Below are 144,179 nucleotides of genomic sequence, written 5' to 3'. Positions count from 1 at the left end.
CACTGGAGCAAGTTCAGGTACATTCAGGAGCCTGTGCATACCCAGTAGTACTTGTCATCAGTGCGTAACAGAGACGTGACCGATCGCCCAAGCGGCTAACGAGCCGATCAGTGGTGAAGAGGATAAAAGTAAGTAAAAGTAAAACATTTTTCGATCGCATAAGAAAATACAGGTCATAAGTTGGGTTAGGGTATGATAAATTATAAGGTTAGTTTAACATGCATCGGTAAGGGGGGTTGTAACTCAAAACTAGTGATTTCCGATAGAAATAAAGATCTAAATCGTTCATAATACATTGCAAGCCATCAGGGAAAAAAACATAGTCTGCATGTCTAAGAACACGGATGACCAAAACTTAAAATTTACCCAATATAGCCTTTCTTGACTCTATGCATCCAAATACTTATGGTAGTTAAAGTAAAATTTTACCCATTAATTAATATAAATGATGATATATCCCAGTGGTTCATTAGTGAATCATCAAAACAATAACAGCACTATGTTGTCATGTTTACCTTGAATCAGGCATTCTCAAAACAAAGTCCAGACTATGTCATTACTTCTCAATTGACTTGTATCTCCATCCATGCATCGTCTGCAGGGTAGGTGGTGACTTCATTGCAAATGGCGGCCCTGTTTCTAGAGAAATAAACTTATCTTGACTATTATAGCAGGACTTTCAACTTTTATTGCAAATTAAATATACCGTATCAGTCTACAAATGTGGCAGAGTGTATTTCTTGTGTTTACTCAGAACCGTCAACTCTTCCATTGGCAAAACAGCAAATATCAACTTATATAATACTTAAGTGCAGTAATATATACCTATACTGTGTATGAGAAACTTAAGTTACCAATACTTACATTCGTATGTGGAAGTTTGGAGCTTGATGAAGTGATACATTGTACATGGGGAGACATCTGGTTACTGAAGCATAGGGAGATCATCAGGATCACTGTTGGAAGAGGGTGATGCAGTGGGGGTTGGTGTAAACGTGGGTGGTGGAGAGGCACGCTACCGGGAGGTGGAGGGTGGAGCGGCATCGGTAGCAGCTGGTTCTTTCTTGGAAAACATCGTGATTGGTAGTTTTTTATTCTTTGCTTTGAGGTTTTTAAACATTTCTTGGTAGGGAAACAATACCTGGTTGATTCCTTGGACAATCTTAAGGCTCCGTTCCATGGAAGGGTCGTGGTCAACAATGAAATCAGTTCACCAAAATTGTTCAAGCCCCAACCTTGTTGCAATTCCATAATTTATTCTTTTTCATCTTCTTCAGTTCTTTTTACCAACTATTTCAAATCCTCTTCTGTCAGTTCCTCTCCATGCCCATCAATCAGCTCTTCCACATCTTCAGCAACCGTGTCCACCAACCCCTCGCCACCCAATTGACGTGTAACACTAACAATGTCATTCACATCCTTTACTATGGACGGAAATCCCTGTAAGTTATTCACACACTCAGGCCATAAGGTTTGCCAACAAGCATTCACTGTCTCTGGTTTGAGTTCATTGAATGAATCACTGATGTTGGTAGTGCACTCTGCAATGCTGTGCTGCTTCCATCATATGCAATCATCAAGGTCAGGGCCTGCATCCATACCTTGAAGGTGTGTACATATATTACACCCTGATTGAGAGGCTGAATAAGAGCAGTGGTGTTAGGGGGTAGGAGCACCACCTCTACTCCTGGATGGCTACACTGCAAACTTTCTGGGTGGCTTGGTGCGTTGTTTATCAATACAGTAATAACACCTTGAATTCCATCTTGGATGCAAGGTATTTTTCCACTTCCGGGACTAAGCATTTATGGAACCATTCCTGGAATGCTTGCACAGTTGCCCATGACTTTTTGTTGGACTACCAAAACACTGGCAAAAGGTTCTTGTTTTTTCCCTTTAAAGCCCTAGAGTTTGCTGAGTGGTAAAGCAAGCCAAGTTTGATCATGTGGCCAGCTGCACTGCCACAGGAGATTAGTGTCACTCTGTCCTTGGCTGCCTTGAACCCAGGGGCACACCTCTCCTGCTTGTTTATGTACATTCTACCAGGCATTTTCTTCCAATATTAAACACTTGCTCTGGTCTATAGCCTTTCTCTTATATTATTTTCTTTAACTTGGCGGGAAATGCATCTGCGGCTGTGTGGTCAGCTGATGCGGCCTCCCCAGTCAGCTTCACATTATGGAGAGAGAATCTTTTCTTAAAATTCTTGAACCAACCTTTACTGGCACTAAAAGTTGGTTCAGTAGCCACACTAGCCCCTTCACCACCTGTTGACTCATAAAAATAAGCATAAAAGACTTTTAGCCTTTTCACATTTCACTTTGCTGTCGACTGGAACATTTTTTTGAAGTGCTGGTCCTCAATCCAAATGGTCGGTGCTTTCTCTGTTTTCTTTATGTTCTAGTCACAAACAACCTTCGCCGCTTTAACACTTGCAGGAGCACTTGCTTGAACAGTATCACGAAATTGCATGTTTATTCTTTCTTATGTACCACACTGTGGATTCGTTCGCTCCAAAAAACCGACCAATCGCGGCAGCTCTTATCCCCTCCTTTAACTTGTCTAATGATTCAACTTTCTTTGTCAGGGTCATCACTTACTTTTGTCTTTTACATTTTACTCCACTAGCATCACTAGCACTGACACTAGGCAGTCTCTTAGGGTCCATTTTGACAAAGAAACACAAAAGTTTTGAAAGTGCAACACGAGATGCTAGGTCACAGGTATTGGGTGAGCGTGAATAGAGGGAGATGAGACGCCGCGGGCGTGTGGGGTGACTCCTTGCGCTGCGGGAAAAGGCTTGCAAGCTAGCCACCAGACCCACCAGCTGCTTACCGCGAATCTTTGAAATCGCAAACCCGCAAATGACAAGGATCTACTGTAAATGAAAGTAAAAAAATAAGTCATCAGGTAAATAAAATACTGCGAATGTTCGTAAGTCGGATGATCGTAACCTGGGGACTGCCTGTACAGGGTATATTGTACTGTATATTCCGGAAGTGTGAAAATCCCGTTATGTATATACAGTACTGTACTGTACATAGTAGAGTGGACAGCGTATGTCACTAGTAGGGGAGTGTGTAGAGGTCCTTCGCATTTTTTTTCTTTTGAGTTTTCACAGGTGTAGAATACAGTGGTCCCTCGGTTAACGAGCACAATTCGTTCCAGAAGGTTGCTCGTTACCCGAAACCATTGTTTCAATGGGTTTTAGGGTAATTGGTTCCAGCTCATCGAACATTGCTTAAAATCAACAAAAAAGGTAATAAAGTACACTTACTTTGAGGTGTGTATGTAGAAGGCTCCTGGATGATGATGATGGGAATTAGGATGGGGGTGGAGGAGAAGGGAGAAGAGAAGGCATTGGGGTGGAAGAGAAGTCACCCCATGGTGCCATTTCACCCATAAAATTTTAGTTCTCTTGGTGTAATTCAAGATTATTTTCTTTAAATCGAACTCATCAAACTATGTATTAAGGATTGTAAATTTGAATTCAATGGAGAATATTATGCTAAAAAATTTGGCATGGTAATGGGTAATCCACTCTCACCTGTATTAAGCAACCTATATATGGAATTCTTTGAAAAGAAACTATTAAGTAATATCTTACCACCTTCAGCAGTCTGGTTTAGATATGTAGATGATGTATTATGTCTCTGGCCTAGTAATGAGGACTGAAAAGCGTTCCTGCCACAACTTAATAACTTAGCCCCCTCGATCAAATTCACTGTGGAAATAGAGCATGACTGTGAATTGCCTTTCGTAGACTGTCTGATCCACAGAATAGGTAACACCTTTAAGTTCAGTATTTATAGAAAACCTACTAATGTGTGTTCATACATTCATTATTATTCTGCCCACCATAATAGAGTCAAACAGTCAGTATTTTCAACAATGTTTTTACGTGCTTTGAGAATTTGCAGCCCGGAATTCAATGATGAGGAATATAAATATATCTATAATATTGGCTCAAACCTTAAATACCCTAGATCTTTCATAGACAAATGCCTGAACATTACTTAGAAATCTTTTTATAGAACTGATCCCAAGCCCACCCATGACCATGAGAATCTCCTAGTATTATCATTTCACAAAAATTTCTCTCAAATTCCTTTACAACTAAAAACCTGGAATGTCAATGTGGCATTTAAAAACTCATGCACTGTTAAACAGATGTGAATCAAGAACTCCCCCAATAATACAAATAGCTGCATTTATTAAGTCCTTTGCAAGGAATGTAGTAGGTTTTACTTAGGCCAAACAGGTAAAGATCTTGTAACTAGACTTAAACAACATAAATACAGTGTTAGGACAGGCCAGGAATCCAATGCTCTGTTCGTTCATTTGAGGAATAATAAACATTGCATTGACTGGGATAATGCCTCCTCAATATTACCTTGTAATTCAATTGACAGTAGGAACATTATAGAATCTAATCTCATTAAACATACCGAATCTGTAAACATGAATTTGAGTAACGGTATGTACAAATTGGACAATTTTGTAATTAAGAAGATTTGTAACCAGGTGAGAAGGTTGGGTCAGTTTTCCCTCTGACCTGACTACCGACGACTGCGGTGCTTTTGTAAAGATTAGTAGGGTCATTACCTATACTTGACCTCTGTGGACTTGTTCTCACCCTCCTCTGTATATATATAACTTGTTCTGCACTTCTATTTTAGTATGTACTCACCCCTGAAGATGTGAATTACTGTACACGAAAGCGCTTGGGAACTTCGTGTTTTCTTTTTCCTTGTGGTTATCAGCATATACCTGGATCATGCGCACCTACAGTGATTTATATGTAGAAGTCCGTGTGCTTTATTGGGCTAATGATATATATATATATATATATATATATATAAATTTTTTTTATACAGGGAAGGGCCCACCTGGGCACATCTCATCGACCCACAATGTGGCCTGAGGGGGCAAAAAAAAAAAAGAGTAAAAGGAAATTAAACACAGAAGAGAAAAAATATATATAAATCTACACCACGAAGATGCCGGAAAACCAGCTTCTTGAAGTGAGCATTCCACAGTTTGGCTGTGTGAGGAAAGAAGGATGTACTATAACGGGTTATTCTAGTGTGCCCAACATCCACAGAGAAACAGTGGGCACCGCGGGCAACACGAGTGTTACGAGCCCACGGCCTCGCCGGCGGTATACAGGATGCCAAATCCACCGAACATTTCCCGTTAAAGTACCTGTAAAAGAGAGAGAGTGAAGCAACATTGCGGCAAAGAGAAAGGGAAGAGAGATTAATTATCGACTAAAGGAGGAGAGTTAATAAGATGAAATGTCTTTTATTCCACCCTATCTAACAGCTGGACAGAAGAAGAACCACACCAGATATGAAAGCAGTACTCCAAGTTAGGAGAATGAATCCCTTATAAACTTGAAGCAACTGCTCAGGAGTGAAGTAGCTACAGCATCTGTACAGCATTCCTAGCTTTCAGGAGGCAGCTTTAGCAATGGTGTGGCTTCCATGACATATTAGAGGAAATGGTGAGGCCTAGCATATCTATTTTAGATTTTGGCAAAATGATTGCATCCTCAAATGTAATTAGTGGGAGATCTTCTATTTTGGGATGTGTAATTCGTAAATACTGTGCTTTATTACTATTGAATTTAATCAAATTTCTACCTCCACATTCGTACGTGCTGTACAGGGGCCTCAGACCAGGGCCGGATTCAGGAGTGGGCAAAGTGGGCAGCTGCCCAGGGGCCTCCTCATATCACAATATTTTATTTATTTGTTTATTCATTTGGATTATTTTTATTTTCATTCTTTAAAATTCATGTTTATCTATCTCCATGTTCTAATTTCCTCAATATAACTGCATATGGCTTCAAAATTCTCCAAAGAAGTGTTCAACTTTCAAAATTTTCCCGGGGGGCTTACAGCACCCCCCGGAACTCCCAGATGTTTAGGCTCGCTTCACTCGCCACCCCACCCTCTTGGGTAGTTATAATAAGGGGGGCCTCCACAAAGAGGCTGCCCATGGGCCTCCACAGGTCTAAATCCGGCACTGTGTACACTACATTAGTCTTATTTAATGTAACCAGATATCAGAAGAACCTGACCTAACCTCCTATCTCCCCTGGACCTCCCGGTTGTGAAAACCTAACCTAACCAAACAAGACAAAAAAGAAACAAAGTAACCCCCTGAAAAAATAAAAACGTATAAATAAATAAATAAATTTCCGACGAAAATGCGAGTATGCGTTTGTGCACGAATATCACGTGACATCGAACAGCCCATATACACACGGACTTCCATAATCACCAGTCAGGAATCGAACCCAGGACCTCCTAGTAGTCATTTTCATCGAATCAATGATCATTGTGTTCCTACCTTTTTTTTATTGTTGATTTGTTTACCAGGAACTCTTCAAACAAGATTTAGCCCCTATGTACTGTACAGTCGCCCAAAAAAGTATCTGAAAAGTGTGGTCCGATGGATGTCAAGACGAACAGTATAATCCCTGCTGTCTTGGCACTGTTGCTTGGTCCTCTACCATTTCCCCAAAACGTACGTCCGATGTGTTATATTGTCATGAACAATATTTTTCAGATACTTTTTTGAGTGACTGTACCTTTGAAAAATGTCAGTTAACTCCGCAGGAGAGCAAATTCCGAAATGGCGCCCTGTGCTCAATGTCGCCAATGGCCGGTGATAACTTTTGAACTAGATACACTAGAATCATGAATATGGGATCATTTTCCACTATTTTGAGGTGAGAAATCTGATGGGATGGTAAGTTATTAGTTTGGGCGCCATCTTGACTTCCAAATCCAATATAGCAGCCATCGCCAAGGTTAAAATCCAATATGGTGGCCATCGCCAAGGTTAAAACGGTACTTAAATTACACACAATTTCAGGGTCTCAATTGTTTCTTTTACTGTTGACAACACAATATACATATATAAGCTTTGGGTAGAGTTCCCTTACCTTGGCTTATATATAAATAAGTTGAGGGGTTAAGTTACAAACCCAAAATGGTCTTTTTTTTCTCCATTTATTGGTAAAACTGTATTGGTCACAGTCTATTAGTAGATGTACCGTAATTAACACTGTAAGCTGTGAGTGTCAGTTAAGGACGGGGCTCAGCTTGACTGATTTAGGTCACCCGTCCTATTCTCGTGAGCTTCAAGTCAAGACTGGTGCCTGTGAGGGGAGCTCTGAAGGAGAGGCCGGGCTAAACCCTACATTCTCAAGGTCGGCTTACTGATAGAAGAATTTCCCCTCATCTGAACAGCACATGGCACCTCACAGTATCGGATTATGTAGACTCCCAGATGTTTAGGCTCGCTTCACTCGCCACCCCACCCTCTTAGGTAGTTATAATTAGGGGGGCCTCCACAAAGAGGCTGCCCATGGGCCTCCACAGGTCTAAATCCGGCACTGCCTCAGACCCAAAAGCATTTACGGGACTATATCTTTGTTTACCCTGTAACTGGAGTTGCAGTCTCTGATCGGTATACTCAAAACAAATATTTGGCAGTGGACTACTTAAGCGAGTCTGTACTCGAGGACGTAACTTGCAGGACTTCCTTAGGTGCTGTAACACGCTCAACCCGGATATCGTAAGTCGCTATTTCCTGATTGCATAAAACAAATCAATAAAATATGTTTTAATAAAGCCTCTTGAACTTGTTTTATCATAAAATAATAAAGAAAATGTTTTGTACATAAACATACTAAAATACAATACAGGTATTACAGTTTGTCTTTTTAGTTAATTTTTTACGAGAAGAAGAGGCTTGAGTGTGTTTATATTTGTCACTGAATGGAATAGATGCATCATTTGTCTTCTTACAACTTTTCAAGTAATTTGTACCAAAATAGAAGATTTGTATTGTCCACATTCATGGTACTGTACAAATATTTTTTATGACTGAGAAAACTTACAGATAGACCTTACTAATGTGGTATAGCCGTAGATATCCGTCAGTAATGGAAGCCAAATATGAGGTCAAGTGAACATTTTTGCCTAGACTTCCCCTTCTTTTTACATATTCAACATATAGCCTACGCCTTGGTATGGCTAGGACCAAGTTATAACAAGTTATTCTGCCAAGTATCCAAGAAGTACCCATGACTGAAAGTTAAATAATACCTAACCCAATATAAGTTCATCAAACTTAATAAAAGAGGGGGTAAAAATTAAGTGGTAAAGCCTTTTTTTTTTCGAAGAAAAAGAATTATGTTCGTAGGTTTTTTATCCGATACATTCAGTAGTGATTTTTTTTCGCTGCAAAATTAGTGAAATGTATCTTACCCTAACAAAACCTAACCTTACCTACTCTTACCTTACCTAATCTTACCTTACCTTATCTAACCTAACCTAACCTAACGTTACCCTACCTAACCTAAGAAAGCCGTTGCGCAACGCACATGACAAACAATTAAGCTCTCTAGAAAAATTTCCATTTCTTTTTTAAAATATACATTTGCAGAGATAACAAACTTTTTATAATCATTTCTCCAACATATCTATAAATCTAATGATGATATATAAATGTAACCTAGGATGCCACTATTATGCATTTTAACCTTTGATTATCTCTGCAAGTGGATTATAAAAAGGAAAGGTTTGCTTAGGTAAGGTAAGGTAAATTTAGGTTAGGTAAAGATTAGGTTAAGTTAAGGTTTGGTTAGGTTAAGTTAAGGCTTGGTTAGGTAAAGGTTTGGTTAGATAAAGGTTTGGTTAGATAAAGGTTTGGTTTGGTAAAGGTTTGGTTAGATAAAGGTTAGGTAAGGTAAGGTTAGGTTTGGTTTGGTTAGGGTTAGGTACATTTCACCAATTTTATGGCAAAAAAAAAAAAACCATGACTACTGATTGTAATAAACCATAAACCTATGAAAAATACTTTTTGTAAAAAAAATGTGATGCCACTTTAATGCAATTTTACTCTCTCTCACTCTTATTTTAGTCATTGGTTAACCATTGTCCTCAAGTGTTACTCAAACATAATTCCATCTTCACTAATGACGCTTGAAGTATGTCTAGCAACTATCACGTGCATCAATCGCAGTTGATTTTTCCTTTTCTTGTGATTGGTTGATGATTTTGTTAACTGAGCGATGATTGGCCAACTAGCTCATGCACTGCCATCTACCTTCGGACAAGAGAACTGAATTTACAGTATAAACAATAGAGTCACAAACTGCTTACTAATCCTGGTACCGTATCTCTGCTACTGTACGTAACTGATGAGGCGTTTTCAGTATGCGGCCAAAGGTCCGTATTGATAGATAAAACGATATCAGCACTAGAAACAGATCTAGTTTGAGAGTTGGGGTAAGGGAAAAATGAGAAGAAAAGTGAAGAGTAAAATCATCAGCATAAGAATGGATAGAATTAGTAGTAGTGTGAAGTAAATCATTGATAAAAAGAAGGAAGAGAGTAGGTGAAAGAATAGAACCCTGTGGAACACCACTATTGGTAGAGAAAGAGTGAGAGATAGATCCCTTGACAACAACTGTCATGGATCGGTTCTCAAGGAAGCTAGAAATTAGAGAACAAAGTGGGGGAGAGAAACCATAAGAGGGAAGTTTAGAAAGCAAAGACTTGTGCCATACCCTGTCAAATGCTTTGGAGATGTCGAGGGCCACGACGAAAGTTTCCCCATAATCCCTAAGAGAGGATGACCAAAGATGGGTGCAATAGGAGAGCAGATCACCAGTAGATCTTGCTTGGCAAAAGCCAAACTGGTGATTCAACCAAAAGAGAATGGTGTGTACAATCCTCCTTCATGAAGGGAGAGAAGAGTGACAGTTAATATCTCCTACAGTAGATGGTAGAGGACAAAGACAGGCCGTTCTGTATCATCATAGTCCATTTGGCCTGCCTCTACTCACTGTACTCACTAATTTTTGTATTTATTGTTTTCTCTTTATTCATAAGACAAAATCTGTGGTTACTTACACATTGCACTTTATAGTACGAAACATTCATCTCGGTGAAATAGTTGTCGGCAACCAGACTTACTTCTGATTTTCAACCCAGAGAGTTCTGTTTCATATTTTTTTATTGTTGATGTAAAAGTGTTTTAATAACCTTGTTATACACTTAAAGACCTTAGTTGTTGAAGTGCAGTAACATAGCAACAACTGATATTTTTTAAACAGTCCAGACAACCAGTGTTATCTCTACCCCCACCCTGCCATAGATTCGCTTTTTTTTATGACACACATTTTTCAGACTGGGATTTGCCCCAATTACACACACACACACACACACACACACACACACACACACACACACACACACTATTTAATTTACAGGAGAGGTTACACCTTAATCTCCCCAGTAAGAGTGCTTTATTGACAACCTAAGACAACTTACCAATACACTTACATAATTAAGCTTATTTTAGTCATATTCCCATTGCAGGTATGTTTGCTTTTTATATACTCCGTTGTTGGACTCGAAGACGGCGTCTTGGACAAGTGGAAATGGCACCTTCAAATGAACAAGTAAAGTTTATCCTTTTTGTGTTTGATTGTATTGAAAGTCTTTATGCAATTTATTGATTCCTGTACAGTATCTCACATAAAAAATTATGTTGTGAAATACCTTACAAGGCATTTGGGACGCTGCCGGTGCCTTAGCAATGGGGCTCCCATTCTCCACTCAGCGTGCTAGCTCTTGCGCACAAATTAATGTTTATTCCCTTTATGTTTTAGACCTTTTGATAGTTATTTCTTTTACTTTTATTTTTGTACATAATGTATGAAGGATTGTGTGTGCATATAACTAGTTAAAAAAAATGTGAAGAAAGTTAACTTTATTTACCTGCTCAGCCTGCAATTTCTCACTGACACACGCAGAAATGTTTATTCTCTCTAAGTTTTGACTATGATAATTTTTTTGGGGGGGGGGGTACATTTTGTATGTAGGATTGCTTGTGCACGTAAGTGGGTAAAAAAAATGAAAGTTACGTACTGTATTTTATGGCTGGGGAGGACGAGGAGACAGTAAAGTGGGGGCATAGCAAGGAAGTCGGGAGAATTAGTATCCCAGCAGAGTTGTGTTGTTATGGCGAAGCAAGAAGTAGTGTTAATGCATATGGCGGTTGTGTTAAACTTTCATTTGGCTTTTTTGCTTAATGAACTTAGCTTCATTTTTTTTCATCTAGATTGTATATAAATGTTCTTTGAAGTAACACAGTTGTTAAATAACAGAACAAATACAGTTAATATGGTTTATGAATGGTGGTTAAGAAGGTATAGAGAGTCGTGAGTTTACTTCAGCCTTTTGACTTATTGTGTGGGCCATTACTTTACTTCTGTGAAAATTTTTTTACGTTTTTTATATTTTTACTTGTTTTCGGTATTTTATATTAGTTTTGTATTTGTAACACAGTAGTTACACAAGACTCATCATTACAGCCTTATACCCTACACTTATCTCTCTCCCTACCACTCCAGGCTGAGATGTGAGCAATGTTTTGGTTATTTTTCAAGTGTAAATTTTGGGTAGGTACATATATTTATTATTTTAATATGTTACATGTACAGTACTGTATTATATCAATCTAACTTACTGCAAGAGTACAGTACATAAAAAAAATTCTAAATATTCCCTGCTGAAATGGAAATATTTTATATACCATAAATTATGTTATATTGTAGGTAGTAGGCAGCTACCAAACAGGGAGGTACTACTGCCTGGGAAGATATTGGAAGCATAATGTGTTGTCTATGGTAGACCCTGTTGCCTTATGGCATCACTAAAATTGTGACTTTCTGCCTCATTTACACAATTGCAGGGTCTCAATTGTTTCTCTTACTTTGACAACACAACATACATACTATATTGTTTCTCACTTTTTATTTTTATTTTATTTTTTGTATTTCTTTATTATTATTATTATTAATATTATTATTACAGTGTTGTTGTTATTATTATTATCGTTATTAATTTATTATTTTGAAGAAAGCGGGAACTTCACAATCTAAAGAACGACTGGCTTAAAAATAAAGCCTGTGAAGCACAAAAACTTGCAGAAAAGACGACGAAGGCCTCCTTCAGCGCCAGAAAGAGCACTACCATTCATTGCTCAACCGAAACACCGATGTGGATGTCCTGACTACCCAGCAGGTCCCTCAGTATCCAGAGCTGACGCACCTCAGTTATCCTCAGTCCCTGGATGAGGTAGCTACTGCCATCAAACAGATGAAAAATAACAGCCCCAGGGCCTGATGGAATCCCAACCGAGGTGTATAAGCAGGAGGACCTCTACTTACCAGCCGTCTCCACTCTCTCCTGGAGAATATATGGGAAAAGGAGGAAATCCCCCAAGCTCTTAAAGATGCCTCCATTGTCAATATTTATAAGAACAAGGGGGACCGGTCGGATTGTGGCAACTACCGTGGGATCTCGCTGCTCTCCGTAGCTGGCAAGATTATAGCCCGAGTCCTGAAGACATCTTGAATGACATTTTTTACCTGAGGAATATACATAGTACTACAGTGCAACCTCGAAAATTTGAATTGCATGGGCCCATGAAGTATTCAAATTTTAGATGTATGGAAGCGCCAGAGCAAATTGTTTATCAAAACATGCTACAAAAATTATTTACATATCTAAAAACTGTCAATAAGCAATAGGTATAATAAATTAAAAGTAAAACTGTATTTATATTCAACAACATTTATTCTAATATGAAACTTTAAATACGTGACTAAAAGCCTTTAGGTGAATACTACGTAAAGAGTTTCTATACAAAATATTGTACAGTACTTTTAAATTGTAATTACTATCATATACGTGTATAAAAAAAATAAAAGTAGGTTAAATATAAGAGACATCAAGAAATCATAGAATTATTAATGGTATAAACATTGGTATGCTGGCATCTGTCGTGTCACTACTCTTCTCCCCTCCTCTTTATCCCGCCTTTTTCCACACTGCCTGCAGTGTTTTACTACTGTACAATATTGCTTAATACACATCTTCAATAATACTTCCAAATATTGACCTGGTTGTAAACAATTACCATTCGGTATAATCATTGTCACTATAGTGGGGTTGGTCTGACGAGTAGGCTACCTACCCTCTGCTACGTATGCAACTCTAAAGATGATGTTGAGTTGCCATTTATGTGAAAACTTTTATCACATGTTTTAGAAATTATATAGTTAAGCTAAAATAAATTATAAATCAAATTATAATTCGACAAAGGGAAAACATTAATATTAAAAGATACTGTATAGGTAGTCCTCGACTTACGTCCACCCGCACTTACGACCGCCTCAGTCGTACCAAAATGTGGTCAAATTATGTATTTTTGAGTCCCAAAGTCAGTACACAGACAAAATTTTCATCTGTAATTCACTTTAAAATGGCTGCCAAGCTTAAAAGTGAGTGTTTTGTGGTGCTGAGAAGAAAAAGAGACCCAAATTTTCGATTTTCTATGTTTTATTTAAGCATTTTGACTTACGACCTGGATGTCGGTCCCTAACCCCGTCGTAAGTCGGGGAGTATCTGTACTGTAAGGATTGTATATTTACCTTAAATTTCTGAGCTTGAACTGTTTATTGGTCCCATGAAACATACTTTTTCTTCTTTTCCATTATAAGGGTGAAAGTTGAATATTAATAAAGTTAACCACGGAGCACTTGTGAGACGACCACCACGAGACACGGAAGGGTAAACAACGCGTGACCTAGCATGTCTTGGAAACCGGATGTGCTTGTTGTGCTCAGCATTATGATCGCATTTGAAAGCTTGAATTATTATGGCAATATTTTCAAATTCAAAACCTAAAATTTTGGCACTTATTTTTAATCAGACTCTATTCAAATTTTAGATGTATCCGAATTTTTGAGGTTTCACTGTATACTGTATTGTATATGAAGGGTACTGGCATTAATAAGCTCAGGTTATTACAGTAACGTATCTTTATTAATTAATGAAAAACAAATAAACAATATTGTTTCATGAATGAGTCAGTACAGTAGATAAACTGAGGTGACCCTTTGGGGGGAGGGGGTGTTGAGGTCACTTTTACCCCCCCAATGCTTTATTAATCAAGCAGTGAGTAGACTTGAGGGCAGATTGTCACATTTTTAATAAATTTCTTTGTACATAAGTAAAATGTACCCCCATCTATCTGGTCAGCAAATGTTATTCGCGGATTTGGCGATTCGCGGGCATTTTGAGATCCTAACCCCCGCGAATTTGAAGGGCAGACGGTTTCATCATAAATAATATAACATATATTATTAAATAATAGACAAAATACAATACATAATTTGACTAAAAATAAAATGACAATCAGTTATTAAGGGTTTACTGTAGTTGTATTTTTGCAGAAATTATTTGTTGTACAGACACTCCTAGAAACTTTTTTTTGTGTTCTTAGTTTCCAAGAAATAGTATTACAGTATATTAAGTGGTTTGTTTCATCTTTTTATTCTTGCAGAATACCCATTTTCCAAAGTTGGTTCTCCTACTGCCAGCCATGTGTGACACCCTGGCCACATCAACTATGTACTTAGGTCTCACTCTCACATATGCCAGCTCCTTCCAGATGTTAAGAGGTCAGTGAGAATGGATGACCCATATTGGCTAATAGTGAATAATAAAATTTCCCGTACAATTCTGTTCCACTTATGGTTTATGAGTGACTTGCAAAATTACTAAGCATCCCTCTGACAGACCCTACCATTACCTAGGAAGTTTGCAGTGTTTAGTGACAGACTGACAGGATACATTATCCATGTGGACAAGGTTTATGTGCAAAGCAGCTTTTTTTACTCAGTTCCATTTCTAACAAGTAACAAATCAGAATACTTGGTCACCATGAAAATACATATATATTTCTTTGATTCAACTTTATTCAACTGTTTTGAATTTGGGATTCATTTATTTTTACGTAAGGAAATTGTTGGAGCTCATTTTTTCCTCTTGTCATATGAGTTACTCCGCATTACAAGGGGGTGAAGCGCCAAATTTAAAAAGCGGAGAAAAATACGTTTGAAGTTCAAACAACCATAACTGTGTTGTTTTTAAGCTAGAGGGTTCATTTTTTTTATCGTGCAACTCAATCCCTCTCCTAGCGAACAGTGAAAACTAGAAATTAGTACTGTGAATAGCTTGTATTTTATCGCTAGTTGAATGAGAATAACTACCCGTCATGTATGGTTGTTTGATCTTCAAACCAACAATAATTGCGTGGGCTAATACTGTAAAACAAGTTAATGATCACCAAAAACGACACTCATTTTACATCCCCTCCCCCAAATACAAAGGCAGAGAAAGTTTGCATAATCTTTGGTAAAAACAGTGTTATGATAATAGTATGTCAATCTTACTTTGTTCAGTTCCTTCGTTTTATTATCCCTGACGATTGTAGTAAGTCGAAGTTACGTAAATCCTGAGGCTTGTGTGTAACTTTAATGGCCATCACCAATACCAGTAGCACTTGCATCACCATAATCACCAATAAATTCAGCACGAAAATCACTTATCACCAAGCATGGTTGGGGTGTCCACGTGAGCACTGTCATCACTAGACACACACTCAGGATTTAGGACTCCTGAACCCACACCAGAAGGCCTGGCCTCACTCGAATCTTGCTCTAAAATCGGCCAGACATTGCGTAGCATTTCTCACACCCGTGGAACACGAATAACGCCAATGTTATGCCAAAAAGTTATCCAAAATAGCAGTAGAAACACTGAACCGCCTTATGCTACCCAGGGAGGCAGCATCTGGGTGCGCGGATTACCTGAGGAGCTGTGATGTAGCAAGGAAAATCCATTGTGATTGGCTGACTCAGGGCGTATGGTCCGCGGGACGCGCGCTGTCATTAGCTTGCACTCCTCTCACTGAACAGGATGTGACCACCTTACTTACTGAGCACACAGCCAGATATGTAGCTCCCGGCCTGAGGCGAAATGACACCCTATTTTTGAAGGACTTTCAACCATATTTCTAGTCTACCTAGGGGGTTACATCCAGCGCCAACATGTAGAGAAGAGGTGAAAATAGTGATATCTATAAAAAACATTTTGCCCGGGGTGGTGCTTTAGCCCCTTGTAATGCGGAGCCTCCGCCTCATTTTCTTTGCTGGAAAAACTGAGTTGTCCTGGTGATATATTCTGTGGAAGTAATGTCTTGGAATTAAAATTTGCAGTAATCAAGAAGAAAATAACCTTATAAACTTCAGGAATCTATTGTACTTTATAGTATTGTTGGAAATAATTATACAGGCATCCCCCGGGTTACAGAGGGATTTTGTTCCTGAAAATCTCTCTTTAATGCGAAACAATTTTTCCCATATACATTACTGTACTTCCATTATAAAAGTTGAGATGTGTGCCTAAGGAAATATTTTGAGGCCCAAAAATGTGAAACAAGCAGATACATGTGTAAAATTGGACAGTTTTAACCACTCAAATTTTACTTACCAGAAATGATGAGGAGTGCTGCAGGAGGTGTTGAGGTGAGGTTGAGGGATCAGAGTTAGTGGAAGTTACCTTCTTAAAACATCAAGTTTAATGTCCAATGCAATTCCTTTGTGGAATCGTTTATCACCACTTCTTTCGCTTGAACTTGATGGTCTTTTTCCAATCATCTAGAATAAGGGTCAACAATAACACTGATGCACAACTGAACGCAAACTGGGGAAAGAATTCTAACAGCAGCTCCATTGTTGTGGTGAATGCTGGCAGCTTGGGAGGTGAGCGGTCTTCCAACTGCTTTGTGGCCACCACAGATGCATTCACACATAATGTTTTTAACTATTTTTTTAAAATTTAAGATTAAAAATTATGATTTTTTCTGTAACCTGAAATTAAGGTATAAATTTTTTAATTCTGTAATTCGGGAATCGGTGAACATAATACCAATAAATAAGTTACAACGAAAAATTCTGAATTGTCAAATAGGTAAATAAAAGCCGAATGAAAGTTTAACAGTCGCCATTTGCATACACTCCCTGTTTCACCATAGTAATGATAACCAGTTGGGAAGCCGAATCCCTAGCAAGTAACGCTCCCCACCCCCTACACTCTGCACCCTCCTCCCCTCCCTCACAGAGCCAGCAAACTTTTATGTAAAGAAATGTATATTCCCTTTACGTGTTTGCCCTGAGGGCAATTCTTTCTTTTACTTTTTTTACAATATGTATGTAGGATGGTGTGTGCATGTAACTGAGTAAAAATAAACGAAGAAAGTTATGTATATCTACCCGAAAATACGAGTTGAAAAACAACCAAAACTCCTCACAACTTGGGGCAGTAGCCTGGTGGTTACAGTGACGTGTCTAACTTGGTTACAATGCCATGATTAATCACTATTAAACACTATTATATCAGTAAACACTAATAATAACAATAAATCCAGTGAAATATGGCAGGGAGGGAGGAGAGTTACAAGAACAGGTTGTGGTCAACTAGCGGCCACTCGACTCACTCACTCCCGTTACTCACACCCTTTGCCAGGCGTAAAATCAAATAAGTATGGGAGAATACATATATTGTTGACTAATTTGAAAACGGTGATGGGCACAGTGATAAACAAATTATATAAACCATGCATTTGCCTATGATAACATAATAAGAAACAGTGTATCATTACTAGAGTCTTCTCCGTGCTTTGCTATTAAAGTCAGCTGTAATAACAAAGCACATAGTTGACTTGAGGGTAGACTCTTACATTGTAATACATTTATTTGTCTTGCTTCTGATTATTTGTGAGAGTATTTTCCTATTATTATTTATTTGTGAGATTTATGTGTGTCTGTGTATCTACACACACACACACACACACACATATATATATATATATATATATATATATATATATATATATATATATATATATATATATATATATATATATATATATATATATATATATATATATATATATATATATATATATATATATATATATATATATATATATATATATATATATATATATATATATATATATATATATATATATATATATATATATATATATATATATATATATATATATATATATATATATATATATATATATATATATATATATATATATACATCACACACAGTGAACCTCACTTTACGCGGTCAATTGAACCCACGGCGGCCCGCGTAAAGTGAACAACATAACATATGGGATTAATTGAAATAGAGACCGGGCCGACCCCCAAACTCCACTTTTTCAGACACAATACCTACGTTGTAGTAAAAATAACTTCTTAATTTTATGATGGTATGCACACACAATTAATAATTAAGAGAAATATCAATAACATTAGGTTTTTTAACATTTACATTAGTAGAAAAGATGGCTGGGCACACGGGGATGGGGGGTTGGTTCCGAGGCAGAGGGCAGATTATTGGCCCTCACCTGTATCACTTGTATCAATTGTATCACTATCCACCACAGAGGCTTGCAGGGCCTCTTTGTCAAACCCCTCAAAGTTCATATGAGTCCATATCCTCACTATCATTATCACTATCACTGACTTGGGCCGGCTGTGGTGGGTGGCGGGTGAAGAACTCGGTAATGTTTTGATGACTGGGCGACCTTGTGCGCACCCTGCTCTCGCCGCTCTCCGCGTAAAAGGGTACACACACCGCGGAAAGTGAGCATTCCGGTTTCGGCAGGGTACCGCGTAAACGTGGAAACGCGTAAAGTGGGACCGCGTAAAGCAAGGGTTGACTGTATATATATAAAGAAGTAATTGTCCAAAGGGCAAACACATAAAGGGAATATACACTTCTTTGTACACAAGTAAAAATGTGGGCCCCCCCCCCCTTGGTTAGCAAATGTTATTCGTGGATATGGCTATTCGCGGCCATTTTGAGAACCTACCCCGTGAATTTTAAGGGCATGCTGTATATGCAGTAGGCTCTCGCCAATAACATCTAATGGATGCCTGAAAAACGCCGTTATCAGTCAAACCTTTATTTGTGTGACATTAAAATACATGTAAAAAGGGTTTATTGGCGCTGCCGCCTAAGAATTTCACCTATTTTTTCCCCGTAGAAGCCCTCCTAACACTTTTTGTTAGCTGAAATAAAAAGAATTGTTATTCAATCATCAAAATAAAGAGTTTGAGTAATATAACACCTAGCTTGGGGGAGTTTTTGGGGTGCTTGGTGTGATGATTGTTCTGAGGCTGGGGAATGGAGGCTACAGCGTCAAATCTCCGCCCACTTCCCTGGCCCCATCTCCGCCGCCGTCCCCATGCTGGCCTCTTGCACCTGGTTCACCCACTTCTGCTAACACTTCTTCAAACCCCGCAAAGTCAAAATCTTCAGGCATTTCCCCAGTGTCATCAATGTCTTCATCATCTTTCTATCACTTTTATCATTCATAGTTCATAGCTCGCCTCGCATTTCCATCACTGCTGAAATATTTCTTAGCCGGCGCAATACTCTTCTTGGTCTCCTCTAAGTTCCTCTTAATATTTAGCACTGTAGACTCAGGACAGTTCAATTTCCTCACAATATCAATGTTCCGTGCACCACTTTCAATGAGTTCAACAATCTGTTCTTTATCCTTGATTGAGTACGCACGCTTCTTGTGGCTTTGTCTCCTAGCTTTGGGGTCTTTTTTCTCATTCACTTTAAAAGTTCCGAGCGTTCACGCGGCAAATCACTCCCTCCACCACCTACCCTAACCCCCACAGGCAAAAACGTTGAAGCCATTGTTGATCATAGACCCTAGCAACCACTGGTTATAGAGGCGAAAATCTCACACGTGGGCGCAGCGTTGTATTCCACGGAGCGTATGTGAGAGTGAGGCGGAGCGTACAACTACGTCATCAACATGGCGGCAAACAAACGCTATCATTGATGCGCACGGACGCTTCCCGCAAAATCTCCGTTTCATATTCAAGAGAATCCAGACGATATTGTCGAAAATGGGTATCTATTGTAACTTACCGTTATTGTGGAAGTCGTTATTGGCGAGAGCCTACTGTATATATCATAAATGTTTGACAAAAGCATTCAAATTGGTGACACTTTTGTGCAAAATAAAAAGATAAGAATTGCAAATGTGCAAGAGATTTTCTGTACTGTACTCAAATTTTCTTTTTTCTAGGTGCTGTTATTGTGTTTACTGGACTTTTGTCAGTTGCCTTCTTGGGACGTAAAATGAGATACTTCCAGTGGATAGGTATCTTTGTTGTCATCGCTGGTCTTGTTATTGTGGGAGTCTCTGATTTTATAGGAGGCAATGAAACTAGCGGATACACCACCAATGGCATTATTACAGGTATGTAAAAAGTACTTTTGTAATTTTATACTTTAAAATGTATTCATTAATGCTTCCATCCATGGAAATATGGGAAATAGACATTGGGCTGAAGCCGGCTTTGGCTTCTGGAAGCCCTATTTTCTTGGCCTGGCTTCGGTGCCACAGACCTGGTTTTTTATTTTCTTCTTTACACAGACCCACTGACCATAATGTGCTGTCACAGCTGAACTGATCTCTGACTTTTCTGTCCCCACAATGACCTGACTTAAGAGAGCCCAGGTGCATGCTACAGCCTTAGTGACATCACAGCTGATCCCACCTATTGGTTTATTCTCATTTTGGACAAGTACCACCTCTGCCTCCCTGCCTTCTCAGCCCCAGATGCTGTTGGCTGACCGACAGCACCTTCGAAAATCTGAAGATCATTTGTTACAATGAATGAATGAATAAAATTAATCGTGATGAATAATGAATGAAATAAAACAATGAAGAAAATAAAATTTGTAAATTAAATTGTTACTACGGTATTAGCAACCTTTTCAGTCTAATAAGAGTCAAAACTTAACCCATTAACAATTACGGTAACTTCTCAAACCCTTGTTGCAACTTAGAATATAATAAGTATTGCCATCAACATGTAAGGTAGGAATCTCTCATTCCCTGAAGTGCTCTGTACCAATTGTTCTGGCTAATGGAGATATCACATTTTCATTTTTTAATAATTTTTTGGCAAATAATTTTGTCTGGCTTAGCCATAACACTAACACTTTGTCATAAAGAGGTCCAGTAAGCCTGGGCTAGATTTATGCTGATGTAAGTGTTATTGGTACCACTAATAGTACATTTTATGCATTATGCCTTTTTTTTAACCTCGGCTTCGATGTTTCGGAATTTTTGCTAATTTGGAACCGGTCTGGTTCCAAGCCTCCTGGATTAGTGAGGTCCAACCTGTACAATTTTATTGCTTAATATTGTGAATACATAAGATATAATTATGATGACAATCATAATTTCTTCTAAAATGATCATGGATAAAGTAATAAGAACAACAGTTTGATATGAAATTCAGCTTACTGAATATCAACAACTTTTTACAGCTGTGTGATAATTTTCACTGTATAATGTTATATGATATATTGTAATGTTGAGGCACAGTACCAATAAATGTGTGAAGTAACTTTTAGAGATCATTAACTGATAATAGTAGACATTCTGGGAATATGTGACATTTACAGAGTTGGCAGAAAGGGACTAGACAAAATGGGAATTTGGCAGGAAACCAAATAAGAATAGATGAAATAGGCAAAAGTGATAAAGTTTCATGTAGCCTTGAAAAATCTTGGCTCTGGTTTCAGCTTCATGACTTTAATTGGCTGGCTTCAGCTTAGTGACTTTCCAATGGCTTCGACTTTGGCTGCGAAGCTGAAGGCTTGTCTTCAGCCCCATGCCTGGTTGGAATTGATAAACAGTACTGTATAATAATACAGTGGTCCCCAACCTCTTGTAGGCTCTGGGCCACATTTATCATTGTAAATATTGTGGAGGGAGCCAAAAAACTTTGGATCTACATTCAAGAAAAATAATCTCATTTATGCTGTACAGTTAGTTATTTACAGTTTTACATGTCTGACTGTTACCAGTTACATACTTTTTACATTTACTCTTGGACAGTACGTGTGTATTTACCCCATTGAGAAGGTCGGCTCTCTCTCTGGGCCCAGTCTGGGGTAAATACACATGTGCTGTACATGACAGACTCGGGACAAACTTGCAGTCCCCCCCCCCCGCTCTCTCTCTCTCTCTCAAACTATAAAGTTGCATCAAGTTATTACACATTTTCATTAATTTCGCTCTTGCAAAGAATCCCATGTAATTCACAATTTACCAATAAACCCTTGTGGGCTCCATAATATGGTTCCGCAGGCACCATGGCACCCATGAACTACAGGTTGGCAACCACTGATATAATACATAAATGCAAGTTAGTTGAGTGCTTTTATATTTGTAGGAATGTTTTCAATACTGCTTGCCTGTATGTGTACCAATGAATACAGTAGGGTCGGGATATATCGCGAGGTAGGGTCCAAGGATGTTCTCTATATACTAAATCAAGATATATAATTACATGTAATCAATGTGGAACATAGGGTTAGGTTCTGGAGGCCAATAAAAGTGACTAAACTTGACATAAAATGGCACAGTCTAAAGTTAGCAGAATATAAACTGCATTGCTGGAATCCTTGTAAGACAGTGAATAATTTGAATATAGACATCATATATTTTGCACAAGAGGTAAAAAAATTTCAACTCATATTTTTGGGGCGATTTGGGGGATTTTTATGAGTGTTTCTGACTTTATGCGGTTTTTGGCTTTATGTGAGGTCCCAAGAACATAACCCCATGTAAGTTGAGAGTTTACTGTAAATAAATTTATCGCTATACAATATATTGGAAAATGTCTATAATTTTGGTAGCTACGATATAAAAAAATCATTATGTAAAGTCACTATACAGTATATCCCGACCCTACTGCACTTGGTAGTCATATATATATAACTCATGTGCATTTAGCAATATCCAATTCTTTCATGTACAGTGATATCCCCGTTAGCTGGAACAATTGGTGCAGAGCACTTCCGGGAATGAGAGATTTCCGGGTAACGAGACGACTCTCTCGCGGGAAAAAAATCCCTCATCCCCGGAATTTTCTGGGTAATGGAAAAATGTTCTCGGAAGTTCCAGAAATTGCCCATTACATCATCTCTCGAACCCGGAAAAAAATAAACCCATCCCCAGAATTTTCCGGAATTTCATGGTATCTGGAAAAATATCGTAATTTTCCGGAAAATGGGCCCCTCGGAAAATCGTTCCCAAAGCCATAATTTTCTGGAAAATTCCAGCTTTGGGAAAGATTTTCCGAGAAAATTTCAATTTTGGCTATTGGAGAGTTCCTGTTTTGAGGGATTCCGGCTAACGGAGATATTACTGTATTTTCAGTTATTCCTACACTGCCTTTCAATCTACTCCATGATATGCTTTTTTTAGTTCCTTAGATATTGTAATACAATCAAAATCTTCCCCTTTTTCAAAAATAGTCCACACACTTTCTCTAATGACGAACCATAATTCATAGTCCTTCTTGGTCTTCCTTACACACTGTATTTGCAACAAGTTTCGATTATAAATACCATACACTTTCGCCAGTACAGTATACTCTATAGCTTTATTCTTTCATCATATTTACAGTACATTGATTTTAAATCCTTTTCCCCTTATACTGTATATGGAAACTCATGCCTGCTTGCTGCCATTTCTTGGTCGCCCTTCCCTTTTGTATTCATAGCTTGTAGTCTTATGCATACCTTGTACACTCTTGTCCTCCATTCTGTCACTGTTCTATTTCCCATCCTTAATATTCTAACCCCTTGCGTACAGGGTCACCTCTGAGCTCAATAAAATTGTGTGGCATTAGCTAAATAATAGATATTACTTTTTCCTAGTTTGCTTTGACACTGCTATCAACCATTTTCTAAATAGGAGAATTCTGTATCTTTCTCAACTATTACATATTGAAGTTGTTAAAAATATTCTCCCCTTCTCCTTATTATTTTCTTGTTTTGCATTATACTGTATACAGTATCCCATTTTTCATTCAAAAGTACCAATTTCAACTTTACTGGTGATTTGAACTAAAAACTGAAGTTACTGTAAATGGTTATGGCTAATGTTTTCTCCATCTTGCAGGGGATCTTCTGATCATCGCAGCTCAGGTTGTGACAGCTACTCAGATGGTGCTAGAGGAGAAGTTTGTGACTAAGCTTAATGTTCCTCCACTGCTGGTTGTAGGATGGGAAGGTATGACAAGTTAGAATTGTAAGGGAAGAGAATCATTGAAAATAAAGGATCCTGACATCCTTTTTTATGATTTTAGATGACCTGGATGTTTTACACATATGTAGTGATCTTGTCTGTAGAACTGTCACCTTCACATATATTTACCTGTAATGGCTAGACTACTTTTAGGTATCTTTCCAATGCAAACATGGATCCATTATTCCTATAAAGAAAATTCTCTGAATGATTTGTGTGTTTCCATTCACAGCAGAAAGACTAGTAGCTCTCCACTTCATCCCCAAAAATGAAATATATGATTTAATTATTCACTAAGATTCCATGCTAGCCATTACTACAGCTCAGTTTATATATGATAATCTAAGAATTTGAGTTAGTTCTAACACAAGTTTATGAAGTGTGGACTTTGGACCAAAAGTATGACTCATATACAGTATAGTCTTCATTTACGCGGTCAATTGAACCCGTGGAGGTCCGCGTAAAACGAGAAACACGTAAACTTAATAACAGAACATATGGTATGCACACACACATAATATAGAAGAGAAATATCAATAAGAGAATAATATACTGTACCAGGTAAAAGAAAAATCAAGGTTTAACACTTATGTTAGTAGAAGAGACGGGTCGGCATACTGGAATGGCGGCTGGTTTCGAGGCAGAGGGCAGATTAGTTGCCCTCCGGTGAATCACTATCACTATTCACAAAGGTTTGCAGGGCCTCTCTGACAAACTCCTCAAAGTCCATATCGTTACTGTCACTATCACTGACTTGGGCTGGCTGTGGTGGGTTGCGGGTGAGACTAGCATTGATGTTGTCGTGATACATCTGGACATACGGCTCCATAATTTTCGACAGAAGGTTATTAGACACTTCATGCCGATGCTTGACTGTGTCTTTGTCAAGGATGAGATTGATTTTCTCCCCCAACTCGATGACTTCCTTCACATAATCATGGCTTGGTCCAGGTTCAAGGTTTTTCTGGGGTGGTGGGGGTCCAGCGGAAGCCATTGTGAGGGAAATAGCAGGCACAAGAGAGAACTGTATACGCGGAGAACTGAGAACAATGAGAGTGGCCCGGCTAGGTCAGCGACTCCTTCCCTCTGGTGGCAGGGCACGTCATGTTACATTAAACCAATCACAGCTAGCGGTGGAGGGAGGTAAGGATGCGTGACCCAATCACAGTCCGATACGTCATATGACGTCAGCGATAACGTAAGAGCGACCTAATGCGCACCCCTCACCACGCCGCTTCCCGCGTATGGTCAAGAATGGACCGCGTGAGTACAAAATGGGGCGGCGCGTCTGGACCTCTCCAGCCGCTCGCCGCGTAAATGATGAAATTTACTGCGTAATTAAAACATTTCATTCTGGCAAAGCACCGCGTAAATGACCAAACGCGTAAACAAAATCCGCGTAAATCGAGACTATACTGTACAGTATATGGCCACGAGTCAGTGTTCTTAATGCTTCCTGACATTCATACCCCAGCCACACCTCTACATTCCCTAGCTTCTTTTGTCTCAGCAGGGTGCATAATGCTGGAATGTGAACAGGCCAGGTTGTGAGTGATGTGTTTGGTTGTACAAGTCTTGCCTGAGGTGTCCACTAGTCGAGAATTTCTCACCCCAGCAACCCACTGTAGATTTATTAATGCCCAACCATATAAATACTGCAGTTTGTAATCAACAGCCTTGGTAAATTATTTTAAGATTGTAATTAGAATATTGTACTTCCATATGTGGCTGTGTCCTCTCTTACCTGCCCCTTTCCTTCCCCCTTTTCCTGGCCCTCCACTGCTTTTGTGAAGAAGTTAATGTGGTACCTTTAGGCCTGATTGCTCATTAGGAACAATGCAGATATAGAGCACTTTAGGAAGCACTCAATTGCCTTCACTTCCCCAACAGTAAGGTTAGCTACCCATTTACTGAGCTATACTCAAAAGTTCTCCCCTTCTTTACTTGTATGCAGGGTTTGGCCTAAAACTTCTAAAAGGATAGTCAAGTTTCTTTTTCAGGAGTGCTCAATTGTCATCCCTCTGGAAAGTATATCAAATCTATATGTAATATTTCCATTTAGGAGTTTCTCTGTACAGGGGTACTCCTTTATGCCCTGTCATAAGGCATACAAGAATTCTTCAGGCAATCTGGCAGTTGATTCACTATGGCTGGGTGATCCAATGAGGGCAATTGGATTATTGCAAACTACAGTAATACCTCAATACACTGGACTAATTGGGCCAGACCCCAGTCTAGAAAAAGCAAAAGTCCCCAAAAAAGCAAATTTATGGGGTAGTCTGGACAGACCCTTCTTATAAGACTGGTTGTCGACAACTGTTTTCACTGATATGACTGTTTCGTACTGTAAAGTGTTATATGTAAGTAACCAAAGAATTTGCCTTATGAATAAAGAAAAAACCGATTACCGTACAGTATTATAAAGATGATGATAAGAAAAAATATGAGTGAAAGGGTATATTGTGTGTTGGAGATGAAAGTGTATTTGGGAGTAGTGCTGGTGGGTGGCTCCCTGCCCCTCCCTCCCCCAGAACCCCTTAACACGTCTTCATACAATTTCACCATATTTCCCATATTATTTAGGTTCATTAATTTTCCCCAAAAGAATCCCATACTCAACCCCAGATGAGTCATTGGGTCATTAAATTCCAAGTCGTTTAGTTACAAGGCGTTAATGGCTGGTCTCCTTCACCATCTCTCCTGCTTACCACAACATCTGTCTTCAGCACTTAATAAAGAATATTGTAGTGTATTTATCAGCACTTAGTAAATACAGTAAGTCCTCGTTTAACGTCGTCCCGCTTAACGTTATTTCGGTACGTCGCTAAACTATAGACGTCGCTAAACTATAGAGACCAAAAATTCATTTAACGTCCCGGTGATTCGGTACAACGCCGTTTTGCGTCATGGACTACTTTTTATGGCACATCACCCTCTGTCGTCTGGCCGCGCTACTCTCTCTCGGCTCAGCGCGCTACTTTCACTCAAGTAACGTCACAGCGTCCCCAAGCGACACCAATCCAGTCTCTCTTATGACATCACATCATTCGTGTGTGCTTAAGTGTTTTTGCTCTAAAACTGTACTCTAATCCTTCTAAATGGCTTCGAAGTGCCCATTAAGTGCTACTGATGCTAGTGTAGTGAAGAGGCAACGTAAGACCATTACCCTGGCTACGAAAATGGATGTATTAGCCCATTTTGAAAAAGGGGAACGTGCTGTGGACATAGCCGCTGTGCTTGGTCTAACCCCCACAACGGTGCATACTATCCGGACCAACGCTGACAAGATTAAGGTTAGTCTTGGAAGTGGTACTACTCTCAGTGCAACTAAAACAACTTGTACTAGAAGTACTGTGATAAAAAAAGGGGAAAAGATGCTGTCTATGTGGATGTAGGACCAGAATCAACGCAATGTACCTGTGAGCCTTATGGTTATCCAGCATAAGGCCAGATCCTTGTTTGACGACATAAAGAAAACAGAAGGTGAAGGATCGAAGGAAGAGAACTTTACGGCCAGCCACGGCTGGTTTCAACAATTTAAGCATCGTTATAACTTCCACAACATAAAAATTACTGGTGAAGCTGCCAGTTCAGATACAATTGCAGATACAGTTGCTGCCGAGACATTCCCGCCTGAATTCAAGCAGATTATCCAGGAAGGAAGCTACTCATCGAAGCAAGTCTTCAGTGTGGATGAGACTGATCTCATTTTGGAAGAGGATGCCTGAGAGGACCTATATCTCCAAGGAGGAGAAAAGAGTGCCAGGTTTTAAAGCAGCAAAAGACTGCTTGACGCTGCTGTTTGGCGCGAATGCTGCCGTTGACTTCAAGCTGAAGCCAATGCTGATTTCTCGCGCTGCCAAGCGTAAAAGTGAGAGTTCTCGTGGTGCTGAGAAGGAAAAAAAAAGACATTCAGAAATTTATGTAAATCTACCCAAAAATACAGTTGAAAAAATTTTGCATTATTAAAATTTGTACTATGTACTAAAATAAAAGGGCATGTTGTATTGAAGGTGATGTCCTACTTTATCATTCTCTCCCTCCTCCCTCCTCCCTCCCACTATATAGTAACATAACAAAAACATTCATTATGAGAGAAAGACTATATTTCTCCAGTAACCATTTAGAACAAGTTTATAGGCATCGGTCATCAACATAGTGAGAGATGCACGTGTTGGCAGGCCTGCTGAATTTAAGAATTTTCTGTTATCCCACAGAAATTTCCATTAGCCTGCAATTGTTTTCAAAATTTGTGGGGATATCTTTTAAAACTCTTAATGGCAGAAACAGTGGCTAAAACATCAGCCATAAGGCTGACTGAGGGTAGGAATGATGACTCAATGTGGATTCAACGTTACAACACTGGTGAAGAACAGTCTCAATTTATGCTTACATTCCTTAATTAATACTTATTATGCTTGTTATATATGTCTGCTATTTTTTTTCTTGCTTGACTGTTTGAATGACAGTGATATATCAAGGGTAGATTGGAGTTTTTGGGGGTTGGCTGTTCCCCTATCCTCCCGAATTTGTTATATTCATATGAGATTTATTTCTGCATAAACCGTTGATTCCCTGTCTGTTGTTTTGTCGCAGTTCACATATGCGTTAGTTATCGAGGTATAACTGTACGGGTATTGTACTGTTAAATAAAAAAAAATGTGGCAACTTGGCAGTGGGCGGCTAGTCAGTCGCACGAACTATGATTGGAGAAATTTACTTTGCTTATACTGTACATAAATATTTATGGCACTTGATGCAGCTACTGAATTTTGGTATTTTAAAACATACAGTATGAGAACAATACAGTATAGGATTTTATTTATTATAAATACCCAAATTCCAAGTGTATCAAGTGCCATAAATATTTGTAAGCAGGGTAATTGAGCACTCACGACCCAGCCACACAGTTCATGAACTTAGCCAGCCAAGACGTTAAAACCACCACTCCACCCTCTGACAGACTGACATTTATTGAGTTATATGCCTGAAAGGTAGTATAGTTAGCCATTAAACAAGCAGGAACAGAATGATAGTGGTGGTGATACACAACCCTTGCATATAGTTGTGTTAGAAGATAGTTATATAATATTTTTCTCCTGCGGATGAGGGACCCCAACTGTGCTTCGGGGTCAACCATACAAGTGAACTGCCCCTCAAGCACAGTAAAATGATCATAGTCTCTTTGGACTATGTTGGTATAGAACAGACCGAGTCTGTTATTATTCTGGATACGTATATAACGGACTTTCGGCTTTAATGGTCCGGCCTTCTCCCTAGTTAGTCCGTTACATCGGGGATTTACTGTATAAATAAAAAAATAAAAAAGTATGATATAAGATATACTGTATACAGTATATTTCACGTCTTGTTTCTGAGTCCTAATTATAATAATAATTCAGGTGCATCTCTACTTAGGAATTTTCAGAAATACAAACAAAACTCTCTAAATAACCAATTGACCGTTCGAGCCATCTACAAAATTAATATAAACAGTTTAGTCATTAAACTGCTGTTAAGACTGGTAAGATGTACTGTAGAGTAATGTGCTGTATTTATTCTTGGGGTATAGCTGACATAGCTGAACTTGTACATGTTTTATTTGTATTTTTTTTTTTTTTTTTTTTACAATACTTTAGGTATCTACAAGAGTAAAGTTGGACTTACGAACAAACCTCGGGAATATAATTTATTCGTAAGCAGAGGAGCACCTGTATTAATTAGAGAGGAATACTTCTAACCATATCCTTTCTCACTTTCAAAGCCATCTTGTTCAATATGACTCATTAATTTATAGTTAAGTTGAAGACTTTTGTATAATGTAAGCTTCTTTCAGGGCTGTTTGGCTTTACTATTATGACAATTCTTCTGGTGCCCTTCAACTGGATCCAAGTTGGTGCTTTTAGTGGCAACCCTCGTCATGTGTTGGAGGATATTCCTGATGCATTTACCCAGCTGGGCAACAATCCTACTCTGATTGCCCCAATTGTAGGTAAGTTGTCTTCTTAACATGTTGAGTACCAAGATGATGGGGAATGAATAAGAGAACTTTGAATAATATAGATTTAATCTCATTAAGTAAGACCTTGGTTATGGTGACTGTGACCTTGGTTATGGTGACTGACCTCGTTTATTGTGACTGTGACCTCGTTTATTGTAACTGACCTTGGTTTTTATAACTGACCTTGGTTATTGTAACTGTGACCCTGGTTATGTATGTGGTAACTTCAATATCTTTTGAAGCACTATACAGTACTTTGAATGTGTGATATGACAGATCCAACATGGAAAGATAATAAAGTTTAAGATACAGTAGATAGAAAAGTTGATCCTACAGTTCAGTCAGACATGCTGAATATCTGAAAAATATAAGCACTTTGATCATTTTGTTTTCATTTTTTACATATTCATACACATAAATGTTAATGTCTCTTTTCAGGCAACATCGTCAGTATAGCATTTTTCAACTTTGCTGGTGTTAGTGTAACAAAGGAGTTGTCAGCCACCACCCGCATGGTACTTGACTCTGTGCGAACCTTCATCATCTGGATCATTGCTCTTCTTATACCATGGCAGAAATTCCAATACTTGCAGGTAAAGATTTCTGTATATTTTTCAAGAAAAGTGCAAACATAAGTTATAGTGCTATTTAGAGAAAAGGCTACTCATCATATGCGATTGTAAGCACACCTCAAAGGCATACACCATCACAGCAGCCTCACACACACACCCTCACAGACATACACCATCACAGCAGCCTCACACACACACCCTCACAGACATACACCATCACAGCAGCCTCACACACACACCCTCACAGACATACACCATCACAGCAGCCTCACACACATACACCATCACAGACATACACCATCACAGCAGCCTCACACACATACACCATCAGACATACACCATCATAGACATACACCATCACAGCAGCCTCACACACACATACACCCTCACAGACATACACCCTCACAGACATACACCATCACAGCAGCCTCACACACACACACCATCACAGACATACACCATCACAGCAGCCTCACACACACACCCATCACAGACATACACCATCACAGCAGCCTCACACACACACCCTCACAGACATACACCATCACAGCAGCCCCACACACACACACCAACACAGACATACACCATCACAGCAGCCTCACACACACACCCTCACAGACATACACCATCACAGCAGCCTCACACACACACCTCACATACATACACCATCACAGCAGCCTCACACACACACCATCACATACATACACCATCACAGCAGCCTCACACACACACCATCACATACATACACCATCACAGCAGCCTCACACACACACCCTCACAGACATACACCATCACAGCAGCCTCACACACACACCCTCACAGACATACACCATCACAGCAGCCTCACACACACACACCATCACAGACATACACCATCACAGCAGCCTCACACACACACCCTCACAGACATACACCATCACAGCAGCCTCACACACATACACCTCACAGACATACACCATCACAGCAGCCTCACACACACCATCACAGACATACACCATCACAGCAGCCTCACACACACACCATCACAGACATACACCATCACAGCAGCCTCACACACACACCATCACAGACATACACCATCACAGCAGCCTCCACACCCTCACAGACATACACCATCACAGCAGCCTCACACACACCCTCACAGACATACACCATCACAGCAGCCTCACACACATCACCATCACAGACATACACCATCACAGCAGCCTCACACACACACCACCTCCAGACATACACCATCACAGCAGCCTCACACACACACCATCACAGACATACACCATCACAGCAGCCTCACACACATACACCATCACAGACATACACCATCACAGCAGCCTCACACACACACCATCACAGACATACACACCATCACAGCAGCCTCACACACACCATCACAGACATACACCATCACAGCAGCCTCACACATACACCATCACAGACATACACCATCACAGCAGCCTCACACACACACCCTCACAGACATACACCATCACAGCAGCCTCACACACATACACCATCACAGACATACACCATCACAGCAGCCTCACACACACACCCTCACACCCTCACAGACATACACCATCACAGCAGCCTCACACACACACCATCACAGACATACACCATCACAGCAGCCTCACACACACCATCACAGACATACACCATCACAGCAGCCTCACACATACACCATCACAGACATACACCATCACAGCAGCCTCACACACACCCTCACAGACATACACCATCACAGCAGCCTCCACACACACATCACAGCAGCCTGCACACACATACACCATCACAGACATACACCATCACAGCAGCCTCACACACACCATCACAGACATACACCATCACAGCAGCCTCACACACACCATCACAGACATACACCATCACAGCAGCCTCACACACACACACACACACCCTCACAGACATACACCATCACAGCAGCCTCACACACACACACCCTCACATACATACACCATCACAGCAGCCTCACACACACACCATCACAGACATACACCATCACAGCAGCCTCACACACATACACCATCACAGACATAGACCATCACAGCAGCCTCACACACACACACCATCACAGACATACACCATCACAGCAGCCTCACACACACACCCTCACATACATACAGCATCACAGCAGCCTCACACACACACCTACAGACATACACCATCACAGCAGCCTCACACACACACCCTCACAGACATACACCATCACAGCAGCACACACACACCTCACATACATACACCATCACAGCAGCTCACACACACCCTCACAGACATACACCATCACAGCAGCCTCACACACACACCCTCACAGACATACCATCACAGACTCACACACCATCACAGACATATACACCATCACAGACATACACCATCACAGACATACACCATCACAGACATACACCATCATAGACATACACATCATAGAGCATACACCATCACGACATACACCATCACAGACATGGTGTTGGAGGGTGTGTGTTAGTGGTGTTGGAGGTGTGTGTGTTGGTGGTGGGAGGGTGTGTGTTAGTGGGTGGAGGAGGGTGTGTGTTGGTGTGTGTGGAGGTGTGTGTTAGTGGTGAGAGGTGTGTGTTGGTGGTGTTGGAGGGTGTGTGTTGGTGTGTGTTGGAGGTGTGTGTTGTGGTGTTAAGTGTGTGTTGGATGGTGTGTGTTGGGGTGTGTTGAAGGTGTGTGTTGGTGGTGTTGGAGGTGTGTGTTGGTGTGGAGGGTGTGTGTTGGTGGTGTTGGATGGTGTGTGTTGGTGGTGTTGTGTGTTGGTGGTGTTGGAGGGTTCAACTTAAGAACGTCCTTAGAACCGGAACTCGTACGTAACCCGTGAACTGCCTGTAATTCATATTCTATTCTTATAATTCATTCATCTTAATCTATTTCATAATATATTCCTATAATAATAATCGATTGTTTGGAACCATTTGGGTATTTCAGATTCATTCTGAATTGAAATAATTTAATTCATTTAAAAATAAAATAAAACGAATTTAGCGGAAATCTGAATTATAATGATGCGAATTAATGAGGGTACAGTTTATAGAGATAAATTACAGTAGCTGCACCTTACAATGTTCACTAATCCTGGTACACTGCTGACAAGTGGTCCATTGACAGACCTCCCTGGTTAAACATGTATGTAGCTCTTGCCAAATTCCCATCTAAGTACTGTACTGTATTTTTCTCTCAGAATATGTCCGCTCTTAATACATCACATAGTCCAATTATTGCCTTTGTCGGTGTTTTGCATGACCATGTTATTACAGTATTATTTTTTTTTTTTTCAGCTTACCCTCTGTCTTAACTTGAGTATCTACTCATTCCACCTGCTTTGAAAATTGTAATATCATGGTTTTACACTACGTATACCAATATGATTTCAAGAGATTTATAAGTAGGTCACTGATGTAAATCATTTCTTACAGCCCATAGGGTTTGCTGTGCTGCTAGTTGGTATGATGCTGTATAATGATGTTGTGATACTGCCAATCCTGAGAAAATATGGATGGCTCAATGATGCCCAGCCAGAAGATGTTGAGCCAGTTCTTGCATCAAGTTCTTCTGAAAGGTGAGCAGTGTTATTCTAAGGTCACTGAATACATAAGGTCACCACCTCCTGCTCTAATTATGTCAGAGATACGAATTTGATATCATAATGATCCTGAATAAATTCACTACGAGATGTTTGCAATAAGATATCCTTAAACAAAATATTTTGACATGATATAATGATGGAGATTCTATTCTTTTTATAAAATTTTTAAAATGTTGATACCAGAGTCAGTGAAATCAATTTTAATTAAGTTAGGCACACTAATTTTTTCCCAAATAATCCTGAATACTTTATCTAAAGGTTTGGTTAAATAAATATTAAAAAAAAAAAATCTGTATGATACAGGCATGAATGAAGCTGTGTGCTACACAAGAACTGGTATTTTCCACTCTTCACAGGAAAATTTTTCCGAGTCTTAACAAGAGCATCTCACAGGAGCTCTATTTATTTACGTAAACACCACTGTACTCGTACAATATTAATAACACTACTGTAAACAAGTATTGTATACTGCTACTATACAGTACTGTACTCATCAGCATATGTTGTCAGCTTTAGCCAAGAGCAGGCAGATACTATTCACTCAGCTGAATGTAATATGTAACTGGAATCACGTTTTAACACTTGCAATGGAGGTTGGGTGGGGGATTATTGGGTCTTGTTACTGACCTGACCTGATGCACGTCAAGTCACCCATTGTTGGGGTGGGGGATTAGTGGGTCTCATGACCTGAATTTATCTTGAATGTTGGCTAATGCTAAGGTACTGTGTTGTTTCACTTACGTGAATGTAATTATGTATTGTAATTATAATTCTTTTTTATTTTAATTCTGCTTAACACTGTATTCTTGGGTTTTTTTTTAGTAGCCCTCCATCTTGTATTGCTTTCATCCTCGGTGTAGTTTGGGTTCCGTGTTGGTCCTCTTCGCTTATTCATTTGTTGGGGTTTTAATGGAGCTCTGTAAGCATGTCTGTTGATGTGGGGGCTACACAGCAGATTTTTCATTTGGGTTTTACTCGGCCTTATACCTACCAGGTTAATCTGTAAAGCAGCGGTTGGTGGGCTGGGCATGTCCACATGCCAGTGGGCCAATGTGCCAATTCTCTTGGGGTCCATTGTTGCCCTGAGATTCCTGCTGGTCTAGCCTGGGGGTGCAAGGCACCCAGTTACCGTGTTGCCATGAGGTACGGCAGGAGTCTTGATAGTGAAGTGGTTGTGTCCTAATAAGGAAGACTTACGTAAGGCTGCTTCCATGAGATCTAGCCAGCGGCGGTAGCTGAAAATGAGAGGAAGTATTACACCACCCTGTGTGCACACACACAGTAAAACCTGTCGTCGGACTTCAATACAGTAAAGCCTCGAATACTTGACGTTAATGTGTCCTCCAATATTGGAGTGTAAGGTGAACCGTCTTATCATGAATCATTAATTATCATTAAAATAAAGCAACAATAATGAGATGCATATCCCTTTTCATATCTTTTGTGTGGCTTTTTACCCTTTTTTCCCCCAAAGCAAAACAATTAATGAAAATTTCAAACTATATTCTTTAAATAACGTTTCTGAATTGCTTATACAATATACAGTAAATGAATAATAATATGATCACACAAGAGGAGATGGGATGCCATTGTTTTTGTTTGCATTTACTGCCAGGAGTCCGAGACGATAGTTCTACATGAGAAAATTAAGAAAATAAGACCCTGGTTGTAGCTGTGGTAAAATTAATGTAAAATAATTAATATATATGTTTCAAGTAACGTTTTTTTATGTTAATAAATGGAACTATAGAAGTAGCTAACCACTAATGGACAAAAAAAAAAGAGATGGATTGGAAATGCCAACATATATGTGCGCATTTAAGGATACTGCGTCATTATCTTTTTAAGAATGTGTTCAAAAGATTCATTATTGTTTATTACTGAATATGTATTTGATTGAATTAATCTTTATATGTGCAAAATGAACAATACAATTCATTAATAATACGTAGAATATTAAAACACACAAGGGGATAAGAGACGGCATTGTTGTCAGTGTTTACACCCATAATGTCAGTTATCACGAAACTGAAAGAAAATAAGACCCTGGTTGTTGTAGTAAAATTAATGTAAAAAATATGTATGTTTTAATTAATGTATTTAATGTACAGTAGAAGTAACCACTGATATTAAAGAAAAAGTGAGACTGATAGTGGAATGCCAATGTATACGTGTTGCACTCAAGGAAACATAGTCATTTATCTTAAGAATATGTACAAAAGATTCATTATTGTTTATTACTGAATATGTATTCGATTGAATTACTGTTTGTATATGTGAAATGAACAATGCAATTCATTAATACATAGAATATTTAAACACACAAGACGTACAAGACTGCATTGTTTTTGGGGTGACAATGGTTCACCATAAGAAACTGAAGAAAATAAAACCCTAGGTTGTAGCTGTAGTGACTAATTTTAAAAATTGAATACCTGTACAGTCAGTTCTGCTATAACGCGATAGTTGTGTTCTTGTAAAACATCGTGTTATAGAAATTCGCGTAATAGAAATAACAGGGCTTATGGAGAAAATAGGGTTGGGTGCAGATTACTCCAAATCGAAAAAAATTTAGTAGTTAGCCTAACACAAAGGATAGCACAGTCTAAACAAATGTTACATTCATATCTAATAATGAAATCATACAGTAAATGTTACACTTTACCTTGAAAAAATATGAATATAACTTGATGGGGGAGAAGGTTGATGTTGAGGTTGAGGAGTCATGCAGACAGGAGTTGAGAGTTGTCATCGTCATCATCATCAGGTGCAGTTTTCTTTAGGTCCTCATATATTGATAAGGCTTTCTCTTTAATGGTGAGGAAGCTGGTCCCAGATCGCTTTTTCGTTTGATCTTCTATCCAAACACTTAGAAGCCATTCCATCTCAAGTTCCTTTGGCCGTGATCTCACACTTTTTGCTCGCACTCAAGGTTTTTCCAGCAATACAGCTTGCTTTAATCTTTGCTGCATTGTCTCTAATGGTGCATAAAGTAGACTCCTTTATTCCCGTTGCACGCACAATATCACATGTTCTTTCCTTATTTTCAAAACAATTGACAACATCAAGCTTTTCTTCAAGTGTTATAGCCTTTCTTTTACGATCACCACAGGAAATGCGATCACCAGAACGCTTCCCGGAGATGATATTCTTTTCCATAGTCACAAAATTGGAGAAACAGTAATCAGAAATCACTGAGGACACTTAAAAACTTCACACGTGTTTCAAACTGATCATGTGGTGTAAGCAGAGCGCACGGGTCTAAAACACTACGTATTTTGTTTTTCTCTCTTATTTAAAATTTTACAATTTACATATACTGTACTGTACACGTATACTGTATACATAAATATTACATAAATTATTTCTGCAATTGTTCACAAACAAAACCGTAAATCAATTGAACATGTGATGTCGAACGTGAACTGTAAACACTGCATAACCCCGCGCCAAGCCACAACACTGTACAGTACACTTTAAACGCTACGTATTTAGTTTTTCTCTTTTATTTAAATTTTTACAATTTACATATATATATATATATATATATATATATATATATATATATATATATATATATATATATATATATATATATATATATATATATATATATATATATATATATATATATATATATATATATATATATATATATATATATATATATATATATATATATATATATATATATATATATATATATATATATATATATATATATATATATATATATATATATATATATATATATATATATATATATATATATATACTGTATAAGTAAATTGTAATTTACATATTATTCATATTATGCTACAGCGCCCACAAAACATGAGAAACGTTTGAGTCCCCCAGTAGAGATGTTCGTTCTCTATCCACTTCAGGATGTCTTAGTCCTCCGTTTTCTTTTTGTGTACTCGCTCAGGGACTCAAGTATTTCTGTATATAACACAGGATGATAAGGGAATTTTAAATTATGAGTGAATGAATTTATTATACAGTGATCAATTAACATAGTTTTGATGTGTTTAAGTAGTATTCAGGCACCTTTAGCCTAGTAATGTTACGACATTTGTATCACTCACTCCAAACCATGAATTCCATCCATACAGAGGGAGAGAGAGGCCAAGGGCTCTGTTTACATCACACACACATAAATATTACATAAATAATTTCTGCAATTCTTCACAAACAAAACACATAAATCAATTGAACATGTGATGTCGAACGTGAACTGTAAACAGTGTGTGTGATGTAAACAGCGCGGGTGTAAAACGCTACGTAATTTGATTTTCTTTTTTATTTAAAATTTTACAATTTACATATACTGTACACGTATACTGTATACATAAATATTACATAAATTATTTCTGCAATTCTTCACAAACAAAACACATAACTCAATTGAACATGTGATGTCGAACGTGAACTGTAAACACTGCATAACCCCGCGCCAAGCCATAACAACCGTTCGAGTGGAATCGCGATAGAGCAAACGCGTTCGCATTTTACAAATATTGTTCCTCTATTCATCAATCGCGTTAGAGCCAGTTCGTGTTGTCAAAACACGCGTTATAGCAGAACTCACTGTATGTATGTTTTAAGTAATGATATTTAATGTTAATAAATGGAACACTAGAAGTAGCTAACCACTAATGGTAAATAGATAAAGCGAGACGATTGGGAACTCCAACATATGAACAGTAGGTGCGTACATGTGAAAACATATCATCATTTCTCTACATATGAATATGAAAGCAACACTTATTTACTGTTCATATATGTTTTAAATAATATTTACGAATGTAAAACAAAATTCTACTCACCAATGGTGGAAAAGTCTAAAACATAAGGACAGGCAATGAATATTGTGCAAGCTTTTACTCAGATGACGAAGTCATCAGGTTCAATTCTGCCTGAAGCTGTAGCTTTCCATAAAGCTGTTACTGAAACTGTTACTGAACCTGAAGTTGATGTTGAAGCTGCATATGATGCTGAATTTGATGGTGTAGCTGAAGTTGATGGTTTAGGCCATCGAATAATAAAGCTGTCGAAAGAACCTTGCACAGCTGCTTTCTTTTCTCATTATACATCTTTATGTAGAGGTCACATGCGTTTATTAAAATTTTAATGCTTTGTTCTGTTAATGGATCCACTTCAGAAAATATGTTCATTGCTTGCTCCATATAATATCCACAGACCTCTCACCTTTTTCATATCGTTTTAACACATCAAGTTTCTTGGCTAAGCTTATACACTTTCTATTAGCTTTTGAAACAACACTACCATCACTTGCTTTCTTGCTCATGTTGAATATGGATGCAAAAATGCTGTAAGAAACCTGAGAGTTTTTCTCCTATTCCTGTTCAGATGCGTGAAAACAAAAGGGCCGCCAAGCTCCGACTGTTGTTTACCACTCATAAGCAAGGCAGCTTCTTTGCGCAAGGCGCTCTTAATTTTTTTTACAGTAATTTTTGTTTTTCTTATACGTAATACATATCGGGATTTAGTTATTATTTATAAATGTAATTTTATTTTATTTTTTATTATATTTTGGTCGTAAATACAATTGAAATAAGGACGTAAATTGAATTGGGTCCTAAATTAACTAGGGTTTGAAATTTGAAAAGTTGTTGGTCGAACCGTTATTATCGGAGACTTTACTGTACAGGTATATTGGAATGTTCTTCTTTTTTGGGGGGGGGACCCTCTGAGGTGCTCCAGATTGCCCCTCTATTAATCAGAAATATTTTTTAAAACTCCAGGAAATCGTGCATTAGTCCGGATAGTTTGTATGTTCAAATAAATGATCTGGGTGTCACACGGCACGTGCCTCACACACTGAGTTCTGCAAACATGAGACCCATTAATCTCTCACCCCTCCTCCATCACAAATTTTTTCCAAAGCACTTTTAACCTTGTCCTGACCAGTATACAGCACATGTACAATTCCTTATTCATGGAGGGAGAGGAGAGTGACATTTAGCAACACCTGCTACAGGAGATGGTACAAGACAAAGGCAGGCCATCCTGTATCATCATACAGTACTGTATCACCATTTGGCTTGCCTGCATCACAAGCTCAAGATGACAGCATCTGCTGCTGAGGACAGTACAGTATTGTATATATAGTACAGTAGTATATTTTGTTTGTTTACCATATTTTGTACATGTACAGTGGTGTTTGCATAAATAGATACAGCTCTGTGTCTCTCCATGTGATATGTGTGGTTTAGACTCTGGGAACTAAACTGCAAAGTTTTTGTTTAAGAGAATCCTTTGTTTTGGGCATTGTTTATGCTGGTGTATCAACTTCCGTCTTCGAAAGCGAACTGATCGCTTCACCCGTGTCAGTGTCACCTGCGATTATGACATCGGACAACCCTTGAATTAGTGATGCTTCACTGAGCATGACAAGAGATACCTACCACTAATGTGCCAGGCGTAGTGAGCCAAGAATAGGCATATACTGTATTGTAAAAAAGAGTCTTTCTCCCATACAATCGTACTAATCGCAAAGAAATAATTTGTTCACCTTTTATTTTACAAATAACACAAAACACTAAAATAAGGCATTATAGGCATAATTCAACAAAATAGGCAATAAAGTACAGTATTTCACTCACATGACAAAAAAAGCAAATATAAGCATATATGGCATTTTGCCTGAACAACCAGGCTATATATACTGTATTACATAAACAGTTACTTCCTGGCTGGCTGGGTGGTCACCTATTCGTCTATGTAAACAATGCATCAGGTAATTTAATACGATATAACTTCTGTGGGGTAGAGTGTGGGATTATTTTTTGGGGGGAAAACCAATTAATTTACAATTATATTTTATTAACCTGTCACTAAATGAACCAAAATAATGTGGGAATTATGGTGAAATTACATAGTTTTGTTTTAAGGAAGCCACAGGGCTAGATGGTCGAATTTTCCACTCAGTCCAGCCAGCAGCAACCCACCTTTCCTACCTTCCACACACTTAATTAACTTCCCATACCTCACTATTCTTATTTTATAGTTTTATATTATATTTTCTTTATTTCCAAAATGACAACATTAGAGCATTGTATTATGGTACAGTACACTGCATTATATTTTAATATTTGAGGAAGGGCTCGGTATATCGCAAAATCGTTCAGAAAAGAGAAGTACTACTGGAATCTGAGGAGCAGTTCGATATAGAGATAATACTGTATGCTGCTGCTCTTCTGGGAAAAGGCTCTTTCCCTCATAGTGATTGTTTTGAGATGTCCTATTTTTTTTTTGAAAGGGTCTTCATTTCTCAATGATATTATATTGACACTTCAACCAATTTGTTTCAGATTAAAAGAAATGTGCTATAATGTTTTGCTGCCTGTTTCTCACCTTTTGACCTTTGCACACCTAACTCATACTTTCAACTGTACACTTTCCACTTCTGTATCTATACAATATGAGGTTTTCATCTTCTGTGACAACACTGAACAGCTGAAATGTTAGAACATCAATTTCTGTACTATGAGTACAGTATATTCTTTTTTCTCCTTTTATCATCTTTTCCTCCACTTTCGGTAATCTTATCCTTTTCTGAACTTTTCCAATCATTCTTTTCATGTAATAAGTGCTGAGACTAAAAATTTTCCTTATGCTTCTATTTTACAATCAGTTGAGTCCTCTCTTTAAACCCAGTCACACAGTACATCTTCACAAGCAAACAAGGCATCTTAGTTTTCTTAATGTAATACATTTTCTGGCTAATGAGTACAGTACTTCACTTCTTCCATTCTTTAACTCTTTCAAAAAATTTATTGGTTCGTGTCTAACATGAGAGAATTTGCCTCGTGTCTTTTTTCTGTCAAGGTGTATACGTATATAATAGGTCATAATTTCTTAGTAAAAGTTTGGATTGAGCTGGTCCAAGGTAAGGATTTTATTTTGTTTTACAAAAGACTACATTAATTAATCTTACTTTATTGTCTTGAAAAATATTAAAATGTTATCATCTTTCAGAACAACAGAATCTGTGGAGAAGGACGGCATTGATAACCCTAATGCTACAGTAGAACCTTTATAAGTGAAGAGTGTAGTATTTAGTGTTAGATACCAACCGGTCTTGGTGAGGCTACTTTACCTGTGTAAGCAATAATAGAAGCTTCTTCCTTCTTTTATCAACATCAGTTTCAATATAAAATGCAATTGAGAAAAAATTTTTGTTTGCCTTAAATAGTATTCATGCACTGTAATTTGTATTTTATTATTATTATTATTATTATTATTATTATTATTATTATTACAGTAATCCCCCAGGTTGCGAAAGAGATGCGTCCTAGAAAAGTTAACTGTAACATGAAATTCCGTAATGTGAACCCCATTTTCCCATTGACGTCCATTATATAATTAGAGATGCATTCCTCAGTAAATTAAAAAAACAAAACATTTATACGTTACTCATACGTGTCTTACGCTTGGGTCTCGTTCTTGCATGAGCCAACCCACCCAGCATCTCTCTAGCTCAGTGTGTTTATCACTCGTCTGTGATCGTCAGAGAAAAAGATAAATAAAATCATTACAGTACTCTAATGTAACTTAGAAATAAAGAAAATATAGTATAACACTATAAAATAAGAAAATGAAGCACATGGGTGTGCATGTGTGGGAAGTGAACATGTGTGGAAGAGATGGGCTATAATTGCATCGCCGACTCGTCAGCCAAGTCTCTGCGTTTATTGTTACATATATTGAAACAAAAAAAAGTTATTGAAAAATAATTACAATGCAGTTCTATAATGTGGCTTATAAATAAAGAAAATAGAATATATAACAATAAAATAAGAAAAATGAAAAGCATGGGTGTGATGTTTGGGAAGTGACCATTTGTATGTGGAGGCAGAGAGCTGTAACTGCGTAGCCGACTCACCAGTTTGCCTCCCTTCCTCCGACCCCCTATGTAAATGTGAGGAATAAATCAATTTAATACTGTACACAAAACACTTGAATTTAACTCACCAGAAAAGATGTTGAATACTGTGTGAGGCGAGTTTTACATCCAATGTAATTCCTTTATGGGCACTTTTAGCATCACTGCTCTCAACTTGCACCTGATGGCCTATTTCCACTAATCTTGAATAAGGTTAATACACTGGACAGTCTTGAGTAAGATATGCATGTAAGTGTTAAATCCAAGAGCTGGGGTCTAGATCAAGCGTACACGCTGGGAGATAACAACACACTGATTCGACGTGGGTACCCACGCTTGGTGGTAGCAAACTCCAAGAAATGCACACCAAATAAATTATAATTTGTCAAAACATTTTTGTTCTGTATTACAATTTTTTAGTTGAAATTTTTGAAAATTTACCCTCTTTCCATAAGGTCGAATTTACAGTCCGTATCATAAATTTAGTGGTCATAATTTACAAATTGCATACAGTGGTCCCTCGGTTAACGAACACAATTCATTCCAGAAGGTCGTTCGTTAACCGAATCCATTGTTTCAATGGGATATTGGGTAAATTGGTTCCAGCTCACTGAAAAGTACATATAATGTAAAATAAAACTGCAGTAAAGTACACTTACTTTGAGGTGTGTATGTAGAAGGCTCCTGTTTGATGATGATGATGCGAATTAGAAGTGGGGGTGGAGAAGGGAGAAGAGAAGGAAGTGGTATGGAGGAAAATTCACCTTCTTTGGACCCATGCTTCATGCCTCATTTCACCAATAAAATTTTAAGTTCACTAGGTGTAATTCAAGATTTTTTCTTTAAATCAACACTGCACTGTGCTATATGTTAACTGAAGTTTAGAATGACCAATAATTTCGATGAAAAATGCAAAAATATTCACGACACCAATAAAATAGGTGCTCTCTCCACAGAAAACAAAGCCAGACTGACGCCTGGTGACCGACCCAAGCATCTGATGGGTGCACAAAAAAATAGTTCCCTGTACTGCATATTTTATCAATATGTTAAATAAATGTTAAAATGACTAATAATTTTAATATAAAACATTCAAAAATATTAAAAAGCTGAAATTTATTAATATTTAATCCATTGAAAACGAATTTAAACTTAGAACAGATAGAATTGGCAGACTGGGCCATCAGCTGACCAGCTGATGCTCACAACAAAAATTGATTTTCATAAGGATTTCGTAAATCAAATTTTTGTTCGTTAACCGAATTGAAGATTCTTATGGAAGGTAATTCGTTAACCGAGGCGTTCGTTAACCAAGGGACCACTATATTAGTGAATTTCTCCAACCTGAGTTTCCGTAATGTGGGGGATACCTGTATTATTATTATTTACACTATTTCATGAGTTTATTTTATATTTTATTGTCAATATTCATGATTTCTTTTTCTTTTTTTACCCACTTTAAGCTGTTTAAGGACTATTTTCTTTTAGTTGTTGAAAATTTGAAAAATGTTTAAAAATGTTAGTAAAATGTGGTTTGAATGGTAACTTCGGGTAAGTTAATGCATTTATTATCGGTAAATTCTTTCTTTGTAATTTAATAAAAAATTATTGGGAAACAAGGATATATCACTGACATATAGATTTATTAGTCACAAAGCATTCATGTAAATAAGTATTGTGTATTTTCCAATTTTGTATACAGTATTTTATAGAAGAAACAAAATACTTACTTGATGATACATTATCGAAATATAACTGGACTTGGGCAAAATGTTATTGAAAGGCAGCTCTTTTATAACATATTTGTTGATAAAAAAATCTTTTCATTAACCACTTGTGTATGGGGTCCCCTCCCTGATGAATAAAATGTTCTGGCATTAGCCAAATAAAATATTATAAGTGGCTCCACCAAAGTGAAGGGGTTCAGTTTAACTAATTTTTTCTCCTGACGCTTAACTCATTAAGCGTCACCAGTATTTATAAACACTGTTTTTACAAATATCCTGCTCTCACTAGGGACATCTTACAGTCGAAATAAGTGAAAATGGGACTAGTGGCAACTGTCCCAACTATCCTAGGCACCCTGATTGGTTAGTTGGGGTGGGGTCCTTGTTATTCTATACAAAAACATTCGTCATGGCAAAATAAATTCGTAAAGTCTTTTAAAATTAAATTTCTTACATAGCTTTCCAGGAGTTTGTGAGTAATGAGAGAAAAGTAAATAAAATATTTATGAATGCAAAATAGAGAAAAATCATTTTACATTCCTATTTGGCTCACTTATCTGAGAGGCTCTGAAGAATTCCTTGAGACCCAGGCACCCATATTGATGCATAGTGGGAAGTTCCAGAGCACAAAATTATGCGTTTTTTCTTTTGCCAACATAATTTACCAATTAATTCAAAGTAAAAATGGTATTTTTTTTTTGGGGAGACCTGAAAGAATGACTTTTAACAGAACTGGTGGATGCTTAATGGGTTAAATGCTGTAAGCAGATAATATGTCAGTTTGCCTGTCATCGGATATACAATATTCTTGATAAGTGAAGTTTATATTTAGCTTTAGTTCAGGGATAAGAATTTTTGGAAATAGAAATATATGTCTACATACAACTGTGAAATGGTACAATATTTAAATACTGTACATGTAGTATTATTAGTTACTTTATATATACAGTAGAACCTCTTTCTGTATATATATACATGCGGAGTTCCTTATACAAATAGTACCTCACTAGTCGGGAATCAAACCCTGGACCTCTGTGTGTGAACAGGGATAGCTACCACAGCACCACAAGGACAACACAAAGTCTGCTCATTCATCTTATTTTTTAAGTAATGTGAGCCTCTAGTGGGGAATGCCCTATCAACCACCTATATTGCTCTCACTAGCCTTGTGGGCTGACAGATGCATCTCTAAGGGTGCAATTTACTGTGGGTCTGGATCATTCTACCCATTGTTTACTAAAATGGAAAAACCGTTCCTGTTACCGACACAACCTGCATCAAAAGACTGAGAGGGGGTGATATTGTAAACGACACTATTTGCATCGAAAGACCGTGAGGGGTTGAAGTTTCCAATCATGGCCTGGAGTACCAGAAGATTAATATAATTGCACACAAGCACTTCTCATGTCCTCATAAATATAATTTAGACCAACTTAATATACTATGAAGAGCATTCAGATGCTGGAAATTTGCCTCTGGTATTTACTGATTCTAAATAATTTTGTCCAGCAGGCAATTTCTTGAACTGCATTTAGAGTACCATATATACTCGTGTGTAGTTCGAGTTTTTAAGACCAAATTTTTAGGCAAAAAATTGGGGGTCGACCTCTACATGGGTAATAGTTTTGTTTGGTTGAATCCGTGCATGATGGAAAGGGTGAGGAGCAACTTTTAGCTTCAGACATGAAAAATATTTACCATTTACTGCCAGTAAACAATGGAAACGTAAATATGTACCAATTAGTAATGAAAAGTTGTGCAGTGCCTTCAGCAGATGAAGCTCACCAACTTACAATAGGCTAAATTACCTTACAACATGCTTTCAGTAGTCTATGTTGAAGTTCTTAGCACAGGCTAACTTATCATATCATATATGGTATCACAGTACTCATTGATCTACAAAAAATACCAGCAATAAAAACCTTTTCAATATTTCACACTTAATATAATACCTGGTAATCCACCTCAACCTCGTATTGTTTACAACGATGCATGACGCACCACCAGCTGTTGAGTATCAGCTAGACGGTACACGTGTTTTTCGAATCGTTTTCAGTTAAAAAACTGTTACATCACTCGCATATTTTATCTTAACTGTGCCTGAATGAATATATTCTCGGAAATAAATAGTAGTTTTGCTGAAACGTGATGTATTTCAATGTGAAATAGGATAAAATACATGAAGGAAACAAAAGACTTTACCTAACCTTCCGATGTTCAAGAGATGTTACTCGTTTTATTAATAGTTTTCGGTTAAAATACTGTTATATTACAATGATATTCTATTCATACTGTGCTTGATATAATACATTCACGGAAATGTAATATTTTTGCTGAAGTGACGTACGTATTACAGTGGAAAGTGGGATAAAATCATGACGAAAACAATCGACTTTCGTTGTTCAAAAGATGTTACTGTAATCGCTTTTTGAATGGTTTTCAGTTAAAACCTGTTTCATTACAATAATATTCCCTCCTAATTGACTTGAATATATACTTGAATGGAAATATACAATATTTTTGCTGAAACTACCCGCGTTTCAGTGTAAAGTGTCGTAATAATGGTAAACAATTTGCCTTCGGCACTCGGTTTTTCAGGCACGGCGACCCTCAGTTTATAGGACGTAGAGTGTTTTTAGTGAAGGTTTTGCTGTTCCATTACCCTCAAAAACTTAGGTCAACCTATAAACGAGACGTATCATAAATTAATGATTTCTTGGTCAAAAAATCAGGGTCGACCTATAAACGAGGTAGAATTATAGACGAGTATATACGGTAGTTTGGGTTAGTCAACCTCGTGTGGAATCAGTTTGTCAGTCATGTCTTCGAAGCACATGTTATCATGTGTCTTCTTTACCATCTGTTTTTACCTTTTTTTTCATCCTTAATACATGTTGCAGTTGTGGGCAAATCAGTTATGAAACTAATTACAGTAGGCTCTCGCCAATAATGTTTAATAGGTGCCTGAAAAACGCTGTTATTAGCAAAACCGTTATTTGTGTGACATTAAAATACATGTAAAAAGGGTTTATTGGTGCTGCTGCCCCAAGAATTTCACCCAATTTTTCCCCTTAGAAGCCCTCCTAACACTTTTTGTTCGCTGAAATAAAAAGAACTGTTATTCAATCATCAAAATAGAGAATTTGAGTAATATAACACTGAGCTTGGGGGAGTTTTTGAGGTGCTTGGTGTGATGATTGTTCTGTATCTGAGGGCCGCTAAGATTTGCACTGTCTTTCATTCTACAAGCTAACCATTTCACAAGAAAATGCTCTGTTATCACTAACAACCTGTTTCTATCACTTTTATCATTCATAGCTCGCCTCGCATTTCCATCACTCCCAAAATATTTCTTAGCCAGCACAATACTCTTCTTGGTCTCCTCAAAGTTCCTCTTAATATTTTCGCACTGTAGACTCAGGACAGTTCAATTTCCTCACAATATCAATGTTCCGTGCACCACTGACAATGAGCTCAACAATCTGTTCTTTATCCTTCACCGAGTAGGCACGCTTCTTGTGGCTTTGTCTCTTAGCTTTGGGGTCTTTTTTCTCATTCACTTTAAAAGTTCCCGGACGTTCAGGCGACAAATCAATCCATCCCCTAACACCCCACAGGCAAAAATGTGGAAGTCATTGTTGATCACCGACCCTAGCAACCACTGGTTATAGAGGCGAAAATCTCGCATGTGGGCGCAGCACTGTATTCCATGGAGCGTGTGTAAGAGTGAGGCCGAGCGAACAACTACGTCATCAACATGGCGGCAAACAAACGCTATCATTGATGCGCATGGACGCTTCCCGCAAAATCTCCTTTATTCAAGAGATTCCAGTTTTTATCGAAAATGGGTATCTATTGTAACTTACCGCTATTGTCGAAAAAATTATTGTGGAAGTCGTTATTGGCGAGATCCTACTGTAATGTGATTTTCAACAAAATTTAATTTTGGGCCAAAACTGTCAAAAATGTAAGTCTTACACCTTAGTAATTTTTCAACCAAAATATACTTTTCTCTCAGAATTTAAATTTAAGGGGTTTAACAGATTAAGTACTTACAGAATAACACATTAACACCAAAATCGCACTTACGAAACCCACAATTGCAGATAAATTAGCATTGAAAAATTTTATTAAATTTTCCAAGCGTAATTACAACCACCAATTACCCCGCAGTCGAATTGTGGACCTCATATTCAAAATCACCATGCTCAAGAGTACCTATAATGTGATTTTCAACAAAATCTAATTTTGGGCCAAAATTGTCGAAAATGTAAGTCTTACACCTTAGTAATTTTTCGACCAAATATACCTTCCTCTCAGAATTAAAATTTAAGGGGTTTAACTAATTAAGTACTTACAGAATAACACATTAACACCAAAATCGCACTTATGAAACCCATAATTGGAGATAAATTAGCATTGAAAAATGTCATTAAATTTTCCAAGCGTAATTACAACCACTAATTACCCTGCAGTCGAATCGTGGACCTCATATTCGAAATCACCATGCTCAGGAGTACCTATACAGTATAGTCTCAATTTACGCGGTCAATTGAACCCGTGGAGATCCGCGTAAAATGAGGAATGCATAAACGAAATAACAGAACATATGGGATTAATTGAAATCGACTGTGCCGACCCCAGACTAACCTTTTTCCGACACAATACGTACCTTGTAGTAAAAATAACATCTTAATTTTATGATGGTATGCACACGCACATAATATATTAATATAAAACTACACAACTGTACAGAATACGAGAAATATAAAGGTTTAACACTTACATTAGTAGAAGAGATGGGTCGGCACATGGGGATGGCGGCTGGTTCCGAGGCAGAGGGCAGATTAGTGGCCCTCGGGTGAATCACTTGTATCACTATTCACAGAGGTTTGCAGGGCCTCCCTGACACACCCCTCAAATTCCATATCGTCACTGTCACTGACTTTGGCTGACTGTGGTTATGGTGGGTTTCGGGCGAAGAACTCGGTAATGTTACGTTGACAGCTAGCATTGATGTTGCATGATACATCTGGATATATGGCTCCATAGATTGCAACAGAAGGTTATTGGTAGCTTCATAGCGGTGATTCACTGGGTCTTTAGAAAGGATGAGCTTGACTTTCTCGACATACTCGATGGCCTCCTTTACATTTTATGACTTAACTTTTGTTCTTCTTTTTCTGCCGTACCACCTGCCTCCTCACTGAGCCTCTCCAGCCACAGGTTGACTCTGCCTCCCACCTGGGATACCCTGCAACACATGTCGCCACATGTGACGAATCGTTGCCACAGACAGCTGCCCCCATGCCTCCACCGAGAAATCAACAGCTTTCTTGAAACATTTTATTTATCCAGAAAAATACAGATACAGAGTGGATAATAATAACAATATTAACATGGCTGAGCCAGTTTGACGCGCACTTCATGCTCCGCCAACTCTTGTTCTGGATCCTCGCTCTCGCTATCGGTGCCACTCAGAAGGTTCCGCAATTCATCCTTGGTGTTGGTCAAGTCATTAAGGAGCCGAAACTTCTTTGGCGGAGAAAGCAGCCTTGACGTTGCATATCAACTCTTGATCCATGGGCTGGATTAACGATGTAGTGTTAGGGGGAAGGAAGACCACTTTTACATTGGGGTGACGATCCAGCAATAGGGGCGAGTGTCCTGGTGCATTATCAAGGAGCAACAAAATGTTAAGTGGAACATTGTTGCTCGCAGAATTTCTTTACGTCAGGAACGAAAGTCGTCAAACCAGAAGAGGGACAGACCAGTGAACATCCACACCTTACGTGCGGTTAGCCAGTGGACATTTAGCTTGGTCATGTCCATGTTTTCGTAGGCGTGAGGGCTGCGTGGATCACAGACAACTTGAGCTTACAGGTGCCGGAGGCATTGGTGGTGAACAGGACTGTGATGCGCTCCTTCTTCAACTTCCGGCCCCTACACTTGCTGGCAGACTTGACTACGAAAGTCTTGGAAGGTAATTTCTTCCAAAAAAGCCTGGATTCATCCATGTTGAACACCTGGTCGCCGGTGTACTGTCCTTCCTCCATAATTTCTCATAAGAATGGAGGAAAATTCATGGCGGCAGCACGGTCAGCACTAGCTTCTTCACCAACAATTTCAATGTTAGTTATCTTATTGCGTCGTTTGAAACCTTGCAGCCACCCAGCGAAAGCAGTGAAGTGTTTGGGCTCTGCAATTTCCATTTTTCGCGCCACTGCTACGTACAGTTATCGGGCGGAATCCTGCACCGCGCGAGTGTCCACCGCCACGTTCCTTCTTGCCTGATGAATCAAGTAGCTCACCAATAAACCCTCAGTCTTGAGCAGCACTTTATTCTGACAATATTTTACCATTGATGCACCTGCAGACTTTGTGATGCTCATGTGTTCTTTTATCTTGGCAGCATCCTTCTTGATTGTCCGGATCATAGATTCGTTCACGCAATGCTGGCGCGCCAAATCAATTTGTCTCGTTCCTTTCTCCAACTCCTGAACGATTTTGTATTTCACTTCATAGCTTAAGGCGCATCGTATCTTCTTTGCCTTTGGGAGACTGGGTCCAGGTAGTTCAAGGTTTCTCGGGGGTGGTGGGGGTCCAGCTGAAGCCATTGTTGAGGGAATTAGCAGGCACAAGAGAGAAGTGTATACGCGGAGACTGAGAACAATGAGACTGGCGCAGCTTAGGTCAGCGACTTATTCCCTCTGGTGGCAGAGCACGACATGGTACATTAGACCAATCACAGCTAGCGGTGGAGGGAGGTAAGGATGCGTGGCCCAATCACAGTCCTATACGTCATATGACATCAGCGATAACGTAAGAGCGACATACTACTCACCCTCCCCGCTTCCCGCATATGGTCAAGAATGTACCGTGTAACTAATAAGTGGCGCGTCTGGACCTTGTGCGCATCCTGCTCGCACCGCTTGCCGCGTAAATGATGGAATGTACCGCGTAACTGATAATTTGCGCGTCTGGCCATGTGCCGCGTAAATGACCAAACGCGTAAAGGAAATCTGCGTAAATCGAGACTATACTGTACAGTATATAGCTATAGTATACAGTACTTTCATTTGAGTCAGGTAACAGAGGCCAGGAGATGGGTAAAACTCTGGTGACCTGGTTACCATCAGGCATATTGAAGCAAAGTTTTATGGCTGGATGCCCTTCCAAATGCCAACCCACAGGGTGGGAATAGTTGGCAAGGCAGGGTCACAACTCTGAGCTAATCAGAGATTACTCGTCTTTAGTAGAGCAGAATGCTGTATAACCGTATTGAGTTTTGTTTGTGATTAGACCTCATTCTTTGCATATTTCTGTCAATTTCTTTGTTTTCTTATTCATTCTTTGAAATTTCTTCATGCCATGCCACTTACAGTACATATACTGTATACTGTGTACTGTATGTATATACTGTACAGTATATATGTCATTCAAATTGTGTGATTAAGAACCATCTTCACGGAATGCAATAGTTGGCATATGTTCTGAAGATGGATCACTGTCTCAGCCTCAAAGTGTTTTAACTTCACATCTGGCAAAATTACTATTTACTACAAAAAATTAAATTATCCTCAGGTAATGTATAATCAGAAAATAAATTGATTGAAAACCACATTAAGGTATTAATATGTAACTGATATGTACCTAAATATCTTACAATTTAGTGTCTCTTTACTATGAAGAGAGCTTATAAATATAAGCAAGAAGATATTACACTCTTGCCCTGAGGCAACACAATGTACAGGTTTGTTTGATGGACAAATCTCATGGGTCATCAATTGGCAGTCTCTTGTTCCATTTGTATTCACTATATTTTGATACTGTACCTATATTTAATTTTAAAGGGGATGCCTTAGTGTTACAGGTATGCCTCTATTGGAAATAAGTGTTTTTAAGAGAAGTACAAGGGGTTATATGTTTCTGTATTTTATGGAAATTTATTGGTGGTCACAAAATAGATTTTAGTGAACTTTCCATAGAAAAATGATTGTTGTAATATGATATTTTCAAGATTATATTATAAATACAGTATACTGTACCTTCATTATGATCATCTATTTACCATGTTGGGGAATTGAAAAATATTACTTCTTTTATGTGATGTGTGTGATACATGTAATGAAAGCAATTATGATATATGAGGAGCTCCAGACCATAACCTGCTAAGTGCCATAGATCGCTGAAATGTGTTATGTATTGCATTGTATTACCCCAACCTCTCCTCTGTCCCCTGGGTAAGTCTGAGAGTCAATTGGGAACATGTACATGTGGGTAAGAGTCCCCTGAAAAGACTATTGTATGTCACACATTCCTACCTGAGCATTTTCCTCCATTTTCTATTTTGACACTTAGCAGATTATGGTCCAGAGCTTCTCATATGATGAAAGCCAAAGCACTGATAATTTTATAATTATATATGTTTAGTGTCAGAATATCTCACTCCAAAATGCCACTGAACAAGGGACAGTAAGAGAGGTTGGTGTTGGCCTCAAAAGTTTGTGGACATATTATTATCATTAAAAGAAATTACTTTTAAATGTAATTTGCTTGAATAATTTAAAAAAATACCCCCCAAAAATTTATGCCATAAATAGGAATTATCCACTTGAATGCTCAACCTCAGCCTTTTGAATCATTACTGTATGATGTCACATCAGTTACTAACAACCTTGGCCAATTCTTGTTCATCAACATACTGTACAGCCAGTCCTCGACTTACGACGGGGATAGGTACTGACGACCAGGTTGTAAGTCGAAAATACGAAAATAATATACATAGAAAATCTAAAATAAAATACGGTACAGTAAAGGTAAACGAACCTTGCAGGGCAGGGTCAGCGGCGGCATTATTGTTGTTGTTGTATGCCGCGCTTTGTTTCGCAGAGGCGTGTAGCGCTCCGCTGGGGGGTGGAGGATATTTCACACCAAGTATGTGTGTGAAGGCACCCTCTCCCCTTAGTATAGTGAAATTATACGCTCCAGTGTACAAGGGCGGACGTTTTGGCATTCACAGTGTCGCCCTCGGGTGTGGAGGTTCTTTGTTAGGTAAGGTTAAGACCTTGCTGTTCGCAGACAGCAGGAGAACCCCGTAGAAGATTGTTCCTTTGTTAGCTGCTGTTTTTGCAAACAATTTGTGTTGTGCTGTACTGGACAGTACCAGGACACAATTAACCAAGAATAGTGTTAAAGCAGTGTTAAGACATAAAAAGTGATTAGTTATATATACTGTATACACTACTGTACTTTACATTTAGTGGTGTTTACTTGAATAAATACAGATTTTGTGTTTGACCATACAAGATGCATAGTTTTGACCCTCAGGAAAACTTTCCCCAGTATTGGCTGTGATACACAGCTCTAGTCATACCTCACACACACATACATACATAAAGGTTGGACCCCGCTAATCCGGGACCCGATAGTGCGGCAGCTTCTGTAGTTTGGGACACATACAGTATAGCAGTGGTGGGCACAGCTAAATGAAAAGTTAGCTTCGCTAACCGCTAATCTGCAAACTAAAAAGTTAACCGCTAATGCTAAACAGCTAAAAAAATTGGCGGAAGCTAACCGCTAACTTTTATTATATGAATTTAGCTTTTAGGCTCTAAAACCCTTAAAAACAGACCTAGAGAGCTGAAATTTTCATATGTTGTCTTGTAGCTTAGACATAGAGCTTTCCAAAAAGGTATAGCATGCCAAGATCAGATGATGATCAAGGTGTACACAAATAATTAAATGAACAAATGAAATTAAGCATTAGTTTACATTCAAGTTTCAACATACACTTTATAATCTTTATTTACTGTACGAAAAGACAGAAAGTATTAAACGAATCCAAAAACTATAGTACTGTATAGCATAGGTAGCAAATAGCATCATGCCCAGATCAGATGATGATCAACTTATCAAGGTGTACACTGTACACAATTTCACAAATAATTAATTTTCATTCTCATATAACCTATCGGCCTTATTCATTATTCATGTAAATATGCAATACCAACCACATACACATTATACCAGTGCATTTTTATATAACTTATTGTTGGTCTTAGTCATGTAAATAAACAGAAAACTCTAAACTTTAATGAAAAGTAAGTTTTTAGAAAAATTAGTTTGGCGCACACCTTGGATGACATCCTGGTTATGAACTTGTGCAGTACTTAGCATAACCAAATATATTGACACAAAAAAATCCTAATTAAATTTACAAATAAATGAGAAATGAAATTATACATTAATTTACAATTACATTCTATGATTCTTTCAACATACACTGACAGTCTTGTCACGTTTACACGCACTAACACGCAGTCAGCCAAGCGTGCCTGACTGGCTGTTGGAGACGCGTCGCGGCGTCACACGCTTACAACAGATAGGAAAAAACATGTATAAATTTTGTTAGCGGACTTAACGTTAGTGGAAGCTAATTGGTCCGTTAATGGTTCCAAAGTTAGCGAAAACGCTAATCCGCTAACGAGAAAGTTAGCTTCGCTAATTAGCGGTACCGGGCCCACCACTGCAGTATAGTGAATACTTAGTCTTACAGAGCAAATTAGGATATGTTCCACAACTACTGAAAGTCAACAGTAATGCTATAAAAGTTGTGGAAAATCATTAAAATTATCACAACCTGGACTCAAATGTACTAAGCTAATTACTAAAAATTTTGTTTAGTGCAAACTATTGGATGTTTATACTCATTTAATTGCTATCTTGCAAGAATTACAGCAATGCAAGTTATATTCTGCTAAGTCAGTGACATTTTAAAAGTGAAAAACTTAAACTCCATCTATTGCATAATCCTGAGTCCCTGACACCTTGCTACGCACCCAGTACAGTAATATCCCCTTCTGGCTGTCAACACCTCAACTTCCCCTCCTCCCAGCCAGAAGGTTATAAGGATTTTGGAGGGTGAAGGTAGTTTTAGGCTTAAAAGTTTTTCTTATAAAATGTCACCGATTTGACTAGCAAAATATAACTTGCATTGCTGGAATCCTTGCAGGTCTACCTGTAATGAGGCGCATGTAAATTGATGCTCACGCTGTCAACTGAAGCTTTGTGTGGGGTGGCTTGCCGAGTACTAAAAAATGAAACGTGTAGCCAGTGCCGTGCCGAGTTACGGGGGTTTTACTGTACACATTGTAATTATGTCTGAAAATTTTAAATTCTAATTGGATACTTCTTAGTTAAAATTTAATGCTAGTATATTTAATTCACTTTGGCTTAAATTTTTACTTTAGATTCCTTTCTTGTACCATTTAACCTTTCAATACAACCCAAAAAATTCTATTTGTATTATGTTGCATGTTCTTCTTGTGCAGTGCTACCATATATGCTTCAAATACAGTATTTCTAATGGATCATGTCATCATACAATTAACTTACTTCATTGGTTTGAAATATACGAGGGCAAATATTCTGAGAAGTCTCATGAAAAAAAATAAAATAAATCAAACTAAGTTTTTATTCCAAATTAACAAAATTGTTCCGGTTGAAAAAATTCATCTGATACAAAAAGCACCGAGACATCCGACAGCTTCTTTATCATGGGTAACTATCGCATGGCTATGCTGGCTATTTCCATTCAATAAACAAATTGAACAGAGATAAAAATCCATACAGACTATCCTTGGCAAAGAAATAAATCCTTCAGTTATGGGGCTTAAATTATTTGTCTCCATGGATGATAATTCACAGGCCTTTAAAATATTATAGACCTTAAAATCTGAGTGAAAATTTATAAAGTTTTCAATATTTTCCAAGGAAAGCTTGCACATGATAATTGCTGATAATATACAGTACTGTAAAGATGATTTAGACAGTATTTAGCTCAAATAATTTGAAAAGTTTCTTCAGGATGCTATTGAGAACTTGACAGATTTTTTGTTTTTTTTTATTGATTGATTTTAAAGACAAATTCCGAGATCTGAAGGGAAAACACCCCTTGATGAATACAACTTCCTAAAAAGTTTGGCTAGATTCATATTAATAATGACTAGAATGTATTTTCACTGATACAAGTTAGCAGTGAATAAATATTCTATCATGTACAAAACAAACATGGGTTACTTAACTGGCAGTTTATGCCTCACAGATCATAGAATATTAAACAGAACTTCCTTCATCATATGAAAATAATTTCAATTTGTTGAGACATACAAGTATGAGATTTATCCGTTTCATGTTACTGTACATACACAGTACAGTAAACCCTCTACACCGGCATTCACTTTTAAAAGTTTGTAGGTGAAAATTTTTACTGAATATTGTACAGTGGTCTAATCAGATATGCTATAGGCCTAATTAGTTACGAAGTAATAAAACAAAGCTGGGGGGGTGGGTAAGACCAGGCATTGCTGCATTCGCCAGGTTTATTTATCGAATTTTAATATTATGTTCTTGTATGATCAGCCTCTTATGGTGTATTATAAGTCATCATAATTAATATAACACTTTAATAAGTGCAATAGAAAAAATACAATACATAGTTTGTAATTTGACTTAAAATAAAAGAATAAGCTTTATCGGAAGTTATTCACTCAGTCACATTCCTGAAAGCTTTCAGCAAGTCAGCTAATAACAAGATCATTATAACATACTGTATAGTATTTCAGATAGAGATATCTTGCTAACATCATTTATTCCTTTTGAGTGATACATGATGACTTGATTTGCCTACTTGAGGACTTAGACAACTGATTAATGAATAAATTAGGGAATAAGCAGATGCATAATACACTACAGTACAATATTAGATTTTGTGTTGATAAATTCACTTTTATATTATTATTTACTAAGTGCTGAAGCAGATGATGGAGAGCACTGTTAACCCACGGAGTGAAGTGCATCTCTATAAGAGACATTTTTCATGCTGCTGAAGGACGAGTGTCGATATTGGCAACTAATTCAGATGCCCAAATTCAACTAATAAATGAGCAGATAGGACAAAAAGATGCCAGATTTGGCTATATTTTGGAGGGCTACAATTAAAATCATGCATGCATAGGTAGACGTAAGGGGCATGAGTATACCACCATGCATGTAGTCTGACGTGCACTCATTCAGCACATCAATGTCACAATTTTTTTTACCTACTAGGGTTTTGTTTTTGTTTTTTGTTTTTTCAAGTGATTTCTCAACTAAATTATGCTATTATTTAGCCAGGCAGCTCACAAGTAGAAAGTATTTTGTGCAAAAAAATTTACAGACTCCTTATTTCATATTGGTTTTCGTATTACATAGCTATTCAAAAACCATTAATATATTATTAATATAAAGTACAAGGTGATTCCAATAGTAACAAATACTTGTGGAATAAGTGAGATAAAATATAAATTACGAATATGCATGAATACATGCATTGCAACTGTTGCACTTAGGCAGCAAAACTGCCGCATTTCGTGGGTTAACATGGCGAGGGAAAGTGAGAGCGATCAGCTGTTTATACTTGTAAAGAAGGAATTTATTACGAAGCAATGGTTTTGAGTGTGGGATTCTTTTTTCCAGAAAAGTTGATTATTACACCAAAATGTTTTATCAACCCAGCAGCAAATGAATCTAATATAGGAATTATGGTAAAATTTCATAGATGTGTTAAAGTATTCCTTGAGGAGGGAGCCACCCACCTGCATTACCTCCTACATCCAGATACACTCATCTCCCATTTTTTTTTTATTCAAATGGTACATGAGCATATTGAAATGACTTTTCCACAAATCCTGTGGATACCAGTACATTACTTACATAACACTTTACAGTACAAAACAGTCATATCAGTGAAAACAGTTGTTGAGAACTAGGATGTCTGATTTTCAAGAAGCAGGGTTACGTCCAACTTCACCCCCACAGATTTGCTTTTTTTTTTGGACTGGGGTCTGCCTCAGTCCGGTGTATCGTGGTACTACTGTATATATATATATACAGTTATATACAGTTCACTATAGTACAGTACTGTACTATAGTGAACTGAATATAAATTTCAATCTTGGTTAGAGAATCTTTGTCAGTACAGTAAAAGTACAGTACAGTACTGTATTAACTAAACTTTCTTGGACCATCTCAGTGTTACTGTGACTACAGGTACTGTATATCTTTTTTATTGTTATTTTTTGGTCATTCACAAGTTACTGCTCTTCCGCTACCTCCTCTTCTAAAGGTTCCTCTTCATCTACGTATTCCTCATCATCTGCTGATGCTTCCTGATATTGTTGGTACTCTGACACTAGATCATTCATATTGGATTCTGCTTCTGTGAACTCCATTTCATCCATACCTTCACCAGTATACCAGTGAAGGAAAGCCTTTCGCCGGAACATTGCAGTAAACTGCTCTGAAATGCGCTGGATACAAAAACATTTGAATTAGAAAAATATCACCAATGAATTCAGAGTTAAGTACAAAATATGTAAAGAAACTTTAAAAAGTCATACAACACTGTAGCCTAAAATCAATCTTAACCTCAATGAAAAAATGCTGTATATCAGCCCTATGGACTTCTGCAATGATAAATGGCATTTTAGTAAGAATGTTGAACCTATGTTTTTAGTACTACAGTATAGGTAGTATAGGATCAATATGGAAAATCCGGTTGTAAAGAAAATGAGAATGTAAGAAAGATATATATTTGCACTGCTATGTTATACAGGTGCTCCTCTACTTAAGAACATTCAACTTGCAAACTTTCAGAGATACAAACATCATCACTGAGGGGGTTACCTGCCAGAACAGGTGTTTAATGTGGATGAGATAATTATTTTCAAAAAAATTCCAGATAGAACAAACATTATCTAAGAGGAGAAGAGTGAGCCAGGTATTCAGGCTGGTTTAAAGGGCATAGCTGTACTAAATATCCATAATCTTTTCATTTTTTACAATATGTTTGGTATCTACAAGAGTAAAGTTGGACTTACAAACAAGCCTCAGGAACGTAACTCATTCGTAAGTAGAGGAGCACCTGGATATGCAGGGGTGGATTACTAATGGGGCTGTATCCCTAGGCCCATTAGAAAGATAGGCCTACAAAATTTGCTACAAAAATATAAGCCCTTTCTCTAATAGGTCTCTTAGACTAGCACAAAATAGCCAGTCCAGTCACCACAGGTGATAAAAAAATCCTGCCGGGCAAGTTGAAATATTAGAGAGCTTTTCCGGCTGGCAATCATTAATTTAGACCTCATTACTGTTTATATACAGTAGTGATATCACCGTTAACCGGAACAAGTGGTGCAGAGCACTTCTGGGAATGAGAGATTTCCAGGTAACCAGATGATTTTCTCAAACCCGGAAAAATTCCTTATCCCCAGAACCTTTTCTGGTTACTGGGAAAAGTTTCTGAATTTCTAAACTATACATCTTACAAAGACGGACACTAGCCCACTTCCCCAGAACGTTTCTAGGGTACAGTTCTAATTAAGTTAGAAACTTCATTTCTTTGCTATAATAATCCAGAATAGTTTATCTAAAAGTTGTGGTTAAATAAATATATTTAAAAATTAAAAATCTATAGGATATGGGCATGAATGAAGCTGTGTGTCTCAGCAAAGACTGTTATTTTCCACTCCCATTGGAGCTGTGGGGGGTTAGTGGGTCTCGTGTAACTGACCTGACCTGATGCAATGTAAGGTGGAGGTGGGGTGAGGAATTCGTGGTCTCATATTACTGACCTTCTGATGGAAAGTCAGGTCACCTTTTCTCGGGTGGGGAATTAGTGGGTCTCATGACCTGAAGATGTCTTGAATAAACACAAAACCTAAAGTATTTTTAGGTTGTTTGTGATAAGTATAAGTATAAATGAGGAAAGTTGTATCCCTTCAACATTACATTACATTTTAAAATATGGAATGAGAAAACAGAAAGGTGTGGATGATTAGAGAGATGGAGTGGAAAGGAGTGTAACATGCACCAGTGTTGCCAAGTGATAAGCTCCTCAACAGCTGATCTTTTAATTTGCCTCCATGCACTCACACAACAAGACCCTCACTAGATGCTTGTTGTCTTAATTCCTGTGTGTGTGTGTGTGTGTGTGTGTGTAACCTGACATTCTGTCAGAAGGTCAGTAATATGAGACCATTAATCCCTCACCCTACATTCACCTGACACTGAGTCAGGCCAGGTCAGGTACCCCAAAACATATTTTTGCTTTTGTCTTCATTCAAGACATTTTCAGACTATGCTCTCGATTTCCAATTCCGGCTATCGGAGATTTGTGGGTTTGAGGGATTCCGGCTTACGGAGATAATACTGTATTTTGCACCACTGACATTCAAATTTACCGCCCTGGGCAAGAGAGCATTTCTGCCTTGGGGTTGGCAAATAGGCAAAGACTTCTTGAGCTGTGATTGGCTCTTGACGATAGAAGTCTGATGCTATGGGCCAAAGTATGAAGGTTTGGAGCTTCTCAGTCGTGGCAGAAGGGATTTTGTTTACGGTGTTTCAGCTGAGAGTGAGTGTCTGAATTTCGAGTGATAAAATACTTATAAAATTGAAGTTTATAAATGATGACACTTGCTAATGATAGTGTACTGTATATGTATTGAAGAGATTGTAATAGATATGAAAACTAAAAATCAATTACTACCATAATTATATACATGTAAATATAATATAAATGCTCTAAATGAAGTTAAGTTTGATTAAGAAACAAAGTTCATTGAGCTGAGGGATAATTGAGATAAGAAGAAGGGAAAGGTGTATGATATAGTGAGTTAGTTGTTTATGATTGTCACACTGATGACTTATATAACAACAAGAGATATTAAATGAAATAACTTACTAAAATATCACAGTTACGAGTCATAGTGATTATGTTTGGGAGACAATGTAATCTACCTTGTATTATTATTATGATACAATGTGACTCATAGTGTTCCTCCTAGTTTAGATGAGTGATGTGCAACTGGAGGATGAAGGACAATTGTCTGGACTGCTAAATGATGGAGGAGACCATGGAACTGTCCCTGGGGAACTAGTGTTGAGTGAGGAGCTACAAGGACTAGAAAGTTCAGCTCATACACTACATACAAGGAAATATCCGTCAGTAGTAGTATTTCACCCAGGACCCAAGGGGACCATACTACATGTAATTATCAAGGATGTAGAGCAACTTGGCTTACCAAGTTAGATCCTCATTTGGCTTGCATAATTCATAGCAGCTGTGTCTAAGACAACCAGTTTTCACCAATGAATTGTGCAGTTTGTTATGATCAGATTTTTAAAATTACAGTAATCAAGCTGCAGAAGATAAGAAAGAATTATTGCAGATCCAAATTAAAAATAGATGGAATAAGGCCTTGAAGAGTAAATGTCTAAATGTAAAACACTGGAAAGATCCCAAGTTGGCAGAAAGTTTAGAATTAGGTTATTGGATATTCTAGATAATGAGGCAGTAAAAAGATTACAAGAACCTCTATCTTGTCAGTCTGATTTTAGTGGATTCCAGGATCAGGATGAGGAAGTTATCTCTAATCATAGTGTTCAGTCTCTAGAGCAGGAAGAACCTGTTGAGACTGACTTCATCCTGTCCCCATTTTGGCAACCACTTCCACCTGGGGCAAAAGTGTTGGTTACTATGAGTGGAAACAGGCTGCTGTCGACTGCTACGCAACTGATGGATAACATTGAGCGTAAGGATGATCCAAACAGGCCTTGGGTAACATTGGTAAGACCTAAGTCTTCTTTGTTTTCTACCACATCTGAGTCTGTGGATTCCTTATTCAAGATATTTTATGAAAATGTTTCTAAACTTCCTGATCTCTCAGCACTTACAAAGAGACAGGAAGGCCAAGCAACTGTGGGCCATCATTCATTGTTTTTAGAAGGTGATACTACAATTTCTTGGCCGGATATTTGCCCCAAAATGATCTCTAAAATAGATGAAGTCTGGGCTAATATAGTGAAAGACTTAACATTCATTCCCGCAGATAGGAATGCTCACAAGTTTAGTTTTTTGAAGTTCCAATTTAATGACAAAAGAGAGTTCCTTATATGAACTTTCCCAGTATTTGTCATCTCCAAAACAACTTGTAGAAGAAGGTAGATACTTGTTGGATCAAATTTATAATCGTGATGAAACGGGTTTCTACGGGAAACAATCTCCCCATGCTACTTTTATATCAAAGGATGACAAACAGGCACGTTGGGTAAAGATGGCTAAAGACTGATTCACTGCTTTACTAATCACAAATGCATCAGGTCAGCATAAGATAAAGCCCGACTTATCTACCGATCAAAGAAGCCTCATGCCTACTGCAATTATGACATGAATAACTTGAATGTGAATTGAAAACAAAATCACAAGGGCTACATGATGCAAAATATTTCCCACGAGTGGTTTGATGAGTGTTTTGCGCCTGATTCACAATGTAACTGCCGAAACTTGAATTTAGATATTAAAGTGCTTCTATTTATGGACAATGCTCCTGGCCATGCCCAGTATCTGGTTGGCAGATATCCTAATGTTAAGGGGGTGTTCCTGCACCCCAATACAACCTCCATACTGCAACCACTTGATCAAGAAATAATTGCCAATGTGAAGATGCTTTACTATAAGGCAGTCCACGACAGAATGAGGAAAGTCACAGACTCTCAAGATGAGGTGAACGAAATCAACAACACTAATGATAACAATGTGGAAGACGACCCTGCTTCAGTCAGCATCTCTGGCAACTCCCCCACCTTGCCGCAAGACCCTGCTAGCAACTCCCGTAGTGACACCACCCAAGCAATTCTGGAAGCAATTTCATATCCGACAAGCTGTGGACCACATGGTAGCTGCATGGAACAAAATCACATTGGCAACCATTAAACATGCTTGGAAACCCCTCTTCCCACACCTTAGTAACGCAAGGTTGGCTGTGCAGCGTCAGACAGATTTATTAGAAGCTACAGTAGAAAGTGCAAGGAGTCTCCCTCCCAGCACCTGGTTTCTGTGAGGTGGATGCAGAGCAGATCAACGAGATGCTTAAGGAGAATGGCGAAGAAATGCTGGATGATGTGGCTAATGAGTCATCTGATGAGGCAGGTATACATCCAGTGTCATCCGCGCATGATAGAGGACCGCGAAATAAAAATCCGCAAATTTTGGGGGCCCCCTGTATGTATTGTACTGTATATATGTATGTATATGTATATGTGTGTGTGTGTGTGTGTCTACACACACACACACACATACCGGTATATTTACAAAACAGTACAGGTAAAGGAAATTACTGTCTCTAGAATGAATGGTTCCCTGTCCCAGCCGCAAAAATGCTGGCAACTTTGAAACTACCCACAGACATTCTTGGGTACATCCAGAGTGTCATCTGCGAATAACTGAGAACCACGAAGTGAAAATCCAAGAACTTGGTGGGGAGGGGGGGGAGGCCTATATCTGTAAATCTTCATTTGCATCAGGTATTTGTATATTTAAAGAGGCATACATAGTGCATGAGGCTGTGCTCTTCATGCAGCCACATAAAGAGAAAATCTGGGGATATGGTAAGCAAGTCCAGGATAAACAAAAAAGCTTACTGGTAAGGTTAGCCTTCTATGGGCCTATCGTAAATGACCCCCTACTTTTGCATAAAATGTTGTTCATAAAAACTGTAAATGTCCTCAAGTATATATGGTACTCCATCCTTACCTGTATTTAGTCCTGAAGAGAAAGCATAACAGTAAATGACAGAAAAATAACAAAATATGACAAAGTAAAAAAAAAAAGAAAAAGCTGTTACCTTAAAGATCTCTTGTATTGCAGTAGAATTTCCAATGAAGGTGGCAGACATTTTAAGGCCTTTTGGTGGAATATCACATACTGCAACCTTAACATTATTTGGGATCCACTCAACAAAGTAACTGAAACAATACAGAAAGAAGGGTTTTTATTTGTACATCAACATGTGAATGTTTAAAAATAAAAAATTTGAAAATGTGGCATCAGCCTAACCTTTCCTAGATTGTAACAAGATTGGATGGATTTTACGTAAATTTATACCAAAACTGAATTTTCTATTGTTCTGAAATATATTTTACTATGTGACATAAAATAGTGTATAGAAATAGTTTAGTTATCCCTCTGAAAGATGAAAATAAATAGGACATGAAAGAGCCAGGGATGTTTTTAATATCTTATATCTGTAAGCAAACGTTTAGAGAAATCTTTGAATATCCCAGTTATCTTCGATTGTTAAATTATATGAGGTAATGTATGATGAAGTTTAATGATTGATGTATTTTGAAATGAGTAGCGAGTCCTGGAATTTTGTGGCTCAATGCAAATTGATTAAAGTAGTGAATATCTTGTGGAAACTTTGTATGTTATTGTGATACTATGGAATTTTTTTCAGTATTTACATAATGTTATCTTTTTGAATGTTAATTGCAAAATAGATCAATGATTGGAGATCATAATGCTATAATTGACATAGTGGTGTTTGGATGCATGAGTCATTGTAATTGTAACATATCTAGGAAGTGGTTATTTTTATAAACATTGTAGAATATTAGAATGTGCAGAAATTGAGTAAAATATTTAACATAGTGAACTGAGACTGTAAATTATCATTATTGGTGAGCTTGAATTGTGAACAGCATATGAACACCAGTCTCTTTGGAGCAGAAAACATAAAAGATGCCATTCTTATATCAAATGCCAATGAGGACACATGTTGGAGGTCTCCCTCTGACAGTATTTTGTCAATACAGGGTAAGTGTTAAAATACCCCAAGAGATGGGGGTTTAGGTTTACAGCTGTTTATGTGTGGATAAGTTTTATACATGGAGCAGTTTTAACTGTGTAGCAGTTTAACTGGGAAGCAGTTTTAACTGTGCAGCTGCTTATGTGTGTAGCTGTATAACTATATAAAATATTTAACTTGGAACAAGGACTTATGTTACAGCTAAGTTGATAAATTAGTATGATTATGCATAGAAAGTTATACAGTGGTCCCTCGGTTAACGAACGGTTCAATTAACAAAATTTCGGTTAACGAATTACCTCCCATAAGGATCTTCAATTCGGTTAACGAACAAAACTTCCATTAACGAAATCCTTACGACAAACACATTTTGTTGTGAGCATCAGCTGATGGGCTAGTCTGCCAATTCAGTAAGTTGTTCTATGTTTACATTCGCTTCCAGTGGAGTAAATATCAAGAAAGTTGTGCTCTTTAATATTTTTTTCATTTTTTATATTAAAATTATTAGTCATTTTAAAATTTAGTTAACATATTGATAATATATGCAGTACAGGGAACTATATTTTAGTGCGCCCATCAGCCGCTTGATTCACCCACCAGGCGTCAGTTTGGCTTTGTTTACAGTGGAGTGAACATCGATTTTGTTGGTGTCTTGAATAATTTTGCATTTTTACATTAAAATTATTGGTCAATCTGAAATTTAGTTAACATATTGATAATGTATAGTGCAGTGCAGTGTTGATTTAAATAAAAATAATCTTGAATTACACCTAGTGACCTTAAAATTTTATTGGTGAAATTACTGCATCAAGCATGGCTCCCCTGTAAGGTGATTTCTCCTCCATCTCCACTTCCTTCTCTTCTCCCTTCTCCTCCTCCACCCCCCACTTCTAATTCCCATCATCATCATCATCATCAACCAGGAACCTTCTACATACACACCTCAAAGTAAGTGTACTTTACTGCATTTTTTGTTTACTTTGTATGTACTTTTCAGTGAGCTGGAACCAATTACCCAATATCCCATTGAAACAATGGATTTGGTTAACCAAATTTTCGGTTAACGAATGACTCTGTGGAACGAATTGTGTTTGTTAACCGCGGGACCACTGTAATTTCACTTGAGAAGTGGTGAAATTGTCACTGAAACTTTTTACGAGTTTTATGAACAAATTAATGCCAAGTGAGAAGTTAACACCAGACTTATCTTATGATGTGTATTAAATAATTAATTATTGAGTGTGTGTATATTTAGTTAGAAATTATCACTATATAGGGTATGCATTTTTTTCTTAATAATTATGTATAACTGTATGCATATTTAATCAGAGTATCCATTTAATCCCATCTTTTCAAATAAGGAATCTCTTAATTTAATACCTGTTTTTAATTCAGATAAGGTTAACTATATATTTAACCATTTGTTGCTGCTAAACATGCCAATTGCCTCCATCTCAAATCATTACTTGCCTTACCTTGTCTGGATAATAAGGAATTAAATGGTAATACTCAAATGATCAACTAATTTACAAGTCACAGTTCCGATAACAGCTGGTGTGATTTGGTCACTGGTGGTAACTCGTGATATAATAACATTGTATACAGTGGTGACAGGTGTGACCACTAAGTTTTAATACAGTGGTGACAACTGGTGTGATATTGTCATACTGATGGTAACTATAATACAAGATGGATCTACATCCAGATACTTTGATCTTCCCAATACCTTTTACTGCACCTGTATGTAAGGTTTACAGCACTTCAGTCTGCATCCTGTCGATGTTTGACTTTTGCATTAATATGTTGGCAATGTGACCACTATATGGTGATGTTGGGGGTGTGTGGGTGGTGTTGGAGGGTGTGGGTGGTGTTGGAGGGTGTGGGTGGTGTTGGGGTGAGTGGGTGGTGTTGGGGTGTGTGGGTGGCATTGGGGTGTGTGGGTGGTGTTGAGCAAGTGTAAGTGATGTTGGGGGTGTGTAGATGGTGTGGGGGAGGGGGGGGATGAGTGTCTGCTTAGTACACAGTGCCCCCCAGACATGTTAAAGGGATCCTGGAGGGAAGGCGGGTGTGGGAGCCACCCACCAGTACTACACCCCTTCCTTGCCTGCTGCTCCCAGATCACTCTTATTTCCCACACACAATATACCCCTACACTCTTATTTTTATCTTTATAGTACTGTACAGTATAGTTGTCTTTATTCATAAGGAAAATTCTGTGGTTACTTATATATAACCCTTTACAGTATGAAACTATCATAGCAGTGAAAACCGTTGTCGACAACCAGACTTAGCCTGTTTTTCAATCACCACTGGTGCTCCAGGCTAGCCACCATTCCCTCCTCGTTAGTTAAGATGAGATCTAGCAGTATGGGTGTTTGCTCCCCTCTGTAATGAGTAGGATCTTTATCATGTTGGAACAGAAAATTGTCTCTCAGAGTTTCTACAAAAAGGGTAGCAGGATTATTAAGGTTGTTTGGCGTAGCTTCATTTCTCCAATCGATGTTGTCATTGTTAAAGTCCCCTTTGACAAAGAGGTGGCTAGGGTTGAGCGCCGTGGTGTTGTCAATTAAGGCTCGTAAGTTCCTTTGATTTAATAAGCTACAGTTTGGGAATCTGGAGATACATCTGACAATAAGTAAGTCACCTCCCTTTAGTTTAATTTTACAGCACTTTGATTCATCAAAAACATCCTCCCCCTGCACCCTCACCTGGCTGACTCTAAGGTCTTGCCTAGCAGATAACCACACCCCTCTTGCAAGATGCTAGAGAATGGTTTGTAAATGAGTCATTTCCATCTATGTTGAACTCATATTCCTCTGGGTTGATTCTCCTGTTCTTGTACAACAGTTCTACTTCATCTACATAGGGTTAATATTCTTTGAATAAGGTTTCAAACTCCGCTCTCTTATCAAGGAACATGTCAGCATTAGAGTACTGTACATGACTTTCAAGCCGGAATTTGTTCTTGGTCGTGACTACGGCCTACCACCATTCTCAGCAGCTGTCCCGTTTACTAAATACATTGTATTTTGTGGGGTGTGATCAGAGATGACAATGTTTACATGGAGCTCACTACCTCCTGGGTGGAGAGGTAGAGCGGGTGGAGGGCTAAAAATACATTTGTTTATCTTATAACAGGGAGGGAAATTATAACATATATGGTTATCTAGTTTAACCTACCTTCATTGGCATTGAATTCATTTAGTTGAGAAAAATTAAAGGATTGAAGCCTGACACTAGAAAAACAAATTTAGTGGATTATACAAATTGAAGACTCCTTACTGAATTTACATTTTTCATGGGATTAAAAAAAAACTATTTGGTTTCCCTCATTACTCATCTTCATTTAAGAGAAATAGAGTATATAAAAAAGATAACAGTGGACAGAGACTCGCAGATAGCATGGGTCATCACAATACCCCTCCGACTCTAGTGCCAGAGTGATGAAAATTTTATTTTAAGTTATCTTACACAATTACCTGGAATTTTTATTTTGGACTGAGAGCATCTGTTCATCTACTTCCTTCATGGACATTTTCCCTCGGAAGATGGCAGCGACTGTGAGGTACCGGCCATGCCGGGGATCACATGCAGTCATCATGTTCTTGCTGTCAAACATCTGTTGTGTTAACTCTGGAACTGTGAGAGCTCTATAACTCTGGGACCTGTGGAGAGGAGTGTACCAGTTACTTACTAGACACACCAGGTAATACTTAACAAATATCTATTTAAACAAAATACTCAAGTGTCTCCCAAACATCCAGTGGCCTACAACCCATCTAGTATTTTAACAAATATTAGAAATTCTAACTCTTCAAGGTCACTGGTATGATCCAGAAATACTTCCAGTCTGCCCAGCTGTAATTGTGTCCCCAAATTTAAATTGTAGTTGGTAAGCTGAGGACAGCCAAGGTAAGTGCCAGCTATGCTGCCTCCTTGTATATTAAATGTGCTTCATTTAAACTGTCCCTAACAAAATGAAAAGCTCTCTTCTACTTATAATTTAATTAGTCATTGTTAAGCATCATGTCTCTTAAATATTCAGCCTCTTTAATATAACAAACCGCATTAGCAAAATATGCAGTCTTGTCCCATATATGCAGATCCTACCAAACATAGTGATGTCACATCTTACGCTCCTTTAACTTTACACGCTTGGCTGGGGGGGGAAATACCTCCACTTGCACCTCTCTTGGCCTCAGGTACTGCATGTACTGAGCAGGATAAGGGCTTTGGGTTTTGTGCCTCTGTCAACTGACCCTTAGCAACAGTTGCTAAGGGTCTGGCAGCAGAGGCAGCACATTCCAGATAAGTTGTGATGCAGTGTCTGCACTATCTTGTATAATTTTAGCTTTTTTGTGCTTTCATTATTTTTCCAAAATATTATCTGCTGAAATCAACTTGACAATCGGTGGAAAATAGGATAAAGTAAACTTAGAGCAGAGGTGGTTGTGTGGTGCGCATTCAAACTGAAATAGGCCAAACCAGCCGAGTCGCCATATGCGCTATTAAAACAAACTGCCCACTGCTTCCACACTTGCCATCACCTCCCACACAGAATACACACCCATGCTCTTCATAGTTCTTATTTCAGTTTTATATTATATTTTCTTTATTTCCAAGTCACGTTAGAGTATCGAAATGATTTCTCCACAATTTTTATAGTTTCATTACCGTATATACCGGTGTGTAGTTCGAGTTTTTAAGACCCAAATTTTGGCAAAAAATTGGGGGTCGACCTCTACATGGGAAATAGTTTTGTTAGGTTGAAAAATATTTACCATTTACTGCCAGTAAACAATGGAAACATATAATATGCACCAATTAGTAATGAAATGAAAAGTTGTGCTGTTCCTTCAGCAGATGAAGCTCACCAACTTACAATAGGCTAAATTACCTTACAACGTGTTTTCAGTAGTCTATGTTGAAGTTCTTAGCACAGGCTAACTTATCATATCATATACGGTATCACAGTACTCATTGATCAACAAAAAATACCGGTAATAAAAACCTTTTCGATATTTCACACTTAATATAATACCCGGTAATCCACTGCAATCTCCTATTGTTTACAACGATGCATGACGCACCACCAGCTGTTGCGTATCAGCTAGACGGTACACGTGTTTTTCGAATCGTTTTCAGTTAAGAAACTGTTACATCACACGTATATTTTACCTTAACTGTGCCTGAATGAATATATTCTCGGAAATAAATAGTAGTTTTGTTGAAACGTGATGTATTTTAATATAAAATAGGATAAAATACATGACAAAAACAAGTCTTTACCTAACCTTCCGATGTTCAAGAGAAGTTACTCGTTTTTTTAATAGTTTTCGGTTAAAATACTGTTATATTACAATGATATTCTATTCATACTGTGCTTGATATAATACATTCACGGAAATGTAATATTTTTGCTGAAATGACGTACGTATTAAAGTGGAAAGTGGGATAAAATCGTGACGCAAACAATGACTTTCGCTTTCTTTCATTCAAAAGAGGTTACTGTAATCGCTTTTCGAATGGTTTTCAGTTATAAAACTGTTGTATTACAATAATATTCCCTCCTAATTGACTTGAATAAATACTTGAATGGAAATATACAATATTTTTGTTGAAACTACCGCGTTTCAGTGTAAAGTGTCGTAATAATAAATGGTAAACAATTTGCCTTCGGCACTCGGTGTTTCAGGCACAGCGAGCCTCAGTTTATAGGACGTAGAGTGTTTTTACTGAAGGTTTTATTGTTCCATTACCCTCAAAAACTTGGGTCGACCTATAAACGAGGGAGGGTTATAGTTGAGTATATACGGTATATGTAAAAATGGCAACATACAATACCATCTCCCACGGGCCACAGCTGACTTCTGGCGCGGTTCTCATAAAAACAGGCTTCTTTAACAATTATTCTACTCTATATAAATGATGACTTAGAAATAAAGGAAATTTAATATAAAACTATAAAATAAGAAAAATGAAGAGCATGGGTGAGTATGCGTGAAAAGTGAATGTGTGTGTTGGTGGTGGGCTGTACCCATGGGCTATAACTACGTCTTCAACTCATTAGCCTAGCCGCCTCATATACAGTCATGCATCGCTTAACGTCCTAGATACGATCTTGGAAATGTGACGTTTACTGACTTGGACGTTGTCCGAACATCACATTGTGAACTTTGTATTTATACTTACATGTACAGTCATGCGCCGGTTAACGTTCAACCGAACAACGTCCAATCGCATATACAGTACGTCCGTGCCCCCCCCTCGATTAACGAGTTTCTTACGAACTGACCAGAACATGTTTTCGCTTGCATGTGGCGGTCCACCAGCTGTAGTATTTGTCCGCCAGTACAGTAATCGGTTCTAGGGTTTAAATTCCTTACCATTTTAGTAAATATCAAGAAGTTTATACTATTCAATAATTTTAAAAGTTTAATATTAATTTTTTTTAGTAATTTTAACAATTATTGAACATGCTATCCAGCCTGCCAACACACCATACAGGCGTCAGTCTTTGAGTCTTTTCAGTGGAGGTAACATCTTGCTTGAGACTCTTCAACAAAATGCTTTTTTTCTGTGTTGGCAAGCAAATTATTAGTCATTTTGAAATTTAATTTACATATTGACAATATATAATGCAGTGCAGTGTTGATTTAAAGAACATAATCTTGAATTACACCAAGAGAACTAAAATTTTATGGGTAAAATGGCGCCATGGGGTGACTTCTCTTCCACCCCAATGCCTTCTCTTCTCCTCCACCCCCATTCTAATTCCCATCATCATCATATCATCCAGGAGCCTTCTACATACACACCTCAAAGTAAGTGTACTTTTCTACCTTTTTTTGTTGAATTTAGGCAATTTTCGGTGAGCTGGAACCAATTACCCCAAAACCCATTGAAACAATGGTTTCGGTTAACGAGCAACCTTCTAGAATGGATTGTGCTCGTTAACCGAGGGACCACTGTACTAAAATTTTTATGTCTTTTTGCAAATATAGCTTGTTTATACAGGTATTCAAATAAATCGCTATCTTATAAGAATCCCAGCAATGTAAGTTATATTCACCCAGGTCGCTTGGGTGGCAAATTATGAGAAGAGCTTAGTCACTCTTAAGGAATGATAAATAAGCACGCAGGCCTTCAGCGCCAACTGTCAAATCATATCACCTCACCTCCCGCTCCCCTCCCTCCCACGCTCCCTCGCGTGGGGGGTTTTAGGCCTTAAGTTTTTCATATAATATCTCAGACTATAGAATATAAATTGCATTGCTGAAATCCTTGCAAGACAGAGATTAATTTGAATACAAACGTCATATATTTTGCTCAAGAGATAAAAATTGTAGTACATTAGTGTACATTTTATAATATAAAGTTTTTCAACTGTATTTTTGGGTAGATTTACATAAATTTCTTCATTTATTTTCATCCATTTACATGCACACACCATACTAAAAGAAACGTAAAAGAAATAAATGACCTTAGTGCAAAGCTGGAGTGCATATTTACTAATTTGATTACGGTACTAAAATTGTTATGTCTAGTGCAAATTATAGCTGTTTATATTTAAAATAATCACCATCTTACAAGAATCCCAGCAATGTAAATTATATTCACCCAGGTCATTTCACTGGCTTTTTATAAGAGAGAAGCTTAGTCACTTAAGAATTGATAAATAAACACGCGTTAGACCTTGGGCCGGTGCCAACTGTCCAACGTACCACCTCACCTCCCGCTCTCCTCCCCCACACGCTCGCTCGCTCCCTTTCCCCCATCTGCCCAGCATTGCTGGAATCCTTGTAAGACAGTGAATAATTTTAATATAAACATCATGTATTTTGCACAAGAGATAAAAATTAATCACCTGTATCACATTACAGTAGTGATTTAAGAGTAAGAGTGTATATGTACGTATATAGTATTCCACATACACGTAAGTATAAAGACAAAGTTTATGTGATGATCAGACAACGTCCATTTCGGTTAACGTCACGTTTTCAAGAACGTATCTAGGACGTTAACCGGCACATGACTGTATGTGGAATATTGCAGTGTACTTGTACTGTACAATATTGACTAAATTCACTAGATAACGTACACAACTCATGAAACACAGAGGTTAAGAAGGCTAATAAAATAACATAATGTTTACATTGCCGACAAGGCAAAACCAAGCATACACTCTTATACAGCTTGTAAACTTTTTATTTCCTAAGTCAGGAAATCAAATTAAAAGTACTGGACTACACTACAATAGCCAAAAAACATAAACCAGTAACATAGGCATTTCTTATATCTATCAAAACATATTATGGATATATAGTTACTGTACTGTATCATCATACGCCTGGAAGCACAATCTATTTTGTTTAAGAACACATGATGCATGCATGAGTGCGCCCGCTCTAAGGCCACTTACGTCCGCTACGTCCCGTTGTCTGAACATTTTTCCCCCCCCCCATTATTTTCTTATTATTTTTATGGGCCACAGACGTATATGCGATCGGACGTTGTTCGGACGGACATAAAGCGACGCATGACTGCATTGTTATTTGTAATGAAACCATAAAAGTTGTCAAAAAATCTTTACAATACTCGAATGTGGCTTAGAAATAAAGAAAATATAATATAAAACAAGAAAATGAAGAGCAAGGGCATATATGTGTGAGAAATGAATGTGTATGGAGGCAGTTCTAGCCAAGGCCTTGGCTATAAATTATGTGGCCGATGCACCAGCCCAGCCGCCTTGTACTATATATTGTTAATTGTGATGAAACAAATAAAAGTTGTGAAAAAATCATTACAATACTCTTATGTGGGCTTTAAATGTGTGAGGTGACATCATGGCATACACACCCACCACTGTGGCCACCACATGTCTGTGAGTCAACTGAGCTGGGTAATGGTCTGAACTGTGTTGCGAGCTGGATGTGTGGGAGGTATGTGTGCGTGGAAGAACTTATTCTTTGTACATAAATTAATATATACTGTACCAATAAATGTGAGGAATAAATACAAAAATAATAATAAATAAAAGAAAAAATACAGCATTGCCATTTAGCAGATGGTGAGAGAGCACAGCAGTGAGTGAGGAAATGCCAGCTGTAGCTCTTTCCCTCCCACCCTCAGTGCTTGCTTCTACACATAATGATTAATTCCCTTTATGTTTTTAACCTTATGATAATTATTTAACATTTTTGGGGGCACATACTGTGTGTGGTGTGCATTTAAACTGAAATAGACCAAACCAACCATGTCGCCAGGTGTGCGACTTTATGGCTGATTTAAGGAATTTTTAGAGTACAGTAATTTTGACAGTAAAACCTTGATTAATCGGACATCAATATATCGGAATTTGCTCTTTTCTGACTCTGAGGGTGCCCTAGTCACCAGAAATACAAAAATAAAAATAAAATAAAATAAAATAAAATAAATAAATAAATAAATAAATAAAAATAAAACAAAAATTAAAATAAAATAAGTGCATATATGGTTAGGACTGGTTTGGGTTGGTAAAATTCTACCCTTATTAGTTCAGTTTAGGTTTTGTAAATTTTGAGAACTGGTTGAATACATCTTAGTCTCACACAGAGTTCAGATTTGTTTTTATTTATACCTTACTCTGGATTCTTGTCACATCCACATTTTAACCATGATTTTAGTTATGCCTAATTTCAAAGTCCCATATTCAGTTTAAAAATAATGCACATATAATACAATAACCATACCCTCTGGATGTGAGTGGTGCAAATCCTGGCATGAAGAAATGGAGACGAGGAAAAGGCACCATATTGACTGCGAGTTTCCTGAGATCGGCATTAAGCTGGCCCGGGAACCTAAGACAAGTGGTCACACCTGACATTGTTACCTGTAAAGACAATACCTGGTCAAAAGACATGTAAAACACAATTCTAATGCCAAAGTAAATATAAAACATTCACTGCCTAATGCATTAAAACACGATGAAAACTGATTAAATAAACAATGAGATAGAAAATAAACTAGCTGTAGAAGCTGAAGCAATCATACATGTTTCCCCCAACACCATTGAATCTGAGACTTGGAAGACATTAGACTAACCTGAAAAGATACACAATAGGCTCTACATCCCTAACTAGTGTGCTAGCCACGTTAGTCCAAATAAATATACCTTCCATTCTCAAGCAACAGATTTTCAAGGTGTGTTGCAAAGAAGAATGAAAAATATATAAAATAACACAAACAAGAATTCTCGAAGGAAAGGAAGGGTATATTAATAACACAAGTGCATCAATACATCATAATATAGCATTTTGAGATGTTTCCTTAGTTTTCCATTCTCAATATAATGAAAAGATAAAAGCATTGTAGAATTGTAATTGTTGTTATACCTGGAATAAACAAAGTATACGGTGCATCTCATGAGATTAAAATGCAGTTCTATGAGATTAAACCCTAAGAGCATCAAACTTTAAAAAATTTACCTTTTAACCAATTTTACCAATATAAAGTTATACTAAAATGTTTCTTCATATTCCTTTGACCTGCTATGTAGTCAACATTAGACCTATAAGTAGTCCTCTATTAACACAAAGAAACTTTTCTAAAATGTATCATGCTTTGCAAAAACATGTACAGTATGTACAGTACAGTACCCAGTCAAGTCACAAATTCTTTTTAACTAATATATACAGTATTTATATTTTAAAGTTATTTAAATGTTTCTTCAAATTCCAGTACAGAGTAGAATAAGTATAGTACAAGCCCTACTTACTGACACAAGATGATTGAGATCACCATAAGATGGAGATGTGAGCTTGAGCGTTCTGAAGCAAATGTCATAAAGAGCTTCATTATCAATACAGAAAGTTTCATCAGTGTTCTCCACCAGCTGATGCACAGACAGGGTTGCATTGTATGGCTCCACAACTGTGTCTGACACCTGAGGAAGGACGAAGCCCATGTTTTCATTATTTAAATTAATAATATTGAGTAAAAATACAGTATACAGTATTACCCCGCCTAACGCGGTTTCACTTAACGCGTTTTATCATATACGCGGTGCCTCGCCAGAGCTGAACTTTCACTTAACACGGATTTTTTCCACATATACGCGGTGAGTGTCCCCGGCTCGAGACGCTATTTTTAGATTTGCCCCACCCGCCACCCTGCCTGACTGCCTGTTTTAGCTCATAAAATTCATACAAATTGCCAGGTCAGAATATAATTTACATTGCTGGAATTCTTATAATTTGGTGATCATTTTGAATATAAACATCATATATTTTGCATTAGACATACAAATTTTAGATAAAATTTTTTCTCAGAGTAACTATGTTATCTTTTGTGCAAAATATATGACATTTATATTCAAAATATTCCTGGTCTTACAAGGAATCCAGCAATGTCAATTATATTATCCTAACTTTAGTTTGAGGTATTATTTATTACAAAAAGTTAAGTATTCTGGTTTTCCCACACATCTCCTTGGGACGGTTGGTGGGGGGTGGGGGGGAGGGAGGGACCGACCGACCATCTGTTACCCCGTGAAGAATATTTTTTTTTTTTTATTAACTGAAGATATTTGTTTTAGCTCATAAAATTCATACAAATTACCCGGTCTGAATATAATTTACATTGCTGGAATTCTTATAATTTGATGATCATTTTGAATATAAACATCATATATTTTGCATTAGACATACAAATTTTAGATAAAAATTTTTCTCAGAGTAACTATGTTATCTTTTGTGCAAAATATATGACATTTATATTCAAAATATTCCTGGTCTTACAAGGAATCCAGCAATGTCAATTATATTATCCTAACTTTAATCTGAGGTATTATTTAATACTAAATGTTAAAAACTCTTGAAGGGAGGATTGGTGGGGGGTGGGGGGGAGGGTTGGGACTGACCGCGCGGTTGGAAGAGGGGGGGAAGGCAAGGTGGGGTACTTTGATTGACAGATAGTGTCCTGAAGATTATTTTTTTTTTTATTAACTGAAGATATTTGTTTTAGCTCATAAAATTCATACAAATTACCCGGTCAGAATATAATTTACATTGCTGGAATTCTTATAATTTGGTGATCATTTTGAATATAAACATCATATATTTTGCATTAAACATACAAATTTTAGATAAAAATTTTTCTCTAGGTAACTATGTTATCTTTTGTGCAAAATATATGACATTTATATTCAAAATATTCCTGGTCTTACAAGGAATCCAGCAATGTCAATTGTATTATCCTAACTTTAGTTTGAGGTATTATTTATTAAAATTTAGTGGTTTTCCCCCAAAAATTTCTCAGAGAGGGAAGAGCTGGCAGTGTAGTGTGAGAGGGGGAGGGAGTTGAGTCCATTATTTGAATGGACATTAACTTGGCGACTGTATTTCTCTATTTCTCTTAAGTATTAATTGTGTGCATGTACCATCATAAAATTAAGATGTTATTTTTACTACAACATAGGTATGTGCCTTCAAAAAGTGGAGTTTGGGGGTCGGGCCGGTTTCTATTGGAATTAATCCCATATGTTCTGTTGTTCACTTAACGCGGATTTCACTTAACACGGGACCCTCTGGGTTCTATTGACCGCGTTAAGTGGGGTACAACTGTACACTTATAATCTGTGGAAAGATGAATGCAGAGTGGGGCTTGAAGTTACCCACAACTTAAAAATGTAAGTTGAAATTTCATGCATTCACATAAAAGTGCATGTACAGTACAGTACCATATCTCATAAAAATTTCATAATCCTAAAAAGGATGGATAATGTGAACCCCAGCCACTTTGTTGATGCCACACACCACAAACAAGATGGTACTGTACATAACTATAAGCTCGCTAAGTTATGCAGAATGAACATAAGGAAATACATCTTCACACATAAGGTGGTAGATCCATGGAACGGTCAACCAGCTAAGCTGTGGAATCATGAACAGTACTGGGTTTCAAAATAGCCCTTGATAAAATTATCAAGAACAATGGAGGATTCTACACAGGCCACTGGCCTCCTTCCCTTGGCATGACCACCTAACCTCTACTGACACCCCCCTCCCAAAAATATTCCTTTCTAACAATGTTAATGAAATCCAAAATTTATTGAGTTTACTCTATTTATATACTGTATCAAGCTTTCTATCACATAATTTGCTAAAAGAAAATTTTATGTTGTTAAGTAGATATGAATAAAGTACTGTACTTGCATACCATAATTGCAAACTCAAATAAATCATAACTCACTTTTGGACTTGGAATAACTGAGAATGTGTTCATTATTCTGTCAGGATATTCTTCACGTATTTTTGAGATGAGGAGAGTACCCATCCCTGAACCAGTACCACCACCTAAAGAGTGTGTCAACTGGAAGCCCTGTAAGCAGTCACAGTTCTCTGCCTCCTTTCTCATGACATCCATGACCGAGTCCACCAATTCTGCTCCTTCTGTGTAGTGGCCTTTCGCCCAATTGTTACCTGGGAGGAGTAGAAATTATGAGGGTCAAAGGCAGGGAACAACAATAATACAGTAAAATATTTCTTACTCCTAACTTGTCTCTACAGTAGTTAACTCTACACCATCTACTGTTTCTTTGAGGTAAAATATCATATCTGATATCTCTAAATATTTTATTTATGGTAATAAAACAATATTACAGTACAGAAAGGGAAGAGAGATTATCGACTAAAGGAGGAGAGTTAATAAGACGAAATGCCTTTGATTCCACCCTATCTAACAGTTGGACAGAAGAACCACCCCAGATATGAGAACAGTACTCCAAGTTAGGATGAATGAATCCCTTATAAACCTGAAGCAACTAACTGCTCAGGAGTGAAGTAGCTATGACATCTGTACAGCATCCCCAGCTTTAAGGAGACAGCTTTATCAATGTTGTGGATGTATGGCTTCCATGATATGTTAGAGGAAACAGTGAGGCCTAGCATATCTATTTTAGAATTTGGCAAAATGATTGTGTCCTGAAATGTAATTTGTGGGAGATCTTCTATTTTGGAATGTGTAATTGGTAAATACAGGATTGTGTTTTATTACCATTGAATTTAACCAAATTTCTACCTTCCCATTCAGAGATGCTGCACACACCAAGGAGATGGAAGGGGAGACGGCACAGGTGATTTTTGCTCCTTAAACTTTGGGGAAGTACATCTCAGTCCTGTTGATTCTGTTTGTAATCTTGGAGTGTATTTTGACCCCCAAACTAAATTTTTAAAGAACATAAATTCAGTACAGTAGACCTTTCCCATTCGCGGGTTTACGATTCGCAGTAAGCAGCTGGTGGCTCAGGGGGCTTGCCTGCTGGCCTTCTCTCGCAGTGCAACGAGTCACCCCACGCACCCACGGCGTCTCATCTCAGTCTGTTTACCCTCACCCAGTACCAATGACCTAGCATCCCATGTTATAATCTCAAAATTTTCGTGTTTATTTGTGAAAATGGCCCTGAAAAGACTGCCTAGTGTCAGTGCTAGTGGAGTGAAACATAAAAGGCAAAAGTCAGTGATGACCCTGGCAAAGAAAATTGAATTATTAGACAAGTTAAAAGAGGGGACGAGAGCTGCCGCGGTTGGTTGGTTATTTGGCGTGAACGAATCCACAGTGCGGTACATTAGAAAGAATGAACTAGCAATTCGTTATTCTGTTCAAGCGAGTGCTCCTGAAAGTGCTTAAGTGGTGCGGGTTATTCATAACAAGAACATAGTGAAAACTGAGAAAGCACTGAACATTTGGATTGAGGACCAGCACCACAAAAAAATGTTCCGGTCGACAGCAACGTGATTCATGAAAAGGTTAAAAGTCTTTATGCTTATTTTTATGAGTCAACAGGTGGTGAAGGGGCTAGTGTGGCTACCGAACCAACTTTTAGTGCCAGTAAAGGTTGGTTCAAGAATTTTGAGAAAAGAGTCTCTCTCCATAATGTGAAGCTGACTGGGGAGGCTGCATCAGCTGACCACACAGCCGCAGATGCATTTCCCGCCAAGTTAAAGAAAATAATATAAGAGAATGGCTATAGACCAGAGCAAGTGTTTAATATTGGAAGAAAATGCCTGGTAGAATGTACATAAACAAGCAGGAGAGGCGTGCCTCTGGGATCAAGGCAGCCAAGGACAGAGTGACACTCATCTTCTGTGGCAATGCGGCTGGCCACATGATCAAGCCTGGCTTGCTTTATCGCTCAGCAAACTCTTCCATGAAACACAGTCTTAAGATGGTCCGAGGAATCAACCAGGGATTGTTTCCCTACCAGGAAATGCTTAAAAACCTCAAAGCCAAGAGGAAACAACTACCAATCACCATGTTTACCAAGAAAGAACCAGCTACTATCGCTACCGCTCCACCCACCTCCCAGCTACCCGCCACCTCACCACCCACCTCCCGGCCACGCGCCACTCCACCAATCACCACTGATTCAACCTTTTCCACCAGTGATCCTGATGATCTACCGATGCTTCAGCAACCAGATGTCTCCCTATGTACAGTGCATCACTTCATCAAGCTCCAGACTTCCACATATGAATGTAAGTACAGTATTGTGACTTAAGTTGCTCATACACAGTATACGTATACTGTACCTGTATATTAGTGCACTAAGATATTATATGTGGCTATTCGCGGTTTTGCCAATTAGCGCCATTTCTTGGAACCTATCCCTCGCGAATGGTAAGGGTCTACTGTACTTAAGAGCTGCAACTTTCATATTCAAATTCTCTATGATGTTAAACAGTTTTGGGATAAACAGTGTCTTGTGACACAACTGTATTACATTCACTTATTGTGTCTCAGGTTGCCTGTTGTAACTCTTCATGGGTCTGCCTACCTAATTGTCTACTGAAGAAAGTTCAAACAGTGTTGAACAGGGTTGCCAGGCTTATTTTTGCTCTTTCAACGAGGACTCCCAGTACCCCATTCTTGATCAAATTATTTAGGCTTCCAATTAAAGCTAGGATAGAGTTCAAACTCTCTCCAATGAATTTTACGACACTAATGACTGGTGAGCCCAAGTATTTGGCCAACCAACTAACTCTACTGACTACACACCCTGAAATGATTTTAGGTAATATGATGATCCATCACGCCTTCAGGAGCCTAAAGCAGTATGGAAATGTTCTTTTGCTGACCGATCCTTTTCCTATACAGCATCCATATTGTACAATTTGTTGCTTGCATCAGTGGAAGCCTTTAAGAAACAACATAAAACCTTTCTTTTTTTGAAAGCTTATGATCCTGAACAGGGTACAATGATGGAGAATTACAGGGTTTAAGGAAGTCTTAAAGCTTAAGAGTATATGAATGATAGAAGTCAAATTGTCACTTTTTGTGATCTTATATTGTATTTTTTTTTTATTCTCGTCTTTGACTTTGCAGTGTTTCGAGCGCTAGTGAATTATTTAAAAGAACTGGTGCTTTTGAGAAACAAATGACCAGCATTTATTATTACTATGAAGTACCTCCTATAGTACTATAAATCCATAAGTTCAAATCATGATGTCTCTCCAAAAACTGAAAGGACTCTGGGGCTGCTCTATTACTGCATTATTGTGTCAAGTTGTCAACCCTTGTGACTGGGAGCAGGTTGACTCCGACCTCAATTTCACATCACAGAGGATATATTGACCTGTCACTCTCTTTGATGATGACCAGAGTTGTCAACTGACAGGTAAGCAGGTTCACCGTGTACTTCACATACACGTCCTTAATTATTTGTCTTTCTCTAAATATGTTTGTATGAAAAAGGTACAGAAAAAATATTGTACTTTTGTACATTCCCATACTGGGGAAAAATACTGTACAGCAATTTTGTACCGTACTCATGGCCAAAAAGTTACGTACTGTAATGTAATTCTGCATCATACTGCCACCCATTCTTACAGTTCATGCAAAAAATCCAAAATTACATGTACAATTGCGGTCAAAAGTAATCATCCATTCCACCACCTAACCCCTGCACCTGGCTGGGTCCTTTCTGCACAGTAAGTCACATGGGGTGAAGAGGGGAGATTGGTTGACTTAGGAAAGGTCTGTGTGTTGTGTACGTGGGGGGGGGGGGTTGCGATGCAAGTTCCTCATCAGAGGGAGGGGATTGAAGAAAGCAGGGAAATTCATGAAAGAAGGAAGGGAAAGATGGATAAAATTTGTTCACTTATTACCTTAGGTTTACTTGCTTGAAAGAGTGATAGATGGAGACCCATATTTTATGATTATTATGTGCCATCCATTTCCTTATTTATCATTTTTTCAGGTTTTTAAAAATGGTAATTAGATATTTATACAGTAATTACACTGATATGAGAGAACTATGGAGTACGAATTGGAAATCACATTTATTTTTAATACAGTGGTCCTTTGGTTAACGAACGGTTCGGTTCACGAAATTTCGGTTAACGAATTACCTTCCATGAGGATCTTCAATTCGGTTAACAAACAAAAATTTGAATAACGAAGTCCTTATGACAACATGTTTTGGCTTGCGCATCAGCTGATAGGCTAGTCCGCCAATACAGTAATCGGTTCTAGGCTTACATTCGTTTCCATTGGAGTAAATATCAAGAAGGTTGTGCTCTTTTAATATTTTTGCAAATTTTATATTAAAATTATTAGTCATTTTAACATTTAACATACAGTGGTCCCTCGGTTAACGAGCACAATTCGTTCCAGAAGGTTGCTCGTTAACCGAAACCATTGTTTCAATGGGTTTTTGGATAATTGGTTCCTGCTCACCGAAAATTACATACAAACGAAAAATAAATTCTGTAAAGTACACTTTCTTTGAGGTGTGCATGTAGAAGGCTCCTGGTTGATGATGATGATGATGGGAATTAGAATGGGGGTGGAGAAGGGAGAAGAGAAGGCATTGGGGTGGAAGAGAAGTCACCCCATGCCGCCATTTCACCCATAAAATTTTTGTTCACTTGGTGTAATTCAAGATTATTTTCTTTAAATCAACACTGCACTGCGCTATATATTATCAATATGTAAAATATATTTCAAAATGACCAATAATTTGACTGGGAATCACTGATAAAGCCTAACTCGCCTAAAGAATGTTACGGAATTATTTGATGAATTGTACCCAAGTACGGTTATATAATATTAATTGTATGTATTCATAGCATTAAGGAGAACTCAAGGTATCTATAAGATGATTGGGAAAGTCCAGTTGAGCCGGACTAGTGTACTGTAAGACTAAGTGTAGGTCGTGGTCTGAAGGTCATACTATTTACGTCTGTGAATGTTTAGTGAACATAACTTCCGCAGATATCAGATGAAAATACATGAGAACAATGATCTGGAAAAAGGATAAAGGTATCAGAACTATATGAAGTGTTGGAAGTGATCCAGAAACTATGCTTCAAAGAGAATATCTTGTATACCCACGCCATGAAAATACGACGCTTGGCTGTGCTCGGGTTGGCGCCTAGGCCGCCTCGGGTGTGCCGCGTTGATATTATAACCCAATGAATTTACCCAGAAATTAGCAAACCAGACCCTTACCTTAGTGTCTAATTTAGGATTAAGATATGGATTTATAAGACACCAGGTCACAATAAATGGGAAAATGGAGAGGTGAGAACCATAAGAAATCAAAGTAAAAATCAAAGATTGCAAACTGTAGGCCTATGCGGTGAGAAGCGGCCGGGCACTGCCCTCAGTATCCTTCGTTCTCCCATCAACTCAGGTCAGTGTCCTCCATCAGGCTACATCCCGCCCTAAAAAAGACTTATATAGCAGTTATTTCAGCTTAAGACTAAGCCTGATGTATACAGTAAAGTAGTTATGTGTTACAGGGGGTAATAACCGCCCATCAGGCATTATTTCTCAGTAACCTTCGTTCTCCCATCAACTCAGGTCCCACGCGGTCAGAGCGCCTAGCTGGGCGGCGGCCATTATCCCTGTGAGCGTCCCACCATGTGAGGTGACTACTCCCAGCTATGCTAATCCACTATGAACCTGTGGATTCCCAGCAGACCACCCCAAATGAGTAGGAATAAATAAGGAAACGCTTGAGAAACTCCGCGGTCGCCACTTGGAGCAACATAATACCAGGTGTAGAAACAGTACTGGTATGTCTCTTGGTGTAGCCCTCGTCTCTACTCACCGAGGGAAGTGTGCGAACGAGGTGCCTGATATGTATACCTAGAAATTACAAGGAGTCCCAAACTTTCAGGTGTGGAGTGTAACGGGTGTGTTGAGATGGTGCTACAGGGAGGTGAGATGGTGCTACTATATATGATAACCTACAATGCTATATTCCATACAGGTGGAGCAGTCTGGCGTGTTGAGTGGTATTGTAAGAAGGAATGACTGAGGTAAGGAGGTCACTGATTGTTATGCAATAAGTATGTGGATGACACGCAAGTAATGTAAGACGTCTGGTGCCGTGCAGGGTAACCAACATCTTCGTTGTTCTTCTGAGGAAGGCCAACTCACTTGTATTTTTTTTTACAGTATGTTTTATAAGGAATAAATTAGTTAAGACATGTTATGGTTTCACCCTTCTTTCCTCTTATCAATCTGGTCAATGAAAAACCTAACTCAATGCCTAGTCCACTCTGCCCACTACCTAACGAGCTACATACTGCCCACAGGGGGTCTGGTGGCAGCAACCCTTAAAATTAAGACTATAGTTAAGTTATCTCCCTTAGAATTAGTGACTCCAGAATCTGGCAGTATAACATGCCGGGCAGTTCCTTTAGCACTAGGACTGCTTGTTGAAGGGCCAGACAATCACTAGCACTAGAAGGGCCAGGGACACAGGGAGAGGCCTCAGAAGGCACCACACTACCACCACGAGGTGAAATCTCCTTGTACAGTGGTCCCTCGCTTAACGAACACAATTCGTTCCAAAAGGTCCGTTAACTGAAAATTTCGTTAACCGAATCCATTGTTTCAATGGGATATTGGGTAATTGGTTCCAGCTCACCGAAAAGTGCATACAAAGCAAAAAAAAAAAATGCAGTAAAGTACACTTACTTTGAGGTGTGTATGTAGAAGGCTCTTGGTTGATGATGATGATGGGAATTAGAAGTGGGGGTGGAGGAGAAGGGAGAAGAGAAGGAAGTGGGGATGGGGGAGAAATCACCTTCCAGGGAACCCATGCTTGATGCCGTCAGTTCACCAATAAAATTTGAGTTCACTAGGTGTAAATCAAGATTATTTTCTTTAAATCAACACTGCACTGTGCTATATATTATCAATATGTTAAATAAATTTCAGAAAGACCAATAATTGTACTGTAAAAATGTAAAAATACTCTGTATTCAAGAGAGCCACAAGCAAGATGTTTCCTCCACTGAACAGAGATACAAACAGACGCCTTGGTGGATGAGTGAAGTGGCTGATGGGCACACCAAAAACTAGTTCTCAGTACTGCAATTATGTTAAATAAGTGTTAAAATGACAAATAATTTTAATATAAAACTTGGAAAAATATTGAATAGTACAACCTTCTTGATATTTACTCCAATGGAAACAAATGTAAGCCCTAGAACCGATTACTGTATTGGCCGACTAACCCACCAGCCGATGAGCAAGCCAAAACATGTTGACATGTTTTCGTAAGAATTTTGTTAATCAAACTTTTGTTCGTTAACCGAATTGAAGATTCTTATGGAAAGTAATTCGTCAACCGAAATTTCGTTAACCGGGGCGTTCGTTAACTGAGGGAACACTGTATATATTTTCTGTATATAAAATTTTCCTTTGTCCCAATTATACACGTGCAAGTATGAATACCATCCCCTCTCCCTCTTCTCATATTCGTTCACAAAACTTTTCGGGCTTCCGCCCTGGGTTTTCTAATTACTCTCAGCATGCAGGCCAGAGTTAAGTTTTTCTCTTCATAACTCTATTTTATTCATGTCCTCAGTAGCGGGTTCAGCCTTTCCAGGCAAACTTGAGCGAGGCTGCTAGTCTTAGTGATCCTTCCGGAAGCTGACCTTCCAGTCTTACTAGCAATCTAGAGTTTTGTTGGGATGGACCTTGTATCCTCAGTATGGGTTCTATGAGAACCATTCAGGGTGAAATTCTCAACCCAATACATCTTGCTAGATAATGGTGAACGATGTTAGCCAATGGAGCGCTATGGTAGCAGCTCAGCACTGTCAACCCTTCCGGGTGACTTGATGCTCACTCAGGCATTATCGCTCAAGCTAATTAATTGAAGCGAAGATGTCTGTGCACCCTGACTTTCAAACAAATAGAGAGCTTGGTGATCCCTACACATATAAGTGCTCTATAATTAAGTTAGCTTGATCAAGAAATAAGTTCATTGAGCTGAGGGATAATTGAGATAAGAGAAGGGAAAGGTGTATGATATAGTGAGTTAGTTGTTTATGATTGTCACACTGGTGACTTATATAACAATAAGAGATATTAAATTAAATAACTTACTAATATATCACAGTTACGAGTCATAGTGATTATGTTTGGGAGAAAATGTTATCGCCCTTGTATTATTATTATGATACAATGTGACTCATAGTGTTCCTCCTAGTTTAGATCAGTGATGTGCAACTGGAGGATGAAGGACAATTGTCTGGACTTCTAGATGATGGAGGAGACCATGGAACTGTCCCTGGGGAACTAGTGTTGAGTGAGGAGCTACAAGGGCTGGAAAGTTCAGCTCATACACTACATACAAGGAAATGTCCATCAGTAGTAGTATTTCACCCAGGACCCAAGGGGACCATACTACATGTAATTATCAAGGATGTAGAGCAACTTGGATTACCAAGTTAGATCCTCATTTGGCTTGCATAATTCATAGCAGCTGTGTCTCAGACAACCAGTTTTCACCAATGAATTGTGCAGTTTGTTATGATCAGCTTTTTAAAATTACAGTAATCAAGCTGCAGGAGATAAGAAAGAATTATTGCAGATCCAAATTAAAAATAGATGGAATAAGGCCTTGAAGAGAAAATTTCTAAATGTAAAACAATGGAAAGATCCCAAGTTGGCAGAAAGTTTAGAATTATGGATGACAGGTAAGAGACTTCATCCCCAATTAGACCAACCTGCTTCTGCTAAGAAAAGTAGATTACAGTATTGGATATTCTAAATAATGAGGCAGTAGAAAGATTACAAGAACCTCTACCTAGTCAGTCCGATTTTAGTGGAATCCAGGATCAGGATGAGGAAGGTGGCTCTAATCATATTGTTCAGTCTCTAGAGCAGGGAGAACCTGTTGAGACTGACTTCATCCTGTCCCCATTTTGGCAACCACTTCCACCTGGGGCAAAGGTGTTGGTTACTATGAGTGGAAACAGGCTGCTGTCGACTGCTACGCAGCTGATGGATAACATTGAGTGTAAGGATGATCCAAACAGGCCTTGGGTAACATTGGTAAGATCTAAGTCTTCTTTGTTTTCAACCACATCTGAGTCTGTGGATTCCTTATTCAAGATATTTTATGAAAATGCTTCTAAACTTCCTGATCTCTCAGCACTTACAAAGAGACAGGAAGGCCAAGCAACTGTGGGCCATCATTCATTGTTTTTAGAAGGTGATACTACAATTTCTTGGCCTGATATTTGCCCCAAAATGATCTCTGAAATAGATGAAGTCTCGGCTAATATATTGAAAGACTTAACATTCATACCCACAGATAGGAATGCTCACAAGTTTTGTTTTTTAAAGTTCCAATTTAATGACAAAAAGAGTTCCTTGTATGAAATTTCCCAGTATTTGTAGGCTCCAAAATATGCTGATATAAGTTATGAAAGAAATTTGAAACCAATTGTTTCTGCATTGTTGCTTGAAGAATTTAAATTTAGGAAGTCGGCAGCGGATATTTGGTCTGCAATCATGATGTGTCAGTTATTGACTAAGTTGGTGCTGGACTATGAGGACAGTTCAGAAGTGGACACATGTTTTGGTGCTGCTATACAAGGGATTCCATATTCCCTGTACAACTCATTTATGGAAATGTTGTTGAAAGCCCTAAAACTAAAAGCCCAGCTAAGGAAGCAAGCCACTAATAATGCTTTAAGTGGTAGTGCTTATTTATTACTACGTTCTTCCCCTCTTTCTCCTGATTTGTTTGATGAACAAACATTAGTTAAGTATAGACCAGCTGTTGAGCAAGCTATTAATATTACTGTTCCCAGGAGTCCTCAGACCTTTCGGAAATTTAAAAGAGGAAGGTTTAACAGGGGAACAGGACCAGATGCTAGGTTCAGTTATCAACATAGAGGAAACTTTAGAGGAGGAAACAATTCAAAACGTAGTAAGGGTGGCCATTTGTTCAGAAGTGGAAGGAGACCTTATTCCACCACATCAGCAACCACTCCCTTCCAATGAAGCCAGACAGCTGGGTCGTCTAGGGGGTCAGGAAAACAGGTGGACTTCTTCCATATGGGCTTTCAAGACATTGAAAGGGGGCCTCACATGGACTTGGTTGAAGCGCCTTCCCCTAGTGTTACCAAAATGGGGTCAAAAACCAACCCCCTTACTCACAGAATTTGTAATTCAACTGTTAAACAGAGGTGTGATGGATCCGTTGCAGTCAGAGAAATTTTTCATGTCTCACCTATTCCCAGTCTCCAGGAAAGACAGCGACAAATTGAGGTGGATTTTAGATCTTTCCGTCATGAACAAGTTCATTACCAAAAAAAAAAAAAGTTTCAAGATGCTCACTTGCCATTATGAGGCATCTACTGTACTTCCGCCCAATGTTTGGATCTCAAAAGTGGATCTCGAAGATGCCTATTATCACGTGCCTGTTGCTCCCAGGTACAGAAAGTTTCTAGTGTTCACATTGGGGGATGTAAGTTATCAATTAACAGTGATGCCATTCGGCCTGACAATTGTGCCGAAAGTGTTTACAAAACTGGCAAACATCCCCAGGAAGATCCTTGCGAAGGAGGGCATAAGAACTTTTGCTTATCTAGACTATTGGCTGATAGTGGGGAAACTCTTTCAAAGATTGTCAAAGGGTGATCCAACGTACACTAGTATTATTTCAAAACCTAGGATTAAAGACAAACCAGGTCAAATCAAATCTCATGCCATGTCAGAAATTGGATTGGTTAGGTCTCCATTGGGATACCAATCAGCAGTCAGTCAGTCTACCAGAAGCAAAAGCAACAGATGTGATATACCAAGTAGAAACCTTTTGTGTTAAGTACAATTGGGAAAAACTACTGGGTCTGTTGAATTCTGCCACCATAGTAGTTCCTTTGGGCAAGTTAAGGAAGAAGCAACTAACTCATCTGGGGTCGAAGGTGCTTCGCAGAAACAGAAATATTGCTTCTCTCCCTATTCAGATCAAGAATCATCTGTCATGGTGGACAAATTTGGACAATCTAATCGGTTCATCACCCTGGGTTCCCCTCAAACAGACTTGGTCGTTTGTATGGACGCGTCCGAAATAGGATGGGGATACCATTTCTCAAAAGGAGAGTTCCGTCAAGGGAAGTGGAGCAACTCCCTTTGGCACAAACACATAAACGTAAAAGAATTAGCAATAGTCCTATTCTTTTTGTTGGCAAACCCAAATTTCAAAAGTATAACAATCCTGTTTGCTATGGACAACAAAATGGCAGAGTTTTGTCTCAATCATCAAGGTTCAACCAAATCTTGGCCCCTTCTAAAACTGTCAGAAAAATTTTTCAAAGTTTGTGTAACACAAAAACTACCTCAAAGCAACTCACATACTGGGAGTACAAAACAATTGGGCAGATGCATTGTCCCGTCTCAGGCCAGTATCGACGGAAACAGAATGGTTCCTAAAGGTATCAGAGTTCAAGAGTCTAGTGAGGAAGTTTGGAACTCCACAAATAGATCTTTTAGCCTCAAAAAACAATCACAAGATACCACTTTATGCATCTCTGGAACGATCGAATCTTTTAAGAAATGCTCTACTCATAGATTGGAACCGTTGGAATTCAATCTATCTGTTACCACCTGTGAAAATGTTGCCCAAAGTGGTTCACAAACTCAGATCCTTCCAAGGAAAGGTCCTCTTAATTACACCATATTGGATCCTACAACCGTGGTGTCTCGATCTGTTGGACTGGTGCCCGCATCCACTACAATTGCAACAGGGATACCTAGAACAGGTACTGCACCCTCAGTTCGAGATATCCTTGGCACTTCACGCTTGGAGTTTCTCAAAAGATGTTTAAATAGATAGTTGGGTAATTCCAATATAGTTAACCAAGTGACAGCAGGTCATAGCCCCATACTTCTATACAATATAAGAAAGCTTGGAATTATTTTCAAAAATTTATCAGGTTTACGACTCCAATCACATTGTCGGAAACAGTGGTGTTAGAATTTTTAGAATTTCTGTTCAGAGTTAAAGGCCTTCAAGGATCGACAATTGCATCTTATAAATCAGCATTGGTTGACCCTCTGGCATGAGGTTTCAATATTACTTTGAACCCAAGAATTTATCAAACAAGAATTTATCAAATGCTCAGATCGCCCTTTTTCATTCAGAGACCCCCCTTGGCCTAAGAGAATCCCACCTTGGTCTCTAGAAAAAGTTACTAAATTTCTTATGGGGCCTAATTACAATACAATATAAATCTGAACCGGGACAGATGTCTTCAGAAGGCAGCCTCCCTTCTAGCAATAGCAACAGGTATGAGAATCATTGAGCTGATTTAAATTTCCAATAATCCATCATTATTGGTATTTTCTGAGGAAAATGTCACCCTTTTTCCTACGGAGATCCTAAGAAAAAATGAAAGGGAGGATCTTCAAGCCCAACCTATCAGGATAAAACGGCCAATGGATGAGACAAGGGTTCCTCATATATTGTGCCCAGTTAGGAATCTTCAAGACTGGTTAACCAGATTCCCTAATCGAGGCCCCTATGTATTCTCATCACAGGATGGTAAGAAATTGTCTCCTAGTCAAATGACAAAATATTTATCTCAGTTAGTGACTCAAGCAGACCCTGGCTAGAAATTTTTGGCACATGACACCAGGAAATACACAGGGTCTGTGGCCTTTCTGCGGCCTATGAGCCTCAGTCAGATCAAAGAAGTGAGCTTTTGGAAATCTTCAAAAACCTTTCAAAACAGCTATCTTCAGCTATCTCTGAAAGATGCTTCACATGTGGTGGTACTGGGGTCCCCTCCCCCACCTAGTCAATCTCCATAACCAGGACCTTCTTCTTCCTCATCAGAACAAAGTGAGTATCCTCATTGAGATATGTAAATTAACATTTTACCTTCCGGTAAATGTTCCGAATATTGGAAAATATTCCAAACAGTTTATAATTATAATCTGGACCTAAGCTAGCGGAGCCTTATAAGCAATGTCACCTCTCTCTCCACCTCCTGCTCAGGTAATCAAAGCTAGAGGTCGCATTCTGGATTGGACTAAAACCCAATTTTTTCTAAAAAAAACGTTTTTTATGATATAGTCCAGAATGCGACGTCGACATCCCACCCATCTCCACCCCTCGAGAGTTGACATTTGTTTACTGCTCGCTCTAGAGCAAGAGATGACGGTAGCAATGCGTGTAATGGAGGGTGCAGGAGGGAGTTTTGAGAATTGCAATTAAATGCCAGGAAGCAACGTGTCCTAATATTTTGTATTTAAGTAATTATTAGATGTTTTAATTGCCTGTATGTTGGCTTGGCGAGTTAATGCTAGGCATTAACATACCTAGGTATAAGGCTAGACGTCGCATTCTGGACTATATCACAAAAACTTTTTTTTTTTTTTTTTTAGAAAAAAAATTTTTTTTCCCTTACTCTACCTTCTTTACCTGCCTCACCCACTATCAACAATAAAAATAAAAGTAATGTATACATACCAGCTCCACTCTGGCCAAAAACAAAGTTATCTGGCCTGAAGATCTTACCAATGGGGCCAGACCTCACTGCTTCCATCGTCCCTGGCTCAAGATCCACAAGGACTGCTCGAGGGACATAACGGCCACCTGGAATAAAAATAAAAATAAAAAATCTAACCAAAAGAATACAGTATAGTAAACATAAATGTGTCACAATGACGTGTTGCCTGATACAGTATAAGCTACAATGCTGACACTTCTTAACTCTGATAGCTCCATCCACACCAGACCCTGCTAAGTATTGTTGGGTGTTGTGATGTTAGATCGCACTAGGAAGGAGGTGAGAAGGGAAACTCAGCTATGGCGTTTTCTCTATATAAATATATTATACACAAAACAGTCTGGTGCTGGGAAGTTGCTGCCTGGTAGAGGAGTTGCTGTGCAGGAGCTTCTTTAGAGGAGGTGTTGTGTGCTGCAGAGCTCTTGGTAGAATGCCTTTCATAGCGAGGCTGTGAGCTTATATACACGTCCACCGGAAGTAAGCGTTGCTGGTGGCCGACCCCCGCGAGTCTAGACGGCTAGGCTTGTCAGAGAAACTTGACGCAGGATCGGCTGATCAGCGACTAACAGCAATGGCAGTTGTAGGGGAGAGTATCCACTACAGTACCTTTGATGTTTCTGGTGCTACTCTGAGCACTTCACTATCAATTTCACTAACAGCAAGTAAAGAAAACTAAACAATAAGTAAAATACTAAACATTAAATCGTTTTTCTGTATGGATTTTAATATCTTCCTCCATGTCAGTTATCAACATAATTTCCCAATGGAATGTGTCTAATTTCTTAACATTTATGAAAAATTTATCAATATTTTTTTCAAATACTTGTGTCATATGTGTCAGTCACCATTCCAGCCCAGAAATTGCCAGTGCCATCAGTCAGCCAGTTGTCTAAGAAAACTACTCCACTCATCTTCTCTCATGTGTTGCCAATAATCTCCATACACTGCCCCATTGCTTAACTTGGGTTTGTTCAATGCAGATTCGCTCAAAAACAGTTTTTTTATTACTACCCAGTATCGCTTAACACGGGGATAAGATTTGCTTGAATACAGGTTGAACTGGGCTACCACAGTGAAAATTTGGCTGAGCGGGGTCGGGTAGAAAATGTTTTGTGTGGGCCAGCGGTCAAGTCCATTATAATTCACGCATAGCATCTGCAGCAGACCAGCGGTCGAGTCGTATACAGTCCAAGGGTAGCATCCCCATGCTACATGGACTTAGAATTTAGCTAGTGCTTGGTCTGGCCACAACCAATTTTTTTGCCTGCTTTTGTCACCATGGCTCCACCTAAATGTCCTGTAAGTAAATTCAGATTTTTTTTTTTGTTTTTATAATGTATGAAACAAACACCATTTTTTTTATCTGTATTGCAGTACAGTAGTTCATAAATAAGTAAGAGATATGGGAAGCAGCATATGCTATCACGTCGGATCTTTAGACCAAACAGTGGTATGAATAGAGGGACTGGCAGGTGGCTGCTGCCCTGTATCACCTCACACAAGCACATACAAAAACACAATGACCACCAACACCACACTGCCTGCATATAACTTTACTTTATAATCTTTGGTACAATCACTTCTCCAGCACCACCGTGCCCCAGCAAGATTTGTGTTACGGTTATTCTTCAACCCCTAATTTCTGGAAGATAAACTAACTTTGTATATAATTTTTTATTCAGTTACATGCACATACAATCCTGCATACAGAACCGACCAACTGCCCGACCAGATAGTTACCTAATAAATGGCAAAGAGGATAAAGTAAAATATGATTTTTTAAAAAACTTTTACCTCTTCACCACTGATCAGCTCATTAGCCGCTTGGGTGGTCGGCAATGTCTCAGATACACACTAATGGCAAGTACCGGCTCCTGAATATATTGGAACCAGCTCCAGTGTTGGTCAAGTCTGGCCTTGAATGAGCTCACACTTGGTGCTGTCACAACACTGGCAGATTGATCCAAGAGTTCACAATTCTCACTCCGAAAAAGTCTGCCTTCACAGTTTTCTAGACTTGTGGCTTCTTAACTTTGAGCTGTGACCCCTTGTGGGGTGGACGTCTGCCAGCTCCAGGTAAGTACATTCGATCAAGTAGTGCCCCCTGAGATGTTTATACATTTCGATTAAGTCACCCCTTGCCCGTCTGTAGTATAAGCTAGGTAATTGCAGGTTCTCCAATCTCTCTGGGTAACTGAGGTTCCGTAGAGCAGGCACCAGTCTGGTGGCCCTCCTTTGGACATTTTCAATCAATTGAGTCTCTAGCATACCACGGGGACAAGACAGGGTGACAATACTCCAGACGGGGAAGCACCTTACTCTTGAAGAGCGCGATGAGCAACGGACCATCCAGTTATCTAAAAGACCTTCTTATAAGTCCTACTACAATAGTTCCGATGCCTGATTCACCTTTTTCTCACAATGGCCCAAGAACTAAAGTTCATTGTCGACATACTGTACACATCCAGGTCCTTTTCACATTCAGTCTCAATTAATGCAGTCTCTTTGTCCTGTTAGGGCATGTGATATGCCTCCTTAAGATCCTGTTCTGCAAATGCCGGGAAGAGCAAAAGGCCCCCAATGACTGGAAAATGGCTTATGTGAGTCCTATATTCAAGAAGGGTAATCGTCACTCCACGAATAATTATAGACCAGCGAGCCTGACCAGCAAAGTGTGCAAAGTACTATAGTGCGATTTTTCTCAGCTGAGAAGAGATGCCCTGCCCCCTCCCCAAGAGTTACAGCTGATTGGCTGTTACAAACCTGTCCGATTTTGTCCTGAAGTAATGATGTATTTCTAAACGAGTTTATTCATAATAATTGTTGGGATGACCGTTTCTGACAAGAAAGATATTTAGCTAAATTATATAAAGATCCGTACATTCATTATTTCAAACATAAGCATGTAGGAAGGGAAGTTTATCACAAGTATTATACACGGATTAACTGTTAAACTCTGGTAGCAAATTCACGCTTTCGGAAGATGCATTTAATACAGTGACCCCTCGGTTAACGAACTCAATCCGTTCCAGAAGGTCGTTCGTTAACCGAAACCATTGTTTCAATGGGTTTTTGGGTAATTGGTTCCAGTTCACCGAAAATTTCCTAAATTCAACAAAAATGGTAGAAAAGTTCACTTACTTTGAGGTGTGTATGTAGAAGGCTCCTGGATGATGATGATGATGATGATGATGATGATGATGATGATGATGATGATGATGATGATGATGGGAATTAGAATGGGGGTGGAGGAGAAGGAAGAAGAAAAGGCATTGGGGTGGAAGAGAAGTCACCCCATGGCACCATTTCATCCATAAAATTTTAGTTCTCTTGGTGTATTTCAAGATTATTTTCTTTAAATCAACACTGCACTGCATTGTATATTGTCAAAATGTAAAATATATTTCAAAATGACCAATAATTTGCTTGGAACACAGAAAAAAAGCATTTAGTTGAAGAGAGTCTCAAGCAAGATGTTACCTCCACTGAAAACAGAGAGAGACTAAGGCCTGTCTGGTGTGTTAACAGGCTGGATGGCACGCCAGAAACTAGTTTCTTTACCTTCAATTATGTTCAATAATTGCTAAAATGACTAAAAAAGTTAATATTAAACTTTTAAAATTATTGAATAGTATAAACTTCTTGATATTTACTAAAATAGTAAGGAATTTAAGCCCTAGAACCGATTAATGTATTGGCGGACTGATACTAAAGCTGGTTGCCCGGTCAGTGCAAGCGAAAACATGTTGAGGTCGGTTCGTAAGAAATTCGTTAACCGAATTTTTTTTCATTAACCGAATTGAAGATCCTTATGGAAGGCAGTTCGTTAACCGAAATTTCGTTAACCGAGGCATTCGTTAAATGAGGGGTCACTGTATATGCTTATTTTTACCCACAATAAGGCATACTAAGACAAATTACATACTGTATCAGTAATACTAAATTTTGCAAAAACAACATTTTTAAAGATGAGAATCATATTGAAATATTACACAACCGTTAGCACAGGCGGGAAAAATATGAAGTTGTTCGCAGTTATATTTCCCGCCTCTGCTAACAGTCGTGTAATATTTCAATGTTGTTTTTGCATAATGTAGTATTACTGTTACGTAATTTGTCTTAGTATGACTTATTGTGAGTAAAAATAAGTATATATTAAATGCATCTTCCGAAAGCATGAATTTGCTACCAGAGTATAACAGTGGAGGTCTGTGACAACCATGGAGTGTGTTATCCAGGTTGTATCTTGGTGTGAATTACAGACCTGGCTGACTCGGTGGTAATTCTGAGTCAGGTTGTGTTATTACCCGCCAACCTGTATGGCTTAAATCCTCCTGAATGTGTCATTATTGACAGGTTATAAATAGTGTATCTGTAGCAGGTAAAGTATTACTTTGCTAAGACTGAATAAATTTATACAGACAAGATCTGTGTTTGTTATGGATGTTAAGTGAATCAACTGTGCTGATGATCTTATGTGATGTCAGGCTATCCCTGTGATTCCTAGTACAGTCTCACCCAAATGTTTGTTAATTCTCCCAGCCAGCTGCACTGCCTGCTTCAGATGTATGAACTTTAGTCTGTTACTTCGAACCTTTAGATACATTCGTATCTGTTCCATGTTCTGGTTGGTACTGAGACAGTTTCAAACATCTGAAGCAGGCAGTGCAGCTGGCTGGGAGAATTAACAAACTTTTGGGTGAGACTGTACAGTAGTGGTAATAGTGTGATCTCTAGCCAAGATACTTAATGGTGCTATAAATAATAATACTGTACAAGTGTGAGTGTTACCTAAAGGTGCTTGTAATGGCCACCATATGCTTGGGTCCATTGAGCTGTTATTTTTCTACCAAAGTTTTAAAAGTGTTAAGTGAAGAAATTTTTTCTGATCACAAAGTAAGACCAAATAGCATTTGTTAAGCAATGGTTTAAGCCATTTGGGAGTTTCCTTTAATTTGTAATTGATGGTTCAAGTCAAAGTAACAACAGTTGATATTTATAAATAGTAAATACCCGGTAAGTACATGTATAATACAGTATGTGTATCACTCTTCATTCCATCTAATATTAGATTGTCAAAAAATATCATTTAGACTTCACGCACCTTGACCTCTCTACCAGCACCAAGTTAATTCAGAGGTTTTACTGTTGATGTTACATTATATTCTGATTAAAAATCTCCGTGGTGGCAGCATTACAGTTTAATAACTAGTGAAGAGAATGTGTACTAGTATACAGTACTGCCCATTGATATGCACAGTACACTGTAGGGTTTCCCAGATACAGTATGCCCAAAGAACAGAATATAAGTAAATAAATTTAAAGAAATTATATACTGTACAGCAGTGGGATTAATTATAATATTTCCCTACTTTACACTGGTACACTTTAAATTTTAACTGTGTAGGCCTACCTGATTCCACCTGCTATTTATCACACATACAGAATACTGTAATAAAAACAATCTTGTGTTTTACATACTACAATAAGCATTATGCAACTGTACCTGTGGCCTCATTGTAGTAGACATTGATCCTCTCCAGTTGCATGGAACTTTCACCATCTCCATTGACATACTGGCCCACTGGGTCAATCCCATGTTCATCACTGATAACTTCCCAGAACTGTGAATATACATTACATCAAAATAGTTATAAGAAAAAACAAATCTATACAGTAAAACTTTATGATTATACAAACTTATTAAGAATGCCATGAAATCAAACATAAATTACAAAACATTACAGGTGACTTAATTATCTTTAGCACTGTACTGTACAGTATATCTTTAGCACTGTACTGTATTTCACACTTAGATGAAAAGTACAGCTAAATTATATTACACAGCAATTACAGTATTTGTAGTACAGTATGTGGATAGAGGGAACTCAATACAGTATCAAAGTGAAGAAGTATTTTAAATATATACCTGTACCATATGTTATAATTTTTGTTGTGCACAGACTGTGGTTTGCCCACCTCAATATTGAAAGTTAAAGTGGGTCCAATAGGCATACTGTGTTTCCTTTATCCACATGGCCGGTAATGCACTCGGCCGCATTCACTTCCCTAAGTTGTAAACTTAGATGCCCATTTACAGCAGCAGCATTCAAAACAAAGTAAAATAATAATATACAGTACATTAATTAACTGCCAAAATTCCTGATCATTTTACAAAACAAGAAACAGGAATGTTAACTGTACAGTACTGCCAATTGTACTTTAATTCTTAGTATAAATCTTAAGTAATTTTGAAAATGTTTTTTTTTTTTTTTGTATACTGTACAAGTAAACTTGTAATAGGTAAATTATGTCCAAGAATGCAGATATATGATGTCCAAGTGTAGGGGTAAATAGAAGTATTATTGGTTTGGTATAAGACATTGATGTAGATAAGATTTCTATTAAAATGGTTATTTTCCATTAAAAGAAAAAAATCACAGTATCGGCAGCGCAAAATAAAATCACAGTATCGGCAGCGCAAAATAAAATCACAGTACTGTACTGTACAACGTAAAACAATATTTCAAGTACAATACTGTAAAAGAAAAAAGAAAATAGAATTCCACTCACAAACATATCCCAGTATATAAAATAGAGTATGGTATTCAAAATTTTATCACTAACAGTACAATACCCTGTATTTTGCTTGAAATAATAAACCTACACATTTTTTTTATGGTTTGAAAGTATTGAAGCCGTATTCAAGTACAGTATTGTACAGTGCTTTATAAGATATACCTATAAATAAAAGTTTATTACAGTACAGTTTATTTCCTCTTAGTAAGAAAAGGCAATAAACCAAGAAGTATTTCTGTATGTATACAATATATGAAACAATAGCTATCATACTGAGTATGAAATTGTCAATATCAAATAAAATTCTTAAAAAATTCTAGAATTGAAAAAAATGGCATTTAAAGTACAAAATAAAATGTTAAATAAAATTATTTACATTCCTCCATTAGGTAGGAATACTGTATACTTGTACAATAAATTAACAGTATCACAGTATACTGTATATGTATATGAAATTACAAAAATATATACTGTATTGAAATTATAATCTAATTGTCTTTACAGGAACTGAGATAACATTTGTAACATTTTTTTTTTTTTTTAGAAAATATAAGATTATGATTTTATATTCACCGTTAAAAGGAAAAATCAGTACAGTCTAATTTTGTACTCTTTTATCGTGTATTTTAGTGTTCTTTTGTGTTTCAGTCAAGGAAGCTGCCCTCTCTCTTAAAAAAGAAGTTTTACAACCACCACTCATGCTTAAGCTTCAAATTTGGCGCCACAGATCAAGCTGGTTTGTTTACGTTGTGTTGCCCAGGCCTACCTTTTGGTTTTTTATCCTCTTCGTCACTGATTGGTTTCCTCAGCCGCAGGGGCGGTCGGTTACGTAATATACGTATCGGTTGTGCACTGTTGACAAGTACGTAGTACTGGGCATGTACTGGTTCTTGAATGTATCTGTACCTATGCCAGTGCAACAATCTCAAGTTACAACATTATGGTTGCTAAAAAGTAACCCCCTATGCACTATGCACTGACTGTTATTCAACTATGACGAATCCATTTGTTGGGTTACTAAAAAGTAACCCGATGCTCTGGATTGCTCTTCGGACTTGCTACCCCGGATGTTAAACAAGGCCTATTATGAATGGCTGAGTTACACTCAGAGCCATTATGAGCACATTTGAGTCATGATTAACACTTGTTGGTCACCTGGGGGCATTTTTAGCACCTGAGCCTTCACGAGGACTTGTGATTCACTTAGGGATTATTATAAGAATATGCGAGTCATATTTGCATTATGAGCTTCGAGGACTAAATTTTGTAAAATCAAATTGTTCTTAAGGTATGCTGCAGAAATTTCCTACAATAACCTTGACCTTTCAACTTCTGATACAGAATCAATAGGGTACAAGGTCTGCATATTGAAAACATGTACCAAATTTGCTTGTCCGATACATAATATAATCGACAGGCTCAAACCCTTTAGAGGGCAGAGGTTTCTCCCAGCTGAATAAATTCGTCTGGCGTTAGCCAGAATAAAATGCCCAGGTGCGTTCCCAAACAAATCGGAAAGTAGAACCACTTTACTGAATGAACAACCATATCATTTACCCTGGCAGTAAAAATAAGTAAATAAATATATTTCAGGGTTGGTAGTAATGTTGATAGAAAAGTTCAGAAACAATATCAAATAAACCAAGGAAAATTGTTCATTGGTCTCCAGACGTAAGTGAATCAGAGGGGCAAGGAAGTGCAAGTGAGGGCGGCAAGGTCATGAATAGACGTGATGTACTTCTTGGCGTGTGCACACGATACAGCGCCAACAGGGCTTCCTAATTCTGACTTTAGTCTTAAGGTAATGATTATAACACTGGGATGATATGAATGTTCGACGAGTTAACAATTATCACACATTATTTCACTGTATAATGATTCTTTATTTCACATGTATCATTTTCCTGTAAAGCGATTAACATACATGACAAATTCAACATTTGAAACCTTCATTTTACACTTCAAAATTGTATTTATATAATCAATAAACGTAATTAACTTTTCAAGAATCACTAGCTCATATGAAACATAACAACTGTTCCCTAATTAAGAGTTGCGAATAAAACGATATTTGCAAAATGCACCTGGGTAGTCATTTCTAACTTCACAAATATAGAGTATCCTACAGTACAATACTTCAAATTATAATGATACTGTTCATAAAATAACTGATGTGTAGCTTAAAATACCCGGGCTATACGTAAGGGCTATACAGGGGTGCGTTCCCGCCCCTCACTACCAGGAATAGTCTTGCTACCTTGGCAGCCACTATGATCCAACCAGACTCTCCTCCTACTGCCCTGACACTACCCTTACCTCACCCCAACCCTCCTACTGCCCTGACACTACCCTTACCTCACCCCGATCCTCCTACTGCCCTGACACTACCCTTACCTCACCCCGATCCTCCTACTGCCCTGACACTACCCTTACCTCTTGATCCTCCTACTGCCCTGACACTACCCTTACCTCACCCAGTCCTCCCTGCTGGCTACCCTTACCTCTACCCCAACCCTCCCTACTGCCACAGCACTACCCTTACCTCACCCTGATCACTCCTGCCCTGACACTACCCTTACCTCACTGATCCTCCTACTGCCCTGACACTACCCTTACCTGCGATCCTCCTACTACCCCTGACACTACCCCTTACCTCACCCGATCCTCCTACTGCCCTGACACTACCCTTACCTCACTGATCCTCCCTGCCCTGGCCACTACCCTTACACTCACCCCAACCCTCCTACTACCCTGACACTACCCTTACCTCACCTGATCCTCCTACTGCCTGACACTACCCTTACCTCACCCCGATCCTCCCTACTGCCCTGACACTACCCTTACCTCACCCGATCCTCCTACTGCCCTGACACTACTGCCACCTCACCCGATCCTCCTACTGCCCTGACACTACCCTTACCTCACCCTGATCACTCCTACTGCCCTGACACTACCCTTACCTCACCCTGATCCTCCTACTGCCCTGGCCCACTACCCTTACCTCACCCCAACCCTCCTACTACCCTGACCTTTCCCCATACCTCACCCTGATCCTCCTACTGCCCTGACACTACCTTACCTCACCCCGATCCTCCTACTGCCCCTGACACTACCCCTTACCTCACCCGATCCTCCTACTGCCCTGACACTACCCTTACCTCACCCCGATCCTCCTACTGCCTGACACTACCCTTACCTCACCCTGATCCCTCCTACTGCCTGACACTACCCTTACCTCACCCCGATCCTCCTACTGCCTGACACTACCCTTACCTCACTCCGACCCTCCTACTGCCCTGACACTACCCTTACCTCACCCCGATCCTCCTACTGCCCTGACACTACCCTTACCTCACCCCGATCCTCCTACTGCCCTGACACTACCCTTACCTCACCCCGATCCTCCTACTGCCCTGACACTACCCTTACCTCACCCTGATCCTCCTACTGCCCTGACACTACCCTTACCTCACCCTGATCCTCCTACTGCCCTGACACTACCCTTACCTCACCCTGATCCTCCTACTGCCCTGACACTACCCTTACCTCACCCCGATCCTCCTACTGCCCTGACACTACCCTTACCTCACCCCAACCCTCCTACTGCCCTGACACTACACCTGTCCCACCCTGACCCTCCTACTGCCCCTACCCACCCTACTGCCCCTATATTAGTAATGGTAATGGTAATATTTTGCTTGAAATAATAAATGTACACATTTTTAAAGGCTTCAAAATAAAGTACAGTACAGTACTATAATGTACTGAAATAGTTTGCATGTGTCAGAGAAATCCATAAACAATTTTAGTTCCTCTAAATAAGAACAAGCAGTAAAACCAAATTTATCACAGTACAGTGTACAGTACAGTGCTGTATATAAATTAATAGTAATAATACTTTGTTTAAAATTGCAAATACAGTAATAGCAATTATCATTCTTGAAAGATTTTAGAAGTACAATACTGTACTTGTATTTAAATTGTAATTAAAGTACAAAAGAAATGTGAAATAAAAGAATGATTAAAATTCTCCAATAAGTATGAGTGTATAATACACGGTATCACAGTACTGTATATTGTATCTGACATTATATCACAAATGGAGGTGGTTGCTAAGAGAAGTTATGCTGAGGCCTTAGCAGGGCCACGGGAGGTGGCGGAGAGTAATGTAGGGTCAGAACTGGTTCTACAGCAGCTAGGGACTCTGAAGAAGTGTGTCGAAGAAATGACAATTAGCGGATATACTGTTAGGGGAGAGGAGGAACAACGGGAACATTTCCAGGGCAGGAACAAAGTAATAGTTTTTGGAGTCCCTGAGAGCCAGGCGGAGGGAACTGAAAGTAGGATAACACATGATAAGATGCAGTTTAAGAATATTTGTACAGTGGTTCTGAAGATGTCATCAACCCCTCAGGATGTGAGAAGGCTGGGACAAAAGCAGAGGGATAAGCCTCGCCCCCTCAGGATCACACTAGTGAGTGAGGAGAAGAAATGGGAGGTTATTCGGCAGGCAAAAAAACTTAGTAAGGAGAGAAGCGTCTCGGAGTGTATTCATTCACCCAGATCACACGGTAATGCAGAGGGAACAGCACAAGAAGCTCCTGCAGGGCTTGAAGCAGAAGAGGAAAGTGTCGAGGGGGAACGGGGACAGGTGTACATGGGTTATATTCAGGGAGAGGGTACATAAGAACATAAGAAAATAAGGAGTCTGCAATAGGCCAGCTGGCCTGTGCATGGCAGCTCCTGTTGAGTTACTACCACTCTCTATCATCCATGAATCTATCTAGCCTCCTTTTAAAACTTTCCAGCATTCCAGCACTTACTACAAAGTTGCTAAGCTTGTTCCACTCGTCTACCACCCTATTGTGAACCAGTTCCTTCCTATCTCCCTCCTAAACCGAAACTTATCCAACTTAAATCTGTTGCTGCGAGTCCTATCCTGCTCAGATATTATAAGAACTTTATCTATATCTCCTTTATTGATTCCTTTCACCCACTTAAATACTTCTATCATATCTCCCCGCACTCTTCGTCTTTCTAGGGAATGCAAGTTTAGTTTCTTTTATCTATCTTGATATGGAAGGTTTCTAAGTCCTGGAATCATTTTCATCATTCTTCGCTGCACCGACTCCAGTGAATTGATATGCATTCTATAATAAGGGCACCAGAACTGAACAGCATAATCAAGGTGCAGCCTGACTAGCGCAAGATATAGTTGCAATATGACCTCCACACTCTTATTACTTACACATCTAGATGGAAGCAAGTGTGCCGACACAGAGCCAGGGGACAGCAGCGCACCCTCCACCGGCTCTACCCGCCTACCAGCCGAGAGGAGGCGAGTGCCGTGTAAACAATGAGATTTCTAACCATACCCTGCAAAATACAGTGTACTTAGCAAATGCTGCAGCTTCTGGGAATGGAGGGGTGGGGGGGTTACTACTAAGAGCAGAGACGTTACTGAGAAAAAATTCTGGCTTGAATGTCATGTACACTAATAATGACATGTTCCTTGATAAGAGAGAGGAGTTTGAAACACTACTGAAGGTACACCAACCATTTATTGTAGGAGTTGTTGAACTGTTGTACAAGAACAGAGGAATGTGAGTTCAGTTCAGTGGTCCCTCGGTTAACGAACGGTTCAATTAACGAAATTTCGGTTAACGAATTAGCTCACATAAGGATTTTCAGTTTGATTAACGAACAAAACTTTGATTAACGAAATCCTTACGACAAACACGTTTTGTTGCGCGCATCAACTGATCAGCTAGTCCGCCAATACAGTAATTGGTTCTATGTTTACATCCATTTCCAGTGAAGTAAATATCAAGAAAGTTGGTCTCTTGAATATTTCTGCATTTTTGGTATTAAAATTATTGGTCATTCTGAAATTTAGTTAACATATTGATAATATAGACAGTACAGGGAACAGTTTTTGTGAGCCCATCAGCTGATTGAATCACCCAACAACGCTTCTCAGTTTAACTTTGTTTATAGTGGAGTGAACATCGATTTTGTTGGTCTTTTGAATATTTTTACATTAAAATTATTGGTAATTCTGAAATTTAGTTAACATATTGATAATAGTATACGGTGCAGAAATTATTGTGAAACATGAAGAAAGCATTAGAACCAATGCACTCTGTAAAGAATATGGCATGTCATCATCAACTGCCTCCACAATCAGCTGTTTGATATGTAAACAAAGCTGCCGGTAATACGACATACACATCCCAAAGTAAGTTTAAATTACAGTATTTTATTGTTTTTTATTTATCATTGTACAGTATACTGCACAGCACTGTACTGTATTTAGTTTATATTTAATGTTTTGTAAATTCAATTACTGGTATACAGTACTTTGTATGTACTTTTTCTGTGAGTTGGAACCAATTACCCAATATCCCATTGAAATAATAGACTCGGTTAACGAACCACTCTGTGGAACGAATTATGTTCGTTAACCGAGGAACCACTGTATTGCAGGATATGACTCATTTACGAACCCTTCTTAAGAAACTTGCAAGAGGGGTGTGATTATCTATGCTAGGCAAGACCTTAAAGCCAGCCAGGTGAGGGTACAGGGAGAGGATATTTTAAAGAGTCCAAGTGGTGTAAAATTAAATTAAAGGGAAGGGACTTACTTATTGTCAGGTGTATCTACAGATCCCCAAACTGTGGCCCACTAAATCAAAGGAACTTAAGAGCCTTAATAGACAATACAGCGATGCTCAACCCTAGCCACCTCCTTTTCATGGGGGACATTAACTATGGCGACATCGACTGGAGAAACGAGTTCACCCCAAATGACTTGAATAGCCCTGCTACTCTTTTTGTGGAAACTCTGAGAGATAATTTTCTGTTCCAACATGTTAAGAGACCCGATACATTACAGAGGGGAGCAAACACCCAAGGAACAAGACCTCATCACTACAAACGAGGAGGGTATGGAGGCCAAACTGGAACACCTTGCCCTAGTTGGTACCAGTCACCATATAGTGTTGTCATTCAGATTTAACTGTTATGTAGTTCAAGATTAGGCCAGGGAAGGTGCAAATATTACAAGGGAAATTGCAACAGGATGAGGGGTATCCACTGGTCTGACTCATTAAGGCACAAGAATGCAGACACTATGCTCAACATCATAACTAGTTAAGTGACCCATTTGATCGATAAATATATACCCAAGACCAAACCCCGTGCCTCTAGGAATACAAGGGGATCCCTACACATGAACCATTCGGCGGTCGACAAAGTTAAGAAGAAAACCCAGAAATTCAAGACGTGGGTTGGGTCAAAAGATGAGCAGGACAGGAGAATGTATGCAAGAGTCAGAAACCAAGCAAAGGCAGAGTGTAGAAGGGCTGAAAAGGAGGTCCAGAGGCTGGTTGCAGGTGTTTTACCGCTATGCAAAGTCGAAATTAAAAACGCGAGTAGGAGTATCAGACCTGAGGCTTGAAGATGGTAGTTACGCAGATTCTGACCAGGATAAAGCTGAGGCATTGAACAGCTTTTCCTCGGTGTTCGCAAGAGAGGATGCAATTAACCTTCCTGCATTTGAGGACAGACGGTTCGACACAGCACTGACCCACATTGTGTTCACAGAAGAGTGTGTTAGAAATAAACTGTCAAAGCTAAAGGTCCATAAGAGTCCCGGCCCTGACATGGTGCATCCCAGAGTGCTAGGAGAGTTGTGTAACGAGCTTGCCGAGACCCTGAAGATCCTGTTTTGTAAATGCGTGGATGAACAAAAGGTCCCCAGTGTTTGGAAAGTGGCTTGTGTGAGTTCTATCAAGAAGGGCGATCAACACTCCATGAACTATAGACTGGTGAGCCTGACCAGCATAATATGTAAAGTACTTGAGAGTATTATCAGATATACAGCGATGCAACATCTACTACGAAACAACCTTGTAAAGGATTGCCAACACAGTTTTGTGTCGGGGCACTCCTGCTTAACACAATTGCTCAAGGTATTGGATTTTTGGACCCGTATTCTGGAACAGGGTGGTAATATCAACATTATATACCTAGATACCAAGGCTTTCGACAGTGTACCCAAAGGAAAGGCTGAAAATCAAACTGGAAGGGTAAGGAATTCGGGGAAATGTCTTAGCGTGGATAGAAGACTTTCTACATGACCGCAAGCAGTGTGTGCTGATTAATGGCACGAAATCATCATGTGTACCTGTCACAAGCAGGGTACCACAGGTGCAGTGTATTGGGCCCGCTGTTGTTTGTTTGATTCATAAATGACATGCCTGACGTTGTACACTCCTCCATACAAATGTTTGCTTATGACGCCAAGTTATTTCGGGAAATCAAGAACCAAGCGGACTGCGAAGAGCTGCAGAAGGACCTCTGTGGGCTCCAAGAACGGTCAAAAAAATGACTGTTGAGATTCAATGTCACAAAGTGAAAGAGGATGCACCTGGGGCATACCAACGGTAAGGAGGCATATCATATGTCCCAACGGGATGAAGAAACTGCACTATTTGGGACTGAATGTGAGAAGGACCTAGGTGTGTATGTTGACAATGAGCTGAAGTTCTCGGGCCATTGCAAGAAGAAGGTATGCTAGGGACTGTCAGTTGGTTGAAAATGTTCAAAGGAGGACCACCAGACTGGTGCCTGCACTTCGGCACCTCAACTACCCTGAGAGATTGGAGCACCTGAACTTGCCTAGCTTATACTACAGACGGGCAAGGGCGACTTAATTGAGGTGTATAAGCATCTCAAGGGGCACTACTCAGTCGAGTGTTCTTACCTGGAGCTGGCCGACGCTCACCCTACAAGGGGTCACAGCTCAAAATTGAAGAAGCTGCAAGTCCAGAAAACTGTGAGGGCAAACTTTTTTGGAGTGAGAGTTGTGAACTCTTGGAACAATCTACTAGAAAGTGTTGTGTCAGCACCGAGTGTGAGCTCTTTCAAGACCAGACTTGACCAACAATGGAGCGGGTTCAGGTACATTCAGGAGTTGGTGCATGCCCAGTACTTGCCAACAGTGCGTAACAGAGACGTGACCGATCACCCAAGCGGCTAACGAGCCGATCAGTGAAGAGGATAAAAGAAAACAAGACAATAAAAAAATCATAAATATTGGAACATGAAAAAATATTTCACATTCTCCAATAAGTGCAAAAAAAAATAGTAAACAGAGATAGAAAACAAACACCGTTTATAATTTTTTTTTTTTTTGCCCACCGGGCACAGGTCACTGACCCACAGGGGCCTGGGGGGCGAAATGTAGTAGTAGTAGTAGTAGTAGTAGTAGTAATAGTAATAGTAATAATAATAATAATAATAATAATAATAATAATAATAATAATAATAATAATAATAAACCATAAGTACAAAAATGAAAAAAAGATCAAAGGTGAGAAACAATATACATGTACTGTATGTATGTATGTTATGTTGCCAATAGTAAGAGAAACAATTGAGACCAAGCAATTGTGAGTAAATGAGGCAGAAAGTCAGATCAGCAACCTGGGACTTGGTCACAATTTTCGTGATGCCATATGGCAGCAGGGTCTACCATTAGACAATACATTATGATTCCAATATCTTCCAGGCGGTAGTACCTCCCTGTTTGGTAGCTGCCTACTACCTGATGGCAAAGTCTCCATAATTTAACTAGATTGCCCACACCCAGAGGTGGAATTATGGCTGCACTCTTGACATATGCCACTGCTCAACAACTCTATTGCTTGCTCTAAATGCATTATGCACAGATTGGGGTGATAATGTATTGTACATACTAGTGGAGGCCTTTAAATCCTCCAATATAACTCCATTCAGTTATTGTGTACTGTCCTTAATAATGGCATCGAATCATTCATTCCTCTTGTTCACCTGCTTCCTTTTCTTTCCCCCCAAGACTGGATGTTGATGCTCCTGGTGCAGGGTGGCACTGTTGATCCTAGTGTTCCTGCTGGTGCAGACGTTGGCATAATTGGTGGTGGTGTCTGCCTTCTCCCTTGAAGACGAACTTTTATCTCCACAACTCCTGTTTCTGCTTCAATCGTGGCGCGCAGATCGACCTGGTTTGTGTTTACATTTATCTTGGATAAGGCATACCAACCCTCTCCAGTTGCGGCGTTCGTGTTACTAAATAGTAACTCGATGTTCAGGATTGATATTCGCGTTTGACGAATCCATTTGTTGGGTTACTAAACAGTAACCAGACATTCGGTATTGCTCTTCGGGCTTGCTGCCCCGAGTGTTTAAAAAAAATGCCCGAGTATCAGCTGACAGGCTTGTGTTGTGATTGGCTCAGCAGCCGCTCCCAATAGGTGTTAACTCTGTCGGAATTGGTTGACAGACCGTGTGGTAGATTTAGATTTGTTTTTTTTAGATTGGCCACGAGGTGAAGCGCAGAAGCGTTTACAGCGCCCAACAGGGAAGCATGCTAAGTTCATGCTTGCCTTTATGTCTCATGAGTTAGGGCGTAGAAGCCTGAAGAGTCAAGGGTGGTGGTAGATGGTCGACTTTGCGTCGTATTTCGTGGCCAAAATGTAACCTTTATATTTTAGTACAGTATGCGGTCACAACGGACATTGTAGGCAAGCTGAGAGAATGGTAAAGTGAAGTCGCTTAGACTGCAAAACTGTGGAACCTGAAAATAATGTTGCCATTCCTATTGCAGATATAGATGGTGGTAGAGGAGACGCAAGAAATATACTTGGTGTTATCATCTGCGGAGATCTAAAGACCGATCAGTACAGAATAACAGTTAAAGCAAAGATATTGAGTCAAAGATATTGAGTTTTATTCTAGGAATCAATTTGATTTGCACCCTCAGCACTTATTAACACTTGATGTTTGTCAAGTTAAGCAGGTCTACTGTTATTGCCCAGTCTACATCTGCTGGACAAGGATTTACTTAATATAACTGTAATGGTCCAAAGAAATGTCAGACAAATCGCTGCATGGGTTTTAAAACCAAACTTGTGTGTAATTCTGAATGTCGTGGTAGCATATATCTGTATTGTACGAATAAATGAGCAATTACTCTGCCAAATAAAAAATGTAATTCTTTTTAATGGCTATGTTTGAGCATTTATGTCCATGATGTATCGAATCACGTATCCCTCTAGCATTTTTAGTAAATACATGAAATATCTGGGTGAATCAGGGATTACACGTATTTACTGAAGGTTTTGAGAAATATGTGCACACACACAAGCACACACTTGTTAATATAGTTAGTATTAACCAACGGTATTTCCTACATCATAACACGGGAAAACATTCCCAAGTCAAATTTCATCACAACTTGTCCTATTTAGCACTGTATATATAAATCTCCTCTCAGACTATAGAGTAATGTACAGTATAGTGAGTGATCTGAAGGCGTGTCACAAGAGAACGTAGATGAGATGGTCATGAACGATATACTTAAATGTGGTTTAGTCCCGGGAGCAGAAAATTACAGGAATATTGAAAATAGTAAGAAAAAAAGGCTTTGTTAAAAATTAATTCCAAAGAAGTTACAACCCTCAGCGTTTTTCTCCCTCGGGACTAAGCTACCAACAACTAATTCAGATATAACTCACTCACCAATTACACTGTTCATCTCTCCAATTAAGCTCGTGCAGTGTGGTTTAGTGTGCGGCAAAGATGGTACGCTCTACATGTGTTTAATGATGCGAGAGTCTGTCAGTGTGTGTGTTGTGTGATGTCTGTTTCATAATGAGTGAATTTAAGAGGGCTTATTTAGGCGACATATTCAGGCACCTTAATGAACTGAATTAAGATATGCGGGGCCGAAATCAAACTATGGTGGAGGTGGTGAAGAATTGCTTCATTCAAGAAAAAAATTGCATTTTGGAGAAAAATGGCTAAAGGAAAAACGGCTGCCTTCCCAGAACTGAGTCCTGTGCTGAAAATTCGTCAGAATATCATTCACTGGCATCCATGCTGTTTTCGAAGGTCATCTGAAGAAGCTTCAGGAAGAAATGGACAGGTATGGACTCGCCAACAGCACTGGCTAACCATTACCCCGGAATACGATCCGCAAATCGATTAAAATCCAGGTTCCCAATTACTATTGGGTAAACAGGCAAATGGCGTCAAGAAACTTGCCCATAGTTTCACCGTGCCCGGGGATCGAACCCGGGTCCGCTCGCTTGCAATGCGAGGATGCTGACCATTACACACACATACACACTAGAAAATTCGCCATTTTGGTATCACTCAAGCTATTTTCTCAGATGGAATTCTGATTCACCTGAGCGTTTTGAAGACTGAGTGGCTCTTTAGTTTTCAACAATAATATTAATTTTCGTAAACGAAATGGTTACTATAACATCCCAACTGAGCTCTCTGATGGATGAGAAAATATGCCATGAGCTGATACGTGTTGGTGGTACTGTACAGAGATGATGATCTTGCCCCTCACTACTGCGTCGCGGGGTCAAAATCCCCGGGTCGGATGTGAAAATGGTGTACACCAGTGTAACCCTACTAATAATTGCAGATTTTCTCCGAATACTCCGGTTTCCTCCTGTACTAATACTGGACAATGAAGATCGTAACAACGGCTAGTAAGCTGATAGTAAGAGGTGGGAATGATAAATCTGGAAACAAAAATATTAAGTACGGTTGAGTCAAGACTTCCGGAAACGACTTCGTCTGCTTGATAATGCATGTGTCTCCTCCTCACCTATCAAAACAATAACACTGCAAGAATATAATCAATAAATAACAATGATAGTACGGTTATTTATGTCTTATCGCGGGATAACCGTGGCAATAAATCACATTCGAAATAACTAGATGTTTCCACATACTCGTACCAGCTACAAGTTAAAAACAACTGAAGTATTGTACTATAAAAAGAACTTAACTCTAACCATCAAACTATATAATACTGTTCTTGAATGTTTTAAAGATTGTGTGCACCTTCTGGTTGTACAGTACAGTACGTGTGAGCTTTCACCCGCTATACAGTTATCAGTGGCTTTTTCAAGTAATAACCAACCTTACATACACTTCATAAAGCAAATCTATGTGCTTAATTTGTTAGTTTTATCTAATTTTACTTTCTTTGTTGGTTGTGACACCACAAAATACAGACGTTGATCAGAGATTATCAGTTTAAGAAATGTGAAGTCCACCCAATAGCTTCCCCCTACAATAAAAAACAGAAACTCAATTATTGACTAGACTTCTAGAAACTTCAGGGAGGTGGAAACACGTGCATAGTGAGGTTAATCTCCAGCACAGACTTCCTTCTGCCAGCCAGTCAGGTATGTTGTGCTAGTCCGTGTGGATTTACTAGAGCACTTCACATTCCTGCACGCTTCTAGCCACACAGCTTAGTGCTCATAGTTTATCCTTTTATTTACGCAACATTACACACCTTCATTCCATTCCTCTTTAGTTTGGTGGCGACATATTTAGAAAATATTTTAATACCCATACAATGAACTACTTCCTCATTTCCGTTTATGCTTCAGATTATTTTACCATACATTTACCCAAATTCTATACTGTATAATTTAACTTAATACCACCTCCCCCAAAGTTTGCTCTGAATCCCAGGGTTACATTTGTAAAAAATAAAATAAAAAATTAGCTATAATAACAAATAAAATTGAAAAAGGCTGAAGTTGAAGATCCTTTACTTTCAAAACACATTCCCCCATCTTACATTCAGTCGTTTTTTGTCATAGCAATTTAAGGCAGTAGTAAGTTCACTCACAAATGACTTAAATATAGCTTAATACAGGTCTCTTTAATATACAGCACCAGTAATAATCTGGCAAAAATATTGTATGGTGTTCTAAAATTTAATTATCTCGTTTATCATTACTTATTATTGTATACAAAACAAAATTAAGTCTAGGAAAGCATAATGATAAATAATCTGTGTATGTCTGCTCCCTGGACAATGCTGATGAACGAAAAAACAACCCACGAAAGTAAATAGTACAAATGAGTCAATAAACTAAACTTTGAAGACGTATTAGAAAATCTGGAATAAAAGAAAATATCCATTAACAGTTATAGCAATAAAATCTATTAACCTAACCTTAAGAAATTCCGGTGATAACACTCGTGAGTGAGGTCGTTCTAGAACTAGATAAATATACCTATCCTGTCCCGCTGCGTATGTATTATGTAATCCACATGACTGAGTTGTGTATGTTTATGTGCTAATGTCCCATATATATATATATATATATATATATATATATATATATATATATATATATATATATATATATATATATATATATATATATATATATATATATTAGTCAAACGCACAAGTGAAGGGAATTACGTCACTTGTTCTGAAAGTAATTAAAATGAATCTTATTTGTATGTTCTAACATATGCATTACGTACTGGCGTAAATAACAAATACCTGTAGGGATTAACTGCAATTTCTTTCGGAACAAGCAGCGAATTTCCCATCACTTGTTTGTGTGTTTGATTATAATATGAGTGAGACATCACACAGGTAAACATAAACTGGGTCCTTAAGAACCTATTCACCCTTCTCAGTATATTAGAGACGCTATTCAAGTTTTGAGATGAGAATACTCGTAATTCAGCTAATAAGTGAGGAAAATTAATATCCCTATATAAAATCAACACCTCAACCCGCCAGGATTCGAACCATATTGTTATGGAAGGCGAGTACTCGCGATTACTCCTATCATGTATCTTATTGTAAATAGCATGGATACGATTACATGATTACACTACATCCTTGACCACCGAAGGGTCAAGACGTACCTGGCGCTCCTCTCGGAGCAGCCAGGTCAACTGTTAAGTTGGCCCATACCAACCCCTCCCCTGAACCCTCCTCCCCACCGGAATATCAACAAGTTCTCGCCAGAAGTTACAATTTCATTTAGGAAAGGAACGGAACCAGTGTTAAACAGAGGTGAACAGTGCTTAAGTCAGTGAGAACAACTCAACAGTAACAGTCGTACCCAAGTTAACCTTCAAACAGTGAGGTCCCAGGTACCCAGTGATAACGGCCCGAGACCCAACAACAACCAGCGATGTGTTAATCCGTCTACGATAGGAAGGCCTAAGACCAAACCTCACTCATATAACACCATCTGTGAGGGAATTACTACACCACATGTCCCTCATAACACCATATGTGAGGGAATTACTACACCACGTCAAGTCCCTCATCACACCATCTGTGAGGTAATTACTACACCACGTGAGGTCCCTCATAACACCATCTGTGAGGGAATTACACCACCACGTGGGGTCCCTCATAACACCATCTGCGAGGGAATTACTACACCACGCCAGGTCCCTCATAACACCATCTGAGGGAACTACTACACCACGTGAGTTCCTCCTAACACCATCTGGGAGGGAGTTACTACACTACGAGTTTGCTGTTCAACACCTACATTAATCTGTATGTTCACTGTATGTTCCTTTACCTTTCTCTAATGAAGGCTTTTGTTAAACCACCAATGTATGTAATAAGTCATTTATGTCCAATGTATATTTTCAACCTTCGGGCTGCAGAATTTTTTCAATAAACCGTTAATTATTAATTATTATTATTATTATTATTATGATCACACTGCCAGAGTTATGTTTGGTTTTCCTAACCTATACACATTTATTTTTGATCAATCGTACTGATTTTTGTTTCGTAAACAATGGGCTAAAGGGGAAACATAAATGTTTAATTGTATACTGAAAGCGAAAAATTGACCTTTGAAAACATATTTCTATACGGCCCGACACAATGACGCTAAAAGGAATTCGGACAAAGACGAACATAGAGTACTGTATTTAAGAATTATAACATTTAGGTCTCTGATATTTAATAGAGGAACATTAATACATAGAGAATTAGTCAACAGTAAGTTATGATCAGTATAAATAGCGCGGGTAAACAATAAGAGCACCAAAACTATTACTGTTTAAGCTTACAGTCTGACCACAGCATAAGGCTTCCACTCCCATGGTGTTCACTATTGCATGTTGTCTTTCTACTCTTTGTGAGTTATGTGACAATATGTTCCCACTAAGACACACACACACACAGACTGTACATAAACAAGTAGTCGAAAAGATAATCCATCCTTACACAAGTAATTATGAAAAATTTAACGTTTGTAGAATAGTATTCGCATGTGACAAACCATACCTATACAAATATTCGTATCAGATGGTCCATAAGATTACAATTATGTGTGACATTTCGTTTAAGTTTTACTAGAACTTTTGGAATTTTCAGAAATAAAATTTAAAGTTTAATTAAAATATTCATTTGGGAGGAGTTCTGATAAAACTTCAAAATTTCTTGAAATAAATCTGTTCTGTTTTAGACTACATGGTTGTAACTGGCAAGCTTCACTCCACTACAAGTGTCTATCATCTGCTTGGCTCTGAACTGCTGCTCAAGCATTTTCTATGTCTACACCAGACGCCGCATGAGTCACACTTGGTTACTCACACAAGTTCCTGCTTTGAGTTTTTATTAGTCCTTACGTAATCCTAACTGTCAGATGACTGTTGGCACAATGGACATTGCAAGTAGTATGTACAGGAAAACAAGAGAGCATACCAACGTTTACATGAAAACATGACTGAAAAGTTTAATTGTACAGTAAAACAATTTCTGTTGAGACACACCAGCAAATACTGTTTATCATACAAATGAAGCCTTTCATGAAGAGCTCCCTCTTACACACCAACATCCGTGCATTGGATAATGCCTTCTGAGCAGTTGAAGAAGTCACAGGGTGGTGTACGAGCGAGCGCCGTCACAGGGTGGTGTACGAGTGAGCACCGTCACAGGGTGGTGTACGAACGAGCACCGTCACGGGGTGGTGTACGAGTGAGCACCGTCACAGGGTGGTGTACGAGCGAGCGCCGTCACAGGGTGGTGTACGAGTGAGCACCGTCACAGAGTGGTGTACGTGCGACGACGCCGTCACGGGGTGGTGTACGAGCGAGCGCCGTCACGTACGAGCGAGCGCCGTCACAGGGTGGTGTACGAGCGAGCGCCGTCACGGGGTGGTGTACGAGCGAGCACCGTCACAGGGTGGTGTACGAACGAGCACCGTCACGGGGTGGTGTACGAGTGAGCACCGTCACAGGGCGGTGTACGAGCGAGCGCCGTCACAGGGTGGTGTACGTTCGAACGCCGTCACGGGTCACGGGGTGATGTACAAGCGCTGTACAGGGTGGTGTACAAGCGCCGTACAGGGAGGTGTACGAGCGCCGTACAGGGAGGTGTACAAGCGCTGTCACAGGGTGGTGCACGAACGAGCACCGTCACGGAGTGGTGTACGAGCGCCGTACAGGGAGGTGTACAAGCGCTGTCACAGGGTGGTGCACGAACGAGCGCCGTCACGGAGTGGTGTACGAGCGCCGTACAGGGAGGTGTACGAGCGCCGTACAGGGAGGTGTACAAGCGCTGTCACAGGGTGGTGCACGAACGAGCGCCGTCACGGGGTGATGTACGAGCGCCGTACAGGGCGGTGTACGAGCGCCGTCACGGAGTGTAAGAGCGCAGTACAGGGTGGTGTTAGAACTCCGCCACGTTGTCTGTTTACTCTGAGGTTCGTATTTGATTGTGCTCGATCTTTACCATCATTTACGAGGTGGCCTTGACGAGTGTAAGGCAGAGGAGCTAATGACCGCCCAGACCACTCACGAGGGTCGTCACGCCCACAGCAGCTGCCAACAAGTCCAAACTTGCCAAAACACACATTGGGGGTCTTGATATACGGCGTGGAGGAGGTAGCGAGCATCACTAAGCCTCGATGAGCAACAACCTTCCCCTCTAATTAGTGTCAGTTTTTTCTTTACTGTTATGATAATGAAGTTGTAGGTTTTTCACTCCTTATCAAGACACTGTAGTTAGTACCCATTCCACACGTCTTCGCTCATTACTTGAACCCACTCACTCGTAACCGATATGTATTTGTGTGTTACATGCAATCAGTAAAATGCCTAGTAAATGTTCCCTGTTCATGATATATGATAAGTACTCGTACATGTTATGGTGTGGCTGGGTTTGGCTAAATCATTAAGCTTTTATTAGTTTTTTTCTTCACATGGAACCTGTTTTAACCAAACCTAACATAAATAAATTTGAATAGTATATAGAGAAATAAACTGCACGTAATTTGGATATACCAAAACATATGCAAGTCATATTTCATTAAAACGGAACATTTTCCCATGTATGTTACAATTTCACTGTACATATACTGCATACGGCATGTATATATAGTTCATACGACTGTTAAAGTTATAGCACAGTAGCTTCCACATCAATGAAGGCTAGGAACGGTACTGCTAACCCCTAAAACAGTGCAACACAATTGATTATTCAAACTCCACTCGTGTGTGTGTGTGTGTGTGTGTGTGTGTGTGTGTGTGTGTGTGTGTGTGAGAGAGCACACAGGGTGGTGTAATGCGTCTAGTGTGGCAGCATTGTGTTAGTGTTAAGATGCAGTCAATGCTTGCTTCCTCTCGCTTTCAGCTACTGCCGCTGGCTAGCCCCTCGATCGTGGTGAACAGGGAAGCCACCTTGCGTAAGTCTTCCCCTGCCAGTACACAGCCTCTTCACCATCAAGACTCCTGCTGTTCCTCCTCGTGGCAACACACGATAACTGAGTGCCTCGTGAACCCAGGCTAGACCAGCAGGGGACCTCGGAACAGCAGTGGACCCCAGAGGGAGTGCGCATAAGCCCACCGGCATGTGGATACGTCCTGGCGCCTACCAACCACTGCCCCGCTGCCTTGCTTATTAACCTTGGTAGGTATAAAGCTACAGGAGTAAACCTCGAACGAAAAATCTACAGTTGAGCACCGCATCAGGCAAACATGCTTATAGAGCTCCAGTAAGACCCCAACGACGGTATAGGCGGAAGAGGTGACTAACATGGGAACCCAACGACTACACCGGCGGACGAAGGCAATGCACGATGGACAGGCTACGAAGGCGAAACCCAACAAACTGGGCTATCGGCAGTTCATTACAACTCTCCTCCCCAGCCATTGCAACTACCTGCACCACTAGATCAGGAAAAGGGAGAGCCAAGATGTGTGGTTGCAGCCTGCGCTCCTGCCTCACCACACAAATCAACTCACGCGCAGCCATCATCTAGCTCATAATACTTAATTCTCATCATCATCAAAACCCCTAGACCCTCAAAAGTCCTATGGCGACACACAAGTGACGACGGGGACAGGCAGAGATGACTGCCGGGAGTCTCTAGTCACACCTCAGAACTCACCAACGAAAGTGATATCCTTAATAACTCATATCATTGTATAATAGCTCAATGATCATCATACTCGATTCCGAGTGACAGCAAAGTAGTAGTTGTGTGTGTGTAAGTATTTTCACACTATATACACTATATATTAGTTCAACACACACACACACACACACACACACTAGAGGTCATCAGTCACCCTAACAGGATGTGGTGGTGTAGGGTGTTGACAACTCCCTGTCGACCACAGCCTCCCTTACCATCCATCCATTCAATGATTTTATCATATTTGTCATCTTCCATATTCTATTATTCCTTTCTCCACTTCCCCCCTTCCCTCATATCACTCTTCTCCCCCACTTACTCCCCCTCGCATCATTCTACCCATTCCTTCCCTCTCCCACTTCCTCTCCTCCCCCGACCAGCTAACCCACGTGGTTAAAATACCAGTATAAACCCTAAAAATAGTCTTTAAGGGAGGTCTAATGTTTTTGTAACTTTAATTTCTCTACGTTAACATTTCATATTAATATTGGTTAACTAACACTGCAGCCTTCTTACTGTCGTTAGTGGAGATAGTCTACTAACCTATAGTGTTCATCTACTTTGAACTAAATAAAATCGTCAGGTGTTAGGCAAATAAAATATCAAAAGTAATTTCCCCGTAATGTAGTGAAAGGGATAATGACAAGGTTAACTACCCTCATAATTGCTGGAGTTAATTTTCACACACACACACACACACACACACACACACACACACACACACACACACACACACACACACACACACACACACACACACGTACAGCCTTCTGCCTAGTACAGTACGGTACTTAATAGCAGAAACATAAATAGCAAACATGCACAGTACGTAACCATGTAGGAAAGTGTTGCACTAAAATTAATTGACTCTCTCTCTCTCTCTCTCTCTCTCTCTCTCTCTCTCACATAACCTGTTGTCAAAGATAAAAACCCACCACCACTATTAATTATATCAGAGGGGTGTTTTATAAAATAGTGAGGTGTGAGGCTGGGTGAGTTAGGGTGTGAGGCTGGGTGAGTTAGGGGTAGGCTGGGTGATGGCTGGGTGAGGGGGTGTGAGGCTGGAGTGTGGGGAGGCTGGGTGAGGAGGGTGTGAGGCTGGGTGAGGAGGGGTGAGGCTGTGTGGAGGCTGGGAGGAGGTGGTGTGAGGCTGGGTGAGTGAGGGTGTGAGGCTGGGTGAGTTAGGGGTGTGAGGCTGGGATGAGTGAGGGGTGTGAGGCTGGGTGAGTGGAGGTGAGGCTGGGTGAGTGAGGAGGGTGGAGGCTGGGTGAGGTGGGAGGCTGGGTGAGGCTGGGTGGGTGAGTGAGGGTGTGAGGCTGGGTGAGTGAGGGGTGAGGCTGGGTGAGTGGAGGGTGGAGGCTGGGTGAGTGAGGGTGTGAGGCTGGGGTGGGGAGTGGAGGGTGTGAGGCTGGAGTGAGGGGTGTGAGGCTGGGTGAGTGAGGGTGAGGCTGGGTGAGTGAGGGTGAGGCTGGGTGAGATAAGTAATGGGGATACCACACTTGTACATTATTCCTCCAACCTCCGGTCAGAATTGCATCATCTCTGAAACGGACTTGCACACACACACACACACACACACACACACACACACACACACACACATCGCGTATGTCCCTCTCCAACCACAAACCATAACAACAACCATGATCAATAACTAAACAGGAATCAAATGGCATTTATTAATTTTCTGGTAAATAGTAATTAAACCGTTAATGTTCACCATAGCTCTCATTTCTTTCTAGATATCTCAGGTTAAAAAACAAAAATTTTGAAATATTTAATCTAAAATCAGAGTTAGTAGTCTCATAATTATAACCCATGCCATACATCAAATTTAGCTGGAGGAAGTCCAAATGTACGGGAGTTGTGTAGCCCTCAGAAAACGACCTGGAGAACTTTGAAAATGAGCTGGAGTTTGGAGGAAAAATGCACAAGTATGATTAGCCTCTTAGGGTTATGTAGAATGAGGAAGGAGTGAGTCAAGCACAGTGGAAGAGTGAGTGGGGCAACAAGAACAGCTGACCCAGGATTAATAAAATAAACAGTGACAGAAACTTGAATGTAAGGGAGAAAGGCCAAGAGACGAATCATGGAACTGAACAATTTATAGGGATACAGATACGTAAATAATCACAAGAAATGAGTATGGAAATACGGTGATGGAGTAAGAATGCAACGATAGTACTATACAGACCATCAATAAAAGTAACTGTTTAATTTAATTTAGTTTCAAGAGTCCCATTGTTTTACTTAACATGAAGGTTGTAAATAATAATGAAAGAGCTAATATGAAAGTACAAAAATGTGTAGACCTAAACAGTCCAACACATTCACGGTAAACGAAAAACAACACCGACTAGATCAACAAAAGTCCTAAGTTCTCTGGTGACCGCATGTGGCATATGCTTCACCACGTTGCCAGATGCCTATTTTTCTCCCCCAGAAGGGTCGCCATCACGCTCCAGGAGACGTAAACACAGCGCGTAAACTACTACTGGGGATGGAACGTTAAAGTATACAGGCATTTTCTCATAAACTAAGGTCTTGTGTTTGTGTCTGAGCATTTACTACGATAAGTGAATTCCACATGCACCATTCAGCTGGCTGCATTTGTATACTGGCACATCGTTGGACACTTCTTAAAAACACCTACTTAGTACATTACACGCACTACCTTCCGGAAACTAACAAGAGCACTACTCATTTAAACACTACATGCACATAAGTCACTAAAAATAACTTATTGCTTACGTATGCACCTTAGGATCAACACAAAGAAGTAGTATTGTAACTGCCTGCAGGTGGCAAGTTGCTAGAATAATATGTACAATATATTTGAATCATTTAATTTGATTTTAATGTTGACTGTTTATTCTGTCAACTGGAGTTTATGTACAAAAATTCAACTTTACCTGTACCTCTTGCACTCCATACCCCTTCCTAATTAATATAATCGCTTCATTTTTCGTGGCTCCACCTCACCTTCACCCGTCACAGTAAATGAACAACGAAGTATATGAAAGGTCACGAAAGTGCTTAAAATTAAATTATCGCATGAACTCACGTGCTTCCCTGTTGGGCGCTGTAATGCTTTTGAGCTTTGCTTTGCACAGGATTTAAAGGGATGCCCAATAGATTGTAGCGGGGAGTGGGGGGAAAATCTGAGTCTGAATATTCTCATCCATTTAAGTATTAATTGTAGAGATGGGAATAGTTTTAGGATTCAGTAAGTGTTCGAACAATCAGTCCGAGTCGTAAAACTAATAGAAATGTAAAAGCAAGAAAGACATATTATAAATAATATAATGTTGTGTTCCTCCGTGTTTAGTATATTGCTTCACACATACTATACCTCTCTTATGTCGTGTCCGGCTCACCTGGCACAGCACTGTCATCAACTTGTGTCGCCCAACATAGGACCTACAGTACATGAGTAATATCTGCTCTTGTCCCAAAGGTTTATAAGATTTTGTACAGTAAAACACGCCTATCTATTGGGAATATTCTGGGTCCTTACCTTTTGGGTGAGTGTTAAATCGATCAGAACGAAATTACTTTAGGGATGTCACTATTCCATCGTGGCAGAGATCACAAAAATTAGGACCACTTAGTTATTAGTGCATTATAATCAATATACACCGAGTCGTAAACTGTCGGGGAACTCGATGACACACACACACACACACACACACACACACACACACACACACACTTGTATATATTTGCCAGTTTTATTTGAAAGGATTAAAGAAAATGGTGAAGACAAGGGCAAACAGAAGAGACACAAAGGGAAGAAGAGGAGAAGAGAATAAAGAAAAAATAATATAGTTAAGACAAAGATAAGTGACGGGTGTAAACAATGCTCTGCCTGCTGTGCACACTGTTACCTTCACGATATAACTAGTTGAGTAAAGTGTATTGAAACAAAAAATTAAAAAGTAACTGATTAACGCCACGACGACGTCACCAGGGTACTGCATAAACTCTTCTGTGCAGTACTTCCTGTTGACTAGCTATTATTAAAAGTAATTAGAGCACGTAAGGATAGAGAGGAACAGATAAAAGTATGAAGTGCATGAATAAGAAGAACAAGTAAAAACAAAATCAGATGGCGCTGATGACAGTAATAAAAATAACAAATACAGTAATAATGAGAAGAAGAAGAAGAAGAAGAAGAAGAAGATTAGGATGATACTGATAACATCCGAAGAAATTGGGTGAATAAAGAACATGAAAAAATTAAGAAAAGAATCAGCCATGATGATAATAATGGAAGAACGGGAGATGAGAGGCAGAGAGAGGTAAGATGGGAGGGGTGGAAGAGCAGAGGGCAAGAGAGGGAGACGGGAGAGTGAGGGCAAGAGAGGGAGACGGGAGAGTGAGGGCAAGAGAGGGAGACGGGAGAGTGAGGGAGCAGAGGGCAAGAGAGGGAGACGGGAGAGTGAGGGAGCAGAGGGCAAGAGAGGGAGAAAGGAGAGGGAGGGAGCAGAGGCAAGAGAGGGAGACGGAGAGTGGGGGAGCAGAGGGCAAGAGAGGGGAGACGGGAGAGTGAGGGAGCAGAGGGCAAGAGAGGGAGACGGGAGAGGAGGGAGCAGAGGGCAAGAGAGGGGAGACGGGAGAGAGGAGGGAGCAGAGGGCAAGAGAGGGAGATGGGGAGAGGGAGGGAGGCAGCAGAGGTGAGGGAGCAGAGGGCAAGAGAGGAGACGGGGAGAGTGAGGGAGCAGAGGGCAAGAGAGGGAGACGGGAGAGTGAGGGGAGCAGAGGGCAAGAGAGGGAGACGGGAGAGTGAGGGAGCAGAGGGCAAGAGAGGGAGAAAAGGAGAGTGAGGGAGCAGAGGGCAAGAGAGGGGAGAGGGAGGAGGGGAGTGAGGGAGCAGAGGAGGAGAGGGAGCAGTGAGGGAGCAGAGGGGAGACGGCAGAGGAGGGGAGCAGAGGGCAAGAGAGGGAGACGGCAGAGTGAGGAGCAGAGCAGAGGGAGAGAGTGAGGGAGCAGAGGACGAGAGGGGGGGACAAAGGGTGTTTATCAGTCCCCAGTGGTCAGAGTGGCAATGAGTGTTAGAGTATATCCACTACAGTGTTTGTTTAGTTTGGTACATAGAAACTTGCTTAGGTACTAGAAGCTTTAGATATCAGGCACCTTGCCATCAAAGATAAAGTGCTGTGCCATTGCACACACAATATGCTTAGATCTGTTCCTAAAAGGTTCGATTTGTTAAGTCTAAGACGTAGTGTTGTAGTGTGTGGCCATGTCTGGCCACACACTACATTTAGTTTTGTTCACATCTGCCTGAGGGATACACTACCAGAGGTACTTATATCCTAACCTTAGTTTAGCGGTTACAACATCTTGTAATCTAGTGTTTTTGTTACTTGCACTATATACATGTTTTATTTGATAAATCCTATCATGGTAAACAATGGATTGACTAGTGCTTGTTTGCACTTGTCTACTTGCTTCAAATTCATCAAGAGGTTCTTTCTTGAAAACTTTTTTTAAGATTATGTTTGACAGTCTTAGAGAGGAAGAGGGGAGGGGACGGGTGGTAGAGCAGAGGAAGAGAGGAGTGAGGGGAACAGGAGAGTGAGAGAGCAGAGAGAAAGAGGGAGAGGGACAGTGGTGGAACAAAGGAAGCGAGGAAGAGGGGAGGTAGTGGAACATAGATGAAGAGGGAGGGGAGAGTGAGACAGGAAAGAGTGTGGGAGCAGACGGGAAGAGAGGGAGAGGGGAGGTGATGGAACAGCTGTGCAGGATCACTGTGGTAAGGTGTCGGGTGTCCTGATGGTCACAACACAGTCAGGGAGAGACAGAAGTAGGAAGGGGAGGATGAAGGAAATAAGGAGGGAGAGACAGTGAAGGAGGGAGGGAGAGAGACGGATGAAGCAGTAGGAAGGAGACACACAGATGGAGAAGTAGAAGGGAGACAGACAGGAGGACGAAAGAGGAAGGGAGAAGGTAAAAAATGGAAAAGAGAGAGAGGGAAGGGGTGAGAGAGGAAGAAAGAGATAGGATGAAGGAAGGAAATACAGAGGTAGATATGGAAAGGAGATGGATGGGAAGCAGAGATGTGAAGTGCCACACACACACGACTTAGTTATAGACAAAACAAGCAGTCCTTATAACTACCATTAAGCATAACCAGAAGTGAAAGTTATAACAAAGTAACAAAGGAAAGACTCAATCACCCAAACGGCTCGAAAGATGATACGTACTTTTTTTTTTTTAACAAATTTATTGACAAAGCTTTGAGTACAGTTTGCCTATTCTGAGTAATTCAGTCAGGTCTTGACACTGAGGGTGGTATCACTTCTCACTGCCATGCAGGACGTGGTTCATATACATTGGACGTCATATTCTAATTGAAGACTAATCAGTGTGGGCTAGCAAATTTGGGATAAACAGCAAGAATGTCCTCAAGCACCCCCGATTCAATGTAGTAGTTACAAAGTTCATGATACAATAAGCCAGGTGGCCTGAAGTATCACATTCAATAATATAGTGTTCAAGTGTATGCTTTAAAGGTTTATCACAAAGTTTACATGCTGGTACTGAAATTATTAAATAAAAATACCCAATTAATAAATAAACTGAAAGCAAGTTTATTGAGGAAAACTTACAAGAGGCAATAATTTAACAAATAAAAAAGGCAATAATAATCTTACAAATAACAAACTATAAGAAGCAACAACTACAACCGGTAAAAACCCGTCACAAATCCCTACGCATTTCATGGTGGACCTCTTGGGTGCTGATACGCCACTATGCCGCCGAGGACGATAATAAAGATAAGAAAGCCCCTGAGGGATGATTGGCCGACCAAACCGCCACTGTGGCGTCATCATTGCGTCATCAACACATAAGTCACCGTGAATTTGCCAGCCGATGGTCAACACATTCAAGCTAAGGTGATGTAGTCGTTGTGACGTTATTTGTACAGCAGCTAATATTAATTGACGTAACGAGAATATATCTACGCTAGTGAGTATAACTTCTTTTGTATCTATGTAATTAACTTGATGCTCTTGTGAGAAATATAAGTTATAGAGAAATACAGATAAATGTATAGCTTTTAGTTATATATATATATATATATATATATATATATATATATATATATATATATATATATATATATATATATATATATAAAATACGGGTACAATAATTTTCAGGCGAAGGCGGTGTCAAAAGGAGTTGTCTTAACATAAGATGTTTAAATATTAATAATACCGGTATGTCTTTTAAATACAAACATACACACACACAGAGCCTTAGTGCTTTACATATGTCGACATCACTTAGACAGAACCTTCTAAACTGGCAAACACCACACTGTTGAAACTGTAGAGTATACCTATTGAAACTTCAAGTATATATATATATATATATATATTCCAAATTATCAAGAACAATGGAAGGATCTTATACAAGCCACTGACCTTCCCTCGGCATGGCCACCTCTAGTGAGTGGCCATTAGGTCAATAAAATAACTAGACCGCTAACTATAAGGACCACACCTGTAATTATATAGCTAACTATAAGGACCACACCTGTAATTATAACGTTAACCACAAGGACCATACCTGTAACTATACAGCTAACTATAAAGACCACACCTGTAATTATACCGCTAACTATAAGGAACACCTGTAATTATACCGCTAACTATAAAGACCACACCTACAACTATACACCTAACTATAAGGACCACACCTGTAATTATACCGCTAACTATAAGGACCACACCTGTAATTATAATGCTAACTATAAGGACCACACCTGTAATTATACCGCTAACTATAAGGACCACACCTGTAATTATACCGCTAACTATAAGGACCACACCTGTAATTATAATGCTAACTATAAGGACCACACCTGTAATTATACCACTAACTATAAAGACCACACCTGTAATTATACCGCTAACTATAAGGGCCACACCTACAGTATAGACACTATGAGTTACGTAATTATAATAATAATAATAATAATAATAATAATAATAATAATAATAATAATAATAATAATAATAATAATAATAATAATAATAATAATAATAATGGTGGTGGTGGTGCTCTGCGATATTCCCCAGATCCGTTTAATATAGTCTACCCTTAAACCACCTTTTCAGGACTATTATTATGTATTTCATAAATGGATAAATACTTGAAAATAGACAACACCGAACCCGATAAAGTGAGTGAGAAAACAGATCTGGACCTCAACCGTGTCGTCATCCACGGTAATGGAGAACAATATCACAGACGCCTTGTGTAGATTTATTTCGTTATATTAGACATTATTTCATTATAACAACTTTTTATGATGTAAATACATTTGCTAATTAAACATCATAATACATCTCAAAAATATTAACCGAACAAATTCATGATAAACATTACACAGCTTTAAAGGTATTGTACTATCGTGGACAAAAGTTCGTTCCCTGTAGTGAAATCGAGACACGGAAATGAGTCTCCGAACTGACTTACCCTGTTGTTATCTGGTGCTGGTGTGCTGTGCGGGTCGTTACTGCTTCAGTTTGGGAAGGAGCGAACTTTTGTCCACGATAGTACAGTAGCACTGTACCACGCTAATTGGCGACTCGCTTAGTTCCTTACATGTGAAGGTCTTCAGCCATACAGTACACTCACGTTGGGACTGTCTAAGATCTATTTAAACTTACATCTTACGAAAATTTATGTATTTATATATTATGATTAATTTTATAATCTAAATGGTTAATCGTAATATAGTCCACTTATTACAATTAATTTAAATTGTGAAATATAAATATTACAGAAAACGTGTAAACAGGCAGTGTCTCCCCTTGTCTTGAGTTACGTCATCTGTCGTCTAGCCATAAGTCGGATACTTTTTGCTGCAGCTTCAACTTTTAAACTGTAAATTGAAAAATTGGCTACATATTTTATGAGTTTTTACATAAAATTGTGCTCTTCAAAACATACTTGAAACTTTGGAGCAACACTTAAAAATTAGAGCAAGAATCTTGAAGAAGCCTGACCAAGGACCATTAACATGAAAATATTAATGATTTGGTGATTTTCAAGTACAGTATTTGTGGATACCTCGTCATTTAAAGGGCAGCCTGAGGGGGTTCTGAACTCTTTAGGGCTCAAAGCCTAACAGCTGTCTACAGGGGAGTGTAAATCGACAAATAATTTATTTGTGAAGGTTTAAATCAGCGGCTGCCTTTACATAAGTTGGGTCCACATGAGAAAATATACTTATTTAAGGAAGCCTACTGATCAACAGGTGTTGTGACAGTGTAGGTAGTGGAGTGGGAGTGACAGTGTAGGTAGTGGAATGGGAGTGACAGTGTAGGTAATGGAATGGGAGTGACAGTGTAGGTAGTAGAGTGGGAGTGACAGTGTAGGTAGTGGGAGTGACAGTGTAGGTAGTGGAAGTGACAGTGTAGGTAGTGGAGTGGGAGTGACAGTGTAGGTAGTGGAGTGGGAGTGACAGTGTAGGTGAGGTAGTGGGAGGGGAGGTGTAGTGTAGTGGGAGGGTGTAGGTAGGGAGTAAGTGTAGGTAGGGAGGAGTGTAGGTAGTGGGAGGACAGTGTAGGTGAGTGGTAGGAGTAACAGTGTAGGTAGTGGGGCAGGGTGAGTGGTGAGTGTGTAGTGGGGGTGAGGTGGTCGGAGGAACAGTGTAGGTAGTGAGAGGACAGTGTAGGTAGTGACAGTGTAGGTAGTGGGAGTAACAGTGTAGGTAGTGGAGTAACAGTAGGTAACGGAGTAACAGTGTAGGTGTGAGCAGTGTGGTAGTGGGAGTAACAGTGTAGGTTGTGGAAGCAACAGTGTAGATAGTGGAGTAACAGTGTTGGTAGTGGAAATATGTGTGGGTAGTGGGGTAACAGTGTACGTAGTGGGAGTAACAGTGTAGGTAGTGGGAGTAACAGTGTAAGTAGTGGGAGGAGTGTGGTAGGGGTAACAGGTAGGGTAACAGTGTAGGTAGTGGGAACAGTAGGTGGAGTGACAGTGTAGGTAGTGACAGTGTAGGTAGAGTAACAGTGTAGGTAGTGGGAGTAACAGGTAGGTAGTGAGGACAGTGGGCTGGATTGGAGTGTAAGTAGTAGGAGTAAAGTAGGGAGTAGGTAGGTAGTGGGAGTAACAGTGTAGGTAGTGGGAGTAATAGAGTAACAGGTAGGGGGTGACAGTGTAGGTGGTGGGGAGGATAGTGTGGTATGAGTGGGAGTGGTGGGAGTAACAGTGTAGTGTGGGAGTAGTAACAGGGTAGTACAGTGTAGGTAGGGGTGACAGGTAGGTAGTGGAGTAACAGTGTAGGTAGTGGGGGTGACAGTGTAGGTGGTGGAGTGACAGTGTAGGTAGTGGAGTAACAGTGGTAGGGATTGAGTGTAAGTAGTAGTAACATTAGGTAGTGGGAGTAACAGTGCAGGTAGTGGGAGTAACAGGTAGGGGGTGACAGTGTAGGTGGGGAGGACGTGCAGGTAGTGGAGTAACAGTGTAGGTAGTGGGGGTGACAGTGTAGGTGGTGGGAGACTGTGTAGGTAGTGGGAGTAACAGTGTAGGTAGTGGAGTGAAGTGCAGCGTGACAGGTAGTGGGAGTAACAGTGTAGGTAGGAGTAACAGTGTGGCAGTAACAGTGGGTAGGTAGTGGGGTGACAGGTAGGTGGTGGAGTGACAGGTGGTGGAGTAACAGTGTAGGTAGTGGGGGTGACAGTGTATGTAGTGGGAGTGACAGTGTAGGAGTAACAGTGTAGGTAGTGGGGGTGACAGTGTAGGGTGGTGTGGAATAACAGTGTAGGTAGTAGGGAGTAACAGTGTGAGTAGTGGGAGTAACAGTGTAGGTAGTGGGAGTAACAGTGAGGTAGTGGGGTGACAGTGTAGGTAGTGGGGGGCCAGTGTAAATAGTGGGAGTAACAGTAGGTAGTGGGGGTAACAGTGTAGGTAGTGGGGGTAACAGAGTGAGGTAAGTAGTGGGAGGAGTGTAAGTAGTGGGGGTGAGTGAGGTGGTGGAATAACAGTGTAGGTAGTGGGAGTAACAGTATAGGTAGTGGGGGTGACAGTGTAGGTAGTGGGAGTAACAGTGTAGGTAGTGGGGGTAATAGTGTAAATAGTGGGAGTAACAGTGTAGGTAGTGGGAGTAACAGTGTAGGTAGTGGGAGTGACAGTGTAGGTGGTGTCATTTTACCAGTGTCGCCACCTACATCCGGTTTTTCCACCCCCTGTGCCCAAGACGTCTTGCTCATCAGACCGCCACGACCCGACCCCCAACTCTCACATACCTCTCGCACTCCACCTCTCTCTCATACCCCTCTCTTGCCTCTCTAATCACTCACTGCTGCCTGTCACCTGTCTACTCACAATCAATTACAACCTTTCGCTGGTACACTACTACAACTACAACTTCTACTACTATTACTACCACCATCAGTACCACTACTATCAATAATAACAGATCTACTATTTCACTACTTTCAGGTACTACTATTGTTAATACTCCTATTATTAAACTCCTAATACCGTATAAACGTACTTCTATTCGTATTACTACTACTACCACCATCAGTACCACTATTATCAATAATAACATCTACTATTTTACTACTTTTAGGTACTATTAATGTTGCTACTATTATTAAACGCCTAATACCGTATAAATATTAACGTACTGTTATTAGTATTATTACTACTATTATCAACACCACCACAACCATCACAACTACTACTATATCTAATACGTTTTCAACTATTTATTTTGTACGATTATAACCACTATTGCAAAAGCTCACCTTTACAGCTACTACAAATATACTTATAGGCTATAGCTTTCGTTAATACTAATTCTACTTGTACTGAATAATAATACTGCTGCTGCTGCTGCTGCTGCTGCTGCTGCTGCTGCTGCTGCTACTACTCCAGCGACCACTTCTATCAAATCCGGCATTACAACACTTCCACTGTATTGGAACTAATGGGTACGATTATTTCTATTACCCCTTACTACTATCATCTAGGAATGCTACTATTCAGTGCTTGTGCTATAAATACTACTACTACTACTACAATCACCGCAATGTGTACCCAACATCCCCGAACCACAAGCTCTCATTCATGCTCACAAACAGGTCACTCTCTCTTACTCTATACTTCCTCCTCTCACACACCATCCACCCGTCCCTTCCTCACACCCTAGAGCCTAGAGGCACTACTTCCTCTACCTTAACCATACCTCACAAGTCTCTCACCATCACCCCCCCCCCCACAACCGCCCACTCCAGGGATGCAGTAAATCTCACCCACGGTAATTAACCATTCTATAAACTTCAGCAAACAAGAGTGATAGATCTTAAAATAAACTCGTGCTGGTAAGTGTTTGTCCACAATATCAACAATGGTGATTGGTTGGATTACTCAGTGCCTCCTCTACCCTCTCTCTATAATATTAATAATATTTATTCAGTAAAATTAGCATACAGGCTCACAGTTGGTGTGGCATGTATATAGACAATGCCGGTATATAGTTCAAGTGTATACTATAGTATAAACAATGCAGGTATACAATGTGCATAGACCGTGGACGTGGTTTCCAAAGCCGTTTATCCACCGCAAAAAAAATGCATTGATCCGGAACACACACACACACGCACACAAAATGTCCACCCCTGTGATGAAACACCCTAACGTTACCTGAGGTTAGGGTAGGGTAGGCTAGGTTAACATATTTCCTTTATACAGTATACAGTATGGCAACTCCACTAATAATTATGGTTGGCAACAGGGAACTTAAACAAGTGGAAAATTTTGTATATTTGGGAAGTAACATTAGCTGTGATGGTAGATACGGAAGAAATCAAAACAAGAATAGAACAAGCAAAAACAGCATTTAATAATCTAAAAGGCCTAATGAAAAATAAAATTAACTTCAATTTGTGAAAAAGGCTGCTGAAAGGCTTTATATGGCAAGGATTGTTGTATAGAAGCGTCGACACTTTCAGCAGACACGAGAGATTGGTGGCCTTTGAAAATAATGTGGTGTTATAAGCCAATGCTAAGAATAAGCCCCACTGACAGGAAAACGAATGCATAAATACCCAGATTAGCACAAACTTCAAGAGAAATAATTAAAATGTACAGAGAAAGAAAAATAAGAAACTTTGGTCATATATTTAGGGATGGGGGAATAAAAAAAATATTAATGGCAAAGGTTGAGGATAGGAAGACCAGGGAAGGTGGACTGGGATGGGTGAATAAAATTAAAATAATTAAAAACTGGGTCTCCCAGAGAAATACAAAACCCTGGATTGGTAAAAACAGCCCCAGAACGTTTAGAGTGAAAGACTGTGGCCGCCATTCCTCAGACGAGGACGGTACTGATTGATTGATTGTCTATACAGTATACTGTAAATTCTGAATCAATGTAAACTTTATGACGATTTTAATTAATATTTACCTATATATCTTACTTCAAACCCAGACAATCCCGGATTCACACTGAGGTTTAATTTCAAGTTAAAAATAAACAATTATTTATAAAAGAAACATGAATACCCTGAATTGACAAGAGATACCGAACCAGTGAACACCCCAAACCCTTAGACTCTGGAGTTAACGAAGCCGTTGATCTAAGTAACAGACTTTGATTTGTTTTATCTTTATTATGACTATCATTATCCACACACAAGTAACTGTAAAGAAATTTAGCTGGATTTAGGATATGTAAGTGTTGTAATGCATAGAAAAATTAATCACGATAATAACTTTCCCAAACAAATGTATTATTATAAGTCATTTTGTATGCCAATAATAATAATAGCTATAAATAATATAAATATTTTGTAATAAAAATGTGGTGTAGTAAGTTCTAAATATGGTTCTATTATTTGAATTATGAGTTCGGTATCGAGTGTAAGATGAGACGTCATGGTGACGCACATGACTGTCATCACCAGCTTCTCATGGGTCGCCTTATCAAATATGTTTTTAGATTAACAAACATAATAAATCCTTACAGATAGGATGTAAAATTTTAAAATATAGTATAATTTATTTAATGACAATATGGAAACGTAAGATTTTTTAGCTACTTTAAAAACTTGGGGTAAAAAGGTCAAATAAAGGCAATTTAAACTGTTGAATTCATAGTAAATTTGCATAGAAATTAAGGTTTAGCAAAATTAACTAAAACATCGTAGTTGTCATAAAATCCGTTATTGACCATGGAATATGACGCATAGAAAATGTAGTTTTCCCTCCCACAACAATGTCAGAAATAACCCACGATTAAAATCACCGAAACCATTTACTACTAATTTGCAGTAGACAATGATATACAGTACAACCAAACCTCACAAACATAGCCATCATAGGATCGTAAAGTTCAGTTAGGGTTATATAATTTATTTACTTTATACTAATTCAACGGTGATATTCGTGAAAAGGCTAAAATTGGTCAACTTGATGTGGGGCCGGATTCACTAACGAACGGTCAACCTTAAAGGTTGAACGGGTGATTCACTAAAGATACGGTGGCCTCCAAAGCACCTGTCAGCTTCCACAAGGCGGAAATAAGTGAGTAAAGTTTATTTATGACTTAAAAAAATCCTATGTATATGAAAACGTATTAAACTACCTTTTACTAATACCGTACCTAATTGTTAACATTTATTAGTCTTAAATACCCATATTGATATTTGTTTTTATCTAATCAAATAAGTAAGGTCCTTTGTATAATCAAATAAGTAAGGTCCTTTGTATAATCAAATACGTAAGGTCCTTTATATGTGAAAATATCATTGACGTAATCTTTGTGACATGCCATGTTACCCCCCCCCCCACTAATACCATTTCCTCACCCTTTCCCCATGCACCTATTCTCATTCTTCTTTTTTCCATCCATCCCACGTCACCCCTCTCAGCCTCTTTTACCCAGACTTCTCTCCTCCCTCCTCTCCAACACTTACACCAACTTCTACCCACCTATATTCCGCCTTTCCCCATCTATTTCCTCCTTCAACCCTTTTCGTACTCTCACCACCTTATTCTTCCCCTTCTGTCCATTTACTTCCACTTTCCCCACCTATTTACCCCCAGCGCGACTGGGGGCATCTTCAGTTGGATACTTTGGGGGGGAAGATCTTCATATGATCCTATATATATATATATATATATATATATATATATATATATATATATATATATATATATATATATATATATATATATATATATATATATATATATATATATATATATATATATATATATTATATATATATATATGCAAGTCTGAAAGGCAGCAGTAGTCACTTAAGAGCACTCACTGCGTTTACTTAAAAGCACTCACTACAGTCTATTATTTTCGTTTACCACATGATCAACAGAATTATATAAACTAAAAAAAAGTTAGCAAATACCTGCTATTGTCAAAGTAATAATAAAAATATTCATCGCCCAATTTCAAACCAAACACGAAAGAGCAGGCTTGGATTAATTACTACGTATTTGTAATAAAAGCTGATTTTAATTAATAACACTTTATTGAGTCATTGTAATTGTACAGGGTGATTTTTTGTATTCGAAACCCCAAGTAACCCACATACACTAAAAAACAAATCAGTTAGGAACCTAATATTTTGCGTAAATGTACCTAATGTTAAAGACGTGACGTGATCCTGCGTTATCAGGTATCACATGGCCCGTCGTTGGCGTTTACAGATTTTCACTCAGTCACGCATGGTGCTCACCGCGTTCGTTGAGCTGTGTTTGTGTCTTGTATTTGTGTTGTGCTTTGTGTTGTCCGTCAGTGGCATTTAACTCGGTTCACTTAGTCTTGCTATGGCGCTCACAACAAAACACAGTGAGCGCCATGGAGTGACTGACTGATAACCGTTAAAGGCCACTTCCGTTTGTGAATTTAATAGTAATGAATTGTAATGACAAAATGTATGAAAAAATCTAACTACAATAAAGTGTAGAATGTGATATAAATTGTGTTACTTATTACCCGAAACCTAAATAATTATGATCTTTGAACACGCTTGAAATTGTTATACCTGTAGTATGTAATTAAATATAACAATTTAAGTAATTGAAATTGTAATTTGAGAGTATTTTACACCAAGTAATTCTTTTGTATTTGTAATTTAAACTATAGAAGAGTAATTGTAAACAGCCCTTAAATAATCTTACCAGTGTATGCCCAGTATTTGCCAACAGTGCTTAAGACGTAACCGACCGCCCAAGAGGCTAACGTGTCTATCAGTGGCGAAGAGGATAAAAGTAAAAAAGAAAAGTCCAAACCTGGAATAAAGCACATGTATAAAGAAAATTACAGGCAACTGAATCTATGACTTGATGAATAGACGTTGAAAATGTACTTCTTTACCAAATTCATAAACTTTGTTAAATCTGCTCTCGACAGCATGCTAGGAGGCAGCGCTATAAACCGGAATGGCAGGAAGAGCTCTACGGTAGTCTAATGTAACACATAGCGATACCTGACAACTCTCTTGTCTATCACCACAGCTACAATTGCACCCTAGGCCTCTTTGCGAACGTCTTGTTATTCTTTCTTCTTCCCCCCACCAACTTCCATATGGTGTGGATTGTCGAGTAGCTACGGATTTTCGACATTTTCTCTGCGGTACCAAAACCTTCGACTCTCAGTGTAGAAGATTTAAGAGGTTAATATAATGAAAATGTGATTATATTGCATACGGGCAAAGGGTGACCTAATTGAAGTGTATAAACATCTCAGAGGGCACTACTCAGTCAAATGTACAGTCCCCTTCACTAGTACATTTACAGGAGCCTGTCGGGTTTTGTGCAGTGTGACAGCACTGTTTGTTTACATTCGACAGAAGGAAACTTGCAATAGTAAACATACTACGGAATCAAAATAAAACAAAAATACAAATAAAAACTTGCAATAGTAAACATACTATGGAATCAAAATAAAACAAAAATACAAATATCTCAAAGATGGTGATTTGTGGAATGTTTATGACGAGCCCCAGTAAACTCACTAGTGAAGGGGACTACATACCCAGAGCTACGGACGCCCACCCCACAAGCGGTCATAGCTTAAGATTGAAGAAGCCACAAGTCCCGAAAACAGAGCAGGCAAACTTTTTCGGAGTGAGGATTGTTAACTCTTGGAACAATCTGCCAGTGTTGTGACAGCACCGAGTGTGAGCTCTTTCAAGACCAGACTTGACCAACACTGGAGCAGGTTCCGATACATTCAGGAGCCAGTGGCAATTTACATTTCCTCCAAGACTACACTGCCTTTAGTATACAGTATAGTGCCTACTCTAAACTTAAAGCTTATCATAAAACCAATGTCGAGTAAACCTCCTACACATGGTGCCAGGTCTTTAGTAGCCTAGGATTACATTTTAGTTCTAAGGTCAGTCTGTGACTACTGGCCCTCAAGACCAATAGTCACAAACTCGGTACTTGAGTCTTGAGATTCAATAATCCATGATTCACTGGTCCTAAGTTTTATTAGTCTTAGGGTTTAATCATTGAATCAATAGTTCATTGTTTCACAGGCACACAATATAGTCAGAAGGTTCAATGGATAAATCACCGGTGTTTAATATTCAAGTGACCTCAAGACATATTTGTCCAAAAGTTCAATTAATACAATATAAGGTTTACAGTTCCTAAGGCTCAATGGTCTTAATCTTATGGTTTAAGTCTTGAGATTCCCTGACCCACCTTCATCAATGCCAAAGTTCAACGGGAACACTTTCAATATTCGACTCGACCGCGAAAAACCAGACCTGAATTTTGGTGTTTAATGAAGGTAGCCCACTAAAATACCAACTTGGGAACTATTGACACTTGCAAACGAAAAACTGAGATATTTCATTATTTATCCGATTATATATATATATATATATATATATATATATATATATATATATATATATATATATAAACTGAATATGGTATATGTACAGTACACACTATAGTTGTATGTAAACCCAGCATGATATTGGTATTCTCGATGTTTGGCCATGATTATGTGATGTACATTTTGGCGTATGAGCATGGATAGGTGGTACTCTGGTGTGTATATATTTTTCACCATCCATATCCCTTACCCATATGCCTTCAGTAGCCCTTAGGGCTAGTGATGCTTAAAGGCGGCAGCACACTGGGCACTTTCCCCAAAACATGTATCCCGTTTTCCCGGCCGTTGGCCTGACGGCTCAACAAGCAACAGGATTTGTTGTGAGCAATGGACAACGTTTTGGCGGGAATCTTTGCTGGCCGGATTAGTGCTCAAATGAGCTTCATATAATTTCAAGTAAAATTTAAAAAAAAACACGAAACAATAATAATCTGGTAAAATTGCAGATTACAGCAACCAAAGAATCTGATCTGAATTCCCGGTACTCTGTGCTTGCTAACTTATACAATATAACCAAACTAAACTTTACCTAACCCCCTAGCCACCCTAGCCGGGGGCTTTGCCTCCGGACCCCCAAACGCTGTCATAACCCAGAGTCGTGTGGTCAGCCTCCATGAGAATATAAATAGCCGTTACAGTATTTCTAACCTTCGAGTCAGACCGGAATGCGTCGTGGGTTACTCTGTTCTCTAAAGTTTCCTTATTTTTAGAATGAAATAATACAATAAACTTCCAGTAATCGAAATCGCACCCAGCACATAATGGCTCCATATTGCAATTGATTCGAATTGTCCTCCTTGCTACTACCCACGCAGAATATCGAGCGCTAATTGGTTAAATCAAATGTTGCGATTTTTTATTGGATTTGATTGGATGCCTCCCCCTATTACAAAGCCTAATGCATTCTCCCTGCAATCTGGCAAGCCCGCTGCCTTTTCAAGTCTCAAGATCCCCCCCCCATTCATTTCTTTCCCTGACTCTACGTGATATGCCTATCATCTTTCCAGGCGTCTTAGAATAGTAATTTATCTACCAATCCTGCATTCAAAATTAAATAGGTTAGTTTTACACCCATTAGTAAATTTTCATATCACCCACTTTTCTTCGTATAAAGAAAATGTTGCTCTGTATACTGGTACAGTACCCATTTCTAATCCAAAGGCACTCCTGCCTATTTCGAATCGTTCTTTATGCTCGCTTAACACTTTTTACAAGGCGATTACAATCCCACCCTCTCATATTTTTCTTTTCAGCATTAGCTTTCATATTAGTAGTTCTGCCGAGTTTAATGCAAATGTTTCGCCATCAGCTAAACGAAGTTGGTTTAAGTTAGATAAGTATGTAGTACTTTACTGATATTTTCCACTGAAAAGTTTTTGACAAGTAAGTTAAATTATTTACAGGTTGGGAATATTTTATCAACCTTTCAACCTCGACCAAAAGATGTGCAAAAACTTTTATCAAATGTTGGGGTATTCACAAACTGCCATTATGACTACGCAATACGGTTCCATGACTAAACCCCAACGGGGTTGTCATTTGCCAACACTAACCTAACCTAAACATAAAAGTGTTTTATTTTATATTTTATGAGACTGGGGTTTTATCCGGTCACCAAGCAATACACAGACCATAGGCCTCCTTCCCTCAGCATGGCCACCTCTAGTGAGTGGCTATTAGGTAAACAAGGTAAGGTATATACATGCAATATGAAAAAGATGTTTGAAACTAAGACAAATTTTAGGCAAAAATAAGGATAATTTATTAAGGATATATTCTGAAATAATACTTCAGAATTTTAAAGATCAATACGGGCGACGAAGATTCGACAACTGGTTTGTATGTCAACTGTCACCGTGGCAACTGTATATTGTCTGCTGACAAAGTTTGAGTCGTTGATTTCGGTATTCCCGTTGATATTTGTCAAGTGTGACCTCTCCTGAGAAGCACCACAGATACTAGTACACAAATGACTTATAACACCCCCAAAACGGACTTGTTACCACAACACATCACACTCGTGTAAGGTATCGGTACATACAACTGTATTACACTTCATTGCATATCTTGCATTCATGCGTTTTTCTTATATTTTACTTATATAAATGTTGAATCACGAAATTCTGAAGTACCCGTGCATTTGGCGGTGATTTAGTATTGAGGCCCTTTTCCGTCAGGCTGCTTGCAGTTTCATTTTTTTTAACTGGTTGCAGGTATACGGCAGCCATACTGACGTACTTAATGGTACGACAGAGAATCGCGCATGCGCAAAAATGCGGTACGTTTGGGGGAGAGGTTAGGTTAGGCTAGTCATCGTATTAATTATCATAAAGGCCTTAGGCCCGTGTCCACTTGAGAGTAAAGTGCTGTCGAGTGCTGTCGACAGCACTACTATCAAGTGGACATGGCTCTGAGAGTAACTCAGATAGCTAAAGTTTACTGTCGGACAGCTACTCTGCTAGTTTGCTATTGTGTGGGCACATGGTAGCCCGCAACTATCACGTAAACTCTCAGGTATACGAACCAGGTTCGCAGTCTGACAGTGCTCTCGCGGGGTGAAGCATGGCCCTCTGGACTCAGGAGAAGACTTTTCAGTTGATATCCTTGTATGAAGAGAATCCTAATTTGTGGGATCACGAAAGGGAAGACTAACGCAATTAATTATTGGCATTGGACAGGATGTTTGGGTGTATTTTTGTTGTTTACTTACCTGATGCCAAAAACCGAAGCGTCACCATAACTCACTCGTGAACTTAAATGACTTCCCTCATCCGCATGGGCGTCCGCAGAAAAAAATGCAAGGGGGGGGGGGGCAATGTTATCCTGAATTCGACGTGTGAAGTGTGAAGACATCATTGACAATTTCGGAAGAGATCCCCGACGGCTCCAATTCCTGTTCCAAGAGTAGTAACCTGCTCTAACTGAATGAACTGTTGAGAAATGTTTATGTTATTTTATTCATTTTGTATTTTCCATGTAATTTTTTCAATTTTTTTTATTTTCCGGGGAAATGCCCCCCCCCTCCCTGCGGACGCCCATGCTCATCCGTGTCTCTCTTGAAAATTAATGGTCCAACCAATTTCACCAACTCTTCCACCTGAACTGCTGACGTACGGGTGAAACTACGGAACTGTTGAGCATCTTCTATCTGTAATTCTTTCAAAAGCCTGTTGTTAGCTCCAAATTCACCTCGACGTTCCACCCAGTGCTTTATCCAACACCTTTTTCTGTTTTTGCTTTTTCTCCAGTGTCAGCATAACTATTAGCACTGCAGCAAATTTTGTCACGTCCTCCACCACCCATTGCTACCGACTGACTGAGTCACTATAGTGTAGCTCTAGTCAGGTGGACACACCAGAGTTCTCTCCGCCGGCTACTGTCGGGAAGACCCTCGACAGCTGAAACTCGCAGAAGTTTGCTCTCATGTGGACACAGATGAGAGAACTATCGACAGTAACTATCGAGAGTCCGCTCTCAAGTGGAAACTGGCCTTAAGTTTGTAGTCAGTCCTCGCATGCGCATCGACGTTTCTCATACGGCTGCCGTACCAATTGATATCGACATTTCTCAAACAGCTGCTGTATCAATTGACATCGACGTTCTCATACGGCTGCCGTACCTATATCTTGAGCGTTTTAAAGTGGCAAAAAGAACCAAGCCCTAATATTAACCGTACCAAACTAAATTATAAGATTATTACATCAGGTCAGTAAAGTATAGTTTGATTCGTTCGTTTTGAGTCTTAAAAGTAATTTTGCACAACATTCATGTTTCCCAAAAAATGTATTAGTGGTTAAAATTAATGGCCAAATTGTCCTAGGAAGTTATTCAATTGACGTTTAATAAACTAAGCTATGTATTCTATTAATAATTTACCTTCGCATCTTTTTACCACCTTACCAGTAGTACCGCGTTGGAAACATCGCTTCTTCAGGTGCCCTTGGTAAAATTGACTAAATATCGAAAATTATAATCATTACCTATGGGCGGGGTAAAATTTATTTCATTACCAATTGTTTTTTCCAGAAATGTAGTTTTCTTCCCCTGGTAATTTGGTGCGATTCACTCGAATTTAAGTTTCACTTCCGTCGGAAATAAGTCGTTTTTGAGTTATCATCCCCCTCTCCCTTCCAACAATCTTGAGTGAACCTGCAATGATACCATGAGCTACCATAGAGGAAGTGAAGCTACTCAGTACAGTGGTGGTTTAACAGACAGGATGACTCGTCTACAAAAATAGTGATATTCTGGCTCACCGCCAACCTACTGTAACCAGTACCACAGACCACAAATTACCTTGGAGGCCTCTGGCAATAAATCTCACCGTTACAATATAAGAAAATATGTATTGTCAAAAATGTTTCATTGAAAGGGCTTCATATGTTCAAACATGTCAGTTGAACTGTGTCTGCCATGTCATACCTATAGCAAATGGTTAGGTTCTCAAGTTGTCTTACAACTGTCTGGTACATACCCAAAACATTATACCGTTTGCCATACTTTTGCTTATAGAGCGAGTTGTTAAACTCTTCAGTAATTAATTTCTGTGCATATCGTTCTGTTACATATTCAAATGATTAATTATTATTTCCCGTGTCCACGAAATAGATGCGAAGAACCACACCACTTTTTTCATGTCTAATTTAAGTCCAATTTTCTCGAAACTAACAGAATACATAATAATTCCCAAGCGTCTTACCTTGGAGCCGATCTGATTCCCACACTGCCCGGCCTGGAGGTGAACAATCTCCCTCATGATTGTGGTGAAGGAAACAATTGGAGGAGTATACCACGTGCGGAATCGATAGCGGCAGACACACGACTGAGGGGAGTGCCGGTGTCTTACCTCAGCCTCCTTTCCGCCCCGGAGTTCCCCGTTGCTCATAGATGGCACCACTAGCGGTCTGTTACACCACGATGAAATGTTTTGTGATCTTGAATTAAAAACGCACTACTTATCATTGATTTTATTCAAAACAGGTTATTCCTAGTTCCTCATTCTGTTTTACGGATTTTTTTTCTTTTTTTAAGAGTTATGAAATAACCTCTGTCGGAGTTTTGCTTCTCTACAACATAACCCCTAGCTCCGGGAAGCGCGACTCTGCGGCAGCCCGCAGAACCGGCACGTGAGGAAGATAAAAATACTGTGGAAGCTTCTCATGGGAACCTCCAGCGTGGACATCTTCCAAAGATATTTCCACGAGTTATAAGGCGGCAATTACTGAGTAATGAATGTTACCAATGGTAACATCTAAAATTCTCGTAGTTTACCAGATATCTCGCTCTAGAATGTAGAGTATATTAATTTTGGTGTAACGGATTTCGTGAAACCTACTTGTGATTCATATCATGAGGGCAAAAGAGAGGCTATATATATATATTTACATGAACACTGTCAATTTGATATTTAAATTCGATCTCATAATTCCTTCAACATATTTGAGGATGGATGAGAGTTATTACATATTATTAATTATAGTGAAAATAGCCCTTTACTCTTTACATTACATCTTTCGGTAATTTAAAGTGATTTTCCGTAACATGAAATGAATTCACAGTTTGCTGATGAGCAAACTTTCAAATAGTTGGGATAGTCATCTCTGGATATATTTGATAATTGATCATTTACATTATAAACTTATTTATTTATTAAACATATTTGTCACGATGAATCACGTCTTTTATTTATTTCATCAATGACCACCTTCAAGTAGGAATATATTATTGTGCGTAATCGATAAATTTCTTTCGATCAAATACATAATTAAGTGCCATCACCAGTATCTTTCCATCTTAGAATCCCATTCGATAAGTTCCTTTGCACTTTTGCAGTTTCCAAACCTTAACCCTGATATTTATAATCACTATACATACAGATCATCAATATTACGCAGTTGTGTTACCAATTCCACGGGCATCTCAATCGTGTGCTGACCTTGTGAACCCCATGAACTTTGAACTTTCCCTACTCAAAACAGTCAGTCATCCCTTGAAATTCTGTACTAAGCAATTAAAATTGGCGGCCATGAACTTTGCTGCTGCAACGGTCAATATGACATCATTGCTCAGTTCGAGAAGGGAAAAGGTTTTCCCCTCTCTCTCTCTCTCCAACAAAAGCCTTGTATAATGTATTATATCTTTCTCTCTCCAAAAAAAGCCTAGTACTGTATAGCACTATCTCTCTCTCCAAAAAATTAGGTTGTTCTCTAGTATCATAAAAACAGATACAGCTTAGTTCACCACAGTTCCTCTCAGAACAAACCTACAAATAGACCGATCACAAATTGGAGAGAATGTAGCATACAGCTACTCGTCTTCCCGCCATGCACTCACCAAAGCGCACCAGTCCGGTGCCCGCCACCCATCATACTGTACCTGCAACATGCAATTGAACTGTTACCCAGAGAGTGTCACTTCTCAACCAAATAATATGTGACATCATAGCCCGCCGAAACCAGAGTGTAGGCCTCTTATAAGACCCTGCCCGCCGGCACCATCACCCATTATGATGTTACTAACCTCTTTCGCCGCTCACTAACGTCCACCGCTGGTTACCAACGGTGAGGTCGTATGTAGAAAAGCAGTAGATATATCACAAGAGTCGTCGAATTATCATGAGCTTTCCCGCCAGTCCAGCAATTTCTAGACGATCGATATCAGTACACAGACAAATCAACAGACAGGTAGATTTCCACCAGGTCACAGAAACACACCTGTGAACTGACGTCTCCTTTAATAGTCACTAAGTCTTCAAAAAATTGTTCCCACGATATAACTTTACCACTGGACTTCTTCGAATATATTCAGTCAGCACACTACCAGTGTACAATTCCTTCGTCTTTTCACTTAATATCGCTCACAACAATTCCACAATACTTAGTTGTCACTAGGCTTGTACTTCACACTTTGCAGAAACGATCGACTACCTCCCCTCAGTCAGTCAGAACACCGAGATAAGAGAGCCGTGGCACTGAGATGAACAAGGAGATTTAGGGCAAGGTATAGTTAAGAAGTGGGAAGTACAGAAGGAGAATGATAGCAGATGGGCTTTCCACCTTGCGGAGGCTAGTTTGTGGTTTAACCAGTGCCAGACGTCCCTCAGTCCTCCAGGGGCAAGGGAGGTTAGAATCTAACCGTTAGATAAGCTAAGCTAAGCTGGTTTAAAGTGCCATCCCAAGGAAGGTGCTGTTTTAGGGTTTGATGGAGGGTCCCTTCAGGTCCTTGTGTTGCTGAAGGGATGTTCCTCATCTTTTGTGATTGTGACTGGGGGGTCCCGCCAGGTTCTTGTGTAACTGGCAGGATAATCCCCATCTTTAAGGTTATGCATGTGGTGTTGCTCTTTCTTGTTGGTTGTTTCTTGGAGGGTCCCTTCAGGTCCTTGTATAACTGAAGGGATGTTCCTCATCTTTAGTGATTGGGGGTCCCACCAGGTCCTTGTGTGAACTGACAGGATAGTCCCCATCTTTTCGGTTATATGAGTGGTGTTATTCTCTCGCGTATAATGGTTCCGGGCTGATTGTGTTAATGTTGATGCTTCTTGGCCACCAGCTGTGTGATATATTGTTGTTTGCCTGTAATAGTTCCTGTAAAATAGGGTCTTGTGTTCGGTGTAGTTTGTCCCATACCGCTTTTGCTTGTTTGTGTGTTCTTATGTTAATTGTGTCTATGTTATGTTCGATGTGTATGACGGCCTATGTTTTGCTGCTCTTCTTATTGCTGTATTTTGGACTGCTTGTAGCTTTAAGTGTATGTATGACGAGTATGTACTACTGTACATGTGTATGTGTGCCTAAGAAAGAGAAAATTGTCACATTAGAGAATTTTGACTACTGGCCACATACACACGCTATAATTGGTGACCCACAGAGTGACTCACTCACAGGACGGACGAGAAACGGATCTCTTCCAGTCTTCAATCACAACATTGAAGACTGGCCAGTACATGTGGAAGCAGCTCTCACCTGGTCTGTTCCTTTTTTTTCTTTTTTTTTTTAC

The 144,179-nt window shown here is 39.1% G+C and overlaps 2 protein-coding genes across 3 annotated transcripts in view; one reads left to right on the top strand and one right to left on the bottom strand.

Annotated features, from left to right (window-relative positions):
* The window catches only part of LOC121873312 (solute carrier family 35 member F6-like), a 62,890-nt gene extending 20,321 nt beyond the window's left edge, over positions 1–42,569 (top strand). For both annotated transcript variants that reach the window (XM_042376818.1, XM_042376819.1), the window contains exons 3-10: positions 10,404–10,486; positions 14,440–14,557; positions 20,071–20,244; positions 23,971–24,081; positions 29,933–30,088; positions 30,536–30,690; positions 34,119–34,261; positions 42,293–42,569. In XM_042376818.1, coding sequence (XP_042232752.1) covers positions 10,404–10,486; positions 14,440–14,557; positions 20,071–20,244; positions 23,971–24,081; positions 29,933–30,088; positions 30,536–30,690; positions 34,119–34,261; positions 42,293–42,356 — 1,004 coding nt within the window. In that variant the 3' untranslated portion in view covers positions 42,357–42,569. The remainder of the gene's footprint in view (positions 1–10,403; positions 10,487–14,439; positions 14,558–20,070; positions 20,245–23,970; positions 24,082–29,932; positions 30,089–30,535; positions 30,691–34,118; positions 34,262–42,292) is intronic.
* Positions 42,570–56,388: 13,819 nt separating this feature from the next.
* LOC121873311 (tubulin beta chain-like) lies at positions 56,389–141,036 on the bottom strand. The gene is made up of 9 exons (XM_042376817.1): positions 140,884–141,036; positions 97,927–98,044; positions 92,381–92,506; positions 78,844–79,073; positions 76,370–76,537; positions 75,345–75,484; positions 69,093–69,278; positions 64,651–64,771; positions 56,389–59,277 (listed from the first exon to the last, which is right to left on the bottom strand). Exons 1-9 carry the CDS (start codon positions 140,938–140,940, stop codon positions 59,062–59,064), a joined length of 1,362 nt encoding a protein of 453 aa, XP_042232751.1. The 5' UTR covers positions 140,941–141,036; the 3' UTR covers positions 56,389–59,061.
* Positions 141,037–144,179: the final 3,143 nt, after the last annotated feature.

Source organism: Homarus americanus, unplaced genomic scaffold (genome assembly GCF_018991925.1).
Source record: "Homarus americanus isolate GMGI-L3 unplaced genomic scaffold, GMGI_Hamer_2.0 scaffold32929, whole genome shotgun sequence".
NCBI lineage: Eukaryota > Metazoa > Arthropoda > Malacostraca > Decapoda > Nephropidae > Homarus > Homarus americanus.
Note: the sequence above shows the minus strand (reverse complement) of the source record. Positions and strands in the feature narration are given on the sequence as shown.

Excerpts from the sequence above, each read along its gene's own strand:
- LOC121873311 (XM_042376817.1), bottom strand. The coding sequence starts at position 140,940 with ATGAGGGAGATTGTTCACCTCCAGGCCGGGCAGTGTGGGAATCAGATC. Across the intron at positions 75,485-76,369 it reads ATCTCAATCATCTTGTGTCA|GTAACAATGTCAGGTGTGAC; the intron begins GTAAGTAGGGCT and ends TTGTCTTTACAG. Across the intron at positions 59,278-64,650 it reads CAATACAAGAGATCTTTAAG|CGCATTTCAGAGCAGTTTAC; the intron begins GTAACAGCTTTT and ends TTTTGTATCCAG.